General features: G+C 50.9%; 6 protein-coding genes across 11 annotated transcripts in view; 4 read left to right on the forward strand and 2 right to left on the reverse strand.

Annotated features, from left to right (window-relative positions):
• The window catches only part of SRF (serum response factor), a 9,869-nt gene extending 5,427 nt beyond the window's left edge, over positions 1-4,442 (forward strand). The window contains exons 4-7 of the mRNA XM_045542003.1: positions 39-158; positions 1,188-1,379; positions 1,771-1,847; positions 2,026-4,442. Coding sequence (XP_045397959.1) covers positions 39-158; positions 1,188-1,379; positions 1,771-1,847; positions 2,026-2,121 — 485 coding nt within the window. The 3' untranslated portion in view covers positions 2,122-4,442. The remainder of the gene's footprint in view (positions 1-38; positions 159-1,187; positions 1,380-1,770; positions 1,848-2,025) is intronic.
• Positions 4,443-5,070: 628 nt separating this feature from the next.
• Positions 5,071-41,184, forward strand: CUL9 (cullin 9). Of its 5 annotated transcripts, none has more exons than XM_045542004.1 (41): positions 5,071-5,139; positions 6,818-7,421; positions 7,970-8,124; positions 8,460-8,960; positions 9,453-9,588; positions 9,735-9,925; positions 10,231-10,636; positions 11,048-11,240; positions 14,657-14,864; positions 16,764-16,960; positions 17,340-17,557; positions 18,375-18,621; positions 18,709-18,814; positions 19,384-19,611; positions 19,885-19,975; positions 20,115-20,286; positions 22,058-22,163; positions 22,449-22,544; positions 22,812-22,987; positions 23,255-23,388; positions 23,755-23,934; positions 24,156-24,265; positions 24,339-24,521; positions 24,673-24,833; positions 25,099-25,327; positions 25,425-25,614; positions 30,758-30,903; positions 31,053-31,182; positions 31,325-31,524; positions 31,946-32,196; positions 33,167-33,512; positions 36,999-37,139; positions 37,286-37,450; positions 37,702-37,865; positions 38,219-38,312; positions 38,842-38,916; positions 39,027-39,137; positions 39,309-39,426; positions 39,815-39,948; positions 40,646-40,719; positions 40,827-41,184. In XM_045542004.1, exons 2-41 carry the CDS (start codon positions 6,827-6,829, stop codon positions 41,035-41,037), a joined length of 7,569 nt encoding a protein of 2,522 aa, XP_045397960.1. In that variant the 5' UTR covers positions 5,071-5,139; positions 6,818-6,826; the 3' UTR covers positions 41,038-41,184. The 5 variants fall into 5 exon arrangements, with proteins under 5 accessions (XP_045397960.1, XP_045397962.1, XP_045397963.1 ...); XM_045542006.1 differs by having other exon boundaries at positions 5,084-5,139; positions 6,821-7,421; XM_045542007.1 differs by having other exon boundaries at positions 5,091-5,139; positions 40,646-40,728; positions 40,827-40,911.
• A 709-nt stretch (positions 41,185-41,893) lies between these two features.
• DNPH1 (2'-deoxynucleoside 5'-phosphate N-hydrolase 1) lies at positions 41,894-44,432 on the reverse strand. The gene is made up of 4 exons (XM_045542010.1): positions 44,216-44,432; positions 42,636-42,704; positions 42,342-42,452; positions 41,894-42,160 (listed from the first exon to the last, which is right to left on the reverse strand). Exons 1-4 carry the CDS (start codon positions 44,409-44,411, stop codon positions 42,012-42,014), a joined length of 525 nt encoding a protein of 174 aa, XP_045397966.1. The 5' UTR covers positions 44,412-44,432; the 3' UTR covers positions 41,894-42,011.
• Positions 44,433-57,684: 13,252 nt separating this feature from the next.
• TTBK1 (tau tubulin kinase 1) lies at positions 57,685-94,224 on the forward strand. Its single transcript, XM_045542011.1, has 14 exons — positions 57,685-57,792; positions 62,248-62,395; positions 62,756-62,829; positions 63,034-63,174; positions 63,992-64,096; positions 64,548-64,613; positions 65,041-65,133; positions 65,219-65,344; positions 66,606-66,760; positions 67,694-67,925; positions 68,183-68,358; positions 71,314-71,875; positions 91,591-93,200; positions 93,852-94,224. Exons 1-14 carry the CDS (start codon positions 57,685-57,687, stop codon positions 94,222-94,224), a joined length of 3,969 nt encoding a protein of 1,322 aa, XP_045397967.1.
• Positions 94,225-106,169: 11,945 nt separating this feature from the next.
• SLC22A7 (solute carrier family 22 member 7) lies at positions 106,170-112,545 on the forward strand. Its single transcript, XM_045542012.1, has 10 exons — positions 106,170-106,661; positions 107,324-107,427; positions 107,563-107,717; positions 107,830-107,998; positions 108,816-108,939; positions 109,261-109,370; positions 109,826-110,040; positions 110,206-110,314; positions 111,055-111,261; positions 111,685-112,545. The coding sequence occupies exons 1-10, from the start codon at positions 106,269-106,271 to the stop codon at positions 111,737-111,739; spliced, it is 1,641 nt and encodes a 546-aa protein (XP_045397968.1). The 5' UTR covers positions 106,170-106,268; the 3' UTR covers positions 111,740-112,545.
• Positions 112,523-115,423, reverse strand: CRIP3 (cysteine rich protein 3). Of its 2 annotated transcripts, XM_045542013.1 has the most exons (8): positions 115,342-115,423; positions 114,962-115,056; positions 114,499-114,556; positions 114,273-114,404; positions 113,449-113,520; positions 113,219-113,313; positions 113,066-113,123; positions 112,523-112,884 (listed from the first exon to the last, which is right to left on the reverse strand). In XM_045542013.1, exons 1-8 carry the CDS (start codon positions 115,382-115,384, stop codon positions 112,823-112,825), a joined length of 615 nt encoding a protein of 204 aa, XP_045397969.1. In that variant the 5' UTR covers positions 115,385-115,423; the 3' UTR covers positions 112,523-112,822. The 2 variants fall into 2 exon arrangements, with proteins under 2 accessions (XP_045397969.1, XP_045397970.1); XM_045542014.1 differs by lacking the exon at positions 113,066-113,123.
• Between the last annotated feature and the right edge of the window lie 16,116 nt (positions 115,424-131,539).

The following is a 131,539-nucleotide window of genomic DNA, read 5'->3' on the forward strand; positions in this document are numbered from 1 at the left end:
GGCGGGACAGAGCACAAGTAAGATTCTGTGTCTCATAGGTGGGGCAGTGGCCCAGCAGGTCCCAGTGCAGGCCATTCAGGTGCACCAGGCCCCGCAGCAAGCGTCTCCCTCTCGTGACAGCAGCACAGACCTCACGCAGACCTCCTCCAGCGGGACAGGTATAGCTCATGGCCCTGTCACCCTCTCTGCCTGTCTCCTCCCATGAGGCCTAGCAGTAGGTGCCCAACAATAACCCTCCTGTAACTAAGGTCAGAGAATTTCGTGAAGTAGAAACTGAGGCTGTTGGCCTAATCCTATGGGAAAGTCAGGTGAGGATGGCTAGGTTTTGAATCTTGCCCTGTAGTGGGGCTATGGATTCCAGGAGGAAATTAGGGACCATTGTAGCCAACTTCTCATTCAGATGAGAAGCCTGAGGCCTAGAAAGGAGAAAAGTTACTTGCCCAAAGAAACAACCTTTGTTTTATTACTAGGAAGGACTTATAGAGCAGCTGTCTCCTTGTGGGAAGTGTTGTAGATTTTAGGTGGCCATAGTTCCCCTCGGGTATCTCTAGTAGTTTCAGAAATGATGAGAAACTCTCAAAACAAAGTTACTTTTAAGTTCTTGTTATTTACAACCTTATTGCTCAAAATGTGGTGTATGGACTAGGAGTACCAGCCTTACCCAGGAGCTTGTTGGAAATGCAGAATCTTAAGCCTTACCCCACACCCACTGACTCAGAATCTGCATTTTAGCAAGAGTCCTAAGTGACTGTATTTTCATTAACATTTGAGAAATGTTTGTTTAAAAGATGAATTTGTTAGCTGTGCATTTAGGAAGGGGGAGGAGGAATGAGAACAAATAAAAAATTGGATGATAGATATCCCTATAAGGGGGATATCTGAGTTTCCTGAGAGTGGGTCAGTCATTGTTATCTTTGTTTTTCCCAAGGTTAGGGTCTTGGGACAGAGAATTCAGCAGATAGACAGTCAAATAGTATGATGTGATAGGATACAATGAACAGTTGGTGCTGTTGTGTTCAAGAAAAAATTAGGCTTTTCTTAGTTTATAACAGGTAGCAAAGGAACAGTCTTGTCTAGCTTTTGACCTGGGAAATGGCAAAAGGACCGTGAAGGCCTGGAATTCCTTGGGGTGGATCGGGGGTATCATAGGGACCAGCGCCAAGCTGACATGGGTCTGTGTTTGCCAGTGACGCTGCCCGCCACCATCATGACGTCATCCGTGCCCACGACTGTGGGTGGCCACATGATGTACCCTAGTCCCCATGCGGTGATGTATGCCCCCACCTCAGGCCTGGCTGATGGCAGCCTCACCGTGCTGAATGCCTTCTCCCAGGCGCCATCCACCATGCAGGTGTCCCACAGCCAGGTCCAGGAACAAGGTGAGTAAAGGGACAGGGCTGAGGAAAGGGGGACCATTTTTTTCCTTGCACACCATATACACTCAGATACCCACAGATATTCCTGCCCAAATGCACACAGACCTGGATGTTCACACACACACTTGGACACCCATGCTTGTCCACTTGGACACACGTACACACTCGGACACTTATACCCCACATGTACCTTCAGACACATTAGGATACTCAACCTTGGGCACAGACACTTATACCCGACATGTACCTTCAGACACATTGGGACACTCACCCTTGGGCAGTTAATGTCTGAGAGGCTCACCCAGTCACTTGTGCATTTATAACCACTCCTCCAATATCTGGAAGTTTCTCTTGAGCAAGAGCTTTGAGTATCTCCTATGGTTTTCCAATGCAGGTGGCGTCCCCCAGGTGTTCCTGACAGCGCCATCTGGGACAGTGCAGATCCCTGTTTCTGCAGTTCAGCTTCACCAGGTAGGTGTGGGGGCACCTCTCACCCCATCCCAGATAGCTACTTCCTTATCTTGACCTTCGGGGACCGCCTTACCAGCAGCCCTAGCTCAGAAGCCCATCTGTTTTTCTGGGGTGGAAGGGGTCAGCCTGAGCTGGCTGGTCAGTCCTCCTCCCTCCTCACACACCCACTTCCCTCCAGATGGCTGTAATAGGGCAGCAGGCCGGAAGCAGCAGCAACCTCACCGAGCTACAGGTGGTCAACCTGGATGCCGCCCACAGCACCAAGAGTGAATGATCCGCCCGCCGCCCTGGACAGATGGCCCAAGGGACGGCACCACTTATTTATTGTTGCCTTTTCACGTTTTCTTTACACACACGTTGATGGGGCCGCAGGAGGGAGGCGGGGAGGAGGAGTGGGCAGCCACAGGACTTAGCCCTCTCACTCCAGCCAAAGAAATGGGCCTGCCTGCCCTCCACCCGTCCTCCCTCACCCTCCCCTCCTTCCAGCTCCACCTCCCATTTCAGTTGATGGTGGGGCTGTCCTCCCTCCTCAGACTCCCATTGCCAGCTTGGCTTGATGTTTGCCATAAGTATTAGCTTACCTAATGGGACCGTGCCCCACCTTCCCACACACAGGCCTTCTGTGGGGCTGGGCACCGTGTCCTCCCCTGAGGAAGCAGTTGGGGCCTTCTCTCCAGCCTCTTCGCTGACCCCAGGTCAGTCCTGTGTCTGCCACAGGCTGGGTCAAAAGAGCCCTGCCCCTGCCCCTCAGGGAGCCAGCTGGGAGATGGGGGCTTCTTTCCTCACGCAGCCCTCTGCCCCTTCAGCTCCTGAGTAGCTGGGCCTGTGCACTGGGCAGGTTCCTGGGACCACCTGCCCTGCCTTGCCGCTCCCCTTGGACCTCCAGGGGCTCCTGGGTTGGAGGGAACCACCAGCGTTCCCTTCTCCCTGTTGTCTTCCCCCCTCTTCTCCCAGCTGCTTTACTTAAAGTTGATTTTGAACTTTTTATTTGAGGAGACGAAGTGAAAACAAATCTATAAATATATATTTTTAAAATATTTAACTTTTTTTTATGGCGTTTTTCTCGTCCCCCTCTCTGCCCAAACTCCCCTTCCCTGGGGAGCCCTTGGGCTCCCCAGAACTGGCTGGGCCCCTGGGGACAGAGCCACCCCATGAGCTCGGGGTCCGCCAGTGTTGGGGGGAGATTCTGGGGTTGCCCGGTCCTGGTTTGTTTCCAGGAGAAAGCCGGGGGAGGGACCCTCAGGCCATGCCCCAACGGGGTGGGGAGGGTGACCCACAGCTCTGGGCCTCTTTTTGCCCTTTAGGGCTGTTGTTAGGGAGAGGGAAGAGGGAAACCAAATGTGGGGGTTGGGGGTGGGAGGGTATCAGGTAGAGGCAAGTGACTTCATTTGTGCCACACACATGGGCATTGCAGCCTTGTGTTCCCCCAGGCCTGCAGCTGCCTGGGGCCCAAGTTGCAGTGAGCAGGGTGGGGTCTGGGAGGGGGTGAGAGGCAGGAATGGGGGTCAGAAGTGGGAGCAGCTCTTGGGCTGAGTGCAGTGATAGGGGAGCCAGAAATGGGCAGCTCTCCCAGGGAGTGAGCAGCTACTGTAACTTTTTTAAATTAAGACAAAAAGCCTTGAAGAAAATGACTTTATTTTTCTAAGTGTAACCTCAGTATTTATGTAATTTGTACAGGGGCCATGCCCCACCCCCTTTCCCACCTTTGGGTTAGACCTTGAGGGTGGGCCAGCATAGGGGGGAGGGTCTTTTACCCTGTGTCAGAGCCTACCTTCACCACCTATATCCAGAGTGGGAGCTTTTTCAGAAATGGGGCAGCAGTTGGGGTGGAGTTTTATTAACTCCTACAACTGCCTTCAGTAGGAACAAGCCTGCTTCTGTGATTAGGTGAAGGGGTAGGGGAAGATTTTACGCACAGCCTAGTCATCGAGGGGATGATTTGCCGATATGTTTTGAGAACTCCCTAACCTCTAACCCTCATTGCTGTCTTGCCCCAGTTTGGGGTGCCAAGATGGAAGTCACCTTTCTGGGCTTTCTCCTGGAAATAGCTGGGGCTGATGGGTGGCTTTCAAGGCTGGGGCATGGCAAGTCAGGGGCCAGAGAGTGGGGGAGCTTGGGACTCAGGTCTGTAACTGCCCAGACCCTTTGCTCTGCTCTTGTTTCACTCCACCACCACTCACTCCCCACTCCCCTACCCATGGGAGGAGACTTGATGAATTCCTCCTCTCCTACCCACAAAGACAGACCCAGTGAGTGAATCAGGCAAAGTACTTATAATGTGTGTTGTGTGAGCGTGGCCTTGGGAGAACATGCCTGTGTCAGGGATGAGGTGACATTTATATGTGCAGCGACCCTTGGTGTTTCCCTTTCTCGGTGGCTGTGGGGTGTGGGTGTGTGGGTGTGTGTGCCTGTGCCTGAGTGAATGTGTGTGTGTGTGTGTGTGTGTGTGAATGTGGTGTGTGTATGTCAGTGGTTTCTACTTCCCCTGGGATGCTGACCCAGGAATAGTGGACATGGTCACAGTCCTATGTACAGAGCTTTCTTTTGTATTAAGAAAATACTCTTTCAATAAATGTTATCATTTTTGTGCACAGACTGTGGGGTCTTTGGCTCTCTTTTTCTACATACGGAGTCGGGGAGGTATGAACACGCCGTAAGCCCGGCTGCTTGATGAAAACGGAAGTGCTAAGGGGAAGCTTTGGGCTATTGAGCCCTATACGACTTAATTTAAGGAACATTTTGCCCGGCGGAGGACTTTCCCCCTAGGCCGACACAGAGTTAAACAATTTTAACTAATAGGAAAAGTGATACAACTAACCCAAAGCATTGCTGAGGGGTTTGGGAAACTCATGGACACATGACCTACTGGAAACTCAAGGGACAGCCCTAAGGTGGGAGTGTGGGTCACCGTGTTTCCGAGTGGATGCCACGATAGGAGACGGAGGGTTAGGAAGGCAGACCCAGCCAAGAGGAAGGGCTGCTTCACAGTAGCGGGAAAGGGCTTCCTCCTCTTGCGGAGAGCGGAGCAACGCGACCGCGACGCCAGGCTCTGCCTGCAGCGCGCCCCCACGCCCCTCTCCCCACGCAGCCGCCAGCTGGCACAGCACGCAAGCTCCACTCGCGCGCTGTGCCGCCCCGCTCGGCGTGGGCCGCGGTGGGACCCGTAGATGCCCGGCCGTGGGTGCATTCGCCTTGCGACCCGGAAGGAAGGAAGGCAGCGGCGGAAGAGGCGGGGCCAGAACGGCAGGACGAGCCGCTGGGTCCCAGCAAAGGCCAAGCCTGGCGGTGGGAGGTGAGAGGAGAGTCCTGCGCCGATCCAGTCCTCCTACCCCCGTCTTCTCTTTTTTAGCCACTCTTTGTGGGGCTGACGAAAGGAGCCATATCTTGCTGTCTGAGAGTCGCTCGGTCCTGTCAGCGTCGTCAGACTGCACCGCGCTCCCGGATCCTCACCCCGCCTCCAAACCCCTTCGCAGTGTCGTGCCGGCCCCCTCCGCTGCCCCACTGGTCTGCATGCTTGGGCCTTACCTCGCTACCTATATTCTGGTCTCATACCTGTGTTCAGACCTCACCCCACACCTCAGTGTCTTGCTCCTGTTCCAGGCCCACCTTATGCGTTCCTCCGCCCCCTCCCCCAGGCCTGTGGGATTGTTTTATTTTGCCATGCGCTAATCGCATGCCCGTTGCTACATCGCTGCTTACCTCCCAGCTTTGCCCCCAAGTTAAGTGGACCCCTAGACCCATTGAGGTCCACATCCTTTCCCCCGCACCCCCCTTCTTCACTCTTTCGTCTATTCTCATTTTCTGTTCCTGTACGGGAACGTCACTCCTGCCTTGATCACCATTTCTTCATGTGGGTTTACCGTCGTTTCTTATTCTCACTGTGCCTGTTGCCCCTACACTACGTCATATCATACATATCTTTCCTGTTCATTCATCTCCCATTTATAATCTGGCTTAATAACTGCGTTTATTTGATGACTCCCAAACTTTCATCATCTAATATTAGATTATGTTTGCTGAGCGCTGAGTATGTGCTAGATGCTGTTGTAGGTGCTTTACATACATGATCTTAAGTTTTACAATAACTTAATGAGGTAGGTATGAATATTATTACCATCTGGCAGAAGAGGAAGCAGGCTCAGAGGTTAAGTAACTTGTCTCAAACTGTGCAGTTGGTAAGGAAAGAGCCAGAATGCAGAGTCACATTTATCTGACTCTGAAGCCAGTATATTGCCTCTCTCCTGGTCTCATTCCCTACCCTTAATCCTGTGATGATCGCCTCCATCTCTATCTACCTGACTTAGATCCTTACCATACATACAGCACAAGTGCAGGGTGGGACCTGATCTTTCTTTCCCATAATTTTATCAGGTCCATATGCCCTTCCCCCTTTCACAAGACTCTCACACATTTTTCCCATCCAGTCATCTGCCCCAATGTCCCAGCCTCCTGTCATCTCCATTCTCTGTATTTGCTGTGGCCCACCCTTTATGTCTACGTTCCAGCTTACCCGGTCATTTATACTCCCTGTCCTGCCCCTCCCCATCCTACTTTTCCTCACATGTTCTGACCCCACTGTTTCACATGCTGCTGTCTTTCCTGCTTACCCATGTCATCCTTCTAAGTCTTGATCTGTATCCCTCTGCTGTTCTGCCCAGATTGTCCTGTTTAGCTGTCACTCTGTTTATTGTTACCTTGCCTGTTACTCTTCTCATCCTCTTTGTAACCTCTTCCATTTCTTAAACCCCCTCATTTCATTTCCTCAGTGTTTTCACTCCATTCTTATATAAATCCCAAAGTGTGTTCAGCTATTCATTTCATCCTATTCTTTGCCTTTCTGTTTGCTTTCTAAATTCCACCATGCAGCTTACCAGTCACCACCCACCCTCTCTGTGTCTTAGAATTCCACCCCTCTCTATGTAGTTTTTTCTCTTCTCATACTGCTTTATCTTTCTCCTTGTGTATCCCAGTAGGTCAGGATGGTGGGGGAACGGCGTGCTGGAGACCTCATGGTGCCCGTAGGGCCCCGACTGCAGGCATATCCTGAAGAACTCATTCGACAGCGGCCTGGGCATGATGGACGTCCTGAATACCTGATCCGATGGAGTATCCTCAAGTGTGGGGAAGTGGGCACAGTGGATGTGGAGGAAGGCAAGGCAGAGCACATCCTCATGTGGCTGTCAGCCCCGGAGGTCTATGCCAACTGCCCCATGTTATTAGGTGAACGGGCGTTATCTAAGGGACCTCAGCATGAACCAGCTGGAGGTTCAGGAAGCTTTCCCCGAGAACCAGGAGGCCTGGATGAAGTGGCAATGGGAGAGATGGAGGCTGATGTGCGGGCGCTGGTACGCAGGGCTGCCAGGCAGCTGGCAGAAGGTGGAACCTCGAGTCTCACAGCCTCTGTGCTCCACACCATCCACGTGCTCAGTGCTTATGCCAGCATTGGGCCCCTCACTGGCGTCTTCAGGGAGACAGGAGCCCTGGACCTGCTCATGCACATGTTGTGCAATCCTGAGCCTCAGATCCGTCGGAGTGCAGGCAAAATGCTGCAGGCTCTGGCAGCCCATGATGCTGGTAAGAGACAGCCAGGGGAAGAAGGAAAGCATTGGAGAGAATGGGGCCACTAGAAGTAAGAACAGAAAGAGATTTCCCAACTCTGTAAGAACACCTAGTATTTGGTGAATATCAATTCGATGCAAAGGAAAAATAAAGATTTATGGGGTAGTGCAGGCATATAAATAGGGGAAAATGATAGCATCTGATTTACCTGTCCATTCTCAATGCACTGACAGAGAAGAGAATGGGGTAGATTTGCATTTTTTAAACTGTGGGTTGAGATTTATTAGTTGGTTTTGTAATCAATTTGGTAAGTTACAACCAACATTTTTTAAAAATGTAAAATATCAAGTATGTAGCACTTAGGGTAAATTTTGTAGCATAAAATATATGTTTCCATTATATGTGTGTATGTTTGTACCAGATTACCATGTAAAATGTATTTCTGGCTGTTGGTATCAGTAACAAAAGTTTGAAAGCCTCTGGGGCAGAAGATAGAGTCTAGGAAAGGCAGGGAGAAAGTATTGGGGATTGAAGAGAAGATAAGGATTGGGTGTGGATTACAGGGAGTCGGGCTCACGTCCTCCTATCACTGAGCCAGCAAGATGGCATTGAGCAGCACATGGATTTTGACAGCCGCTATACTTTGCTGGAGCTGTTTGCGGAAACTACGTCCTCTGAAGAACACTGCATGGCCTTTGAGGGTATTCATCTGCCTCAGGTACTCTGCCAGCTGTGGGGAAAATGCTGTGTACAAGGCCTAGGGCATTATTTCTGAAAACATGGTTCAGGACTGTTTGTCAGCAGCAGAGCCACCTGGGGAGCTTGTTAAAATGAAGGTTCATGCCCTCCTCCCCATTCAGAATTTCTGAGATTAGAACCCAGAAATCTGTGTTTTAAGACACTCCCTGTGTATTTTTTACACAAATCCAAGTTTGAGAACTACAGGCCTGAGAATGAGGCCTTTATATTTTTCTGTAGAGGAGGATATTGGGGGGAAGGGGAGGGGCTCAAACTAGGAAAAGGTGAACCTATGCCAAGGACTGTGTCCTACAGATCCCAGGAAAGCTGCTCTTCTCCCTGGTGAAGCGCTACCTATGTGTTACTTCCCTGCTGGATCAGCTGAATAACAGTCCAGAGCCAGGAGCTGGAGACCAAAGCTCCCTGTGCCCCACAAGGGAGAAGAGCCGGGCACAGCGGGAGCTGGAGTTCAGTATGGCTGTGGGCAACCTCATTTCAGAGCTGGTGCGGAGCATGGGCTGGGCCCAGAACCTCAGCAAACAGGGCACGCTGCCTCCCCGGCCAATCCGGTCCATCTTTCAGCCCTGCATTTCAGACCCCAGCCTTTTACTCCCCACCATTGTCACCACCCCTAGAAGGCAAGGGTGGGTCTTCCTCCAGCGCTCTGAATTCTCTAGCCGGAGTGGCTATGGAGAATACGTGCAGCAGATTCTGCAGCCGGGGATGCGAGTGCGGATGCTGGATGATTACGAGGAGATCAGTGCAGGGGAGGAGGGCGTCTTCCGGCAGAGCAACAGTGGTGTGCCCCCTGTGCAGGTGAGCTATGCACAGTGGTGGGACACTGTTGGGGATCTATTGTAGGGGCTTCTATTCAGGCCCCCCCAAGGAGAAAACCCCCAGGAGAATTGGAATGGTAAAAGGGGGTCAGACATTTGGGAGAGGTACCATTTGGAAGGCTGAGGAAATCTGGTGGGAGGCAGGTGGGCTGTGAGATTGTGGAGAGACTCAGACCCAGGAAGCAGAACTGATATATCAAGATACCTCATCACCACTTCCACCAGTGGAGGAGACTAGTGGGGAGTGTGGGAACAGAGGCCATCATGGTTAGGAAGACAGACAAAGCCCACTCCTGGTAGGGGAAGGAAGCCTTTTGCTGTATAAAGGTTCTTCTGAGCCTAGCCAGGTATGTATCTGAGGGTGTGCCCCAGGTCTGGGACCGAGCATATCGTTTCAAGCCTTCACAGCCCAGGGCCCAGAGGGCTGAGCCCTCTCTATTCCTCTTTCCTCTTTCTTCCTCCCTCGTACCAGGTCTTCTGGCAGTCGAGGGGCCGCACCTACTGGGTGCACTGGCACATGCTGGAGATCCTGGGCCCTGAGGAAACTACTGAGGATACGGCTTCAGCAGCTGTGGAGAAGGGAGCAGGGGCTACAGTGTTGGGCACAGGTGAGCTGGAGAGGGGACGTGGATAGCATGTCTCTGAACAGAGGAGTAGTGACTGGGATGAAGTCACTTCTGACCAGGAACAGCACTAGGGGTTCAGAAACTCTATTCCTAATAGGTACTGATCCTTTCTGTGCCTGTATTCTCAGTATTTCCCTTCTGGGACTGGAAGCCTGTGGATAGGCTCTACGCTTTGCCATACCTTCAGCCTGAGCCTCAGAAGGAGGGATTGGGATATTTGACCCAGGCTGAGTGGTGGGAACTGCTTTTTTTCATCAAAAAGTTGGACTTACGTGAGCAGCAGCCAATTTTCCAGAATCTACAGGAGAACCTAGATGAGGTATTACAGGCCTGAGATACCTGGGCGGGGGTGGGGCTGGGGGTGGGGGGGTGGATTATAGTAGGGTTAGAGGTGGAATTCTCTAGAGGGAATTCTATTAGAATAGGTATGGGGTGCCACTTAGGGGGAGGCTGGGGCTAGAGGTTAGAGAGTTGGGGGGGTCCTGCTGGGGGAGGAGATAGTACTGTGAGGGTCTAGTGTGTGGAAGGTACGAGGGCATGGTGGGAGGTGGCCACCTTTCCATTACTGTTACCAGCACCTTTGTTTCTGCTTGTCCCTGAAATGCATACCTCCTCTGTTGACAGACCCAACGTGAAAAGGCCCTAGGTGAGATCTCCGTGCCTGTAGAGATGGCTGAGGGTCTGCTGCAGGTTCTCAGTAATCGGTTTGAGGGCAGCACCCTCAACGACCTACTCAACTCCCAAATCTACACCAAGTATGGGCTGCTGCATGATGAACGAAGCAGCTCATCTACTTCACGAAGTCCATCCTGTACCCCAGATCCACAAGAGGAGTCCAAGTTGGAAGCCAGCCTCTCTGAGGAAGAGACTGAGTCCCCCAAAGCAAAGGCTGAGATCCCTAAGGTGGAGGCAGAGCCCACCAAGGCAAAGACTCAGCCCCCCGTGGCACAGAGTGATTCGCAGCTGTTTAAGCAGCTTCTGGTGACTGAGGGGATAGCCCTGCCACCTGAGGTGAAGGAGGCAGGCGTTGGTGAGTCAGGGCTCACCTCCTCTGGGAGGAAGAAGTTGGAATGAGTCCTGGGTGGTCCCATTAGAAGAAGTGGATAGTCAGGGTAGAAGGAAAGCTATCAAGTAAGGTCACTTTTGCAGGGGAAAATACCTGGGAACCATGCATCCATCTCTTTCCCTTTGACCTTGATTGTATCTAACCACTACTCCCTTTCTTCAGTATCTTTGGAAGAGGACGGTTCATTTTCTGGGGTATCTTCATTTCATGGTTTGACCATTAGATCCCCTACATAGAATTGGAAAAGGATGTAGGCTACAGTAATGAATAATGTATTTAAATGTCAGTAGGATAACTGGGCTTGACCTTTAAAAACTTCCAGGTTGGAGGTACCACAGTTTTTTTTAGCCACTGCCTTTCCCCCATCAATTTCAGAAATGGCTAGAGCCTTGCGGGGTCCTGGTCCTCGCAGCTCCCTGGATCAGCATGTGGCGGCCGTCGTGGCCACTGTGCAGATATCCAGCTTGGACACAAACCGGCAGCTTTCAGGGCTCTCCGCCCTCTCTCAGGCTGTGGAGGAGGTCACTGCGACAGACCACCCTCTGGTCCATCCTGACAAATCTCTGAGGTTAGCATGCTGGGGAGGGAAGAGGTTTTCATTGAAGCTGTTGGCAGTGAGGGTGGTGGTAAGAGGGAAGGGGCTATGAGATCAAGCATTAGAAAAGCTGGGGAAGAAGGAAGGGTGACCTGAGAAGCGGCTGAGCAGGAGGATTAGATGTTACAATGGCTCATATTCTTGGAGCACTTCTTCTGTGCCAGCTACTGTGTTAGTATTTTACATACATTCTCTCATTAAATCTGCCTAACACCTGAGGAAGCAGTGATAGTGTCATCCTACTATATGGATGAGGAAACAGGCTTAGAGAATTTAAGTAACTTGTTCAGTTTTATAAATTTCAAACTTGGGTCCTTTTGGCTTTAGAGCTTGAGTTTTTTGTTTTTTTTTTTTCTTGGAGACAGAGTCTCGCTCTATTGCCTGGGCTAGAGTGCCATGGCATCAGCCTAGCTCACTGCAACCTCAAACTCCTGGGCTCAAGCAGTCCTCCTGCCACAGCCTCCCAAGTAGCTGGGATGACAGGCGCTCACCACCACGCGCAGTTAATTTTTTTTTGTTTGTTTCTATTTTTAGTTGCCTGGCTAATTTTTTCTATTTTTAGTAGAGATAGGGTCTTGCTCTTGCTCAGGTTGGTCTCGAACTCTTGACCTCAAGTGAACTCCTGACCTCAAGTGGCTGCCCAGAGTGTTAGGATTACAGGTGTGAGCCACAGTGCCCAGCTTTAGAGCTTGAGTTTTTTTGTTTTTGTTTTTTTTTTCCTTTTTTTCTCTCCCTGCTTTCTTTTTATTTTTAAAGTTTTTACTACTTTCTTATTATACAAATAATATACAAATGCATTCTCATTTTAAAAGTTCTGAAGAATATAAGAGAACATAGAATGAAAGGCCAAAAAAGTCCCTTTCACCACATTTAGCGGTCTGGTATATCCCTTAGACCTTTTGTAGATTTACATTTGTAATTGTGTGTTTGGAAATGGAGCATTTTCTGAGTTTATGTTTTAATATATGTAATCACATTCTACATATTTCTGCACCTGATTTTTGCTCTCACGCAGTGTGTTTTAGATAGCTTTCCATATTAGTCCGTGTGGAACTGCCTTGTCTTTTCACTGCTACATACAAGTCTGCGATGTGCTTGTATCCAAGTTCAAGTACAGTGTTCTAATGACTCTGTTTTCCCTTACCTCTGCCAACACTGGGTATTATCATTTAAAAAATCTATCTGATTGGCAAAATTTTAAGTGATTGGTATCTCCTTGTTTTAATTTCTTAGTTCTGGTGAAGTTAGGCATATTTGCATGCATTTGTTCTGTTTCTTCAGTAAATATTCTGTTCTTACCCTTTGCCCACTTTTTTATTGGGTCTTTTCCTTTTTCTTACAGATTTGTAGGCATTCTGGCATTAATCCTTTGTTATTTATGTTTCAGATATTTTGCTTGTCTTTTAAAAATCTTATTAGCTTTATTTTTGTGATTATAAAATAGTTTACGTTCACTGTAAAAAACGTTAGAAAATTATGACAGTAAAAATCATCTGAAAGCCCCTTATGCAGAGACAATCACTGTTAACATTTTGGTAAACATCTTTGTATTTTTATACATATTATCAGTGTATATTAATTAGTTTATAAAAAACCATGGTTACAGAAATGGATATATATTTAAAGTACATTTGATTCACACTGTAGTCATCATTATGCTTCTGAGAAAGGACTGATAAAAACAGAACTTTCCCAGTAACTTTATTTGCCATCTTTCCCAGAAGTTCTTTTGTGTTCTTTCCCTCCATAGTTCCCAGGCCACCTCCTCAGCCTGCATTTCTGTCACTATGAAGGAAGATGTCATTTACTGCTGTCTTCCTCTCATGACCCTCCCTGTGATATAGGGACTCTGTAGGCACTTCATCTTCTTTCAGATCAGCATTTCCATTGGAGCATTTCTCTAGCTCATTGCTTGTCTTTTAATTTTGCTTATAGTGTCTTTCATTGTGCAAAAGTTTCAGATTGTTATGTTGCTATATTTTCAACTTTTTTATGGCTTCTAGATTTTGTGTCCTACTTAAAAAGGTCTGTCCTATTCCAGGATTATGAAAATAGTTCCCTTTATTTTCTAAAACCATCTATGATTTTGTTTTTTACATTCATTTTAAAATCCATTTGCAATTTATTTTTGCAAATGATGCAAAGTAGAGCTCCAATTTCAATTTTTTCAAATGCATAGCCAGGTATTTCAGTATCATGTTTTTAAAATTTTATTTTATGTTATGTTATTTTTTATTTATTTATTTTTTTTGAGACAGAGTCTCGCTCTGTTGCCCAGGCTAGAGTGAGTGCCGTGGCATCACCCTAGCTCATAGCAACCTCAAACTCCTGGGCTTAAGCAATCCTTCTGCCTCAGCCTCCCAAGTAGCTGGGACTACAGGCATGTGCCACCATGCCTGGCTAATTTTTTTATATATATATTTTTAGTTGGCCAGATAATTTCTTTCTATTTTTAGTCAAGACGGGGTCTCACTCTTGCTCAGGCAGGTCTTGAACTCCTGACCTCAAGCTATCCACCCGCCTCCGCCTCCCAGAGTGCTAGGATTACAGGTGTGAGCCACCGCGCCTGGCCATATGTTATGTTATTTTTTTTTAGACAGAGTCTCACTCTGTCGCTCCCACTAGAGTGCAGTGGTGTCATCATAGCTCACTGCAACCTCGAACTCTTGGGTTCAAGCAATCCTCCTGCCTCAGCCTCCTGAGTAGCCAAGACTATAAGCTCACACCACCTTGCCTGGCTAATTTTTTTTATTGTTGGTAGAGACAGGGTCTCATTCGTGCTCAGGCTGGTCTTGAACTACTGGCCTCAAGCTATCCTCCCTCCTTGGCCTCCCAGAGTGCTAGGATTACAGGTGTGAGCCACCGTGCCCGGGTCCACATCATGTTTTAAATTATCCTTCCTTTCCTCACTGGCTGAGATACTACCCTTATTTCTCCTCTCATCTATTGATCTATTTGGCTATCCTATATCAGTTCCAGGGTTTCAGTTGTTGTAAGTTTATATTTTGATAATGTTAGGCAAATCTACCATTATTTTTTTCCAAACATTTCTCTCCCAGTGCCTGAATCTGCCTGTCATAGTATTTTTAAAAACATTTTAGGCATTTTGATTGGAATTACTTTGAATTTATAGATTTATTTGAAAAGATGAGCCAGAGTTCATAACCATTTTGCTCTACTGTTTCCTTCATGAGGTCAGGAACCAGTAAGACCACAGAGGGGAGGGAATCAGGAGTGAGACTGAGGCAAGGAGAGCAGGTTGGGGGGTGCAGAGGGAATGGCCTAGATCTCAGTGGATGGGGTTAGGATGGGAGTTGGATGGTGTTGTGGCTGGGAAGTCAGGCAAGACTCCTTGGGATGGGAAGTCCCAGTGTCTCTTCTCTTATCAGAGAGAAGCTAGTGAAGACGCTGGTGGAGCTGCTGACCAACCAGGTGGGAGAGAAGATGGTGGTAGTGCTGGGCCTACGCCTCCTTTACCTGCTCATGACCAAGCACGAATGGCGGCCACAGTTTGCCAGGGAGGGTGGCATCTATGCTGTGCTGGTTTGCATGCAAGAATATAAGACTTCCGTCTTGGTGCAGCAGGCAGGGCTGGCGGTGAGTGCACTGGGCCTGGCAAAAGAGAGTGATGGACTGGGGACTATTGATCTTGAGGAGATACTGTGGTGACTTAGCCCAGGGAGTAGATGTTGGGGTGGAAAGATGCAGGTGGATTTAAGAGTTTGATTTGGACAGTCTTGGGGATTGAGTGCATGTTTGGAGAAAGGGAGAAGGGAGTTTTTAAGAATGATTCCTGGTGTAAAATTGAGCAGCAGGGTACACGAGGTAGCGTAGCCATTTAGTAAGTGAGAGAATGTTGCAGGCGGAGGTACGGGGAGCAGGTCAGGAGTTGAGTTTTTAGGTATGTTGAGTGTCCTGCACCTCTTTAGTTACAATTAGATGTCTAGTTAAAAACTAATTTTCTATTCCTTCTAAAATTTCAGGAGAAAAAAAAACCATAAAAACTAATTTTATAGATGTAATAATTAAACTAAAAATACCTTTCTTTTTTTATTAGAGTGGTACCCTTACAAAGAAAATATTCCCTCACCAGATTTGGGTAAAACAGAGCCAGCATTGCCATTGCCTTGCCACCCTGGGCCCAAAGAATAGAGAAGAGAGGCCTTCATCCAGGGGAACTTACAGAATTGACCTCCTACCTACTTGAGACAGAAATGCTGGGTGGTAGGGTAGTGTGGGCAGGATGGCTCTGTATAGCCAGAGGGTCCCTAATGGGGGGCAGGTAGGTCCCAACCAGAGTAGTTCTGAGAATAGATTCCAGTTTAATGACCACAGCATGGATGGGAGCACATATCCTCTTAGAGCAGGCTGTGCCTGGAGAGGCCAGGAGGCCCTTTTCCTTTATGGGGCCAACTAGGTGCTACTGCTTCCCAGAGCATTCAGGCATTCACAGTCTAGGTCATGTATGCTCAAAGAATTCCGTGATCCTTTCAAGTTATGTGACCAAAATAAAGCATTTACTCCTAAATTCAGAGTCTTGCCCTGAAATGAAATTGTTAGGGTCTACAGCATTCAGCTAATTGGGGGAGTGTGGGAAACCAAAGAGAGATAGCCTCATTATGAGGTAGCATTTGCTTAGAGGGTCCAGGCCTCATAAGGGGGTTTATCCTGAGAATTATTTCTAGCCTAGTCCATCCTTAATGGATTTCCTCTAGAGAGTCAGCCCTTTAACCAGGCGAGACATTCTCTACTCCGATGGTTTAGTGTTCATTTTAATTTATTTTTTCTCTATAGTACTAGCAAACATGTTTTCATATTACAAGTATTTTTCCTATAATTCCAACCACTCTGCCCATGAGACGACCAAGTAGCCTTCTTGAGAAGAACTGGATACTGGCTGCGGCCAGGGGACACAGGTTTGGGAGAGTTGGCATATAGGTAGGAATTGGAACTGTGGGAATGGACGAGGTTGCTTCGGTGGGGGAGCACAGGGTGTGAAGAGAGAGGGGACAAGGAACCTCATGTTTGTGGACCAGGCAAAGGAACACCAGAGAGGTAGGAGGAAAACCAGGAGGATATAAAGTCACGGAACTCAAGGGAAGAGAGGCTTTGCAAAGGAAGGAGTGGTTTAGCGAGATGGGAGACGACATCAAGGAAAGCCTCTGATGACAACTAGACATTTTGAGAGGGTGTCATCCTCAGGGGAAGATACAGCTGGGGTGGCTCCCTTGGTGCTGGGAGCTTGGAGGTGGAGAGAAGTAGGCCAATTTTACTGTCTAGTCTTAGGGGATTTTTTTTGTTTGCTTTCTCTTCTTTTCCTTCCTCCTTCCCCCCCTTACTAGCATTTGATTTGCTATCACTACCTCTTCCATTTCTGCCTCCTCTACCTGTACTCAGCTGCCCCGAAGTTTGATGTCTAGAATGATGGCCCTGGCTTACCCCTTCCTCATGGTGGCTCTTCCTACTCCTAACTCTGCTTCCACATCCCCTTCACAGGCACTGAAGATGCTGGCCATAGCCACCTCCTCGGACATCCCCACTTTTGTTGCTGGTCGAGATTCTCTCCACCCTTTGTTTGATGCTCAGATGACCAGAGAGATCTTCGCTAGCATCGACTCAGCCACACGCCGAGGCTCTGAGAGCCTGCTACTTGCTATCCCTGCAGCTTTGATCCTGATGATGAACACTGAGGGGTCAGAGCGTTACCCTCCAAACTTCAGATTCCTCCTAAGTTCCAAACCCTGCTACTCCTCTGCCCCAGACTCATGTGCTCCACAGAAATTCCCCTCACATTGTCACCTCTGGATTAAACATTGGTGGCCCTCTTGATTGTCATTGGAAGAGAAACCAAGTGCTTGGGGGTAGGGAGATTCCCAGAGAGGGCAGAGAGACACTGATCTTCCTTCACAGGATTGGGAGGAGTGATCTGAGGTCAGGAGGCCAGATGTCCTGGTTCAGAGGGACCTCTAGAGCCCTTTCCTTCCCAACTGTAGGGCACTCTGCACTTGCTTCCCTGCTTCCATTGGATTCACTGTCTGTCAATTTCTTCTTGGGTCACCTCCCTCTTCCCAGGTGCTCCTCCGCAGTGAGAAATGGCCTGCTCCTGCTCAACCTGCTTTTGTGCAACCACCACACTGTGGGAGACCACATTATAACCCGAGAGCTGAGAGACACCTTGTCTAGGCGCTCAGGGATAGCACCGGGGACAGAACCCATGCCCACCACACGTACCATTCTCATGATGCTTCTCAATCGATTCTCAGAACCACCAGGCAGTCCTGACCATGCAGGTACCATTGTGGAGGGGGGCGGTTCTGCTGAGGAATCATACAGTGCCAGCCTGTGGCCAGGAAGGCTAAGGTTTACATACTAGCTTCTTACTGAAAGACACAAGGAATTTTCAGGAAATGAGTGAGCATTGTAGTGTTCAAGTTAGGTCATAAGTAGAACTTCCTGACCAAGAGGGCAGGGAGACTCTAGAATAGGTACAGGGAAGTTGCCTTCTCTGAATGGCTTTAAACATACATAGATTCCTGTCTTGTCTGGACTAGGTTTGGTTCAGTCTCACTGGATAGTAGAAGATTGGTTGAAGTCACATCTAGAGAGGCCTTCTTAAGAGGAATTGTAATTTATGGTATAGTTTGTGATTAGAAACATGAAATATTGATGTCATGGGGAAGAAATGCTTGTGATTAAAAAACAAGTGAAAATCCAGAAGTACAAGGGATATTGAAATAGGCAATGTATATCTTCTAGTCTTTATATTAATATCTAAATCCACCATGCCAGTAGTATAAAGATGTAATTATAATTCTAATATTTGTTATAGCTAACCTGTAATAATAAAAGGTAATCATATCATTATATTAGATTAAAAATGTGTTTAACTTGACAACGTTTGCTATACTAGATTTTTTAAAAATGTAGTTAAGTATATATTTGGGGCCAGAAAAGAAAATCTCTTAGAGTTTGACAAAAACTGTGGACATCCTCAATATGGGAGGAAAAGTTGGGGTGATTTTCTGAACCTTCCCATTTCTTGGTTTGACTAACAGTAAGACTTCTCCTTACACACATTTTTTTCCCTCCGTTGTGTCTGGGCTACAGTACTGGAGACCCCCAGCGCCCAGAGCCAGGATGCGTCCCCTGAGCTACTGATTCGATCCCTGGTGGGGGGCCCATCTGCAGAACTACTCTTGGACTTGGAGCGCATGCTGTGCCGTGAGGGCAGCCCAGGGGGTGCGGTGAGGCCCCTTCTCAAGCGCCTCCAGCAGGAGACCCAGCCCTTTCTCCTATTGCTGCGGACTCTGGATGCCCCGGGGCCCAACAAAACTCTGCTGCTGACTGTGCTGAGGTGAGGGGCCTGTTCAGGCACCCATGCGTTGCGGGGAGTGGAGCTGCTAGACTTCAGGGCCTGCACTTGTTTCCATCCCCTTACCAGGGTCATGATCCGACTGCTGGATTACCCTGAGGCAATGGTCCTCCCCTGGCACGAGGTCTTGGAACCCTCCCTCAACTGCCTGAGTGGCCCTAGCAGTGATTCTGAGGTACCAGATCCCTGGCAAGGGGAGGGGAGGGAAAGGCAGCATCTAGTGCCCAAGCTACATTGTGAGGCTCTGCGGGGCCCAGCAGAGCCTTTCTGAATGGGGCTGGGGGCACTGGGATGGGTAGATAGGAAGAGGAATGCTAACATCATCCAAGAGGCTCTGGAACTGGGGTCTTTAAAGTATAAACCTTTTGGCTACATCTGGATTTTAGTTTCTGGGTTTAAGAGAAGCCCACATTCACCAATCCAAATAGTCCCTGCTCTCCACCCTCCAGGGTTTGTGCATTGTAGAGTGAGGCTTAGGCACCAAGGTTGGCTCTTGAGGTAACTCAGCCCTGGCAGGAAGAAACCTGGGAAGCTGTATCTAAGCTCTGCTACTGCCGACTCACTCTAAAGTCCTAGCACCCCTGTATTCTGTTCCACCCTCTCTTTGGTACTCTTCCTTTCACTGGGCTTTTGTGTTTCTCCAAAACCTTAGCCACTACACTTGCTTTAGTGAACCCATCCCTCAGTGCTAACATACCCTGCCCTTTGTTTCTCTTAAATTAATCTATGTGGCTCTGGGCTCAGATTGTTCAGGAGCTGATCTGCTTCCTGCATCGCCTGGCCTCCATGCATAAGGACTATGCTGTGGTGCTCTGCTCCCTGGGAGCAAAAGAGGCCCTCTCCAAGGTCCTGGACAAGCACTCGGCTCAGCTGCTGCTGGGCTGTGAGCTTCGAGACCTGGTGACAGAGTGTGAGAAACATGCACAGCTCTATAGCAAACTTACCTCCAGCATCCTGGCTGGCTGCATCCAGGTGAGGAGGGGCTTGTGAGTCTGGAGCTGAGAGAATGTCAGAAGCAGGGGAAGGGGATTCAGTGTTTGTCTCTCTTTGGCATCCCTGTTTGGCCCGGGTGGTATCACATCTGGGGCACTTGTTCCCTTACCTTTACTCCACATGATCCTGTCAAAATTTGAGGAGAAAGGGGTTGAGTGTTCTTTGCCCCTTGACTTTTGCTCCATACCTGTTTCTGGGTATTTCTCCCTATTCCTCTCCCCTTTCCTCTTCTTTGTGATGTTCCGGCTGCAGATGGTGCTGGGCCAGATTGAAGACCACAGACGAGCCCACCAACCCATCAATATCCCCTTCTTTGACGTGTTCCTTAGGCATCTCTGCCAGGGTTAGTGCCCGCATCTGTCTTCCCCTGGCTCCCATCCAGCAGCCGTTCTCCCCTTCCCTTCCTGCTCCCTAGTCCCTTTCCCTTTTTTCTCTTTCAAATAACCAGGCTGTGACTTCCACCCCTTCCCACTTGCCCCCAGGCTCCAGTGTGGAAGTGAAGGAGGACAAGTGCTGGGAGAAGGTGGAGGTGTCCTCCAACCCGCACCGGGCCAGCAAGCTGACGGACCGCAACCCCAAGACGTACTGGGAATCCAATGGCAGCACTGGCTCCCACTACATCACCTTGCACATGCACCGTGGTGTTCTTGTTAGGTGTGTACACACCCATGTGTGTGCTCATGTGCGCGCACACACACACATTCTGTTATTCCCCCATATAGATTCCCAAAGCACCCATGTACACACAACCCCATCTGTAACCCCCATGCCCGAGGGACATACTCAAACCCATTTTGTGCACTAAACAGATAAACACACTTCACTGTGCTGAGTATAGACATTCCCTCACTCCCTGAGCCGGGTGACCTGTACCCCAACAGGTACAGATGTCACTTACCCAGTGCTTAGTGTTGAGGGAAATCAACTCACTTATCCATTTCTCCTGTGGGCATTTGTGTCAGGACTGTGCAAAGGTCTGGAGATACATGGATAATAAGATGGTGCCTGTGTTCAGGGATCTTGCAGTCTAGCTGGGGAGCCAGGCTGGAAGATCAGTAAGAGCACAGAGTAAGAAAAGTGTTACGGTTGATGTGTACCCTGGATCCTGAGGTTGACTGTGGGCTCAGAGCAGCCTCCCTTCTGGAAGGAGGGTTTGACTGAGCTGAATTTTGAAGTTGAAATTAGCTAGATAAAGATGAGGCAGTGAATATTCCTGGCACAAGGATAGTATATATGCAAAATGGGAACAAAATGTTGTATTTGGGGGAACTTCAAGTAATTGTGTTTGGCTAGAATGAAGGGTGTGTGTATCAAAGAGGCAGGAGGTGAAGCCAGAAAAGTTGGCAGGGGCAGATCACAAAGAGTTTTGTGAGCTAAGAAGTTTGAACTTTATTCCAAAACTTTAAGAGCCATTGAAGGATTTTAAGAAGAGAAGAGTCAAAACTGGATTTTTAAGGAAAGGTTACTCTGGCAATTATGGGAGTTTGTGTTGAAGGCCAAGATAAAGAGGTGGAAGGTTTATTCAGGGCTATAGTTGAGAAACAATCAATGTATTCAGTTAGGTGGGGGGAGAGTAAGGGGAGGGAATGGACTGGGAAATACTAGGATGTGGGGGTCTATGGAACTTGCCGTTGACTAGATGAGGGATGCCATTGAGAGGAAGAAGTCCACAGTGACAGTGTGTTCTAGTTTGGAGTGCTGGGTAGATGGCAGTCTTATTTTCCAGGAGAGAAATAGGAAGGCAGGCAGGTTTGTATGGACAGGTGATTGTTTTATTTGGGCATGTGGGCTTTGAGGTGCCTGTGGGACAAGACATGGAAATGTCTGTTGGGTACACAGCTTGAAAGTTCAGGAGAGCAGTCTGGGTAGAGGTGTGGATTTGGAGTCATTTGTGTATTAATTTTTGGTTGAAGCTATGGTTTAAGTGAAGTCAGTTTGGGGGAATATAAGGGAAGAGCAAAGGATCTGGGGAAGACTGATGTGTCAGAAGCCAATAGAGGAACAAGAGCCTGAGAAGAAAGTGGTAGTTTCAAGTAGTTTTCTGGTTGGTTTTGTTTTGTTTGGGTTTGGGTTTTTTTGAGACAGGGTCTTGCTCTGTTGCCCAGGCTGCAGTGCAGTGGCGTCATCATAGCTCACTGCAACCTCAAACTCCTGGGCTTAAGCAGTCCTCCTGCCTCAGCCTCCCCAGTAGCTGGGACCACAGGCACTTATCACCATGCCCAGCTAATTTTATTATTTTTTGTAGAGATAGGGTCTCACCATGTTGCCCATGCTGTTCTTGAACTCCTGGGCTCAAGTGATCCTCCCACCTCAGCCTCCCAAAGTGCTGGGATTACAGGCGTGAGCCACTGCGCCGGCCAGGTTAAAGTAGTTTCGAACTAAGACCAGGGACCCGGCTTTGACTGTTTCCTTTCTCCTCTCCTAGGCAGCTCACTATGCTGGTGGCCAGTGAGGACTCAAGTTACATGCCAGCCAGGGTGGTGGTGTTTGGGGGCCACAGCGCCAGCTGCATGAGCACTGAGCTCAACACGGTGGGGACCCTTGTGCCCCCCTTCACCTTGCTCCCCATCCTGTTTGTCCCAGGGCCTATGGGAAGGACCCAGTCCCTGGGGAATGGCCACATCCCTTCCTTCTGGGAAGGCATCGCCTTGTAAGCAGCAAGAACGGAATTAGGGATGTAGAGCCATGGAGATCCCTGGGCTTGGTGCGGGAAAAGTGAAGGGCACATACCATAACCAACTTGGTTGTTGTCAACAGTCATTCCAGCTCCACTTCTGGAGGTGACAGCTCTCTCTTTCCCTCTTCTCCCCTGCCAGGTGAACGTGATGCCCTCCGCCAGCCGGGTGATCCTCCTGGAGAACCTAAACCGCTTCTGGCCCATCATCCAGATCCGCATAAAGCGCTGCCAGCAGGTGGGGCCGGGGAAGAAGCTGGGGGCTGAGGATTAGGAGGTAGCACAAGGTCTCCATAGTAGCTGGCTTCTCTAACATTTGGGGAACAGGGCTTCAGGCAAGGTTTCTCCTTGGTTTGCTTGGGAGATGGCCTAGAAACCTGTTGAGTTCCAAAGATGTGGGGATGCCCCAAGCAGGTCTAGGGAACTCAGGGTATGAGGCCTGGCTTTGGTAGTACTTAGTGGTTCAGTGGTTTAGGTGATAGATAAGTCTGTGCATATGTTGCAGGGCGGCATCGACACCCGGGTTCGGGGTGTGGAGGTCCTGGGCCCCAAGCCCACTTTTTGGCCACTATTTCGGGAGCAGCTGTGCCGCCGTACATGTCTCTTCTACACAATTCGGGCACAAGCCTGGAGCCGGGACATAGCAGAGGACCGCAAGCGCCTCCTCCAGCTCTGTCCTAGGTGGGTGGAGCACAAGAGGGAAGATGGTTAAGGGAAGAAGACGCTGTAAGAAGTAGATGGCAGGAGACATGCTTCTGTGGGAATCTGAAAGGTAAAGCTGCAGCCAGGACATGAGGGGAAAAGTGAACATAGGTGAGAAGTATGTGCTGATAAGGGAGACTTGGGTAAGGGACCAAGCATGGGGTGATTGGGAGTTGATTTGCACTTGAGTGGAGCCTCAGAGAAATCTGTGCCTTTAATTGGTGACCATATACTATTTGTTTCCAGACTGAACAGGGTTTTGCGCCATGAACAGAATTTTGCCGATCGCTTCCTCCCTGATGATGAGGCCGCCCAAGCATTGGGCAAGACCTGCTGGGAAGCCCTGGTCAGCCCCTTGGTGCAGAACATCACCTCCCCTGGTAACCATCCTGACACCCGGCCCCTACTAACCAGCTCCTTGTAATTATTCCCAGGGATCACCTGAGTTAATGCTCTTGGTTCTCTTGGTTCCTGTCTTTATCCCTGAAGGCTTGTCACCTCAATGTTCCTCTCTCCTTCCTGCCCCAGGGACTGCTCCCTGAGACTCTGGTATTTGAATCTTTCCTGCCACCTCACCCTGTTACCATATCCCCAGACTCCAGCTGAAGCAAACCTTAGTGAGGGGAGGACTTAGGGCCCTGCTGTCCCCAAACCTTTTCATACAATTGCTGTTTCTCCCTCCTCTGCCCTGGGCCATCTATTCCCCCATTTCCCATGGAGACTGTTTCTTACCTGTCTTCTTTCAGGTGCAGAAGGTGTGAGCGCCCTGGGATGGCTGCTGGATCAATACTTAGAACAAAGAGAGAGCTCCCAGAAACCCTTGAGTCGAGCAGCATCCTTTGCTTCTCGAGTTCGTCGCCTGTGCCACTTACTGGTGCATGTGGAGCATCCTCCTGGGCCTTCTCCTGAGCCATCCACTCGGCCCTGTAAGTCACAGTTGCAGCTGTGGCCAGTTGAGCTAAGACTCTGGGCAGTGGTGATATCTGGCTCCTTGTTCCTCCTTGGATTTTACTCTCCTTACTGCTCTGCTCTGGGCCTTTCCAGGCCCCTGGCACCTCCAGGCCTTTCAAAGGGATCACTACCCAAGAACTGGAGATTCACCCAGAGGCTAAGGTGAAACTCCTTCCTTTGCCCTCTGTCTCCACAGTCAGCAAGAACAGTAAGGGTCGGGATCGGAGCCTCGTGCCTTCACCAGTTCTTCAAAGCAGCAGCCTGAGGAACATAACCCAGTGCTGGCTGAGTGTCGTGCAAGAGCAGGTGGGCAGAAGTAAGCTGAAGTCTGGGGAGAGGGGCAGCTCCTTTTATGTCACTTCTTCCTTTTTCTCCTCAGGTCAACAGATTCCTGGCTGCAGCCTGGAGGGCCCCAGACTTTGTGCCTCGTTATTGTAAACTCTATGAACACTTGCAGAGAGCAGGCTCAGAGCTGTTTGGGCCTCGGGCAGCCTTCACACTGGCTCTGCGCAGTGGCTTCTCTGGCGCCTTGCTGCAGCAGTCCTTCCTCACCGCTGCACATGTGAGTCCCGCCAGCCTCCCGGTGCACAGGGCTATAAGCTCATGTTCCATGTTCATCTCTGTGTGCTCTTCCCTTTTACCTCCTTTCACTCCCCAGTCTCCTACTCTACTCCCTTGTTCCTGGTTTGCTCATACCCTTTCCATTGCCCCAGATGTGTGAGCAGTTTGCTAGGCACATTGACCAGCAGATCCAGCAGGGCCTGATTAGTGGAGCCCCTGGAGTGGAAATGCTGGGGCAGCTTCAGCGGCACCTGGAACCCATCATGGTCCTTTCTGGCCTGGAGCTGGCCACAACTTTTGAGCGCTTCTACCAGTGAGTGCAGGTCTGGAGAAGTAGGGGATGGGAGGCCTAGAGAGAAGGGGACGATCTTAGAGGGAAGATGGGGTAAGAGGCAGTGGGAGGAGAGATTGAGATACAGAGATGGCCACATACTGGTGGAAAGAGAGTGGGAAGGAAGAGGTGAGGTAGGGCCTGTGACTGAGGCAGGCTGCAACAGAGGGACCTACATTCTGGAGGGGGGAAGCTGGGCCCCACCAGCACCCACACTGAGACTTGGCCTGGGCTGCGTGTGCTGCAGGCACTACATGGCAGACCGTCTCCTGAGCTTGGGCTCCAGCTGGCTGGAAGGGGCTGTGCTGGAGCAGATTGGCCTCTGCTTCCCCAACCGCCTGCCCCAGCTGATGTTGCGGAACCTGAGCACCTCAGAGGAGCTGCAGCGCCAGTTCCACCTCTTCCAGCTCCAGCAGCTTGATAAGTTCTTCTTGGAGCAGGAGGATGAGGAGGAAAAGGGACTGGAGGAAGAGGAGGTAAGAGCAAGGGGAAAGAGTGGGAAAATAGGCGAGTAAAAGAAGCCTAGACCAAAGAAAGGGAGCCCAAGGGCCCTTAAATCCTTCTATCCCTCAGGAGGAAGAAGAGGAAGAGGAGGCTGAGAAAGAGCTATTTATCGAAGATCCAAGTCCAACAGTGTCTATACTGGTCCTGTCACCACGTTGCTGGCCGGTCTCCCCACTCTGCTTCCTGTACCATCCCAGAAAGCGCCTTCCCACAGAATTCTGTGATGCCCTTGACCGTTTCTCCAGTTTCTACAGCCAGAGTGAGGAACTAGAGAGAGGAAATTGGAGATTGGGGTGAGATTTGGGGTGGCAAGAGAGGAAAAAGAGAGGACCTTTGGACAGCAGTGTGTAGATAAGAAAAATATAACAGTCCCCTAGGGAAGGGTGAAAAAGTGTGGGTTGTAGCTTCATTAGTTTCTGCTCTTACGGGTCTTTCAACTTTCTGTGAATTTGTTCTTTTTCTAACTTCAAGGTAGTTGCTTACCTAATTTTTAGTCTTTTCAGACCTCTTTTGAAATATAAGTATTTAAGGCTATTCATTTCCCTCTCAATATTACTTTAGTTGCATCCTATAAAGTATTTTTTTTATAATTTCTTATTGGGGTATAACTAGTATTCAGAAAAGTACACAAATGTTAATTATAAGGCTTAATGAATTATTTCCATATACATCCACATATCCACTGTCCAGATCAAGATGCAGAACATTTTCAGCACCCTAGATGGCTTCCTCCTTCATGTCCCCTTCCCAGACAGTGTCTTCTTCCAAAAGAAACCATTATTCTTCCCTTTATCACCATAGATTTTTGCCTATATTTGAATATCATATAAATGGAATTGTAGAGTTTTACGCTGTGTCTGATTTCTTTCATGTAACATAATGTCTGTGGGAGTTATCTTGGTTGTCAGTTGTATCATTAGTTTGTTCTTTTGCATTGCTGAGTCATATTCCATTGTATGAGTATATTTACCATTTCTGCTGTTGATGGACATTTGGGATGGTCTGTAATTTTTTTCATGTAGTATTTTTATTGTTTAGTTCGAGGAATTTTCTAATTTACATTATTATTTCTTCTTTGGTTTTTTAGAATTATATTTTTAAATTTTCAAATAATTTTTTTTGTTTAGTTATTTTTTTATTTTAGATTTCTACCTTCATTCCCCGGTAGCCAAAGAACATGGTTTCTATGATTCTGAATCTTTGCAATTTACTGAGACTTCCTTTATGGCCTGCCTAGTAGATGGTCATATTTTATGTTTCATGTGTGATTAAGAAGAATGTGTATTCTTCAGCGATTAGATACAAGATTCTACATATTTCAGTAAATTAACCTTGGGTTAATTGTATTGTTCACATGTTATGTAACCTTACTAATTTTTGTCTACTTGATCTATTACTGAAAGAGGTGTGCTAAAATCCACCATTATGATAGTGAACTTTTAAACTGCTAATCATGTCAACTTTATATAAAGTTTTGGCCTATGTTATTAGATACAAGTGTAAAATTATTTAACAGTGCCATCCAGTAGAATTTTCTGCAGTGGTAGAAAAGTTCTTTTCTGCACTGTTCAATATGATAGCCATTCGTGCCTATTAAGCACTTGAAGTGTGGCTAATGCAACTGAGGAATAGTTAATTTTATTTAATTTTAACTAGTTTAAATTTAAATAGTTACATGTGGCTAGTGGCTACTGTAACAGATGATGCAGGTATAGAAACTTCATGATAAATTCAACCTTTTTATTATTATGAAGTTACTATCTTTCTAATAAACCTTTTTCTCTTAAGTGTATTTTTCTCTGGTGTTAATAGCATACCAGCTTTCTTTGGTTAGTATCTTTCTGGTATATTTTTTCCAATACTTTTACTTTTTTGTTTTTGTACTGAGAGATGTTTTCAATCTTTTAGGTCTCTTTTATTGCGATAAAATATGTCTAACATGACGTTTGCTATTTTAACCATTTAAAGTATACAATTTAGTTGTCTTTTTACTTTAAAACATTTTTATTTGGAAATAATTTCAAACATATGGAAAAATTATAAGAATAATACAAATAATACCCACATACTCTTTATCCAGGTTTACCTTTTGTTAACATTTCCTTTTTTTTTTTTTGGCCGGGCGCGGTGGCTCACGCCTGTAATCCTAGCACTCTGGGAGGCCGAGGTGGGTGGATCGCTCGAGGTCAGGAGTTCGAGACCAGCCTGAGTGAGACCCCATCTCTACTAAAAATAGAAAGAAATTATCTGGCCAACTAAAAATATATATAGCAAAAAAAAATTAGCCGGGCATGGTGGCACATGCCTGTAGTCCCAGCTACTCGGGAGGCTGAGGCAGTAGGATCGCTTAAGCCCAGGAGTGTGAGGTTGCTGTGAGCTAGGCTGACGCCACGGCACTCACTCTAGCCTGGGCAACAAAATGAGACTCTGTCTCAAAAAAAAAAAAAAAACATTTTTTTATTTGCTCTTTGTATATGTATACATTTGTGTATAGATGTATATATGTGTATCTATGTAGAGACTTTATTTTTCTGAACCACTGAGAATAAATTGCAATATGCTGGGCCTTTGCCCCTAAATACTTTAATACCTATTGCCTAAGAATAAAGGTATTTTCTTACATAACCATAGATCGTTTATCAATTAAAAAAATTTAATGTTGGTATACACAGTACCTTAATCTACTTTCTATATTTTCATTTTGTCTGTTGACCTATAATGTCTTCTATGACTTCTAGGACAGGATGTAGTCTAGGGCCACCTGTTGTATTTAGTTGGTTTGTCTCTTTAGTCTTCTTTAATATGGAACCGTTCCTCGGCCTTTTTTTTGTCTTTTATGATATAGACATTTTTGGAGAATACAGTTCTTTTAAATTTTTAAAATAATTCCCCATCTTAAGTGTGTATGATATTTCCTCATGATTTGATTCAGGTTTGGCATTCCCAGGCAGGATACTAAATAAGTGACCTTATGTATTAATACTTCTTAAGGTATTACATCCTGAAGCACACAATTTTCATTCACCCCTTGTTTGTGATGTTAATTCGGACATCCTGGCCAAGAAGTTGTTTGATCTCTCCAATGTATAGTTAATATCTTCCCTTGTTACTATGAATAAACAATCTGTGATGGGAGATACTTTAAAACAATGCCAATATTCTACTTTCATCAGAATTTCCTCTAGTATCATTTTACTTTTAACTTTGCCATACCCTTATGTTTTAGGAATGTGTCTCATAAATACCTATAATTTTTTTTTTTGTTCAACCTGGCACTCTCTCTTTTTGAGTTGTCAGTTTTACCCTCTTTATTATGAATAATGATATATTTGGCTTTTATTTTTAACTTATTTTGTGTTTTTATTTACCCTTCTTATATTTAAAGAAGAATAAATTGAATACCTTTTTGCCATATGATTTTGCCCCTGTTTTTTGTGCTTTTTTTTTTTTTCTTTCTTCTTTTGGATTGGTTGATTTAAAAAAAATCCTTTTTTGTCAGTTTTAGAAGTTACACATTCTATTTCTATAGTTGATTATGCTTATATTTTTAACCTGTATGATTGATTTGTTAATGTCACCTCCCACCCTTCTGAATAATAGAAGGACCTTAGAAAATCTTTACTCCAGCTCTAACTCCCATCTTATTACTGTTGTTCAGCATTTTAGAATTCTTTTTTTTTTTTACCTCCCAACTTTGTCAGTATTATGATTATTTTAGTCAGTGGATATTTACATTTGCCATCATACCAAGTGCTTTAGTCACCAGTCCTTTTACGTCTTGATCCTTCGGATTTCAGTTTTCTTCTTTTTAAAGTACATCAATTAGATGTTTCTTCATTGAGGGAGTATTGGTGGGAAACCTTACCAGTTTTATGAGAATGGTTTATTTTCACCCTCATTTAAAAAAAATTTTTATTGTAAATTTCAAACATATACACATGCAGACAGAATAGATAAACACTAACATAGATCAACTCATGGCCAATATTGTTTCAATCTATACCCCCACCTACTTTGTACCCCCACACCCAAGCCTAAAAGATAAGGACTGTATTAAAAAAAAGGACACTACAGTTATCAAACCTTTAGAAATTCATAATCCCTCACATCCTCAAGTATACGGTCCATGTTCATAGCCCCCTGACTGTTCTGAGTTCTTTTTGATTGGTTATTTTGTTTAATGAAGATCTAAACAAGGCCCACACTTTGCATTTGGTTGAGTTATTTCTTACATCTCCCTTAATCTATAAGTTTCCACCTCCATTTTTTCCCACATGCAATTAATTACTTGCCAAATAGAGTTTTCTCAGGCTGGATTTTGCTGATTGTATTCCACATGGTGTCCTTTAGCATGTTCCTCTGTTACCTTTATTTCTGGAAAACTGATATATGCAGAGGCTTATTCAGATTTGGCTTTGATTTCTTGGGTAAGAGCACTTCATCAGTGGTATGTGTCCTTCCACCAGGAGGCAGGTTCTGACTAGCTGTCTCCCTTTGCGATGTTGAGATGGATCATGGGTTTCAGTGTTGTCAGTCTCATCTGCACATTATGTGTAATTTTCCATCAGCTTTTCACTAGGCAATCATTTCATTATCCTTGTTTAGCCCTATCATTTCATTAGGAATTAGAAATAATGATATTCTAGTTTTGTCATTTCTTTTTTTTTTCATGTATGGGCTAGAGTGCTTGCTTTGTAAAGAGAAACTTCCTCCCATCAACCTTTTGGTTACCCTGAAGTACAGTTTATACAGGAAAGCCTTGATTCTTTCTCCTCCTCATTATTTTTATTAAATAACTAATTTTTAAAATAATATATTGGTTCCCTAGTATCCTCTAAATATGACCAATGAGGTCTTTTTTAAAAATATCATTACAAACTCATAGATTTTTAAATATTTTATGTTTCTGTCACATATCACAGTTATTTTTTTGATGCTTAAACTGTCCCATCTTTGGCCAGACAGCATCTCTCAGGTTGGCTCCTGATCCTTTTTAGTACTCTCTCCCTTTGATGGCTTCCTTGCTTTCTGGTATGAACAAATGTCCCAGGCTCACCTTGCCTGAGCTGTGACACAGGAGGAGGAAGAGACCTAGCCTAGTAGGTCTTTAAAACTGTGAGCTCCTTGAGGGCAAAATGCAGGTCTCCTCTCTCTAGTGTTTATTCCATGGAACCTGCCTGGCACAGGGCTAAGCACAGGGTGGGCTCTTAGATACTTATGGCTCACCAGGTAGGCAGGCACAGAGAAGGCTGAGGTCTAGAAGCTTGACAAGATACCTCTCTGGAAATGCTGGGGCCCTCCTCCCTGCAGGGACTAACAGGAGCAAAGCTTGATGCCTCAACCCCTAACCCCCTCATTGCCCCTGCTCTTTGTCTTAATCTTTCTGCTCGACACCTTCCTAGGTCAGAACCATCCAGCCCTGGACATGGGGCCACATCGGCGACTGCAGTGGACGTGGCTGGGCCGGGCTGAGCTGCAGTTTGGGGACCAGACCCTGCACGTGTCCACCGTGCAGATGTGGCTGCTGTTGAATTTCAATCAGATAGAGGTACCTGAGCTCCTTAGCCTCTCTCTGTCTTCTCTACCACCTTGTCTGTCACTATTCTCCTGCTAAACTGTTTCTCTTCCATCCTTGCTCCTCTCTTACTTTGCTTTCCTTTGCCTTAAATCCTGACTGGGCCTTTTTCTCTGCACCAGGAGGTGTCAGTAGAGACCTTGCTGAAGAATTCTGACCTCTCCCCAGAGCTGCTGCTCCAGGCACTTCTGCCCCTCACCTCGGAGAATGGCCCTCTAGCCCTGTGTGAGGGTCACGAATTTCCACATGGGGGTAGGTCAAGGGAGGCTGGGCTGCTGATGGGAAGAGGCCCTCAGGGTAGAGGGCCTTCAGTAGGGATGGAGAATGGGGTCCTCATAGTCCCCATTCATCTGTCTCTCCTCTCCTGGGGAAACTGACTGGGAGTGGGTTCCAGGTGTGCTGCGGGTTCGTGAGTCTGGGCCCCAGCCCAGTGGGGAGGCCCTGTGGCTGATACCTCCCCAGACGTACCTGGACGTGGAGAAGGATGAGGGCCGAACCCTGGAACAGAAGAGGAACCTCTTGGGCTGTCTTCTTGTTCGTATTCTCAAAGCCCATGGGGAGAAAGGCCTCCACATTGATCACCTAGTTTGTCTGGTAGGCAGAGAGGGGACCATGAAGTTGGGGGCGTGAGGGAGTCATGTTTGGGGCTGGGGGTTGGACCCAGAGGTCATCATAAGGGAAGGTAAACTCCCTTAATATGAGACCTCTGTGGGGTGACATTTCCATCTGGGTTTTCTGTTCCTGACAGGACAGTTAGAAGGCAGAGATAAGACATGAGTATTTACCACATGTGAGCCCCCATTCTAAGAGTTTGCATGATTAAATCATTTAATCCTCACAATAGTCCATTAAGTATTATTTTATCCCCTTTGACAGATTAGAAAAGTGAGGCATGAGAAAGTTAGTAACTAATCCATAGTCACACAGCTAGTAAGTAGCAGAGCCAGGCATTGAGCCCAGGTAGGCTGGCTTCCCTAGGCAAAAGTGGCCTACTCATTTCTTTCCTCCCGTCCAGGTGCTGGAGGCCTGGCAGAAGGGTCCAAATCCCCCTGGAAGCCTGGGCCGCGCTGTTGCTGGGGGCGTGGCCTGTACCAGTACAGATGTCCTCTCTTGCATCCTGCACCTCCTGGGCCAGGGCTATGTGAAACGGCGTGATGACCGGCCCCAGATCCTGATGTGTGCTACTCCAGAGCCCATGGGGCCCTACCGGGGCCAGGCAGAAGTCCCTTTCTGTGGCAACCAGAGCACTAAGGCCTCCAAGCCTAGGTAGCCACCCTACCACTGTCCCCTTGCAGTGAGGTGGGAGGGATTGTGGTACCAAAGCCAGCATTCCTTGTGAAAAAACACTTCTTTTCTTTCCTTGTCTAATCCCATTTTCCCTGTCTGTTACTTCCCCCAATTTGCTAGTCCTCATTTCTCCTCAGCACCACCACCCCATCCCTTCCTTGCCAGTCAAGTGTCTGGCTGTCCCCACCTACCAGGGCCAGCTTTTAGGCAAGGGACCCAGATATTTCAGCTCCTTTATAGATGTCTGTAATTCTAAGCAAATATGAAATATTCTGCAAATATGTATTGAGTGCTAATAACTATGTACTCTGCTCAGTGAAATATACAAACTTTCAAGAAGTTTGTTCTACAGAGTAATTTACCATAGGATTTCCCTAATTAGCTGGCACCCCTAAAGCTTTTAATGTGAGATCCAGTTCACTGGAATCTGTTATGGTACTACTTTTCATGCCTGCTATTTGCATCATGTATAAAGTGAATTCTCTAGAGTCATCTTTCTCAAACCTCAACATGCATACACATCACCTGGGGACGGTGTTAAAATGCAGATCCTGATTCAGTAGAACACTCTTTGCTGCTGGTGCACAGGCCACGCTTTGAGCAGGAAGGATGTAGACTACCATTTCTGACCTCTTAAATGGTAGAGGTTCTACTACCATTTGAGGTGGGACCATCCCATCCACTATAGGTCACTTAGCACTTTGACCCCTGCTTACTAGATACCTTTAATGCCCCCAGTCATTGTAGCAGCCAACCACACACTCCCATTTACAAACATTTCTGTGGAGGACCATGCTCCGACAATTGGTCTGGGTGGTTATCCTCAGGGTGGTTAGGCAGGTGCGAGCAAGGGTGCACAAGGAAAGAGCTGGGGACTATGTGGGGGCCTGTTAGTAGGCTGGACAAGCATGGCAGAGAGACTGATTGCTGTCTTTTCTCTCCCTCCAAGCCCAGAAGTTGTGGCTGCCCTGGCATCTCTGCAGCTGCCTGCAGGCCGCACCATGAGCCCCGAGGAGGTAGAAGGGTTGATGGAACAGACGGTGCGGCAGGTGCAGGAGATGCTGAACTTAGAGGCAGACATGGCTCAGCACCTCTTGGCTCATTCCCACTGGGGTGCTGAACAGCTGCTGCAGAGCTACAGTGATGACCCTGAGCCGCTACTGCTGGCAGCTGGGCTGTGCGTGCCTCAGCCCCAGGCTACCCCGACACGCCCCGACTACTGCCCTGTCTGTGTCAGCCCCCTGGAGCCTGATGACGACTTGCCATCGCTCTGCTGCATGCACTTCTGTTGTAAGGTGAGTCTCTGCCAGCTTCTCTCCTGCCCTGGCTTTCCACCCTAATGCGATTCCTTGGGAACTCTTGGGTTCTAGCCTAATCTGGCAGTGTTGGATAAGTCTAGTTTTGTCATCTGTAAGTGGTGGCACCTGCCTTGACACTCTGAAGGGTGGGTGTTAGGATTCAGTGATATATATCAGCAGTTCTTAAACTCTGCTGCATATTATAGTCACCAGGAGCTTTTATAAGTTCTTATGCTCAATCTTTACCTTAGACCAGTTAAATCAGAATCTCTAGAGGTGAAACCCAGGCATCTGGAGTTTTAAAAGCTCCTCGGGTGATTCCAATTATCAGCCAGGTTTGAGAACCGATATATATATGTAAAATATATGTCAAGGCACTTTGTAAACAAGAAAGTGTTAGGAAATTGGTGACAGTTCTAGTTTATGGTTTCCATATCACCATTCAAGTCCCCTCATCTCAGAGCAACATCACTTCTTTTATCATATACTCTCACTTAATACAAAAATAAAAAGAAGTGGCACATCACCATCAAACTGGCACTGACTGATCAACACTAAGGTGCTCACACAGTAGTAATATTCCTTGGGGGTAGGGGGGTGGGAGTGGGTAAACTCACAACTAATGGGCACAGTGAGCATTGTAGGTGGGGAAGGGCACGTCTCAAATCATGGTTGGGATATGGCAAAGTCATAACATGTAATCAAAATGTTTGTACCCCCATAATTTCTTGAAATAATAAAAAAAAAAGAGAAGAAATGGTACAGACCGGTATATAACACAAAAGTAGAAGAGAGTTATGGGTAGTTAGGCTTGTGTCTGTACAGTGGATGCAGAGAAGGTTGTAGATGGGGAGTGGGTCATCTTCAAAGGCAGGGAGCGGGGGGTGAGGTGCAGAGAACCTGGAGTGCTGAGTGTGGTGTTCCCTGCTCTTTAGAACTGGTGCCAAGCCCAGACACATCAACTTAGCAGGAGGAGCGCTGCTTGTTGCCATGAATTCTAGCTGCCTCTCCCAACAGCGTGTCCCCCGTGGTGGGTGATCTGGGACAGGTGCATTTGCGTGTGCGCGTGTGTGTGTGCACTCTCTTCTCCTTCCCTCTTGCTGTGCTCCTGTTACAGTTACTCCTCTCACATAGTTGCTTATGCTCCCTTCCCCCAGGTTCTTAATTATTTCCTTTTCACTTTCCTTTTTTCATTCAACTAATATTTCTCACTGACCTACTATGCATAGCACTGGGTGCTGGATGAGGGAGTGAAAAAAGTCCAAGCAAAAAATGACCAGAGAGTTAATAATAACAGCAGCTAACGTTTATGGGGCTCACTCTGGGCCAGGCATTGTGCTGTTTACGTGCATTATTTTACTTCTCACAATAGTTCTATAAGGTAGGTATTTTTATTATTCCCATTTTATAGATGACAGATGGAGACACTTGGGGGTGAAGTAATTTGCCCAAAGTCCGGATTGAATTTTGGCAGTCTCACCCCAGGGCCTGCCCGCCACGCTTTTATGATAAATGCAGGGAAGAGAATACAATTGAGTAATGTCATAGGAAGTGATAGAGGTTAAGAGTGGGGCTGAGGGGCTTGTACTTTCAATTGGGGAGGTCAGGGAAGGCCTGAGAGGTGACTGTCTGCAGGGAGAGGGTTGCAGACAGGGAACACAAGCACAGAGGAGCTGCTTGGTGGCTGAAGCACAGTATGGGGCAGGAAAGGAGGTTCGGGAGTTTGACGGGGACCAGGTTGGGTTGGGATTGGCAGACAGTGGATTTCATTTTATGGGACGCCATGGTGGGTTTTAAGCAGAAAAGTGATATCTGAGTTATAGTTTTTAAAAGATGACTTTGGCCGTTGTGTAGAGAAAAGGCTTGGATGGAGAAAAAGTGGGCGCAAGGACACTCATTCAGAGACTGTTATACAGAGAGGCAGGGGATGGTGGTAGTTTGGACTAGCGGCAGTGATGACACCGGTGCGGATCTGGCAGGGGACAGTGGATTTTGAATGTGGAAGGAAGTAGAGAGGCCCGGCTGGCATCACGCAGGGGGAGAGAGCAGGCCTAGGGTGCTGAGCCTGGGGCACACCCTACCCTATAAGGATGTAGAGGCAGGAACCTGAAAACAAGACTGAGAAAAACAGGCCTATTGAAAAAGCCCCAGCTAAGGAGCACCTGTGCATTAGTCACAGCTGAGTGGCACAAACTGCAAGTCAAGAGAAGTGAGAGGAGGGTGATGGGGGGTCTGGAGCAGTTGGAGAGGGCCCCCAGAGTGAGCCTCCATGGCAGGCAGCCTTGGCAGCGGGCAGCAGCGCACGGCACTCCACTTGGGTCTAACAATATTGACAAAAGCAGAAGGGGCTCCTTAGGGGCCCCACACTGAGGATGCAAGGATTTTTGTTCTACAGGGCAGTGTTTCCCTTCCTCAGCTGTGAGGGACCCAGGGGCACCTGTGTGCCTGTAAATATGGGGTCTGAATTTGGAGAAATTTTCCCAGTTTTATCTCAAAAACGCAGGAAGTTAGCATTTCAAGTTACCAATTTGTCTGGGTTTGTTTCAATATAAAAAGGGTTTGGTTTGGTACTTTGCTTTGAGTAAAAATGGTCCAGTTAGGTGCTTCACATTATCCTGCAGCTTTGATACCACCGACACAGCTAGTCTCGGGGGGTTTAGACCCATCATTTTGGAAAGCTCGGCCATAGGCAGCGTGCGGGGCAAGGGTGGTTAATGGAGTATTTTGGGAGGCTTAGGCCGCCGCTCATGCTTATACCAGATGGATGGCATGGGGAGAGGTGGGGAGAGGAAGGCCATAGATCGGGACAGGCTCTTGCAGTGGTTTAGGGGTGAGGGAATAATGACCTGATTTAGGGCAGGGGTGTGATGTGAGAGCAAGAGAAGAATTTGGGAGACATGAAGGTTCTGACACTGGTGACTGGGGGGATGGTGGTGCCATTGGTCAGAGTTTGGGGAATTCAATGGGCAAGTCTATTTGTGGGGAAGAGGCCAAGTCTATTCGAGGCATGAGTCTGGGGAGATGGGAACATCAGGACAGGGTCATTGGAGATAAGTCACTGACCTAGGAGGGGAGACCAGAGCTGTGTCAGCAGTGTTGGGAGGCCAGCCACCCAGGGGGGAAAAGGCAGCCCCCTTCCCCAGGCCTCCTTTCTCTCTCCATATCTTTCTTAGAACTTGAACCCTTCTCCTTTTTCTCGATTCTCTTTACCCATTCCCCCACGTCCCTCCCAACAGTAATTAGGCAAATACCCCAGCTCACACAATCTCAAAGACAACTGTAAATTGGGCCAGTCTCAGCGAAACCCATGGAAGCTGAAAAGATTAGGGTCAGCTTTGAGGCTGATCTAAAAGCGAGCTTGTCTCTGGCCTTCCACATCGTTGGGGAGGGGTGAGGTGGGACGCTAGGTTAGTTACCAGGACCCCTTCCTCTGTGCTGCGCCCCATGCTGTCTCTGAGCAGCTCCTCCATTTGTTCCTCCCAGTCTTGCTGGAATGAGTATCTAACAACTCGGATCGAGCAGAACCTTGTTCTCAATTGCACCTGCCCCATTGCCGACTGCCCGGCCCAGCCCACTGGAGCCTTCATTCGTGCCATTGTCTCCTCGCCAGAGGTCATCTCCAAGGTATCTCCTCTCATCTGAGAGAGGCTCTAGCGCAGAGCCAAAGGGGCAGGCTGCAGGGAATGGGCTGAGCTGTGGAGTGCTGGGGGCCTGGACATGTGGCATCCTGGAGAGCCATGCCTCACCTTGTGGCACTTACGGCCCCACAGTATGAGAAGGCACTCCTGCGTGGCTACGTGGAGAGCTGCTCCAACCTGACCTGGTGCACCAACCCCCAGGGCTGTGACCGCATCCTGTGCCGCCAGGGCCTAAGCTGCGGGACCACTTGCTCCAAGTGTGGCTGGGCCTCCTGCTTCAATTGTAGCTTCCCTGAGGTGGGTGCCCCACCCTGGCCAGCCCTGACCCTGACCAAGGATTCACACTCCTTCCCTGCTTGGCACCCACTCCCTGCCACACACACAGTGACTTGTCCTTCCTCAGTCTGTGCCACCCATTTGAGCTCTGTGCCTCCTCCTGGAGTACTCCCGATGTGACCTGTGTCTTGTCCCCCTCTCTCCCGTGCACACCAGCACTGCTACCCTCAGTCAGGGTGCAACTGTGTCCTCACCACCCTCTCCTGCTGTAGGCACACTACCCTGCCAGCTGTGGCCACATGTCTCAGTGGGTCGACGACGGTGGCTACTACGATGGCATGAGTGTGGAGGCCCAGAGCAAGCACCTGGCCAAGCTCATCTCCAAACGCTGTCCCAGCTGTCAGGCTCCCATTGAGAAGAACGAGGGGTGCCTGCAGTAAGAAGGGGGGTACTGTGGGAAGTCAGAGGGCAAGGGAGGGGAGGGGAAACCTGGTAGAAGGAAGGGGCACTGGGCTCATCATAAAGTTCAGCAAACAAGGGCCACCCCTCACTTGACATCCTCCAGTGACTTCCTAGATCTTAATGTTCCTTCCCCCCATTTAAGTCTATACTCTATGGGGGAATTCAAAAGCAAGGGTGCATTCAGTAGGGCAGGGTAAGATTAAGGGGACTATCAGGATAGGGGAGAGCATGGATGCCAGGGCATCAGCAGTTGTGCATCCAGGCCCTTGGCATTCCTGGCATGCCCCTGCCCAGAGGCAGGAATCCTCCAGCTTGCTTCCTCCATAGCATGACCTGTGCCAAATGTAACCATGGATTCTGCTGGCGCTGCCTCAAGCCCTGGAAGCCAAACCACAAAGACTATTACAACTGCTCTGCCATGGTAAGGGGCTGGGCACTGGGGGAGGGCACAGACAGAGCCCTTAGGAGGGGTACTACCACGGGGGCCTGGGCAGAGGGGGCTGTGTGGGCACAGCTGTTGGGACAATGGCTCCATGAGGGAGGACAGAGCTACCTGGGCCTACAGGTGCTGGGAATTCTATACTGGGAGGTCTGTTCACAGGGACCTTCAGCTCCAGAACGGGACTTCTCACACCGAGGTGGCCACAGAAGGGCTGGGGAGGGCTGGGCATTCTCAGGAGGCATCAGCGCATGTGGGCAGAGCAAGGACTCTGGAGTCAGAGCCTGGCTTCACTGTGTGGTGTGTGGCTCTGGGCAAGTCAGCTTACTTCTCCAGGCCTCAACAGCATCTATAAATGGGGATTAATATGACCTACCCCTCTCCCAGTTATGAGGATTAGATGAAAATAACCTGGGGAGAATGTGGGAAGGTGAATGATGGATATTCTAATTATTAACTCTGTCCTCTCCAAACAAAGCACCCAGTAACCCTCTCAATGTGTCCTCACCAGGTTAGCAAAGCAGCTCGCCAGGAGAAGCGGTTCCAGGACTATAACGAGAGGTGCACTTTCCATCACCAGGCCCGGGTGAGCAGGAAGAAACAGTGGGTGGATTCGTCGGGTGTGGGGGGATGGTCCGAATTGGATGGGGTGGGGCTGCGCTGCTGGTGCTGATGCACCCTCCTCTGCATGCACAGGAGTTTGCTGTGAACTTGTGGAACCGGGTATCTGCCATCCATGAGGTACCCCCGCCCAAATCCTTCACCTTCCTCAAGGATGCCTGCCGGGGACTAGAGCAGGCGAGAAAGGTTGGTTGGAGCCGTAGCTGGTAGGGGAGGAGGGAGGTGCAGGGGTGTGCCAAGGGCTGGTGGGCCTGGCTGCTTTCATCTGATCTGCCTGGATGGGGGGAATGAGGAGAGGGCAGGTGGGGAGTGGAGGTGCCCAGCCCCGGCAGGGAGAGCTGACTGGAGCTCCTCTAGGTGCTGGCCTACGCCTGCGTGTACAGCTTCTACAGCCAGGACGCGGAGTACATGGACGTGGTGGAGCAACAGACCGAGAGCCTGGAGCTGCACACCAATGCCCTGCAGATCCTCCTCGGTGAGCCCGCCCCACCCCTGCCCGCCAGTGCTTTCTCCTGCCCGCCTCTTCCCCTCTCTGAGCACCCCAGCCCCAACCAGACAGGTAAAACAGTGCCCCCACCTTCCCTTTGTCCTCATCCTCTTTTTCATTCTTCATAGGCTGCTCACCATCTGGCTTTGAAAGTTCAGGTCTAAAGCCTATGCCCCAAGGTGCCTGAGGGCACAGATGTTCACCTGTCATTTTCTCTGATTCTGGTCTATACCCTGCCCCTAGAGCGGGAGCTTCTTGAGAATGAGTGTCTAGAGCAGTGCCCGGCACTGGTAGATGTCCCATAGGTGTTTGTTGAAGGGAGGAGTGGATGAGAATGGGAGAAAGGAGGGAGCCCCTGTGCCTGCCCCCTCTGCAGAGGAGACCCTGCTGCGGTGCAGAGACCTGGCCTCCTCCCTGCGCCTCCTGCGGGCCGACTGCCTCAGCACGGGCATGGAGCTGCTGCGGCGGATCCAGGAGAGGCTGCTCGCCATCCTGCAGCACTCCTCCCAGGTACCACCCCTGCCTTGACCTCTTCTGCCCCCGCAGGGACAGGGGTTAGGGTCCTCCTATGCCCTGGACAGCCCCTGCCCTGGAATGATTCCAGAAGGAAAGGCAGCGAGGCAGGTGAATGGATGTTTGGACACATGGGTGCACATCCCAGCTCCTGGGCCAGCCTGCTTGATGCTGCTGGACCCTGTCACTCAACCTCCTGGGCTTTCCTATGAAGTAAAGCGGTTGGTTATCCCACATGAAGGGTTTTGGCCAGGTGCCCATCAGAATCACTTGGAGAACTTTTCCAGGCTATGCTTGCCATATGTGGACTTAAAAATGTAGAGTGGGGGCCAGAGGATGGGCTGACTGGCATAAGGGGTCTGCCAGGCTCTTTCCAGCTCTAATACACTGATGCCGAGTGTAAACTATGAACCTGCCCTCGGGCTGCTTACTGACTGGCAAGTCATTTGGGCAGAAAAGAATGAACACACACTGGGAGCACCTTAAGCATAGGGTGCTGTGCCTCACTGTCTCTCCCGTATCCCTGGAGACCATCTGTGAGTTAAATCACACTAAGGTGGTTTGCCAAGTGCTGTGGTGAGAGGAGATGGGAGCATTCCCAGCAGGAGCCTGGCTCTCAGAAAGCATCAGTGGAAGGAATGCTAGGCACCACGGCCGAATGTCCTCTACTCTCCAAATCCTGTCTGCTTGCCAGGATTTCCGGCTTGGTCTCCAGAGTCCATCAGTAGAGGCCCGGGAGGCAAAAGGCTCCAACGTGCCCGGCAGTCAGTAAGTAGGGTAGGCAGAGCCTCGGAGTGGGCAGGGGGAGATGTCAGGCTTCCTCCGGGGCTGAGTATGGGGCTGAGTGTGGGGCTGACTGTGGTGGTTCTCCCTAGGCCCCAGGGCCCCTCACGGCTGCAGGTGGAAGAGGAGGAAGAAGAGGAGGAAGATGATGACGATGACGTTCCAGAGTGGCAGCAGGATGAGTTTGATGAGGAGCTGGACAACGACAGTTTCTCCTATGATGAGGAGTCTGAGAACCTGGACCGAGAGACTTTCTTCTTTGGTGACGAGGATGATGATGATGATGATGAGACCTATGACTGAGGGGGCAGGATGCATGAAACACCGGGAGCACCCCAGAGTCTCGGGGCTGAGGGGGCAGGAGTTCACCTGTCCCCACTGTCATGAGGAAGGGGATCCCAGTGTCTGCAGCATCTTCTTCTGTTTCCTGAATAAACTTTTTTCCACATACTTCTCTGGAAGCAGGCTGGACAGCTTCACCAGGGGCCACCTGGCTTCAACTGCCCGTCTTTTTTTTTTTTTTTTTTGAGACAGAGTCTTACTCTGTTGCATGGGCTAGAGTGCTGTGGTGTCAGCCTAGCTCACAGCAACCTCAAACTCCTGGGCTCAAGCAATCCTGCTTGAGCTTCCCGAGTAGCTGGGACTACAGGCATGCGCCACCATGCTCGGCTAATTTTTTCTGTATATTTTTAGTTGTCCAGCTAATTTCTTTCTATTTTTAGTAGAGACGGGGTCTCACTCTTGCTCAGGCTGGTCTCAAACCCCTGAGCTCAAACGATCCACCTGCCTCAGCCTCCCAGAGTGCTGGGATTACAGGCGTGAGCCACCGCGCCCGGCCCCTACCCCTCATTCTTTACTGCTTTCTCTAGACCTCCGGACTCTTCTCTTCTCAGAGAAGGCGCAAAGCAGACCCATTTGACCTAGGCTGAAAAGGGAAGTGCGGGTTGATACGGTACAGGGCTAAGTGCACACCCAGCCCAGCTTCAGGGAGACAGAGGGACGGCCTGCATCGTCGAGCAGCCTTAAATGTTCTGAGGGTGGGGTTGAGGGCATTAGGTGTCTCTGGGTCTACAGACTTATGAAGGGCCTCTCTACAGCTTAAAGTGAAAGGGTTGTTACTGAGGACCTGCCCTACCCCACCCCACATACAGACATAAAGTTAGAATTTTAAACATACCTTTTAATTTGCTACTTGGGCAAAGGGGCAGGAATGGAGCAGTGTCTAGTGTTCTAGAGCAGTGTCTGGGATCAGAAGAATTATATTCAGTGGGATTAAGTCAAGCGGTTGGGCCAGGGGAGGCAGCCATCTGCTCGGGAGGATCCATCTCAAAGTATCGATCCAGCATGGCCTCCACCTCTTCCTCTTCGTAGTCCCACACCTGGAACCGCGAGCCATCTGCAGCTCCCCGGATCATGGCTGAAAGCACTGGGAAGGACGGGGAAAGGTGAAGTCGCCTCCCTTCCACACTTCCCACATTGCCGCTGCCCCCCCGTGCCCTTTTTGGGGTAGGCACTGTGCTCAGAGCCCACCCAGGAAGGAGCTGAGGGCTGGGTCTGCAGAATGCCGGGGAGGGAAGGGGTGGCCCTCCAGGACTTGGGGTGCTCACCTCGGCCAGACTGTGGGCGGAACAGGCACAGGATTCGCTTATTGAGGGCCACGGCCCGGCCCAGCTCATAACCTACACCCAAGGATGGCTGGGTCACTTCTGCCACGACCACTGGAAAGAAAAGATAGACTAAGGCACAGTATCTGGGGAACTTGGGGTGTTTCTAAGGGAGTGATGACAATGTGGTTGTGGTGAGGAGGGAACTCTGGGATCCTTTCTAGGTGTGGAGGCCAGGGATATCCAAGGAATCTAATATTCTGGAGGAGTTTGCTGGTAGGAGGGAGGGCCACTCACCATCTGCCTGCTGCAGCCAGGCCAAGTCCTGCTCATGGATGAGCCTGTCACCCCCAGCAGCCTCTTCCCCTGTGGTTGAGGAGAAAGCTAGTCAAGGACATGCCCCACTCTGGTTCTCAGTAACTGTCCTATGCCCTGGCACATCCATATCCACCCTGCCCCGGGAAGGAGGGAGATCTCTGCTAGATGACCTCCAAGGGCCCGCCCAGCATTAGGATTTCATCAAAAGGAGTGAGGAAATGCAAGGGCCATGAGAAAAATTAACCCTGTGGAAGGTGGAATGTGCGACGAGGGCTGAATGAAAATACGGAAAGGACTAACTCGTTGGGGAGCAGAGCAATTAGGGAAAGGTGTATGGGCACTTGGCGAAAGGTAGGAGAGGCATCCTGGGGTCGGATCTAGGTCGGATCAATCCAATGTTAATGCCTCACCACCACCGGCATCAGAGCAGAACCACTGGGGAGCTTGTTAAAAATACGGATTCCAAGGCTTTATCCCAGACTATCAGAATCTGCATTTTAATCAAGCTCCCTCAGATGGCACACGAGCACACCAAGGTGGATACGCCATGAAACTAATGAACCTTAAGCTTCAGGGTCCCTCACTTGCACAGGCTCTTCCAACCCCCTAATGATTTTTTTTTTAAAGGAGATCTCCCAGAACTGCATTAGATCCCACAAATCATGGATCTGCTCTTGAGTAGGGTAAGGGAAAACCAATTAAGGTTTTCTGAGCAGAAGCATAAGAGTTTTAGGCACAATTTTCAAACTGGAAGGGTCAGCAAGATTCCAGACCAATGTGTCAAAGTGCTTGAGAAAAACCCAGCAGCCAGGAGCAGAACACATTGGTGCCTCACGCCTGTAATCCTAACACTTTGGGAGGCTGAGGAGGGAGGATCACATGAGCCCAGGTATTGGAAACCAGCCTGAGCAAAAGTGAGGCCCTGTCTCTACTAAAAATAGAAAAATCAGCTGGCCTGGTGCGCACCTGTAGTCCCAGCAACTCCGCAGGAGGATCACTCCAGCCCAGGAGTTGGAGGTTGCAGTGAGCTGTGATAATGCCACTGCACTCTACCCAGGGCGACAGAGTAAGACTCTGTCTCAAACAAACAAAAAACCACCCCAAACACATTAGTAACAACCTTAACGGAGGACGTGAGAGAGAGGGTGGTCCCGAGAACTGGGGCCAGTCGGGTCTAAGAGAACGGCTGGTACCTTGACAGAAAAAAAGGGAAGGAGGGTAAGCTTCGTTTTGGGTTGGGGAGGAGGTGCCGGCGGGGGGGTGGGAACCCAGCGAAGCAGTCCAATCCACCTTCTTTCTGCTCCTCCCTACAAACGCTCAGGAAGGACCGGAGAGAGTTCTCCAAGAAGGGACCAAAGGTCAGGGTAAACCCTGAACGCTGAGCCACCCGCAGGCGTGTTGGGCCACACGCGGTCCGAGCCCGGTCCCCTGCCTTCTAGGGCGGGGGCACCTCACGGAGCACCCCGGCAGGAGGGCGGACTGGAGCACAGCCGTTGGGGTGCAGCTGTGGAAGAGAGACGAGGGGGCCCGGCCCGTCCCCGACCCCGCCGCGGCCTCACCGCGCGCGCCCAGCTCGGCGGCCGCCACGTGCTCGGTGAGCACGGCCCCAAAACGTCGCAGCCGCGACACAATCCTCGCATACAGCGCCTGGTCCTCGCGTCCGCCGCGGATGCTCCCGCAGAAGTACAGGGCTCGGCGGCGGGGCTCGCCCGGCTCCCCTGGCTCCCCGCGCTCCGGCCCCCGGGCCGCCGCCATCCTCGCTGCCGCCGCGCAGCCTCCAGCGCCAGGGGGCGCCAGGGGGCGCCAGCCCGCGGCCACGTGACCCGGCCCGGCCGCGCGGCGCCCCAGCTCCTGCGAGTCCGCACCTGTGGACTGGGCCCGGCGAGTGGGGAGGATCCAGCCGGAAGCCCCTGGAACCCGCCACGCCCGGACTTGACTTTCGATGCCTAATATGCATCTTATCTTTAACTTCTCCACCTCACCCGCTTCTGCTCCCCTCCTCCCCGCAGTCCTCCCCAGCCCAGGTAAAGACCACTCCAGCCTCCCACCTGCTCAGGCCCAAACCCTGGAGTCATTCTGGACCCTGCTCTTTCTCTCAAGCCCTACATCCAAGCCTTAGGCAACTCCGGTGGGTTCTCCCTTCCAAATCTGACGCCCACCACCTCCACTGCCACCACCCTCGGCTGAACCTCCTTTGTGAGGAGCAGAAAGAAGTGGATTGGACTGCTTCGCTGGGTTCCCACCTCACCCGCTGGCACCTTCTCCCCAACCCAACAGCCTCCTGCCAGGTCTCCCCTTTCCCTACTACGGCCTGCTGTCCGCTCAGCAGCCAGAGCAACCCTGTGAACACGAGTTAGAGCGTGGGCCTCCTCTGCTCAGAACGCTCCAATGGCCCCCAGCTCACCTGGGGTAAAAAGCAAAAACCCCACAGTGGCCCACGAGGCCCCAAATGATCTGGTCTCTTCCCTCTTACCTCCCTAACTCCAGCTCCCATTACTCTTGCTCACCTTTCTGGCGTCCTGCTGGCCTCGTGGCTGTTCCTCAAGCATGCCAGCCTTGCTCTTGCCTCAGAGCTGTTGCGTTTGCCTTTCTCTCTGCCTGGACCCCTGTTCTCCCAGGTAGCTTCCTGGTTCCCTCCTCATCTCCTCCAAGTCTTTGTTCACACTTCACCTTCCCTGACCACCCTATTCAATATGGCAGCCCCCATCCCCCGGTTATCTCCCTTCCCTCTCCTTCTTATGTGCCATGTGACTTATTAATTTTGTTGTATGTCCTTCCATGCCCAATCAAATGGAATTCCCAGGAGGGCAGCAATTGTTATCACTTTTGCTCACTGATGTATCTCCACCTCCTAGAACTGTGCCTGGCAATTAGGAAACATTTATTAAATGTTTGTTGAATGAATGAGTGGTTTAAATGAGAGGATGCATTTGACGGCACTTTGTAATCTGCTCTGCCCTTCGCAAGTAGGTTGATAGAAGCAATATCGCCAAGGAGACAGACAGACTTGCATTGCTCACCAGTAGTAATACTGATTTCCTCTTATTTGATTATGACAGTAACAAATATGTGACAAGAAATTCAAATGGAACAAAAGAGTATGCAGTGGAAAGAGTCCTGAGACCCCCAGCCTCATTTCCCAGAGGAAAGCACCGTCAGTGGTTTCTTCTGCATTCTTCCTGAACTATTAAAAGTACCGCAGTATGGGTTTACAGAGAAGACATAATAATAATTTTTTTCTTATAAAAAATGATTTTGCTCAGACATTAGTATATACTTGACACAATACTAATTTTTTTAAAAAGCTAAGATACAAAGGAGAGACAAAGAGGTTTCAGGGTATTTCCACCCACTGCTGGGCCCAGCCATGGACACACAAACCGTGGGGCAAACATGAAGACACAGCTGTGCACTTGTGCCCCCCGCCCCCACCCCCAGGCGCCCTCTCTCTCTCACACACGCACATGAATGCAGCTTTAGGAAGGAGGCCTCATGTGCCAGAGGACACCTCCTCAACACTCATCCTCACTCACACCTTCCCTCCGGTTCCCCCATAAGCGAGGAACACATGTGAACACACATGTGCATATGTATGCAGGGCATCTTGTTTCTGCCTTTGTATCTTATACACAAATAAACCAACCAGCCCCCATCTCCATAGGGTCCACACCTCTGGTGTGGCTGGCATCACCTTCTAGCTCAGGCTGAAGGAAAAAGAGTGGAAGGGATATTTTGTCTGTTTCTCCAGATGAGAAACAAGACCCTGAGATTGGTTCTGTGTCCACTGTCAGTTTGGTGAGGATGCAGAGCCAGCCATGGCTTGCAGCTCAGACCTTCAGGCTCCGTGCAGACAGGCCCCAGTTGGAGGGATGGGGCACTAAGTGGACAGTCTAGTCTGGCAGCATGATGGGAGAAATATCTCAACAGGTGACAGGAGGCCAGAATCGAGTCCTGACTCAGTTACCAACTGGCTCTGTGGCCTTGGTCAGGTCCCTTAAACCCTCTGAGCCTGTTTCTTTATCTGTAAAATTGGGAAGAAATGTTATCCTGCCTCACATACTCAGCTAGTTTGAGTATGGTGCAATTCAGATAAAGTATGTGAAAGCATGTTAGAAAACACAAAGTGCTCAGAGGATTTTTAGGGCAGTGAAACTACTCTGTATGATACTATAATGGTGGGTACATGTCATTATACATTTGTCCAAACCCATAGAATGTGCAACACCAAGAGTGAGCCCCCCAAAAAAGTCCAGGTGACCAGGCTGGGCAATATAGCAAGACCCCATCTGTAAGAATTAGCCAGGCGTGGTCATGTGCACCTGTAGTCCCAGCTACTCAGGAGGCTGAGGCAGGAGGATTGTTTCAGCCCAGGAGTTAGAGGTTGCAGTGAGCTATGATGATGCCACTGCACTCCAGCCCGAGCCACAGAGCAAGACCCTGTCTCTAAAAAGAAAAAAGAAAGTGAGCCCTAATATAAACTATGGACTTTGGACTTTGGGTGATAATGACATGTCCATTCAGGTTCATCCATTGTAACAAATGTACCAGTCCAGTGGGGGACGTTGACAGTGGAGAAGGCTGTGCGTGTGGGGGGGCAGGGGGTATATGGGAACTCTCTGTTCCATCTGCTCAGTATTGCAGTGAACCTAAAACTGCTCTAAAAAATAAAGTCTATTCAAAAATAAAGTGCTATATAAATGTAAGTCATTGTTCAGTTCAACAAAAATTGTGTTTATTATGGAAAATGTCAGACACATACTGGTGCAGAGAATAGCAAAAAACTACATATTGTATGATTCAATTTAAATGAAATATCCAGAAAGGCCATATTTGGGGACACAGAAAGCAGACCAGTCATCGCCTAGGGCTGGGGCTGGCAGTGGGGGAGGAAAGTGACTGCAGGGGGCCCACAAAAACTTTTTGGGGCTGATGAAAATGTTCTGAAACTGGATTGTAGTGGTGGTTACACAACTCTATAAATTTACAAAAAGTTATTAATTATACACTTCCATTGGCAGATTTTATTGGTATATAAAATGACATACAAAGATCTGCACAAATTTGATGTGTACAATTTGATGAGTTTAGATACATGCAAATACCCGTGGTTCTATCAACACAATTAAAGTAATAAGCATATCTATCACTTCCTGAAGTTTCCTTGTATCTCTTGTTTTTGTTTTCTTGGTAAGAGCACTTAACATGAGATCTACCTTCTTAACAAATTTTGAAGGGCACTATACTGTATTGTTCACTATAGGCACTATGTTGTACAGCAGATCTCTAGAACTTATTCATCTAGCATAATGGATACTTTATATACATTGAACAACTCCCTATTTCTCCCACACCCCAGCCCCTAGCAACCACTATTGTACTCTCTGCTTCTAAGAGTTTGACCATCATAGATACCTCACATGAGTTGAATTCATGCAGTATCTGTCCTGTGAAAGGCTTATTTCACCTGGCATAATATCCTCCAGGTTAATTCATCTTGCACACTTCCTGATTTCAAAATATATTACAAAGCTACAGTAAGTGAAACAGTATGGTACTGGGATAAAAACATATAGACCAATGGAACAGAACAGAGAGCCCAGAAATAAGCTCATGCATATATGGTCAACTCACCTTTGACAAGAGTGCCAGGAATATACAATGGGGAAAGGAGTCCTCTCAACAAGTGATGGTAGGAAAGCTGGATATTCACATAAACAAAAATGAAATTGGGCCAATTCCTAACATCATACAGAAAAATCATCTTAAAATGGATTACAGACTCAAATGTAAGACCTGAAATTTGGCTGGGTGTGGTGGTTCATGCCTGTAATCCTAGCACTTTGGGAGGCCAAGAGGGGAGGATTGCTTGAGGCCAGGAGTTTGGGACCAGCCTGGGCAACATAGCACGACTCTGTCTCTACAAAAAAAAAAAAAAAGAAAGAAAGAAAGAAAGAAAGAAAGAAAAGGGAAGAAAAAATAAAAGACCTGAAACTGTAAAACTCCTAGAAGAAAACATAGGGGAAAGGAGGAAAGCTCCTTGACATTGGTCTTGGCAATGATTTTTGAATACAACACCAAAAGCACAGACAACAAAAGCAATAATAGACAAGTGGGATTATATCAAACTAAAAAGCTTCTGCAACGCAAAGGAAACAATCAACAGAGTGAAAAGGCAACCCATGGAATAGGAGAAAATATTTGCAAGCCATATATCTGATAAGGGGTTAACTTCCAAAATATGTAAGGAACTCCTATAAGGAACAGTTCAATAGCAAACAAATAATAAATACCTTGATTAATAAATGGGCAAAGGACTTGAACAGACATTTCTCCACTGAAGACATACAAATAACCAACAAGTTTATAAAAAGATACTCAACATCACTATCAGGGAAATGCAAATCAAAACTACAGTGAGATATCACCTCACACCTGTTAGAATGCATAGTGTCAAAACCCAAGACATAAGTGTGGGTGAGGACGTGGAGAAATTGGAACCCTTGAACACTGTTGGTGGGAATGTAAAATGGCACAGCAGCTATGGAAAACAATATGAAGTTCCTCAAAAAATTAAAAATAGAACTACCATATGATCCAGCAATCTTGCTTCAGGGTGTATATCCAAAAGAATTGAAATCAGGATCTCAAAGAGATGTCTGTGCTGCTGTGTTCTTTGCCACATTATTCACAGCAGCTGAGATATGGAAACAACCCAAATGTCCACTGAGAGATGAATGGAGAAAGAAAATGTGGTGTATATATACAATGGAATATTAGCCTTAAAAAAAAGAAATCCTGACATTTGCGGCAGTAAAGCTGTTTTTAGCAAAGCAAAAATGTAGAGAAAATGTATAATGAGATTCAATAATTATCAATTTATGGCCAATCTTGTTTCATCTATACTCATACTAAATTTCCTCACCGTCCTACTTTGATGCAAATTCCAGATTATATAATTTCATTTGTAAATATTTTAATGCATGTCTCTAAAAGCAAGATCCTTTTTTTACTAAAAAGGTGACCAAAATATCATTATCACAGCTAAAAAATTTGAAAGATTTTCTTAATATCATCAAATATTCCATTAGTGTTCAAATTTCCTATTGCCTTATAAATGTTTGCTTGTTTATAATTTATTTGTTTAAAGTCAGGATCACATAAAGTCCACATATTGTGACTGGCTGACATGTCTTTCAAGTCTATTTTAATATACACATCCCCCCTGCATATTCTCTCTCTCTCTCTTGTCCTGCAGTTTCCCACAGTCTGGAGTTTTCTGATGATATCCATGTGATGTGATTTAACATGTTCTTCTATCTGCCTTATTTCTTATAAACTGGAGTTGGATATAGAGGCCTAATCAGAGTCAGGTTCAAGAAGGGCAAGAGTATTTAACAGGTGATAGCGTGTACTTCCATCGTGGGTGCATAGTGCTTGGATGTCTCTTTCTTTTTTTATTTTTTAAAAAATTTTTTTGAAGAGATGGAGTCTTGCTATGTTTCCCAGGCTGGTCTTGAATTCCTGGCCTCAAGCAATCCTCCCACCTCGGCCTCCCAAAGTGCTGGGATTACAGGCACGGGCCACAGCACCTACCTGTCTCTCTTTTTTGATGTAAGCAATCACTGATGCTCAATGTCCATATATATTGATCCTTTGGTCATTCATTCAGGGGACATACCAATGAAGTTATTTTTATTATAAAATCAAACCCAGCTCCAGAAAACCACCTAAAACAAATGAATTATTATAAGACAAATACTTTTATAACACCCATATCAAGAAGTAGATCTTCAACTATCCAGAAGTTTCCATGTGCCCTATTCCTATCATAGCCCTCTTAGTCTCTCCAAAAGTAACCACTGCCCTTTTATAATAAGGACAAAAAAGAAGGACATCATTAAACTTCTTTATGTTTCTTTGTGGTTTTATCACCCAAATGTGCATCCCTAGACACTATAGTTTAAGCTTGCTCATTTTTATGTATCTTTTAAGTCTCTTTTCATCTACATGTTGGTAACACTTTTTTTAAGCAGGGCACTCAATGGACACTAACGGAGCTACAAAAGGAATAAAAGAGAGTCTGAGACTTGGGACTCCATTTGGCTGTGGGAAGGGCTGGCCTTAGCTTGAGACCAGGAGAAATCGGATTAATGCTGTGCAGCAATGTGCAAGGGTGGAATGATGCAAGAAAGGTGGAACCTCTGCATCTGGAGGATCCCTTGTCTCCTGAGCTGAGTAGGTAAAGCTGGGAGGCCAGAGAGGCCAAGGCAGCTCGTTTTCAGGACAGAGTGCAGAATAGGAAAGAGAGCTCTGGAGATGTTCAGATGGTTTCCCTTGAGTAGACAGCTAAGGACTGATCAGTACATGTGTGTGAGGAGACTATGGTGGGAAAAAAAAACGAAAGCAGCAGAGTGAACAATCTCTGGAGCTCACACAGGGATGGAAATGGTGCTTGTTCCCACCAGCTGATGTGGAAAACCTCATAATGCATGGGACATTGGGTATTATGCAGGAGTGGTGGAGAAAAAATTAGCCATAGACTAGAGGCTGCTCTGGTAAAGCTTAGAACTAAATCTTGAAAACATCAAACTGCTTTTTTTTATCAACTGCAATCCAGAATAAAGCTCAATAATTCTCACTAAAAAGGCAAAAATATGAAGGACTCAATCGGGTAAAATTCACAATATTTGACATATAATAAAATATTACTAGATATGGAAGAAGCAGAAAAATATGACCCATAATAAAAAGAAAAAAATCTGTTGAAACGAATCCAGAAATTATTTAGATAAAATTAGTAGACAAGTATATGAAAGCAATTATTATAACTATTCTATATGTTTAAGAAATTAGGAAAAGAACTGATTAGCCCAGCATGGTGTCATGCACCTGTAGTCTCAGCTATTCAGGAGGCTGAGGTGGGAGGATCACTTGAGCCCAGGAGTTTGAGGTTGCAGTGAGCTATGATCGCACCACTATACTCCAGCCTAGGCAACAGAGTGAGACACTGTCTCAAAAAACAAAACAAAACAAAACAAAAAACCTGAACATGTTAAGCAGAGATGTGGAAGATTTTTAAAAGACCCAGGTTGAACTTCTAGAGATGTAAACTATAATGAAGAATAGATTGGATGAGATTAATACCACATTAGATGCTGTAAAAGATTAATGAACTTGAATACATAGCAATATAAGCTATCCAAAGTGAAACACAGTGAGAAAAAAGACTGGGAACAAAATAAACAAAGCATCAGTGAGCTGTGGAACAACTTCAGGTGGCCTAATATACAGGGTAATTGGAGTCCCTGAAGGAAAAGGGAAGGCAGAAAAAATGAGAAAATCATGGCCAAAATTTTCCAAACTTGATGAAAACTGTAAATGCACAGATACAAGAATCTCAACAAACCCAAGCACAAGAAACATGAATAAAGCTGTGTAAAAAAGGCACATCATTATCAAATAGCTTGAAACCAGTGATAAAGAGAAAATATAAAAGCAGCCAGAGTTAGCCTGGCACGCACTTGTAGTCCCAGCTACTCGGGAGGCTGAAGCAGGAAGATTGCCTGAGCCCAGGAGTTTGAGGTTGCAATGAGCTATGATGGTGCCACTCCACTCCAGCCTGGGGACAGAGCAAGACCTTATTGAAAGAGAGAAAAAAGAAAAGAGAAGAGAAGAGAAAGGAAGGGAGGGAGGGAGGAAGAAAGAAAGAAAGAAAAAAAAATTAAAAGGATCTAGAGAAGTAAAAGACATACTACAAACAGAAGAACAAAGATAAAGATAATTATAGATTTCTCATCAGAAACAATGCAAGTTAGAAGATAGTAGAGCAACAGTTTTAAAGTACTGAAAACAACCCCCTCCCCCAAAGAAACTGTCTACCTAGAATTCTAACCCAATGCTCAGATCAGACTGTGTCTCATCTCTGCCTCAAATTCTTCAGTAGTTTCCTATTGAAAGGCCAGGAGGTCAGGTTCTCCAGGACACTGGCTCTGAGACAGAGATTATCAGGCAATAGGTTTATTGGGAAGTGCTCTGGTGATCAACATCTTCAGGGGAATGAAGAAGGCAGGACTGAGTGGAAAGGGAGGTCGAGCTCTGATGCAGTCTCAGCAGAAGCCTCAGCTGACCTTATCAGTTTTGAAAATGGGATGTCCCTTCAGAGCTTTCCTGACTTGGGGTAAAGGGGCCAGGCATTTATACTCATCGACTGGATGTGGGATGTCTCAGGAAAGGGGCATGATCTTGGGTGAGACAGCTCCACTGGCCAAGGGCAATTCCCAGAGAGGGAGTCAGTGGAAAGCAGTCAGCCTGCTTTTTCTCCTACCTGGGGGAATGAGTACCTAGATTCTGAAGGGGGATATGGCTGGCTCACCACAGTATCCACTACACTTCCACAAGACCGATGAATAAAATCTAATCTTCTTGGCAATGCACACAAGGCCCACCCCCAGCCTCATCTCATACTGTCTTCTCAGCCTGTAAGTTTCTTTCACACTCTGCCCTGGCTCCACTTGTCTGTTGGCAACCTTCTACCAACCCTTCAAATTACAGTTGAATGTGCCTCTTATGGGAAGCCTCCTCTGGCTGCTCCTGTAGACTCAATGATCCTTCCTCCCAGCATGGTGGTTAGGACAATGGACTATGGAGCCAGGGCTTGAATTCCAGCTCTGCCACTTGCTAGCTGTGTAACGCAATGCAAATTACTTAACCTCTCTGTATCTTAGTTCCCTCATCTATAAAATAGGGATAATAATAGTAGTCTTAGCTCATAGGGTTGTTATGAGGATTAAGTGAGTTAGCACAAGTAAAGTTAGGACAGTGTCTGGCAGAAGTAAGTAGCTGCTGTTATTATTATTATTGAAGATGCTCAGTATGCATTTGTTGAAGGCATGAAGAATGGAAGGATGGAAGAAACTAAGAGAGACAGAGTGTAGTAATCCAATCTGTCAGAAGGGGAGTAATCACCTTACGGCCCATGTTGGGGAGAGTTATTAATGTCACAGTAAAGAGTGTGCATCTTATTTGGTAAGCAGTAAGAAACAATGACAGTTGTTAACAGATGGGAGAAAGGGCCAAAGAAAGAGAGAGACAGGTTGAGCCAAGAGGTAAGGCATATATGTAATGAGGTAAGAAATGCAGGTGACTGGTGGTGGGTGCAAGTGTGGGATGGTGCTAGAAGAGGTGGGTGACGGGGACCAAGGAGAGGCTGGGTACAGGTGAGGGGAAATGGGTTTAGAGGAACGTAATATGAACATATGGAAGATGGAGTGGGGGAGTCAGGTAAGGCTGATGGGTCGGATGAGGAATGATAGGGACTTGCTTGGAACGGGGAAGATAAAGGGTGATGGAGACAGGTGAGCTTTATGGGGACAGGTAAGGAGTGTTGGGGCTCTGCTGGGCTATGAGTCAAGCGAATGGCAGAGACCAGTAAGGAGAACCTGAGAGCTGGAGTGGGCCCTGCAGAGAGAGTCCAAGGGCTGTGGGAGCGTAGAGAGGGGCAGGGGGGAACGTGATGTCAGAGAAGGGGCAGTGATGTAAGAGCCGCGGTGCTGGGGCGGTGATGTCAGGGCTGGTGCTGATGCTGGCGGCGCAGTGCATTGTGGGCAGCTCCCCGCTCTGCCGCCGCCGCCGCCGCCGTCGCCCGAGGAGGATCGGGGCCGGGCCGGGCCGGGCCGGGATGGTCCCGGTCGGGAGGCCGCCGCCACCGCCGCCGCCGGAGAGAGCGGGCCGCCCAGCGCCGCACTGAGCCGCCCCCGCCCCGCCCCGGCCCCGGGGGATGCGCCGCCCCGAGCCGCTGCCTCGGCCGCCGCAGCCACAGCCGCAGCGGGCACAGAGCAGGTGAGGCGGGGCGGGGCGGGCCGCGGGCGGCGGGCGGGCCGGGGTCGGGCGGGGGGCTCCTCCCGCGGGCGCGCCGGGCCTCCCGCCTGGCTCCCCTCCCAGCGCGGCCGTCCCGGCTCCCCTCCCCGCCGCCGTCGCCGCCTGCCCGAGCTGGGACGCCGGCCTACAGGGCCTGGGCCGCGGCAGCCAGGCCTGGAACCACTCCCTGCCCCCAGCACACATACCCACCCTCTCCAGCCTGTCCTCCAGGGATTTTGCTACTCCCTGCTCGCATGGTCCCCTGGCCCTGTGGCTTCACCCCTGACTCTCCGGTCACTGCTGACAAGTCATTCAGCGGTCTCCATAACCTCTTCCTGTCCTCAGACCTTCTTTCCTTCCATAGCCTCTTACCCACCGCCTTACCCCTCTCAACTGTGCCCAGAGGCCCCTCTCATGGTCCTGTCCCTTCCTCACCTGTCATCATTATCTCTGGCCTGTCTCTATCCTCCCCACCCCCTCTTCTGATCCTGTCACCTCTCATCCCCTTCATTCCTCTCTGCCCCTTTCCACACACCTCTCACCTGTTCCCATGGCCCCTCACTGGTCTTCTTCACCTTGCCTTACCTGGCTCCCACATCCACACACACACGTGGCTCACACCTTGCATAGTTACACATCAACACTTACATTCACATAGCATGTGGCGCTCCCAACCATTTAGAGATGTGCCTCCCTCCCTCCCTCTCTCTCTCTCTCTCTCTCTCTCTCTCTCTCTCTCTCTCTCTCTCTCTCTCTCTGAGAGACACACACACACATCGGCCCCACACACTCTCATGCACGCACACACACTCTGGCAGGCACCCATACAGACCCCCCCCCACCGGCCCTCTCCCCGTCACACACCCATGCTTCCACACGCACAAAGGGCCTTCAGGGGCAGCAGTGGGCAGCCAAGTTTCTCCGACCCAGTCTGAGCTGCATGTCGCCCTCTGAGCAGACAGAGGGATGGTGGAGAGGGAGAGGCAGGTAACGCTCAAGTTTATCTTCCTGCCTCTACTCTCCCTTTTCCCACTTCACCTGTTCCTTTTCAGTTTTCCCATCCATAAAATGAGAGCAGGACACAAATTTCCTTCATCAACCTGACAAAAATTCTGATGTGACAGAACCCACCACCCCAGGACTGGGAGGCCCACCAGACTTCACCCAGTTCAACCTCTTAAAGCCCCTTCCCCACCAGTTCAGTTGCTTCTTCAGTCTTGTCCTCAATCTCTCTCATCCATCTTTATTCTAGAACCTCCATCCCTTCCTCTCCCTTTATCTCCTACCATTGCCTTCACTGCCCTCCAAATCCCTGATGCTCCATATCCCACTTTGGCAGAAGGAGGGAAAAGTCCTGATGCTCTGAAGTTGTGTGGACTGGAGAAAACAGCTTAGCTGAGTCATTTGAAGAAAAAGAGTGACAGTGTCCCTCCTCATGAAGATCCCTTCTCCACATGTCCCCCAAGGCACCTCATGACCTGTTGAAGGTTGTTTCCACACCTTCACGTCCCATCCTGCCTCCTGTATCAGGATTTCTAGACACAGGAGCTCTGGGAGATCATCCCATCCCGAGGAAAGACAGGTTTATGTAGTTTCCACCCTATCTATAGATATCTTTAGTCACGTTCCTGTTCTTCCACTTCCCCCATCCCCAATCCCCAATCTGAGTAACTTCTTTCTCTTCTACCCTCGACCCTGCACAGTCGTGGTGAGGGCACAGCAGTGTGCATGTAAATAGTGTAGGGGGAAAGATGAGAGGAAAAGATCCTGGTTCCAAATCCTGTCCTGGGTTGGCAGAGATCTCAGAAAGTCATCTCTTCTGGCCCTTTGCCTACACACATACATCACATATAGACAGACACAAAAGCACACTCAGACACGGACTTGCAGATATAGACACAAAGACATTCACAGACAGACACAAGCACACACAGACACACAGATAAACACATAAAAACACACATGGACACATTAATAGACACACAGACACAGAAAGATACACAAAGGCACATACACAAAGGGATACATGCACAGATACACACACACACACACACACACACACACACACACACATTTACATTTCCCTGTGTAGCATGTGCCTGGCTTTCCCAGCCCTCACACTTGGGAAACTCGCCCTGAAATCCAACTTCTACCCATCCTAATGTGACAAGTGGTGTGTTCCTTCTTGTTGATTCCTGAGCAGACACAGAAAGGTGTGGTTGGAGACTCTTTCACCCCATGCCCACCGAGACTTGCTGCTCCCTGTCACTCTCCTGCCTTCTGCTAGGCTGCTGCCACTTTCCTGCTCTTCCCAATTCAGCCTGCCTCTGTCCCTCTGAAGTGGCCAAAGGACTGCTGTGCCTCCAACAGCCACATCTTGAGTCCATCACCTATGTTCACCCTATCGCTCACATCCTCACTTCCCAAACCCCATGTCAGGGGTTCATCTCACCACTGAGAATGGTGTGTGCCTCTCAGTGGCTGCATCCTCCTCACTTAGTACCATCCTCAAAGGGCTGCAGTGTCTCCCTTAATTTTCTTCATTTTCTTGATTATCACATCTCCCAGGGTTGATTAGCAGGTCAGTCTGGCGTGGGTCTCCCATGGGTCACCCCTTGGTCAGCAGGTCTTCCCTTTTCACTAAGCCACTGATGCACAGCTCCTGGGCATTTTGTGGCACAGGGAAGGTTTATGTACGGATGCTGGGGACCACAGATTGAGTCACCCAGACTGGTCCTTCTTGGCCCAGGTCTCCCCTACACAATTGTGGGGATCCCAGTCTAGTATCCCCCTGGGTTACCAAGTGTTCTCCACATTAGTTAGCACATGTCTCTTTGGTAAACACTTTCCCCACAGCCTGCTCACACATCATTTTCCTCTCTTTTATTCATCAACATGTGTGTCCTGTTGCTGATTTTCACATCTCGGGTTTGTAGTTTGTATCTCCCTTCCACTGACCTCCACCGGCCCTTACACAATGCTTCCCCCAGTAATCCCTGGAGCATCTGCCCAGTGGGCCCAGGAAGAATGCCTGCCAGTAGAGTGGAGCTTCCCTCCTCCATACCTACAAGGTATGGGTCAGCAGCCCCCAACTCACAGCCCCTCTCCACTCCCCTAGGTAGATGGCCCCCCCAGGGCAGGCCCTGCGGACACCCCTCCCTCCGGCTGGCGGATGCAGTGCCTAGCGGCCGCCCTTAAGGACGAAACCAACATGAGTGGGGGAGGGGAGCAGGCCGACATCCTGCCGGCCAACTACGTGGTCAAGGATCGCTGGAAGGTGGTGAGTGAGTGGCCAGGGGGGAGAAGAGGGGGGAAGGAGGAGAGGACCTGGAGATTCATTAAAACAGGTGCCCTTGGCGCCCCTACCCTAAGAAGGAGGTGCCTCTGAGCTCATTTGCATGGTGCTTGCAGGTCATTATTTTTTACTACATTTGTGGACAATCGCTTTCGCCTAGTGCTCTCTCTCCAACCCTGCCCTCTGTCACCCCTTTCCCCGCTAGGTCACGTTGGTCGGGCCCAGCCTGGAACAACTCCTGGTTGGATGTCTGGACAGGCGCTGCAGAGCCCGGTGTGGGGAGGAGGGAGGTGGTGGGGGAGGGGGGGCTCTTTCTCTGCCGGACCTTGGAGAAGGACAGTGAATGAGCATGTGTCCCTCCGCGTTCGCAGAAGACGAAGAGGCCTGGGTTCGGGGAAAGAGGCCCTGCAGGCTGCTCCCACCGCAGCCGCACTCCATCTTCTCCATCCACCCTCCTCCCCTCAGCGGTTCCTGCGGCAGGTGCAACACGCCGAGACTCCATCTCCCGGCGTGCCTTGCTCCTCCGGCCCGGGACTTCAGGCTGCTCGGCCTGCTGGGAGTTGTAGTCCGAGCCTCCTCGGGGATGTGGGCCTTGAAGGGAGGGGGCACGTGAGGGTCGCGGAATGACAGTGTCTGGGCAACGGGACCTATCGTAAATCAGCCCTAGTCCCGCTTCCCTTTTTTCCATCACTTAAGAGCGCTCTGATGTCTTCTTATCACTATGGGGGCAGGATGATGTGGGCAGTAGTGTCGGGGGACCCCGTGTGTGGGCTTGTGGGTCTGCACCGGAGTGGGGGGCCGAAAGGAAGGGAGGGAGACCGACAGAGGTCAGATTTACACGGAGTCCGTGTGTGTGCGTGTGTGTGTGCGCGCGCTTTAGTCGGAAGGCTCAGCTCACCGGGGGGTGCGGGGGTGGGGAGGAGGGTGGGGCCTAAGGGAGGGAGGGGGAGGGTCTCCGTGGCAACAGCCACCCAGGCCAAGCAGGTCCCCCAGAGGCCCAGGGAGAGCGGCAAAGGTGGGACTTCGGGGGAGGGGGAGGAGGGCACAGAGTGGATGGAGAGGAGGAGACTCTTAGGGGATGAGATGAGACAAGAGTCCGTCTATGTCCCAGGGAGGGACTTCCTGAGAGGGAGAGCACTGGGACAGAAATTGGGGGAGGAGGAGCCAAGGCAGTAATAAAAGGAAAGAGGGTCTTGCAAAGTGAGGAGTGTTCCTCCAAGACCCCCTGGGTCACCTGGCACAAGAGCTTAGTTTCTGGCAGATTGGAGACAGAATGACATTTGTACTGAAGAGGTGAGAAAGAGTGTTTGCACCATACTGAGTTTGGGCCAGAACTTTCTCGTGCTTTCTGAGGGAGGGAGTGGGAGATGAGTGGGGAGAGATGGAGAGGGGGAGTTGGCGGAGGGCGAGTATGCAGTCTTTGCCAGGCCTGCTGACCTCTCCTTACTCCCACCTCCTACCCCTGCCCTTGGAGAACTGGAGAGGGTGGTGCCACAAGCCTCCCACCAGCTTATTCCCAGTGAGGATGGAACTGGGATGGGAGGCAGAGCTCAGGAACCAAGGCAGACTGCCCAGAGATGGGCTGTGGCCAGGAGAAAATGGGGGTCAGTGGTACTAGCTAGAGTATTTAAAAATAACATTTTATTCTTTCCGAGGGGTGCTTCACAGAATCAGAATAGCAAACAACAGCAATAATAAAAACTTAGCATTTGTTTTGAGCACTTACTGTCACCAGGCACTGTGCAAAATGCCTTACGTGCATTTCTACCTGTGGAGAGTAGAAACTGTTATTACCCCTATTTCACAGGTGTAGCAACTGAGGCACAGAGATTAGCTAATTTGCCATGTCTCTGTGACTAGTAGGTGGGACCAGGTCTGTCTGACAAGAATCAGCCCATCCGAGAATCAGGACCATAGAGCTGAAGGAGTCACTGTGACCAAAGGTAGTCCCACCTTTCTTCATTTTACAAAGGAGGAGAAGTGGCCCATGGCACCCAGAGCTGGGCCAAGAAACCAGGCCTCTTTCCTCCCAAGGACTAATTCTGGTCCTATTGTGTCATATTTCTCCTCTAGTTTAGGGAAGGTCTTTCTGCAGTTTAGAACAATTTAGGAGGCAAGGAGGAATAGGGTTTGGCAAAGGTGGCTTGAGAGAATATTCCTGGGGTGGGCTGTGGGCAGGGCCACACTGTGACTTTCCCGGGCTCCTTCCTCTAGAATAAAGTACTAAAAATTGTATTTTATGACTACATTGGTAAAAAGAGGAATATATTAATATTATATATTAAATTTTTCTCTTTGACCTAGAAGCCCATTTTTTACCTTCTGATTTTAATAGAAATTAAAATATTTTCATGAATCCCTAAAAGTATCAGGGGCCTAGTCACTGTGCCAAATAGAGAAGTCAGCCCTAGCTGTAGGGCACAGGGAGGAGGGATATGGGTTAAGAGGGTACAGATGCCCAGCTCCTGCCCCAGGAAGGTTCTGTAATGGGTAGGGGGTGGGTAAGTAAGGAGGGGACTAAAGAAAGAGAAATAGGCTCTGTTTGGAAATAAAGGTGGTAGAGAAATACCCTTGGGCACCCTGGGAAATTGGGGAGTAGGTGTCATAACTGTCTTGACTGCCCCAAGCCAGCAAGCCTGGCAGATCTGGGCTTGAATCTCAGCACTCACACTCCTCATGCCGATGGGGTCCATAGTTCCTGTAACATCGTGCATTCTGCATCAGTGTAGGTTCTGCATCAGATTGCCTGGGTTTGAATAAACCTGACTTTGCTATTTACTGGCTGTTAGACATGGGGCAAGGCACTGCACTCCCTGTGCCTCAGTTTTCCTTCTGTACAAAATGGGGAGTCATGTGACCTTCTTCACCTGTGTTGCCAGGAGCCTTTGGGGATTAACTGAGGTGACATCTGTGAGCCTGAGATGCAGTTGTTGTTCCCTCCCCCTTGCCCTTTCCTCTGTACTCACACAAGCAAACCGTAAAGGAAGCTAGAAGATATTAGCATCTCCCCTGAGTTTGAAGTTCCCCAGAGGAAGACATGCCGTTGTTTCCTTGGAGTTTGAGTCTGTCCCTTCTTGCTTCTGAAATTCTTCCAGAGCCTGACTTTAACTTTCATCTAGAGTACAAAAGTGTCCTCTGTTTTCTCACTGTTCTTCCTCCTTCCTCTTTCCCTGTCTCCTTCCTGGGCACAAGAACCTTGAAGTTCCCCCCCTCTACCCCCCAAGCCTTCCACTTTTCTTCTAAATCTTCCCTTCATCCTCCTCTCTCTGCCTGGAGTGATTTCAATTGTAACCTGTTGGGAACTCCCAATCCTCCAGCTCTGCCCTATCCTCTTCCTCCCTCCATGCCTGGTGTCAACCACCATTAAACAATCACTGGGCATTCGAGTGCTGAACAGATGCTAAGGGACAGGCTGGGAGATGCAGGAGGCCTGGAGTCTGGAGTTTACAGGCTGATCAGAGCCCAGCTACAGCTGGTGAGACACAAGCCAACAGCGAGGGCCCAGGAAGCTGCTCAGAGAGGTCAGGCCACCATGGGGGTGGGCCCCCTGCTGGGGAGAGAATCGAGCTGTGCATCTTTCTGAGACCAAACGAGTCCCCACTTGGAACTCAGCACCTTCCCCCTGCTCCCCCATCTCTGCCAGTAGTGCCTTCACCCTCCAAGACCCCTGGACCTCTGAGTTCTGAGTGATTTTTAATCCCTCTCCGGAACTCAGCTTTGCTGGCCTCCGTCACAGCTCTCCCCTCTGCCATTGTCACTGCCTGCTCTGGGAGGCAGGAGGAAGAGAGCTGAGGGATCAGATCGCCACTCCGGTCTTCTCCAAAGCCCCATTCCCACCATGCCCCCACAGTGCCCCCTGCTTGGAGAGGAGGCTCACCCTGGTTTGGGCATCTGACCCGGTGCTCAGGGAGTGATGTGAGCTTCAGCAGTGAACACGGGCTGTGAACACCCTTTGCCGAGTCCCCTCCCTCAAATACTCTCTCCCTCAGGTGACACCTTTCAAGAGACTGCCAACCCTAAAAAGTGCTGGCTTCCCTGGGGGATTGATCCACCCTGAGGCTGGGAGATCCTGAGTTGGTTTTCCTTCTGGTAGTTGGTTTTCCTTCCTTCAGTCCAGGCAGGGGATAGAGGAGAATGATATTTGTTGACCTTCTAGAGAAGAAAAGACCCAAGACAGCATCCTATATAGGCTTGTCTCCATGTCTGTATGGAGTCACAGGTCTCTTACCCTTTCCTACTACCCACTCTGACATCTGGCCCTGTATGTGTGTGTGTGGATGGTTGTATAGCCAGGGCTGAGCTGTCTACCTCCGGGCACTAGGAGAGGAGGTAGGGGCACTGATGGGGTGGGGCGAGGGAGATAGGATGCAACCCAGCAGGGGTAGGATGAGGAGCTGTTCAGCCCGATCTCTGAGCATCCCCTATCCCCCGTCTCCATAGCTGAAAAAGATCGGAGGCGGGGGCTTTGGTGAGATCTATGAGGCCATGGACCTGCTGACCAGGGAGAACGTGGCCCTCAAGGTGGAGTCAGCCCAGCAGCCCAAGCAGGTCCTCAAGATGGAGGTGGCGGTGCTCAAAAAGCTGCAAGGTGCGGGCCCAGGGCAGGGGGATGGGAGGGAAGAGATGATGGAGCCGGGGCTGAGAGAGGGGATGGGAGTAGGAGATGGGCATGAGGAGATGTATTAATAGTATGGTGGAGGGAAGCCAGTGTTGGGGCAAGAGCCTGGGTTGTTACAGCAGAGGTGAGATGGGTCCCTGGCGTAAGGGAGGTAGTGGAGCCAGAGTCTGGGAGAGATGATGAGGCTCAGAGCAGGGAAGTGATGGGAGAGGCGCCCATGGGGCCAGCTCTAGGGGAACCAGGAATCTAGGATGCACCAGGAGCCCACCTTAGGGCCAGAAGTGAGGAAGAAAGAGCAGGACTTGGGAGACCCGTGTCTGTGCCCTCCAGGGAAGGACCACGTGTGCAGGTTCATCGGCTGTGGCAGGAACGAGAAGTTTAACTATGTAGTGATGCAGCTCCAGGTGAGCCAGGCCCGCCCATTCTCCCTCCCCTCACCAAGACCTGGGGCTGTGACTCCAAGGTGGGGAGCAGGGAAGGGAGACTCGGCCCTGGGAGTGGGGAGTGGGCACAGCCCTTTGGGGGTGAGGCTGGCCAGAGTGTCACAGTGGTGGTGGTGGTTGAGAGGGCAGCTGAGGCAGGTGTGTGACCCCACGCCCCCACCCCAGGGCCGCAACCTGGCTGACCTGCGCCGCAGCCAGCCGAGAGGCACCTTCACGCTGAGCACCACGCTGCGGCTGGGCAAGCAGATCCTGGAGTCCATCGAGGCCATCCACTCTGTGGGCTTCCTACACCGCGACATCAAGCCGGTGAGCGCTGCCCTCCCTGCCCCGCCCCTCTCTCCCCTCCTCCGCCCCTCTCTCCCCTCCTCCTCTGTCTCCCTGGGTCCCATTTCTTCTCCACAACAGCGATTGGGACAAGACAGCCTCTCGTACCTGAACCCCTCCTGCTCTGCACCCAGCCCCAGCTCCCCTCTCCCTGCCTCCCAGGACAAACACCCTACCCTCTCTTCTGGTCTCTTCTCTTCCTCATCCTTTGCCCTGACAGAAGAGTCCTTGAACCTAGTAAGGTGTGGGGGCTGGGGAAGGATGGAGGGATGGAGGGAAGGGGATTTAGGGGCTGGGGCTTGCTACGGAATTCCAGGTAGCTGATTCTGTAGCATCTTGGATCTTGGTGCTAGAAGAACACCTCCCATTTAGAGGGATGAATACTGAGGCCCAGAAAGGTTAGTTGAGTGGCCAAAGGTCACACAGCAGGAGAAGTGCAGGTCTGCTGCCTTAGAGCAGGCCCGTTATGCCAAGCGTCCCTGTCCTGCTGGGAGTCCCAAGGATTTAGAGCCGGACAGGCCTGGGTTCAAACCCTGGCTGAGTCATCACTTGCTTTGTGATCTCAGAGAAGCTCCCTGAGCTCTTTGACCTTCAGTTTCTTTATCTCTGAAATGAGGGTAATCACGCCTGTCCCTCGAATATGACCTGCCACACAGGTGTGATTGCTGATGGTTTCCTTGTATGTGAGTGTGTGGGGCTGAGGGTCCTTCACCTGCTGCAGAGCTGTTCCTTGGTGCCCCTTGAAGTGGGCCAGGTGGGGTTGGAGCCCCCAGGGCTCACAGCTGCTGTCTCCTCCTAGTCAAACTTTGCCATGGGCAGGCTGCCCTCCACCTACAGAAAGTGCTACATGCTGGACTTCGGGCTGGCCCGGCAGTATACCAACACCACGGGGGACGTTCGGCCTGTGAGTACTGCCACACACGGGAGACCTGGGCTTCCCTGCCTGGGGCCAGGACAGTGGAGGACTTACTCCCCTACTCCCTGATTTGGAGACCCTTCTCCAACTTTTCTTGCATCTACCTAAGCCGGCCTGGCTTTGTGTTTAGTATCAGTGCCACCCAACTCTGGGGTCCATGCTCGGCCTGTCCCTCCCCTCTCTCCCTTAGCCCGGGCTCTTGGTGGATGCCACTGTCACACCTTGTGATCTCTCTGCCCACTCTGGGCATGAGCAGCATCAGAGGCAGGTGACCGGGGACTCAGAGACCAGATCCCAGGGGTGGTGTGTCAGGCTCACTCCCAACCAGGGCAGCTGGGCGGGGTTAGGGCAGGCAGAGTTGGGCTTGGTGGTGCGTTGAGATGTGGCCGAGGTCCGGGGGTGATGGGTGAGGTTCTTGGTGGTGGTCTCTCCTCTGCAGCCTCGGAATGTGGCCGGGTTTCGAGGGACTGTTCGCTATGCCTCAGTCAATGCCCACAAGAACCGGGTGAGTGGCAAAGCCTGGACTGAGGGCTGTGGGGGCGGAACGGACAGGGTCAGGGTGGAGTGTGCCACTGGGGAGGAGGCAGCTGACGTCAAGCAGGGGAGAGGAGAATGAGACCCTAGGTTGCAAGAAAGCCCCACTGTAGGCCTCCTTGGATTCACCTTCTTCTTTTTCTCATGGGACCACATTCTCTCTGTTCCCACTACAAATCACTGTGGGGTGAGAAGCATAGAAAGAAGTTTTGGCTGTGGGATTTGGTGTGTATTGGAGGGTTGGGCATAGAACTGTGGCCTCAGGGAGACCCCAGCTCTGTCCATAGGGGCCTGGGTGTCAGGCCTCCCTGACAGGTGCCCCTCAGAGAAGGGTCAGCTGCCCATTCCCAGGGAAGGACCTGAGAGCTGCAGGTGACTCCCTGACCACCCCCCCCCAGGAGATGGGCCGCCACGATGACCTGTGGTCCCTCTTCTACATGCTGGTGGAGTTTGCAGTGGGCCAGCTGCCCTGGAGGAAGATCAAGGACAAGGTGAGCCCCACACAGCTGGGTCTGAGGGGGCAGCAGGGGTGTGGGTGCAGCCGTGGCTCCATCTCCCCTGCCCTCTTGCCTCTAGGAGCAGGTAGGGATGATCAAGGAGAAGTATGAGCATCGGATGCTGCTGAAGCACATGCCCTCAGAGTTCCACCTCTTCCTGGACCACATCGCCAGCCTCGACTACTTCACCAAGCCCGATTACCAGGTGGGGGCCTGCCACCCCGCCCCCACATGCATGGATGCCCCTCTGTGGGTGACTGTCCTCCTGCAGCACCTGCCCCTGCTGAGGTGCCATGCTCCTGCTGACTTGCCCCCGTCTCCCAGCTGCACCAGACTGCCGTGTGCTCTTGTGGGCAGTAGTCACAGCTAAGGTTTATCAAGAGCCTACCCTGTTCTCAGTGCTTTCTATGCATTAACTCACTTAAGCTTCGAATAAACCTTTGATGAGAATGGGTATGACTTATATTATTATTCCAACACCTAATTAATGAAGCCAAGTGCTTTCAAGTACTTTATACCAAAGCTGCAGGAGGCCAAGTGGGATGATTGTTCCCATTTTATAGATGTGGAAACTGAGGCCTGACATCATGGTTAGGAGCAGGGCTCAGGTACATTTGACTCCTTCCAAGTCAGTGCTCTTTCCAAGCCCCCATCTCCACACTCATGGGACACACTGACCCTGATCAGAGAGTGGGAGGAACATCAACAGTGTTCTGCCAGGGATCCACACGTGCCAAGCACGAGGCCGCACTCTGTGGGGAGCACGGACAGTGTCAGGCACACAGTAGGCACTTAGTTGAGTGGGTCCTATCAGCAGAGAGAACCTGCCCTGACTTCTGGAGAGAGCCAAGCCAGAAGTGGAACTTTCTGGGAGCCTTAGAGTGTCTATAGCTGCCTGCCATCTTCTGAACCCAGAGCCTCAGTTGCTGGCGGAGGTGTGCGCAGTCCCCAGACCACACAGCTGCGAGCACCCCCTGTGCTGGGCCCTGTGCTGGCTGCTAGGGATGTAGAGTAGGCCCATAGGCAAGTGAGCAGCTCAAACCCAGCACCTGCCCCGCGACGAGTGGATAGAAGGGCAGCTGTGTGGTGGGGAGGCCCCCGCAGAAGAAGCAGTCTGCGCAGAGGCAGGGCCCCACGTGGAGGGTTGGGAAACTCCTAGGGGTTCAGGGCTGCCGATGTGTGGAAATGGCAGAGGAGGTTGGAAATGGTAATCAGGGGACGGATCTCAGAGGGTTTGTATCCTGCCAGTGGGGCTTAATCCAAGATGATAATTTGCATGCTAATTTGCATATCATGTGCATGTTTTCATTTAAAATCAATGTGCCCTTCTCCTTCCAATGCCCTCCCAGGCCCATTCCTGTCCTGGAAGGCCCCTCTCTTTCCCCTGCAATCCTGGCAACTGCCCCTTCCTCCTGGCTAGCCCCGGGGTCACCTCTCTGTCCTCCGGCCACCCCCATCCCCTGCAGTTGATCATGTCGGTGTTTGAGAACAGCATGAAGGAGCGGGGCATCGCAGAGAATGAGGCCTTTGACTGGGAGAAGGCAGGCACTGATGCCCTCCTGTCCACGAGCACCTCCACCCCGCCCCAGCAGAACACCCGGCAGACGGCAGCCATGTTCGGGTGAGTCTCCAGAGGAGCGTGGGAGGGGTGGGGCAGCAGCTGAGCCTGCCTGGAGCAGGGGGTTACGGAGGAGCCAGCCTTCTCCTCCTCTCCCTACCTGGACACACTTGGCTGTCTCTCCTATTCTTGGTGCTCAACAGCGGAGTTCTGAAACTTCAGGAAATTCTGCCCCATCTCCACCCTCAATCTGAGCACAGAGTGGGCGTCTCATTTGGAGTTTTGACCTTCGTGGGTTCCCTGGGTGGCAGGGAACCCTAAGTGAAATTGCCTGAACCCGACATTTTTTATCGTATCATTCACATTAATGGCCACATGTCTTGAGGTCACACACCCAGACACCGTGGGGGCTCAGAGACAAAAGTTACAGCCCCTGCCCTCAAAGCACTCTCAGCCAAGTCTGGGACATTTGCAATAGATGGGTTAGCAGTTTCAGAATCATGTGACAGGCACAAAGACAGAGCTGGCCCAGGGAGGGGCTGGAGTGAGAAGGGGCTTCCCACCCAGCCCAAGAAACAAGCCAAGGGGAGCAATGGGCAGGGGCTCCAGGGGACGCCTGCAGGAAGGAGACGAACAGGACTTGGCAGCACTTATGGTGCCCAGCTCTGTACAGACATTGCTCAAGGAACTCCAAAGCGATTCCTCTTTTTAGACCCGTCCCAGGCAGTGAATGCCAGTGGAAATCTGGCAAGGCCTGACAACAGCAGGGTCTCCTAAGCACATGGAGACAGGTGGGGGACCTGCTAACTTGAGGGTGGTCTGGTCTCAGAGGCCTTGTGGATGGTGAGGGGCTTAGGGGACACGCCCACCCTGCCAGGGCCTCGTCTGTGCCCACTCTCGTGGGTGGTCTCCAGGGCCTGCGCTGGTAGGAAGGAGCCGTGGGAGGAGAGGGCACCCCCGCCAGCCTTGCCCATGCCTCCCTCCTGTCCTCTCCAGGGTGGTCAACGTGACGCCCGTGCCTGGGGACCTGCTCCGGGAGAACACGGAGGATGTGCTGCAGGGCGAGCACCTGAGTGACCAGGAGAACGCACCCCCGATTCTGCCCGGGAGGCCCTCTGAGGGGCTGGGCCCCAGCCCCCACCTTGTCCCCCACCCCGGGGGTCCTGAGGCTGAAGTCTGGGAGGAGACGGATGTCAACCGAAACAAACTCCGGATCAACATCGGCAAAGTAACTGCAGCCAGGGAGAAGGGCGCTGGTGGCCTTCCCCCTACCCCCATTCCCAGCCCTTGGGCCCCCACCCTGTTCCCCCTGAGTGCCCTCTCCCCAGCTGTCCCCCCACTCGCCCTGCCTCCATTTCCGGGTCCCCTCCACCACCCTGGCCTTGCTGCGTCTCAGTCCTCGCACCCTCCACCTCCTTCACCTGAGAAAGCCTCCGCCCCTGCCGCCTTGCCAGCCCCGGCTCATGGCACTCCCCTCTCCTGCAGACCCCCTGTGTGGAGGAGGAGCAGAGCCGAGGTGTGGGGGTCCCCAGCTCCCCCGTGCGTGCCCCCCCAGAATCCCCCACTACCCCAGTCCGTTCTCTGCGCTACCGGAGGGTCAACAGCCCGGAGTCAGAGCGGCTGTCCACGGCAGACGGGCGAGTGGAGCTGCACGAGAGGAGGTGGGTCTGGGCCCGGCGGGGAGGGCCCGTGGGGGCCCTGGGAAGTGTTGGAGGGGGTATATTTGGGCCTGGGGCTGGACTTGGTTGGGGTGAGTGACAGGGCTGGGAAGAGGGGATGGGGGAGGGGGCAAGACATAGGAGGGACAGGCTGGGTCCTGGGCCAAGGACGGGTGAGGGGTGAGTTGGTGGGTGGGTGTGCTTCCAGAACGTCTTCTCCTAGAGACTAATGACAGACGCTTCAAGAGCGGCTGCAGTAGGCTCCCTTCAGCCTCGGAGGAGGGGACCTGGGAACTGCCGGAGGACAGGACGGCCACATTTTGGGGGTCAGGGCTGAGGGACCTGAAGTCAGAGTGGGGAAGGATCAGCGGGAACCTGCTTGGTGAAAGGGAACATTGGAGAGTTTAGAGCCTGGGTGAGCCTTAGGAGGGGAGGAGGGGAGATGGCAGTGTGGTCAGTTGACGTTGGCTGTGGGGGGACCACATCAGGTGTGAGAAGCTCCTGAGAGATGTTTCCACCTTCCCTTGGCCTCTGAGTGGGGCTTTGCTCCACAGCAGGCCTGGGGCCTTCTCTGCACCAGGAAAAGGATCTGTCCCCGAGACCCAGTCCTGTGGGAGGGGGACTCCTGGCAGCTACGCAGTGTGTCTCCTCATGACCTACCTCAGCCATGGTGCCTCCTCTGGATTCTACCCCCAACTGTACTCCACCTCTGGGATGGGGCACAGGCCCACGTTGGGGTGTAGAGATGCCCCAGACAGGGATGTGGGCCCTGCGTGAGGGTGGGACAGTCCTCACATGCCCACACGGGTTGGCCTGCCTGGGACTGAAGACCACCATTTTCATCCATGGTATCCTGGGGTCCCTCAGCATGGAGGGTCCTGGAAACGGGGAACTGAGGAGGGGCGGTTTGGAAGGGTTATGAGCGGAGAAGAGAGCCGGGAAATGCTCTGAACAAGATGGTCCTGAAAAGCTGCCTGCTTTTAGGGAGCGATAAGCAATTTGGTTTGGCTCATAGTGAACCCCAATTTCAGGATTGGTGGGGAAAGGAGGAGAGGGCTGAGGGGAGATTTTCTGGAACAGAAAGTTCGGGATCTCATAGATGCAGACGGTTCGGATGGGCTCTGGAGCACTCAGGAGCAGGAGCCGGTATGAAGCAGTTTGGGTTTGGATTTCCCACCTCCCCCTCCTTGTCTTCAGTCCTCCCCCAAGCCCTACGCCCCCCACACCTGCATCCCCCCCCCACACACGTGATTCAGCCCGGCACTTCCTTTGGCACTTTCTCTCTAGGTTTGTGGAAACAAACTGCTCCCAGGAAAGGAAAAGATATCAGCCGTTTACATGGGAGTGTAAATGCAAGACCCTAGGTGGCCTCTCTGAGGGGTGTTCTATTTTAAGGCTTATTAACAAATCAATAAAAATATTGTGTAGAGTGGATTTGGTGGGTCCCACATAGACTGTGGCAGGAGTATTTTGAGACAGGCCCACAGGTGGATCTGATCTCCTTGCTCTGGAGTAGAAGAGCCATCGAGGCCAGGCACGGTGGCTCATGCCTGTAATCCTAGCACTCTGGGAGGCCGAGGTGGGAGGATTGCTTGAGCTCAGGAGTTCAAGACCAGCCTGAGCAAGAGCAAGACCCCATCTCTACTATAAATAGAAAGAAATTGCCAAACAACTAAAAATAGAAAAAAAAAATTAGCGGGGCATGGTAGCACGTGCCTATAGTCCCAGCTACATGGGAGGCTGAGGCAGGAGGATTGCTTGAGCCCAGGAGTTTGAGGTTGCAGTGAGCTAGGCTGATGCCACGCGGCACTCTACTCAGGGCAACGGAGTGAGACTCTGTCTCAAAAACAAACAAACAAACAAAAAAAAAACACAAAAAGATAATGGCAAAAAGGATGTCCCAAGGCAGAATCACTACCCTTGAGGTAAAAAGTCAGATGAGACCCAGTCCTTGCCTAGAGCTCACAGTCTCATGGAGAGACAGATATGTAAATAGACATGAGGTCCACTCTGTGATGAGAGGGAGGCACAGATGCCCTGTGAGGGCAAACTAATCCTCCTTGCAGGCTGGGACAGGCTAGGGAAGGTGACATCCAAGCTGGGTCAGACAGTGAAGGGTGTGAGGACAGGCTGTGTGTGGGAGAGGTCCCATGGGGAGAGGCCAGGTGTGGGGACAGCCTGTGGGAAGGGACAGGCCATAAGGGGGACAGGCCCTGTGGAGAAAATCTGAGAGGGATCTCGCTAGGGGAAAGGGGCAACTAAGCCTTAGTCAGGCTGTGAGGGCCTTGAGTGCCAAACTAAGGAATGTGGACTTTGTTCGTGGGGCTGGGGAGTGACTGGAGTTTGTTAAGCTGGGGATAACAAGGCCTATCTTAGGGGTGGTGATACCAGCCAGCCAGGCCTGGAGGGTGGTAGCAGAAGAGGCTGGAAAAGCCATCTGTAAACTCACGGCCTGCTGGCTGTGTTTGGCCTGGATGCTGTATGTGGGAGCCACTGATGGGTGTGAGCCCTGGACTAGCAAGAACGAAGTTGGCTTTAGGAAGATTAGATTCCCTGGGGTGGCCCAGGGGAGTGTGCTCCTTGGCACACAAACCAGATTTTATTTTCTCCCATCCAAGTACTAACCAGGCCCAACCCTGCTTAGCTTCCCAGATCAGCCGAGATCGGGCGCGTTCAGGGTGGTATGGCCGTAGAGGGGAATGTATTTTCTGCTTGCATGCACTCCTGGAACACAGTACGCATTCAAAACCATTCGCTGAATGAATGAATGAATGAATGAACTCACTAAGTCTTTATAGAAAGTGAAGTTGGGGGGTGACGACCTAGGAGGTGACCAGCCTGGCCCAGGGTGGCAGGGGTACCGAGGTCACGAAGTTTCAGGAGTCAGGCTTCCACCCTGCCACCTGCTTGGGGGTCCAGAGGGCTGTGCACTGAGCCCCACATGGGGTGGCTTTGCAGGTCACGGATGGATCTGCCCGGCTCGCCCTCGCGCCAGGCCTGCTCCTCGCAGCCAGCCCAGATGCTGTCAGTGGACACAGGCCATGCCGACCGGCAGGCCAGCGGCCGCATGGACGTGTCAGCCTCCGTGGAGCAGGAGGCCCTGAGCAATGCCTTCCGCTCGGTGCCGCTGGCTGAGGAGGAGGACTTCGACAGCAAGGAGTGGGTCATCATTGACAAGGAGACCGAGCTCAAGGACTTCCCTCCAGGGGCTGAGCCCAGCACATCGGGCACCACGGACGAGGAACCAGAGGAGCTGCGGCCACTGCCCGAGGAGGGCGAGGAGCGGCGACGGCCAGGGACAGAGGCCACCGTCCGGCCCCGGGGACGCAGCATGCAGACGCTGGCTGAGGAGGACATGCGGCTCATGCCGCCCCAGCTCCCGCCACCCCAGCTGAGCCAGGCTGATGGCCGTTCAGAGACGTCACAACCCCCCACGCCTGGCAGCCCTTCCCACTCACCCCTGCACTCGGGACCCCGCCCTCGACGGAGAGAGTCGGATCCCACAGGCCCACAGAGACAGGTAAGGTTGGGCTCGCACCCCACTCCCCAGCCCCAGATGCCCAGAGTCCTGGCGGTAGGCCTGGAGTACTCCAGGTGTGTGGGCGCTACCAACTAGTAACCCAAAGTTGCAGGTCTGTGGTGGGGGTAGGCAGGTTCAAAGGAACGAAACCGTGCTTGAGGGGCAGGCAAGGCTTCTCAGGGGAAGTTCTCTCCAAGTTCTGAGTTGAGTCTTGCACTATGAGTAGTGCAGCCAGGTGACAAGGTGGAGAAAAGCCTGCTAGCCAGGGGACAGCGTGTGCAAAGGCCTGCAGGGGGCGGTCAGAAAGCGCTGCGCGGCTTGCACACCACAGCAGAGGAGGCTGCAAGTAGGTCCTGGGGCCCGTCATGGAGGGAGGGCCTTGGGGCTCAGCCGCGGGGTGGGATCTTGATTCTGAAGGCTTGGTGAGCCCCCGAAGGCTTTAAACGGGGGTGCAACATGATTATACACGTGCTACTGGTGGATGATCCTTGGGCTTCGGTGTGTAAAATGGATTGAAGGGGCACAAAACTAGAAGCAGGAAGGCCATACTGCAGGTGGCAGCAAGAGAGGGTCCTGGAGGCTTGGACCAGAGGGGGGCGCTGTGGACGCGGGGCAAAGTGGACGGAGCCAAGAGGTGTTGGGAGAGGCCAAGAGGGCTGTGAAGCAGCGGGGGGTACAGGGCGTCTGAGCTGATGCCTCGGGCTCTGGGTGGATGGCAGCGCTGTCCTTGAGTGGTTTTGGAGGGAGCATGGATTCAGATTTAAATGCAATGACCTCGTAGTATCTGAGGGCTTTCCACGGGGAGGCATCTGAGGCTCAGGAGAGAGCCCCCTGGAAAGACAGATTTTGGGGTTTTGGACACCATGGGAGTGGTGCTGTCACCCAAGAGCATTGTGCAGGGTGGGGAGACCCAAGGGTGACAGCGGAAGCTGGTAAGTGCTCGCATCTGGGGAGAATGGGAAGAAAAGGAGCCCCTAAGAATGACTGAGGGGGAGAGGAAAAGAGCCAGGAGGTGGGAGGAGCGCCAGGGAAGGGGCAGGGAACTCAGGGCAGGCACGGGCTACAGGGCGGCATGGAGGGGCAGGAGGCAGCTCCCACGGTCAGGGCGGGCTCCAGGGAGGATGTGAGCTCTGAGCTCCAGGATGGATGCCATGGGAGCAGTGGAGCCAGGGCAGGAGGACTCTAGGTTGGGCACAGGTATGGGCATGTTGGGGGCCCTCCCAGGCTGGCTGCAATGGCACCTCCTCCTGTGGGAGGAATGGAGGACATGGCTGGAAGGGGAGCAAGGGGCCAGATGGTGGCCGAATCCTAAATGCTGAGCTGAGGGTCTGAAGCATGTCTCATGGCATTTTGGCTGTTTTCTTCTGACAAGGACAGGGTGGCAGAGACCACTGGCCTGGCCAGGCTTCTCTGTGTGAGGCGGAGGCTGAACTCTGCCCTGGGAAGTGGACGCTAACTCTTGCCTGTGTGCTGAAAGGTGTCCGTGGTCCCAAAGAGGGGCTGGGGAGAGCCACGGAGGTGATGCTGGAAGGGGCTCAGGGTCTGTGCCGCATTCCACTCGATGGCCCCACGTCGGGGGCGTGCACCCCAGGTGGCTCTGGGAAGCACCCACGTGCAGGGCCAAGGGCCAGTTCTGCTTCTTGCTCAGACTGGGAGGACTGGCCTGGGATCACCTGGGTGCCCTAGCAACGGCAGCTCTTGGCAGGGGTGTATTCAGGCTCCATCCCTGTCTCTTCTGGAAAAAACAGAGGATCTCTGAGCCATGGTCCTGGGCACTGTACGTGCTGGCCTTGCCCTGGACACTGGGAATTGAGGGCTCAGAAAGTGGAGACAGCCGGTCCCCACACAGAGAGGTCCCAGCTGGCCTAGGTTGGAGGCTGCGCCCTGGCAGACCCAGCAGCCAGGTGGGCTGGCATGACTGTGTTGTGACCTGGTCATTGATCCCACCATGACCAGCGCCAGTAAGCGGAAGGAGCAAGATCTGTCTGGGGCTCCCGGCTCCCCTCTCATTCATTCCTCCACACTCACTGAGCGCCGCTGCCTGCCGGGTGCAGAGCCGCCGGAGATGACACGCACGGAGGGATCATGCGCAGGAAGTACAGAGTCTGGGGAGGGCAACAGACAGTGGGGGTGTCAAGAGAAAGCCCAGAACTGAAGTCAGGAGCCTAGGTTCTGCACATGGCTCTGCCAGTCCCTTCCCGGTGACTGTGGGTGGGGCACTGCCCCTTCTGGGTCCCGGAGTGAGGGAGCTGAGGTTCTCCTGAGTTTTATCTCTGAGTTTTTTCTCCTTCGGGGGCACAGGCCTATTGTGCAGTCAGTCTCGAGCTCTGGTCTGCTCAGGACATGGGTGGGCACTGCCTGTGTCCACGAGAGATGAACTGAGCGTGTCTGTGGGGGTGAGGTGTGTGTGGGCCTCGACTTCCCCACAGTCACAGAACGGAGGTCGGTTAGCACTGCGACTGTGCACACGCATTTCTGTGTCAGCAGAGCAGCTGCGCTCAAGAGTGTGCCCGGGTGTGTGGACGTGTCCATGCACATGCACCTGTATGTGGTGCACACGTCGCTGCGTCTGTGTAGACTACGTAGTGGGTCTGCAAGTGTGCAGGGAACCATGGACGCCTAGAGCGTCAAAGCTGGAAGGATCATAACAAGAGTAATAATTCTAATGACAGTAATAACAACTGGCACTTTATGTTGCTACATGCCAGACGCTGTTCTAAGCACTTCCATTTTTACATGCATATTCCTCATAACACTACCATGAATAGGCGATCCCTATTTAAAAGGTAAAAAACCTAAGGTTCAGAGAAGTGAAGTTTCTAGCCCAGGGTCACCAGCTGGTAAGTGGAAGAGCTGGGACTTGAACCCAGGCAACTGGCTCCAGGTCTGTGGTCTGAGCAAACATGGACCAGAGAGTAGATGGTTTGTGCAGGGTCGGAGAGAACCTGGAGCACGCGTGTGTATGTGTGTGTGTATGTGCTGTGTGTGCACATGTGTGAGCATGACACATGTGCACAACCCTGTGCACACCTGCTGGCTAGACCATGTTAGCAGGTGTGTCTATGGGAGTGTCAGTGTGCATGGTGGCCTCTGTGTGTGCCTGCGGATGAACATACGGGGTGTGACATGTTTTGCCAAGTATTTCAGGACAGCAGGGTGAAGCAGAGACCTTCCTTTGTCAAGGGCAGGGGAGGAGGGAGACATGGACTGGCATATTTCTGCCTTCTGTCTTTAGGCTGGTCTGAAGGGAGCGCTGCGCCCAGCGTGGGGCTGGGTGGGGGCTCCCAAACCTGGCTGCACCCTGGAGTCACAGTCTGTGGGACTCTCCACCCCTGGGTGACTAGATTGTGTGGCCCAGGGCAGGCAGGAAGTCTCTACAGGGACATACCCTTCCCCGCCTCCTTTCTTCAAGTAACTCTCCCTAAACCTGGCTCAGTCTGCTCTGCATCTGATGTGTGAACTTCCTCACAGCAGCAATCATTAAAAATCTGAGCACCTGCAACTCTGTCACCGGCACACGTGGGGAGCAGGGATGAAGAGAATGTGGAACCAGGCACAATTTTTAAGCATCTGTTGTTCTTTGGTGTACATGATTTGATACTTTACAATGTTTTCTGTATACACACCTGGCTTTCTGGGAAATTGAAGGTGCAAATTAGAAGCAGCTGGGAAAGCAAGGGTAACGGGAAAGCAGGCCAGCAAGTGTGTGGTTTGGGGGAGGGCTGTTTGCCACCCTGTGCTGTTTGTCTCTGCCTGATAACCCGCAGGTCAGCATTCCCTGAGTACACAGAGATTTGCTTGGCAGCCACCGAAACATTTCCCTGCCACGTGCTGGGCAGTGTGCTAGGGGCGGCGGGACAAGGATGAATAAGGTTGCACAGTCCTGCCCTTTCAGAGCTCAGTCATGAGGGGCGCAGTGGGGGTGCCAAGGTCCAGAACGGATGTTTACCGGCAAGGACCATCAGGGAGATAACAGGGAACTCGTATCTGCTAGGAGATGGAAGCTTGCAGGGGAAGCGGGCGGAGTCTCACAGAGGAGATATTTCAGCCGGGTGTAGAGCAGTGGTCCCCAGCCTTTTCAGCACCAGGGACCAGTTTCATGAAAGACAATATTTCCACAATATTTCCACTGGGGGAGGGAAGGATGGTTTGGGGATGATTCGAGTGCATTACATTTACTGTGCAGTCAAACCTCTCTGCTAGTGATAATCTGTATTTGCAGCCACTCCCCAGCGCTCGCATCACCGCCTCAGCTCCACCTCAGATCAGCAGGCATTAGATTCTCATAAGGAGCATAATCTAAATCCCTCGCAGGGGATCTAGATTACGGCAGTTTACAGGAGGGTTCCTGCCCCTATGAGAATCTAATGCTGCTGCTGATCTGACAGGAGGCAGAGTTCAGACAGTGATGCAAGCGATGGGGAGCGGCTATAAATACAGATGAAGCGGCCGGGCACGGTGGCTCACGCCTGTAATCCTAGCACTCTGGGAGGCCGAGGCGGGTAGATGGCTCCAGGTCAGGAGTTTGAGACCAGCCTGAGCAAGAGTGAGACCCTGTCTCTACTAAAAATAGAAAGAAATGATCTGGACAACTAAAAATATATAGAGAAAAAATTAGCCGGGCATGGTGGCACATGCCTGTAGTCCCAGCTACTTGGGAGGGTGAGGCGGAAGGATCACTTGAGCCCAGGAGCTTGAGGTTGCTGTGAGCTAGGCTGATGTCACGGCACTCTAGCCCGGCAACAGAGCAAGACTCTGTCTCAAAAAAAAAAAAAAAAATACAGATGAAGCTTCACTCTCACGCCTGCTGCTCACCTCCTGCTGTGTGGCCTGGTTCCTAACAGGCCACAGACTGATACTGGTCTGCCGCCCAGGGGTTGGGGACTGCAGGTATAGAGGACAAGTAGGTGACCACAAGTGGTGCCTGGCTTCAAGGGAAAGGAGCACGCTGTCATTAAACGTCAGACTAGGAAAAACCTCCTGGCAGCTGACAAAACTGGCTGGAATGTTAAACTCAAGCACCCACATGTGCTAGGAGAGGGGGGTTTGGGCAACTGTGGGTGCCTTGGTGTCTCTGGGTGGGCCTCAGACCCCCAACCCTCAGTGCAGACAGGACTAGCTCAGGGTGCTAGGCTTGGCCAGAAAGAAGCTGAAAGAAAAAATGGGGCAGGGGGCAAGGACAACTCTGTTCGAATGTTCTCTCTCATCCCCACTCTGCTGGAGGTTCCATGCCCAGTCCTCTGTGCCCCCATTTGACATCAGCATGGGCCGCTGGGGCTGGGTGTCCCAGGCCCCTCCTCCTTCTGCCCCTTAGAGCTGGCCCAGCCAGTCCTCACTGCCACACTATAAGCTATTTAAACTGGCCGCAGTCCCAGGAAGAGCTAGGGGTCAGGCTGGGAGAGGTCTGGTAACACCCAGGGCACCGGTTCCACCATTTCCACCCCCACAGCCTGGGACACCTCCCCTCCCTCTGAGGGCACGGGGACACAAGGGCAGGACTTCTTGCTGGCAGGGAGGCAGCAGCTTGGCCAAGCCCCTTCCACAGGCTGCCTCTTGCCTTGGGCAGGGCAGGGGAAAGCCTCTTTGGAGAAATGATTTCAATTTGCTCCCCGCCCCCACCAGCCCTCCATCCCTCTCCTATTCTGAAGAGTGATTTAAACAATACTAAAATGGCTCATGTGAGCCCAGCATTTGCTCCGTGGCAGGCACTGTTTTGAGGTTTCTGCCTGTTATAACATCGAATCCTCACAGCAACCCTTTGAGGTGGGTGCCACTATGACCCCCTTTTACAGATGAAGAGGCTGAGGCTCAGAGAGGTGAAGTCACTTGCTTGAGGTCACCGAGGTAGGAAGTGGTGGAGTTGGGATTCAGTAGATGGGCTCGAGTCTGTCCTTAGACCCTGACACCTCCCTGTGGTGGGGGTGGGGGTGCCAAGGTGCAGGGAATGTTCTTTAGATCTGCTGAGGGGCATAGAGGTGGCTAGGGAGACAGGCAGCACACAGCGCCCACACATGGCGGGGAACAGTCGCAAAGCCGCCTTTCTGAGAGGAGGCTTCCCCAGCCCAGAGCAGCCCTGAGCTAGGTAGGGCTAAGCCAGGAAGACTTCCCGGAGGAGGTGAGTGACCAAGGTCTCTGAAAGGAGACCCTGGTGTGAGAAGTGCCAGCGAGGAGAAGGAGGGGCAGGATGTTGGAGGCTGGAGCCTAGGTTCTGAGGCAGGACTCGGGAGGGCGGTCTGCACCCTCTCCACCCTGCCTGAGCCCGCCCGAGCCGCCCACCTGCCGGGACGCCGGCGCCGCAGGGGCTGTGAGCGGTGGGTGGCCCCCGAGATGGAGCTGTCGAGTCTGTACCTGATGCCTCTTTTCCCTCCACTCTCTTGGTCTCTTTCAGTTGGAGGAGGACAGACTCTCGGGGCACTCCCTCCCGCGGTACAGCCCCCTGCGACGACTGGCGTCCTCCGTGTTCTCCTCCTCCACGCTGGAGACGGAGCATTACCCTCACCCTGGCGGCGGCGGCTCCTCGGGCTCCTCCGGTTCCCTCATTCAGCGCAGCCGGTCGGCTGAGAGCAGCCCCGTGCGGGCGCCCCACCGGCGCCACGCGCCCCTCGCCGCCGGCAACCACAGACTCGTGCCCTCGGTGCTCCGCATCTCGCGGTCCCAGCTGCAGCAGGTGTGGGCCCGGTTCACCCACAAGACCTAGGCTGGGCACCCCCCCCTCCTGGAGGGGGCAGGTGGGGGGGGTGGGGAGCAGGCAGAGACCATGGTTCCTTCCCAGGACGCAATAATCACACACTCACACAGCCCATCCCGCCCCATCATGCAATACGGCCCCCCTAGAATGTTGGCCCAAGGTACTGTAATACTCCCACCCCCACCAGGGTCTCCGTCCCACCCCCGTCGGCTCCCTTTGCTAGGTGCCAGCCAAATGGTGCAGGGAGGGGGGGGCTGCTGGTGCAGTTTCAGGCACAGGACAGGGGCACTGGGCTGGAGACACCAGTGGGTTCAGAGTCCGGTGGAAACCAAGGTGTCAGGGAGATGAGGCTTGCTGGGCCACAGTCAGTCTGACATGGGTTTGTTTGTTTTTTTCTCTTTAACCTGTGATCTCTTGGCATGGCTGGGTCTGATTCACCCTTGAGGGGCTGGCAGGAGACCAGGACCCTCTCAGTGTGGTGTGTGTGTGTGTCTCATCAGCATGGGGCAGGGCATGTGGCCTTGGGCGGGGGATGGAGGCCCGGCCAGCCAGGTTGGGAGTGCGGTGGAGGAGTGTCTCTATGCTCAGTGATGGGGGTAGGGCACTCTGTGACCTAGTGAGCCTTTCCCGCGTGCCATCCTCACAGAGGTCAGAGTCCCTCTCTTGCACATCTTACCCCAGGAGGCCTGGGGCCCAGTGCACAGCAGGCTGCCCCTCCCCCAGGACACTGGTAGGGTTAGTTGCTGGATCCAGCTTCTCAGGAGATGAGGATGGATGAGAGGGGCCTGGGATTGCCCCTGCCCCTCAAAGCAGGCTGGGACTGAGCAGCGAGGAGACCCAGCCTAGAAGCAGTCGCAGAGAAGGTGGTTGTTAAGGATGAGGTGAGAACTGTGAGCTCAGCAGCAACACAGATGTCTCAGGACAAATCCCAGACAGGAGCAGCCCTACCTTCGCCCCTCTCAGAGGATGACTCCTTCCTGCAGGTGCTCAGCCCAGCCAGTCGGCCCCCAGGGAGGGCGGTGGTGAGGACAGAACAGAGGATGGGCAGGTCAAATGGAGATCTGGAGATGTCTGGGGGATGGTCAGGGTGCCAGATTGCTCATGCCCTTTCCCCCATTTCTCAGCCCCAACCTGTCACTGCAGAGACCCCAAGCTTCCCTTTCTTCATTCCTGCCCATGTCCCCAGTCTGTTCCCCTGGGGAATGAGGTACTAGTGAAGGAGGTACCAGAAAGGGCAGTGCCTGTATGGGGAGGGTAAGAGACCTGAAGATTTGCAAAATGTTTATTTCAGTGAGATTGTATATGTATGTAAGTTTGTGTGCATGCATGTATGCTTGTGTGAGTGTGCTTATGCATGAGTATTTGTGCATATGGCAGGGCTGCCATGGATGAATGCTCAGGCTGTGCACTGCACAATTTCAGGAAGTGCCATTTACATGGACCCCAATGTGACTGGCACCCACTGAAGTTGCACAGAGCTGCAGCCCTATTATGTATGTGGGTGTGTATAATCGTGTGTGTGCATGTGTGTTAGGGAGCCAGAAAGATGTTTGTGCAGTCCTTGGTAGTTTCCTGTGTACCTATTCTCACCCCAGCTTCTCTGTGCCCCTCTCTCCCCCTGACCTCCCAATTCTATGGCCTGTCAACTCCCCAGATGTCTCTGGTTAGAGTAGAGGCCTCAAGGCCCCTACCCTAGCCTGGGGGTGCCATAAGTGTGGTGGGCAGTGCCCTGGAGCCACACTGTCCTCTTGGATAGCCAGCGCTGTGGTATGGCCCATCCACACAAGCTTCTCCATAGCCACCACACTCCTTTCTCCAAAATCTTTTATAACATTTTATTTATTTATTTGAGGATGCTTGGGCTAAAAGCACCTTCTCCACCTGGCAACAAAACCAACAAAAGCTGACCCAGGTTCTAATACTTGTGCCCCACCCTAATCCCCATCCCAGCTGCTCACTTTTGAACCTCCCCAAACCCAAGCCTCTGTTGCCCTGCGGGCTATTTTGGATGGCTCTGCACTGCCCAGGAAGAAGGTAGAGGAGGGTTCAGGGGAGACCCTTTGAGAAGGGACAGAGAACATAAAGCACAAAGGTGAGGGGTGGGGATGAACAACAGCCCCATTGCCCTCCTGCCAGCACTGTCCCCCTTTCTAGCCCATCCTCTGGCTCTCCTCCCTTCAGCCCCAGGTAGTGGCAGGGGTGAAGTGAGGGGGGTCTGCCCACCAACTGCTCTGTAAGTCAGCAGCAATGGGGGTGGGGCCCCTTCTATCTGGGGTTAGATGAAACCAAGCCCTCTGTCATCTGGCATTCCCTTCCAGAGGGTTGCACTACCCCATCCTGAACACAGCTCCATCTCAGTGACCAGAACCCTGAGGAATCCTAAGATCCCAAAGTGCCTTGTGACGTATCAAAGATGATGGCACTAGCTTCAGACTTATTTTAGCATTCCATACATATTACTGTTTCCAAAGCCTCTGGAGGTGGGGGATCTTGCTAAGTGTTTGGAAGGTGGCTGAACTTCCAAACACCCCGCCCCACCAGAACTGATACAGGAGAGGGTGTGTCCTCTAAAGCAAGGCCATGATTCAAAACATTTTGTCCTTTAGAGGACATCCTTTTGCATATCCTCCGTGGAGGAGGAGAGTGTTTTATAAGCCATAAAGCTCTGAGCTAACAGGAGGTGATCTTGATGATAGTATTAGCTTTCTGGAGTGGCTAAGATCAACCCAACCACTTGTGTTGGATCAAGTTCACGTGAAGCTCGGCAGAGCCGCACGTGGTTTGGGGTTGAGTTGCCAGGCTAGGTGGGGATGCTGCGAGTCTGCAATGTCGTCAGACTTTTTTTTCTGAAGGATTTCCCAAAAGGAGGCCAGAATGTTTCAAGAAATGATACCCTGCTTGGGGAAAAGCAGACGGCCTCCCCAGGGTCAGCTTTGAAAAGAGACAGTACTCTGTGTTGTACTTCGAAAATGGTGTTTTCACACTTGATAGTCACGCCCTGCATACAGTGGTGGCTTCCAATTATTGGTTACTTTATTTAATAGTCACTGGCACACAGTGCCTATTGCGTGCTGGGCAGTGATCTAAGCACTTTACAATATTAACTCATTTAAGCCTCGTAATAGCTTATGAGGTAGATCCCAGTATTATCTGCATTTAACGAATTAATCAGAATGTTTAATTTACAAGAACATATAAAAAACCAACCCATGCCGAATAATCTGAGGTCTTGTTTGATAGGAGTTTTACAAATGTTTTAAACGGTATGTGTATTGATTTATTTATTATCCTTTCTGGTTGGCCCGTCCTCACTCTATATACGAGGAGGGGAGTTGTCTATGAGCCATACTTTCCTGCCCTTCCCTTCCCACCTAGCCATGGAATAGTGCCCAGATGGGGTCACTCCAGAGTACTGGGGTTGGTTGAAATGGCTGGACCCTGTCTCTCCCGAGACCCCCAACCTCTCAATCCCACGTGGCCCCAAAGCATCCCAGAGCAGCCCTGGGGATTAGGTGGGCAGAGTGAGAGTTACAGTAACAGAGCACGTGCTCTATAGCTGACCTCAGTGGTACTGGGGCGATCCTAGGGGTCAGGCTCACAGACCGGGCAGACATTGGCTCTGGTGAACACTGACTCCGAGAATTTGGGTGAGTGTCACCAACTCACACATCAACAGGAGCCAAGCAGTGTCTGGAAATTGGCAGGTTGGGGACTGTGGTAAACAGGGGAACCCCCAACCCCTTACCGTCCTCAGCTCAACCAAGTGTTGCCGCTGTCTTCTAATTTTTATGTGAAATCTCCCAATTTTTAATTGTTGGCATCTAATTTAAAAAAAAATTTTTTTTAAAGAAAAATCAGGCCAGGTGTGGTGGCTCACGCCTGTAATCCTAGCACTCTGGGAGGCCGAGGCAGGTGGATCGTTTGAGCTCAGGAGTTTGAGACCAGCCTGCGCAAGAGCGAGACCCCGTTTCTACTAAAAGTAGAAAGAAATTATATGGACAGCTAAAATTATATATACAAAAAATTAGCCGGGCATGGTGGCGCATGCCTGTAGTCCCAGCTACTCGGGAGGCTGAGGCAGGAGGATCACTTGAGCCCAGGAGTTTGAGGTTGCTGTGAGCTAGGCTGATGCCACGGCACTCTAGCCTGGGCAAGAGAGTGAGACTCTGTCTCCAAAAAAAAAAAAAAAAATCACTGTGTGAGCCAAACAAAACTGGTTTACGGAAAGAGGTGACCCAAGCTCATTTTGCAACCTCTGTGAGCCTGAGGACTCCCCGCACCACCCTCTGTCCAGGGCTGCAGCACTCAAAGGGTGACAGAGTTCTTCCCCAGCAACTCAGACCAGGTGGGCTTCTTGGAGGGAGTCAGCTAACGGCCAGTGGGGATGTGTGGTGTGTGCCGCGTGTATACATGTTGTGTGCATAAGTGCCTGACTGTGTATGTGGGCAGTGGACTTTTTTGTGGTGAGCAGGGTCCTCTTGGTAGGACCAGTATTTTCTCCATGAGAGGGTATGTTCTGAGGACGCTGGGTCAGTGAAAAAGGCTCTACTAAATTCTCAATAATTAATATACACACCCCACACACTCAAGGCAGCTTGGGTCACAGCAATAACCATTCAACACTCTCATCCACCACTAACATCCTGAACCCAACAATCTCCCTTTGCATTTCCAGTTTTAGGGGACATAGACACAGCCCTGCCCAGTGGGTGGGGGGATGGTGGCATCTCTGAGCCATGCTGGTCCTCCCTTTCTCAAACTCTGCCCTGCCTGCTTCTTTCCTGGGGAGGGGTGGTGCTGTGTGCTCAGGCAGTGGTGGCGGGAGCCAGGCCAGTGGGGTGGGCAGAAGGAGCTGTGTCAGTGCATCTGTGTGGGTGGTCAGGGGAGGGACCGCGCTTAGAGAGGGTGTGGTTCTGATTGGGGGTGGAGGTGCCTCTGGCTGTTGGGGCACAGAAAATGCTGTATCCTCTGCTGTCCTTGGGTTGATGTGGGACCTAGGGATGGAAGTGTAGATCTCTAAGGAGGGCCCGAACCCCACCCCACCCTAACCTATCCCAAACCCCACCTAGATCTGGGACACTCCCAACTCAAAGGGGTAGGAACCAGCCCCCCCCATAGAGTCAGTCTCTGAAATTTTTAAAGCATCCTTCTCCCTAAGGGAGAGGCTCCCAGCCTGAGGGCCACATCCCTCAAATATCCCCACGCTCCCCACACACCACCCACGGGCTCTCTGGCGCAGGAGGCCCCGAGCCTCAGTGCCTCCGCCCTTCAAGTCAAGAGTTGAGAAGGGCTGAGGAGGGGAAATGAAGGCCCAAGGACTATGGGAACCTTCCTAGAGCTCTGCTGCCACTCGGCTCCGCCGTCAGCCCCACCACCTACCCTCCCCGCCCGCACAGGCTGTGGGGGTGCGGGGTGGGGCCCTCCTGCCGCCCACTAACCGGCCTCACCCGCTCACACACACTCCGCCCACTCTCCGGAAGCCACAGCAGCCCCGGCCCCTCGGGGCAGGTGTCTAACTGTAACGGGACCCCGCCACCACTCCGACTCCGCCCCCAGGCCCGCGCACCACGAATGTACGTCCGGTCTTCTCAGCTAGCTGCTCCCGCGGGGCCGGGTGCCGCCGCCCGCAGCCCGCTCCGCGCACCCTTCTGTTTGCTTGTCCCTTCCCGGCCGCTGGGTCCCTGGCCCCGGGGCGGGGGCGGGGGCTGGAGTCCGGGCTCGCCTCTCAGTGCTTCCAGGGCTGGGGTGCAGACGACGGGCTGGTGGGGGGAGGGAGCTGGCTGATTCTCCAGGCTCGAAGGCCCCCGTCGCCCCACCCCTGATTCCTGTTACCTCACTGCCCACAGGGCTGCCCCCTCCCCAAATAATTGGCCTTGCAATTGGATGCCAAAGAGCCCAGAGTTGAGGGGGAGCAAAGCTTTGAGCCCAGGTCTCTCAGAGCCACCCAACAACCCCCTTTTTGCCCACGCCCCAGCTGCGTCCCCTGCCCCATCCCACTCCACCACTGTGGGCCCTGGGGGTCCCCCCACACGTCCCCCACTTCCAGCTCTTCCCGCACCCCCACCCCCGAAAATAAAACTCAGGGACCAACATCTGCTTCCTTTGCACTTGCTCTGTCGACCCCTTGCCCCACTCGGAGGGGCTTCCGTGGGGGAGGGGGCGGAGTTCCAGGCCCTTAGAGTTGACAGTATTGAGCGAGGAGAGGGGGCTGGGCCCTGCCCCATGGCAGGTGGGACTGGTGGGATGGGGACACTCAGCCCCGAGGCCCAGCTTAGTCCTCTTCCTCCAGAGACCCGGGTACCCCCTTCCTGAGTTTGGAGACGCTTCCTAATGGGGGGGGCGAGGCAGGGGAAGGGGGTTGGCAAGAGGACCGCCCCCACCCCCCGGAGGTTCTGAGTCCCAGCGGGTTTTTATTCCTGAGCCTCTCCCTCCTCTCATAACTCCTTCTCCTGACCCTCCTTTTGTACTGCAATAATACTGTATTATACGCTTGCACTATTCCCCGACCCCGGCCAGCGTAAGCATGCACGAAAAACTCAAAACCACACACACACGAAGATGGGACGCTTTTTTTTTTCCTCTTTCTCTCTCTCCGGGGTGCGTCCTCCTTAGTGTACATAACGGCGTCGGGGCCCCGGGCCCGGGTAGGAAAGCATGCACTGAGCCCCCCGCCCCTAGACTGCGAGTACTGTACAAATCCAACACTTGAAACCGACACGCACACGCGCGGCGCCGCCACGGGGGTGGGACACGGACACGCACCCACGCGCACACGGCCGCGCACGGGCAGGGGTGGGGGCGCCCCGCCGTCACGCGTCGCTGTGCGAGGGATCTTGTGCCTTCTTAAGTCCCTGTATGTTAATGCAGACAATCCGGAGAGCTTGTGTACTACCAAATCCTGATTAAAGACGCCTTCCAGGAACCTGGCCTCCGCCTGCTTTCTTTCGCCCTCCCCCTTCCTTTCCCGCCACTTAGTGCAGACCCCAGCTCTGGGGTCTCCTGGCTGGGCAGAGGGCCGTTGCTGACTCAGTCAGTCCGTTGCTGACTCAGGGATTGAGAGGTCTCTTCAAGTTCCAGGTCAATGGATGAACTTCGCCTCCACCCGAGCTGACTGTTGGGCGGGAGATTTAGTGGACTTGAGTGACCCTCACCTTGCTGGCTGCCTCCTCTCATGGGGGCTGAGGCTGGTGTGGACTCTGGTCTCTGGGGCTCAACTCCCAGTCGCCAACTTGCCAGAGGGGGGTTGTCAGGAAGTAGGGGGTTGGGCCCACTGATCAGTTCTCTACTGCAGTGGTCCCCAACCTTTTTGGCACCGGTTTCATGGAAGACAATTTTTTCCACGATGGTGGGGCAGGGAGCGGGGGGGGGGGGGGGGGGGGGGGGGGGGGCGGGGGGGGAATGGTTTCCAGATGAATCAAGCGCATCACATTGATTTTGCAGTCAAACCTCCCTGCTAATGATAATCTGTATTTGCAGCCGCTCCCCAGCGCTAGCATCACTGCCTCAGCTCCACCTCAGATCGTCAGGCATTAGAGTCTCATAAGGTTCGCAACCTAGATCCCTCGCATGCACAGTTTACAGTAGGGTCCCCGCTCCTATGCGAATCTAATGCCACCGCTGATCTGAAAGGAGGCAGAGCTCAGGCAGTGATGCCAGCAATGGGGAGTGGCTGTAAATACAGATGAAGCTTCGGCTCAGCTCACCTGCTGCTCATCTCCTGCTGTGTGGCCTGGTTTCTAACAGGCCACAGACCACACCGGTGTGTGGCTCCTGGTTGGGGACCGCAGCTCTACAGGATCAGGCTATTGAAGCCAAGTGTGTGGTAGGGGTAGAAAGCCAGGATGCCAGAGAGCCCTGTGAGGGGACACTGAGGAGCCTGCCCCTGCCACTCTGCTGTGATGGGAGATCTGGGGTGGCCTGTTGAGAAGGGATCCCTGAGCGCCTGGACTGTGAGAGCCTGGGGTGGGGGCATCGGTGCAGGATAGAATGTGAGTTGAAGGAGGACGTAAGTCAATGAGGGGTGGGCCACTAAGAAGGAAAGACCTGCAGACTTCTGAGACCACTGAGAGAGAGAGGGTGAAAGGGGATGAGGGGCCTGCAAAAGCAGAAGCACTTTTCTCTTTCCGTCCTGAAGCAAGTGCAGGGCAGAGGAAGGCCAAGCTGCAGCCGCATTTCTTAACCCCTAGGGCATTTGGAAGACTCCCCCGGCAGGCATGGGTAGGCCAGGCATGGGTAGGCGACACTGAGATACAGGGTCAAGTGTGTGAGATTCTGTATAGACCTAGGGTAGGTGGCCATGTGCCCAGGTCATCTTACCCCTTCTGCCACCTTCTCCTTCCCAGGCCAGAGCACCCACCCAGCTGGGTGGCACTCCTGGGTGTGGGGTAGAAGAGTGGAGGGAGGGCGCTTGGCTTGGCAGAGATGTTTGGAGCGTGGAGATGCAGACTTAGACAGGCGGAGGCCCGGGCAGGGCGGTGGTGGGTGGAGACCACACAGTCCGCATCTCCTCTCAGGCTGGGTGACCGCACTGAGGTTGGAGCGTGGAGGGTGGTTCTTCCAGAGTAGGGCAGGGAGATGGGAGGTGTGCACTAGCAGTTCCTGACGGAGGAGGGAGAGGGTGGGGGGAACTGCCGTGAGAGGCACAAAGTACCCCACACACTCAGCAGGGGAGGGGCGGGGTGTCAGGGCTCACCCTCCTGCTTCTGTCACTTAGCCCCTCCCAGCCCCCCTTCTTTGACCTTGGGACTGTGGGCTGATGTGCAGTGCCTGGTGGTCTGGGCTTGGCTAGGGCCAGGCAGGAGAGTCGCTCCATGCATCCTGTGTGGGCACTGGGGGTGGGGGGTGTGTGGAGTAACCTGTCCCCAGTGTCATGGCAGAGAAGTTTCCCAAGGCCATGAGAGCCCAGCGTAGTTGGTAGCAGGGGAGGATCAGGGTCTATTTAGTCCATCCTCCTCCCGTTACTTTTCCTGCTGACTGGAATAAACCTGGCTGTGGGGTGAGCTCTGAGGCTAGTGAGGCCTTGCCCTCTGCCCTCTGGACTGGGCTGGCCTTTCGTCCTCCCTGCTGGCCTGTCCACCCCTCCTCACCACGGTCCAGCCTTCCGGCGTCTGCCTCTGGCTGAACTCCATCAGAGTAACTGGGGAAGAAAACAGCCAGAGTTCTCAGCCTCAGATCCGACCTACAGAATCTGGGGGGTAGGAACCAGGGCTCTGCATTTTTAAAAAGCAGCCCCAGTTAATACCGTGCCAAGCCAGGCTTGGGAACCACAGTAAGCAAATCGGGATCTTAAAGGGCCGTGCCCCGGGAAGGGAGCAAGAAGGTGTGAGTTTCACCAGACCTGACTTCCCTTTGCTGACTGCTGACTGCTGACACCCGTGCGACTGAGGGTTGAGACTGAGACTGAGGCTCAGGCTGAGAGTGCTGTGCTCCTCCCACGGTGTCCTCAGGCAGACTGGGCCAGGCACACAGAGGTGCCTTGTGATCACTGGCTGTGTGAATGAACACAAACAGGCAAATTGATGAATTTCTCATTGGGCACTCAGGAGAGGCAGGGACAGGGTTAGGCTACGGTCTGAGGCAGGAGGAACTGGAGGCCAAGCCCTGCGCCTCCCCAACACGGAGCCAGATGGGAGCATGACAGAGGGACTTTTCAACAGAAAACCCAGCATGGTTAGGCTGGTGTGGGGGTGGCAGTGATCCTTAGGGCAAAGCTGTCCCCATTCTGAGATTCATAGCCCTTCTTCCCAAAGGGCAGAGGGCCCCAGGTTTCCCTGTGTGGGGCGGGGTGGGAGGCCAGTGAGGCACTGGAGAGAGTTCTGGGTCCTGGGCCCATGCTCAAGAGCACGCCTCTGTCCAGGCCTTGGACTTCCCGTCCGACTGTACAACTGTAACTGATTTCCAGTTCCCACTCCTCCTCTCTCCCAGGTGATAGGAGGGGAGGGTTTGAGATGGAAGGAGAAAGGTGGGCAGTGTGTGTGGGGTCCCATCCTCCACATGGGGCCTTTCCAGAGAAATCCAGGGCCTGGCCAGATGGCAAAGGAAAGGATGGTTCTAGCAGGAATTTCCAAGGTGTCAAGGATTGGACAGGGAACACAGGCAGAGGTTCTGCAGAGAATGGGTGACCTGGTGGAGTCAAGAGACATCCCTACTGGGTGGGACGTGCTGGTGCTGGGTGAGTGATTTCTGAGCTGGACAGGAGAGAGACATGATCAGAGCTCTGTATCTGCTTGTCCCTGGCTCTCAGTGTAGCACCTCCCGCCATGGTCCCCACTCACCCAGGAGCTTACAGCAGCTCCCTCCACCTTTGCCTGACCATTTTCTCTAGCCTAAACATTGGCGACTGAACATGGCAAAGTGCCCCAGCACAAGGCCCGGTACAGAGACAGTGTTTAATGTTTGCTAAATGAATGAATGGGTGAGTAGGAATGAATGAATGGGCCAGGTGCGGTGGCTCACACCTGTAATCCTAGCACTTTGGGAGGCTGAGGTGGGAGGATTCCTTGAGACCAGGAGTTGGGGACCAGGCTGAGCAAGAGCAAGACCCTATCCTACAAAAAATAGAAAAATTAGCTAGGCATAGTGGCACATACCTGTAGTCCCAGCTACTCGGGAGTCTGAAGCAGGAGAAATGCCTGAGCCTAGGAGTTTGAGATTGCAGTGAGCTATGATGATGCCACTGTACTCTAGCTCAGGTGACAGAGGGAGACTCTGTCTTGAAAAAAAAAAGAAGAAGAATGAATGGTGTAGAAAAACAAAATAGTTCTAGAGTCTTCTAGCCTGGATGTGGAGGGGACAAAGTTCTAAGTTCCCTGCCTGGCTCCAACAGGGCATGCTGGGGTCCTGTTGGGGTCTGATGCTACCTTCTTGCATCACCCCCAACTCCCATCAGCTCTGCATGGATGATCTGATCACAAGGAAGATCATGGCAGTTGTGGGTGGTTGGGGGGGGGGAGTAGTTACAGCCATGGGCAGATCCTCAGCCTTGGAGATCCCTGCCTTCCCCTCCACCAGCTTTGTGCTGTTCCTAAGCAGGCCTCAGCTGGCAGTGCCCCCTCCTTTTCCCATACTTCATCCCCCATAGGCGTGACATCTGGGGTTTTTCTGGGGTTGAGGAGGGGAGCAATGATCTCCAAACCAGAGCAGAGCAGGAGGTAGGAGGTAGGGGTGGGAGGAAGCTAACATTAATTGAGCAACTGCTATATGCCAGCCCCTTTGCTTATATGATCTCACTTGTGATCACAAGGTTTGTGGAATGTGCATTATCCCCTTTCATTTCCTGATGTAGAGGATTGCATCCTCCATGAAAGCAAGGACCATGTCTGTCTCATTCAACACTTGCCACAGATTCCTAGCCTATAACACGATGACCAGGACAACAGACATTCACAGATTACTTCTTGAATGAGTGAATGAGTAAAAAAATGAATGAATGAATGCCAAAACCTTCAAGGGGGTCTGCTTACTAGGAGGGAGAACCATGTAAATACATGCATGCATTAATAGAATAGAGGGTGGAAGGTTCTCTAATGGAGGGATGTGGGAAAACAAGCAGAAAGGAGAGAGTAATGAAGTCTTCTTGGTGGATGGACAGGAAGGTAGACGCTTTGTGGAAAAGAGTTGTCTAAGTCAGACTTGGAGGAAGAGTAGGAATTTATCATGTGAATAGAGGGGGTGAGAGGACCCCCAGCAGAGGAATCTGGCTGGGCTAGGGGTGAGCTGCACCACCATGGTAGGTGAGAATGGCTGGAGCATAGGGCAGGGGTCAGAGGGCGATGCAGTAAGTGGGGCTGGAGCAGAAGGCAGGAGCCAGATCATGGGGTGAGCAGGGGTTGCTTGTGTGCCAAGCCAAGGATCGGAACTGTCTCTTGAGGACCGTGGGGGCCACTGCAGGGCTGAAATAGAAAGAGATGGAATCAGAGTTGAGTTTCGGGAAGATCAGTCAGACTGGCGTAAGGACAGATGGCAGTGCAGGATGGAGAGAGCAGGCGGGTGGCTGAGGAACCACCAGGCAGAACAAGGCTGTGCCCATGGGCCTGGAGTAGCAGACACAGAGATGTTTAAGAAGGATGCTTGGCAGGACTTCCTGAAGGCACGGATGGGCACGAAGGTGTCACAGGTGTCAGGATATCACCAGGAGTTCTAGTCTGAATGGGCTGTTTCTGCTAGTTCAGGAAGACGGAGACTAAAAGGCTAACAAAATGCCGATGCTATCAGCACCACCCACCACGGAACAAAGCTGTGTTGGCCCTGATGGGCCCGGGTGCCTGGGGATGTTTGTGTATCGAATAGGGCAGAGCTAGGGAAGGGACCAAGGAGGTGAAGGAGACACAGCAACCGAGGTCTGACCCGGTGGTCAGGCCTTTCTTTTCTAGTCTGGAAGGAAGGAGGCTAAGGGGGATGGGCAAGAGTCCCTAAAACCAAGAACAGGTTTTGCCACCTTATTGTCAAGGGCTCAGCACGAAGCTTCCAAAAGGAAAACTTAACGGAGTTGAAGTACAACTGCGAGGGCCAAATTCCTGGCTGACAAGATGGTGCAGAAGGGAAGAGGCTGGAGCTCCGGGGGCCCAGCCTGCACTTCTAGGGGAGAGGACAGCCCTAACTCTGCCCTTGTCCGCCCCAGGATCTGGTGGCCCTGGGCAGCCAGCTGTGAAGAGGTGGGGGGGGACCACCTGTGAGCCCCCCTGGCACGGCCCATCCCAGGAGGTGACACAGACACTTGCTGCCCCTCTCTGGGCCTGGTTTTCTCCATCTGTAAAAGGGAGGGTTGGTCTAAATGGTAGTTATGGTGCCTTCTGGATTTCATCTTCTGTTATCGATTGGACTCTAGGGCTGACTGTGGGGTTCAGGGTGCACGTGGTGAGAAGAGTGGGGAAAATGGAGAGGGCAGGGGAACAGAAAAGCCACCAGCATCAGGGCCTGGGACTTCAGGAGACCAGGAGAATGGACACAATGAATGATTGTGTCCATACTCCTCTTGGGCCCAGGAGGGTGGGCGACCTCAGAGGGTCCCTGTGTGTGCCCCTTGCAGGTGTTCTCCGTGGCGCCCCCGTTTGAGGTGAATGGCCTCCCACGAGCTGTGCCTCTGAGCCTGCCCTACCAGGACTTCAAGAGAGACCTCTCCGATTACCGAGAACGGGCACGGTTGATCAACAGGGTCCGGAGGGTGGGCTTCTCACACATGCTGCTCACCACCCCCCACGTCCCGCTGGCTCCTGTTCAACCTCAAGCTAATGGGAAAGAGGAAGAGGAGGAGGAGGAAGAGGAAGATGAGGAGGAGGAAGAAGAGGAGGAGGAGGAAGAGGAGGAAGAGGAGGAGGAGGAAGAAGAGGAGGAGGAGGAAGAAGAGGAGGAGGAGGAGGAGGAGGAGGACGAGGACGAGGAGGCGGCCGCAGTGGCCTTGGGGGAGGTGCTGGGGCCGCACAGTGGCTCTAGCAGCGAGGGCAGCGAGAGGAGCACCGACCGGAGCCAGGAGGGCGCCCCGTCCACGCTGCTGGCTGACGACCAGAAGGAGTCCAGGGGCCGGGCCTCCATGGCCGACGGGGACCTGGAGCCTGAGGAGGGCTCCAAAACGTTGGTGCTCGTCTCCCCTGGTGACATGAAGAAGTCGCCTGTCACTGCCGAACTGGCCCCCGACCCCGACCTGGGCACCCTGGCTGCCCTCACTCCTCAGCACGAGCGGCCCCAGCCCATGGGCAGCCAGCTGGACGTATCTGAGCCAGGCACCCTGTCCTCTGTCCTCAAGTCTGAGCCCAAGCCCCCTGGGCCCGGGGCAGGGCCGGGGGCCGGGGCAGTGCCCACAGGGGCAGGGGGCATCGCAGTCACCTCCTCACCCTTCACCAAAGTTGAGAGGACCTTCGTGCACATTGCAGAGAAAACCCACCTCAATGTCATGTCTTCCAGCGGACAAGCCTCGCGCTCTGAGGAGTTCAGCGCTGGGGGCGAGCTGGGTCTGGAGGTGCCCTCTGATGGGGGTGCTGAGGAGGAGAGGGCCCCGGTGCCCCTGGAGAATGGCATCACCCTGTCAGGGCTGGATGGGGCCGAGATGGAGAACTGTGCCCCGTCTGGCCCCCCCAGGGAAACTCCCTCAGAGGTGGCCACAGACTTACTGCCCAATGGCCCAGCCCTTGCTGACAGGCCGGCCCCAGCATCCCCACTGGAGCCAGGCCCTGAGAAAGTGGCCACCCTCTCCCCCAGCCGCCATGCCATGCCAGGCCCTCGCCCCAGGAGCCGTATCCCCGTCCTGCTATCTGAGGAGGACACGGGCTCAGAGCCCTCGGGCTCACTGTCGGCCAAAGAGCGGTGGAGCAAGAGGGCCCGGCCGCAGCAGGACCTGGCACGGCTGGTGATGGAGAAGAGGCAGGGCCGCCTGCTGCTGCGGCTGGCCTCGGGGGCGTCCTCCTCCTCCAGTGAGGAGCAGCGTCGTGCCTCAGAGACGCTCTCAGGCACGGGCTCCGAGGAGGACACACCTGCCTCCGAGCCCACGGCGGCCTTGCCCAGGAAGGCTGGGCGGGCAGCTGCCACCCGGAGCCGGATTCCCCGCCCCATCAGCATCCGCATGCCCACGCCTGCTGCAGCCCAGCAGCCCCCCAGCAGATCCTACGGTGCGGCCCCAGCATCTGACACAGCCATCACCAGCAGGTGAGACACCACCGCCAGCCCCAGAGTGGGCAGAGGGTGACTCGGAGCAGGGGCTTCTCTAGAGCCAAGGTCAGGGGCTATGGAAAATCAGGAGGGACTCTCGGCTACACCTCCTGTCCACCACCTCCTCACTTCTGACTCAGGTCGCAGCCCTGTCCCCAGGCTTGAGGGAGTGGCTACAGTATGCACGTCTGGAAGGGTGCTGGGGGGGCCAGGCTTGGGAAAAGTTGATGGGGGCCACGGGGTACACACAGAGCCTCTGCTGTGCCAGGGGGCATTGGAAGCCAAAGGATAAAACCAAGAGCTTTGAATAGTTGGGAGAAAACATTATTTCATATTAATACAAACACAGATATGTTATAGACTGGAATGCAAAATCCAGGAGAATTTTAAAGATGAAAACAGAGACCTCAAAGAAAGCCTGCAGCTTGCTCTTCCTGCAAAAGCCTGGGAGTGTGTGGCCCTTAAAGGCCCAGCCCTGGTCGATGGTGCACCAGGCCTCAGTTTACCCATCTGTGCTATATATCTCCTCAGTCTCATCCAGCCCTGAGGAGGCAGGACTCTAGGGCTCAGTACCCAAAAGGATTCTGAATATGTCCTCCTTTTTTTCTTTGCCCTCTTCTTTTCTCTTGCCTTCCGCTCCTCAAGCAGGCTCCAGCTGCAGAAGCCCCCAGGGCCGGCCGTTGCTGCTGACCTCCGCCCCAAACAACCTCCCGGCCAGGGCCCCGGACGAGCCCGCGCCGGCCCCAGGGCCCCCACGCCCCGCAGTCCGGGCCTCCCTGCCTCTGCAGCGCGCCATCCCAGCCCGTCCCCGCGAAGCCAGTCCCTGTCCCGCAAAGAGAGCCCCTCCCCCTCGCACCAGGCCCGGCCGGGCGTCGCCCCACCCCGGGGCGCCTCGCAGGCCCGGACCCAGCCCGACGGCACCCCCTCCCCGGGAGGCCCCAAGAAAGGACCCAGAGGGAAACAGCGCGCAGCAACCAAAGGCCGGGCTGGGGGCGCAGAGAGCCGGGCTGGGGCCAGATAATGACGCCCGCGGCTCTCCGCGGCCCCCCACCCTCACCCTGGCCCCCCACCCGCAGCCGGCCACACTGGAACAGCTCCCAGCACAGCCTTACGCGCCCGACGCGCGCCACCCGCGGCCCCAGCTTCCCGCCTGCACCCGCGAGGACGCGCGGGCACACGCCGCAGTCCGCCAGCCTGCCTGGCCGGTGGGGGACGCGGCGCCGTGCCGCTGGGGAGGCTCCGCCTTCCCCTCCTCTCCCCGTCCCCTCCCCTCCCCTGGTCTCCATCAGGAGGGGCAGGCTCCCACCGGTCCCTCTGCCCGGGAGAAGGCTCAGCCACTCTTCACCGAGGACTCCGCTTCTGGGGACACTCCATTCACCCACCAGGCCTTGGCTGCTCTCCATGCTCCCCCTCTGCTTACACCTCCTTCGGCACCTTGCCCTCCTCCCAGCCTTTGTCCAGCCCCCGCCCCCTTCCAGAGAAGCAGCCTCAATTTCCAGAAGTGGGGGCTTCAGCCTCCCACTGAGGGCCAACCCCACAGTCTCCTGGGAGCGCTGGTGGTGGTGGTGGTGGTGGAGGAGGAGGAGGAGGAGGAGGAGGAGGAGGAGGAGGAGGAGGAGGAGGAGGAGGAGGAGGAGGTGGAAGGCCTCTGGACTGCCCATCAGTCTACTCAGGTGTGAGGGGGCAGTTCTGACCTGCCCCAAAGTCAGCTCCATCCTGGACAACCCAGTGAGAGGCAGTGGCAGATGCTTCTTGGGGGCAGTGTGCTCCCCTGCACCACTGGGATGCAGAGCCCCTGGGCCTCAGTGGGAACCACGAGAGGTCTGTGGGCTGCCTTCCTGGGCAAATGTTTCCCAGTGGGAAGTTGGGGCTTTAAGAAAGGTTTCACCCCTTCCCCTGGTCCCCTGATCTAGTGCTCAGGACCCCTCACCATCAGGCATTCCTTCCTGTTATCTAACCTCAGTCCTGCCTACTGCAGTTGCAGCCAGCTTCCCTCTCTCCTGAGTTCAACGCAGGTGGGGGGCGGCTGGTCATCATCTCTGCGCTGGCCCTTTGGAGATTCAGGGACTCAGCTCTGGCTGTGTTACCCTCCCTGTCCTCCCAGCTGTGGGGAGTGGGCTGGCTCAGGCATCGTCTCCCCCAGTGGGCAGAGAGCCGGAGACAGGTGGGCCTACAGACAGCTAGCCCCTGGAGGCAGAAAGGCCCTTCTAACTTCCTGACTGTATGCTTGTGTGGTGGGTCCCCAGCTCAAGCCCACTCCTCCCTCAGCTCCCCCTCAGGCTACCCTCTCCTGCTCCAACCCCAGCCCATGCAGCTGCACTGCTCCCTGAATGGATGAGGGGCTCCGTCCTGGGTTCTGGCTCCTGCATAGCGCACCCACCTCATCATGAGCCTCAGCTGCCTACATCCGGGGCAAGCAGCACACCAGCTGCAGCAGGGACAACTAACCTTGCCTATCTGGGACGCCCCTCCCCCCCCTGCAGGCCTCCTCCATCCTCAGCACCCGCGGTCTCTGCCCCCTGGCCTGGACCCTCTGTCCCTCCCTGAGCCACAGAGAGCAAGCCAAGACATCCAGGGGAAGAGGAAGGAAGGCCTCAGTGTGCCCCGGCAGTCTGGTTGCATCCAGGCACCATCACCCAGAAGGATGCCCACAAAGAAGCTGGCACCAGGAGCAGCCTGGTGGTGCCAACTGAACCCCTCATGGAGAGTCAGCAGGCCTGGGCAGCTGCTTCCATGCCAAGGTGGCAGCTTCCCTGTAGACCAGCCCAGGGGAGGACTCCAGGGTGGACAGCCTTCACGGTCTACCCCATGCTGATGCAGAAGCTCCCAGAACACTCAGGAAACCTCTCTGGACAGAGCCCTCCCTGTCAACCTGAGTCCCTCCCAAGGCTCTCTGCTGCCATCTGGGTCCAGCAGAGGGGGTGGAGGAGGGGCCACTGCCTCCCACCTAGAGCTTCTCTGAATGACAATCAGCTTATGCCAGGTGGGGACCAGGGCATGAGCCCTGGTGTCCAGCCCCTGGGCCTGCTCCTTGCCACCAACCGAACCGTGAATGTAGGGCCCCCAGCCTCTTTTCTGCTCCAGGACCAACAACACCCTGGTTTGGAGCTGGGAAGAGGGGGGTCTGAGAGAGCCCCAGGTCCATACCACCCCCAGTTTCACCCAGCACTGGAGCTGGCAGAGATGCAAAACCCAGTCTGCTCTTGGGATTCCAGACCTCAGGGCTCCCAACTGACCTCAGGCCTCTGAGTCATTGAATGTCACCAGGCGAGGGGTGGAGAGGGGGAGGGGTGAAGAGGGCCAGTGGAGAGAGGGGCAGCAATGGGACTGACTCTGCTCCTCTCCCCAGGAAGGATCCAGGGCAGAGGAGCCCACATCGCCCTGAGCCCCCGTCCCCAGCTGCAGCCTCTTCTCCCTTGAGCATCCATCCCCTCCACCAGGCCCCCCAGGTCCTGAGCACCTCCTCTGTAAGAGTGTCACACCACTGCTGTAGCCCGCCTCCCTAGCCTTTCCCCATCATGACAACCTATGTTACTGGCTCAGATGCGGGGCCTGCTCGCCCCAGAACACACCTTCCCTCCCCAGCTGCACCGTGCACGAAGGGGGCAGGCGAGAGGGGCCATGCCCCAGTCCCATGGGCTCCCCCTTCCCCGCTCCTCGCAGGGGCTGGACTTGCTCAGTCTTCTCAGCTCCAGGGACCAGCCCTAGTGGGCATGGGGTGGGGAGCAGGGAACTGCCTTCCCCATCTCTCGGGAAGCCACCTAAGAATGTTTACACGCCAAACAGAATGTAACACCCACCCCCACCCCTTCCCAGTCACTGCATGGCCTCTCTCCATCCTGCGCCTGTCCACCCCCACCCCAACACCCTGGAAGCCGCTGTCATGATTAGATTGGGTCTCAGAAGGGAAGTAGCCATCACACCATTAAAAAGCCTGTGGACCTTTCTTTCTGTTGGCCTGAACTCTTCTTCCCTTTGGGAGGGAAAACCAGCTCCTGGGGCTGGGGGTGGCCAGGAGAGAAGAGTCAGGTTGGTGGGCAAATGGGGAGGGGACACCCTGGAGGCAGAGGAGGAAATGAAAGCTCAGAACAAATACAGGTAACTTGCTGAAGTGGCACAGACGGGAGGGGACTGTCCTGCTATCACTCTGATAGCAAAGCTGGCACTCTCTCAGCCCCTGCCGGTCGCTTCTCCTGAGGGCCAGAGACTCTAAGGCTTTGTGCAGAGAGACAGGAAGAATTTTCATTGCCCCAAAGGTAACAGACAAAAGTGAAAGTGTTTGTAAAACCCATTATTATTGTAGCAAAATCTATCAGATCACAAGTGAGCACAGCTGTGACACAGCATATATTCACCAGTAGAAATTTACCCCATGGATATACTTGTACACTTGCAAAATTACTGTCTAAAGTTGTTCATTGCAGCTTTCTTTGTAAATTAATAGCTCCACAAAGGCCCGTCTGCAATGTTGAATCCCAGAAAGTTCTGAAAACTGGGAGTTTTCATTAGATTGACACAAACTCATTTGGTATCAAAACCTGACAAGACCATTTATAATCTGTATTAATTCCACTTAGCACACATGTTTGCAGTGGAAATATTAGTGTGTTTGTTTGATTATGGTGTAACACTCCAGATCCTGTTAGGATATTTCGTAATATTTGGAATACACACCAAATGACCTTTCTAAATATATATACAGTTGAACTTTGAACATCATGGAGGTTAGGGGCGCTGACTCCTCACACAGTTGAAAATCTGTGTATATCTTTTGACTCTCCCAAAACTTAACTACTAATAGCCTACTGTTGACCAAAAGCCTTACTGATAACATAAACGGTCAATTAACACATATTTTGTATGTTATATGTATTATGTGCTGTATTCTTACAATAAAGTAAGCTAGAGAAAAGAAAATGTTTTAAGCAAGTCATAAGGAAGAGAAAATATATTTACTGTTCATTAAGTGGAAGTGGATTGTCATAAAGGTCTTCGTCTGCATCATCATCTTCATGTTAAGTAGGCTGAGAAGAAAGAGGAAGAGGAGGGGTTGGTTTTGCTGTCTCAGGGGTGGCAGAGGCAGAAGAGGTGGAGGAGGTGGAAGGGGAGGCAGGAGAGGTAGGCACACTCAATGTCACTTGTATTGAAAAAAAATCCATGTATAAGTGGACCCATGCAGTTCAAACCCATGTTGTTCAAGGATCAATTGCGTGCGCGCGCATGTGTGTGTGTGTGTGTGTGTGTGTGTGTGTAGCTGATCCAATGGTTTGGATAAGAGGTTGTGGACCTATAAAAGTTCAGAAGCAATCTAAAGTCCATTAATTGGGACTGGTCAGTAGAGCATGGCCCACCCATACAATGGAGACCCCATCGTGGGGTATTGTGAGAATCTGAAACGAAGGAGGCTAGCCGGGCACAGTAGTGCACCCCTTTGGTCACAGCCACTTGGGAGACTAAGGAGGGATGATTACTTGAGCCCAGTAGTTTGAGGCCAGCCTGGGGAACGTTAGCAAGACCTCATCTCTGAATTAATTAATTAATTAATTCAATGAAGGAGTCATCTCTTTGTGTACATTTATGGACACTTATGCGCTTCAAGACCAAGAATAAGAAAAAGAAGTGTGCAAGGTACTTGATTAAATTAAAAAGCTTCTGTACATCCAAGGAAACAATCAACAGAGAAAACCTACAGAATGGGAGAAAATATTCACATGCTATATATCTGATAAAGGGCTAATAACCAGAATCTACAAAGAATCAGCAAGAAAAAAACATCAAACAACCCCATTAAAAAGTGGGCAAAAGACATGATCAGAAGCTTTTCAAAAGAAGATGGACTAATGGCCTATAAACATATGAAAAAATGTTCAGTGTCACTAATCATCAGAGAAATGCAAATCAAAACCACAATGAGATATCACCTGACCCCAGTGAGAATGACATTTTATCAAAAAGTCCCCAAACAATAGTTGCTGGCATGGATGCAGAGAGATAAGAACACTCATACACTGTTGGTGGGACTGCAAACTAGTGCAACCTCTGTGGAAAATAGTATGGAGATTCCTCAAGAACTAAAAGTACACCTACCATTTGATCCAGCAATCCCACTACTGGGTATTTACCCAATGGAAAAAAAGCCATTTTATCAAAAAGACACTTGTACTAGAATGCTTATTACAGCATAATTCACAATCACAAAGATGTGGAATCAACCCAAGAGCCCATCAATTCATGAGTGGATTAATAAAGTGTGGCATATGTATACCATAAAAAATGAATTAATATCTTTTGCAAAAATCTGGACGGAAATGGAAACCATTCTCCTAAGTGAAATATCTAAGGAATGGAAAAACAAACACCACATGTACTCACTGTTAAATTGGAACTAACCGATCAGCACTCATGTGTACAGACGGAAGTAAAACTCAATGGAAATCATGCAGGTGGGAGGGGGGAGGAGGGGATGACTGAAATCATAGCTAACCGGTACAATGTACACTATCTGGGTGATGGGCACAGTTCAAGCTTTGACTCAAGCAGTACAAAAGCAATCCATGTAACCCAAACATTTGTACCCCCATAATATTCTGTAATTAAAAAGAAAAAGAAGTGTGAGTCTAATGTACAACTCTTTGTGTAGAAAGGCAGGTTAGATGAGTTAGAGGTCTCTGGCCTGCACAGGGGAGGAGAGCTAGGTGGAAGGGAAGGTTTGCTGTCCTGTTCATGCTGTATCTTTTGCATTTTGAACCCTGGGTTCACTAGGTGTGAATCATTCACCTAGCTGATACATAAACAATTTTTGTCCCAGGCCAGGCTCCTGGCCCCACCTGGGATCAGGGGTGAAAAGGCCCAGGCTTCCAAAGTTTTCTGCTCTCCCTCCTAGAAAGCCATTTTCTGACATGCCAGAACCATCATGGCCCCCTGATTCCCCCTTTCCAACGACGCAGATGCTAGTGGGCTCTAGGGCCTCACTCACCAGCCTTCAGTGAGGCCCCCTGTGCTTTCACCTTCCTTCTTGTATAAAATGTGCAAAGCAGGAAATAATTGTAGCAAAAAGGCAAATGCTAAAAGCATATAAAACATGAAAGCCCCCCTTCCTGTCTGCGAAGCTGACTGTCTAGAGGTAACACTTGTGAATGGCTTGGTGTGCACCATTTCAGACCTTCTTCTTCATGTTTGTCATAATAGCGCTTGCTCTCTCTCTCACTATATATATTTCTTATAAAAAGAGGAGCGTATTATACCTGCTATTATGAAATATGATTTTTTATGCCCAACAATGTGTCTTAAAATACAGATCTTCCTCAACTTAAAAAAAAATGACTTTATTGAGATATGTTACATACCATACAATTCACTAATTTAAATTGTACAATTCAATGGTTTTTAGTACATTCATAGAGTTGTGCAACCATCACCACAATCAATTTTAGAACATTTCCATCATCCCAAAAAGAAACTCCCTACTCATTAGCAATCACTCTCATTTTATGCCAACCCCCACAGCAGTAGGCAATCACTAATCTTTGTTCTGTCTACAGATTTTCCTATTTTGGGCATTTCATATAAATGAAATCATATAATATGTGATCTTTTTGTGACTACCTTGTTTCACTTAGCATGTTTTCAAGGTACTTCCATATTGTAGCATTAATCAGTACTTCGTTCCTTTTTATTGCCAAATAATTAATATTCTAGTATGTAGATATACCACATTGTTTATCCACTCATCAAGTGATGGACTTTGGGTTGTTTCCACTTTAGGTTGTTATGAATAATGCTGCTGTGAACATTCGTGTACAATTTTTGTGTGAATGTATATTTTCATTTCTCTTAGGTATATACCTAGAAGTGGAATTGCTGGCCCATAGGGTAATTTTATGTTTAACATTTTGAATAATTGCCAAACTTTTCCAAATTGGCTAAACCATTTTACATTCCCACCAGCAATGATGAAGATGCTCATGTTCTTTTTAATGTCTACACAATATTCCATGTCATGAATGTTTCATAATCTATTTAACCAGCTCCATATTGGTTTTTCATTAGACTCTTTCCAACTTTTCACTATTTGAAATGGTGCCAAAATGAACACCTTGGCTCAAACCTTTGCTTACTTCTTCTGCAAGTCTAACTCTAGGAGTAATCCCCAGAATAATTAAATAGATAAAAAATGGTACCTTGTTCTATTTTTAAATTTCTTTGATTATTATTGAGAATGAATGAATGAAAGAATGCCACTGATCACTCATGCATTACTTGGCATTTAGTCAATTAGTCATTCATTCATTGAACCCATTTATTCAACTAAGTCAGCAGGCTGTTGAGGAGTTCTGCAGGTGCCAGAGGCTTTGTCCTGGCACTGAGACAAAGCACAGCCTGCCTCCAAGGAGGCGGCTGGAAATCAACATTTGCTTTACATTTGGTATGTTCCTTGATATGTGAGGCACAGGGAGGAACTCCCAGCTCAGACTGGGACCTTCAAGGAAGGCCCACTGACAGATGTGCCTCTTGGACTGAATTGTGAAGGACAAACAGGAGTTGGCCAGATGAAGAGGAGGGCACATTCCTGGCAGAAGGAGTAGCCACAGGCGAAGTGTGGAGGTGTGAGACTGCACGTAGTTCAGTGTGCTGGGCCACAGGCATGAATCAGGGAGTGGAAAGAGAGGAGTGAGAGGGAGCAGAGCCAGGCTATACCAAGGTAGAAGGCTTTAGGGGGTTGCAGAGACACTGCCTACTCCCTCCTCCAGGAACCTGAGACCTGCCAGGTACGCTCACTTCCCAAGGCCCAGCTTGGCTGTCAGGGACTACCTGATGTTCCACACGTGAGGACCTGCCCAGCCCCTGGCAGACCTTCTCCCCACTCTCCCCCAGAAAGACATGTCTCCTCTTTGTCCTGTGGTCAAAGAGAGGTCTGAGGACAGCAGCAGAGAGAAGTAAGTGGCTTGAGCAAGGTTGCTCAGCCAGGGGCTAGATGAGGGCCACAAGACCAGGGATGTTTGGAGGAGCCTTTGTTAGTACAGAGGGACCCTCCCTGGGGACACCCTGGAGAAAAGAGACCGGGGCAGAAATGTGGAGGGTGTTGTGTCTCTGGTCATCAGATGCTGGGGCTTGCTGAGATTTTCCCATCGGCTACTGATGAGCCAAGGCCAGGACAGGAGCTGAGACAAACTCAAGGCTGAAGGATGGTCAAAATGTCCTTTTTTTTTTTTCCTTGAGACAGAATCTTGCTGCTCTGTTGCCAGGGCTACAGTGCAGTAGCACCATCAGAGCTCACGGCAACCTCAAACTCCTGGGCTCAAGCGATCCTCCTGCCTCAGCCTCCCGAATAGCTGGGACTATAAGCGTGCGCCACCATGTCCGGCTGATTTTTCTGTTTTGGTAGAGACAGGGTCTCGCTCTTGCTCATGCTGGTCTGGAACTCCTGGCTTCAAGCAATCCTGCTCCTGCCTTGGCCTCCCAAAGTGCTAGGATTACACTTTGTGGGAGCCACCATGCCTGGCTCAAAATATCCTTTCTATTCCTAAGTCCTCAGCAGTAGCAGGAGCCTGGTCATTGCCCAAGGTGATGAGGTGATATGGAAGGAGAGTCTGCATGGTCATGGGAACTTAGCCACGGGTCAGAGGTAATATGACATAAGACTATGTCAGCAGGTCCAGATGGCACCTTCTGCATTCCTCCTCACCCGATGGTCCATTAAACCTGAAGTGGCGTAACACCATCATTGCTACCACAATCACCAGCTGTCTGCATTACCCACCATTACTAGCAGCATCATTACTCAGATCACAGACACTCTTCTCTCAAACTATCACCATAACCACCACTGGGTGCTGATGACATCATAATAAACGAGAGACACAGTCTTTGTTGCCAGGAAGCTCACATATCTTCATCACCTCCTTCACTGCCACCATCATCATTACCACCATCCACCACATAATGCTCATCCCCACCACTACCCTCATGACCACATCACTACTACCAGTGGCCCTAGCCCCACCCCCTCATCCCTACTCCAGTCACCCCCGTCACCATCACTTCCACCACCAGCACTTCCACCTCCCTTACTATGGCACCATCCCATCATGCTCACCACTGCAACTAATTCCATCGTTACCACCGTCATCAATGTAGGAAATGATTACGTGGGTTGTAGCCATGGTTAATGGTCACTGAAGCCCCAACTAAGATGGGGAGATCATCTGAGGTCACTCAACAGGGAGAGGGGCAAAAGAATAAAAGGCCTAAATTGTAAGAAGTTTCTACTACAAGCAATCCCAAATAGGGAATTGTTTATTCTTATTCTTTCCTAAACCCACCAACAGATCTAGTAATAATTCCAATTAAGGAGTTGTTATTTTTCCAGTGCACAAGGCTCTTTCCTATCCAGTTTGGTATAAATGAAGGTCTCTACCTTGGCCTCTGAGTTCAGGTTTGGATTCCCAGCTTGACAGGGTGGAAAGATGGTTAAAAACCCAATCAAAACCACCTCTTAACTAGTGATTCAGAGCTGATCTGTCCGCTGGTTAGACTCAGCATTTCATACCTGCCTGTCTGGCTCCATCATCTGCCTCAAACATCATGGTCATTGTCACCACCATTCCTCGATGCAATCAGAGAAGAGAGCTGCCATATGGGATAGGATCAGGGAAAAAGATGATGCTGGGGATACAATTAATGCTCTCTTTATAGAAAGGGGCCACAGGCCAGGTGCAGTGGCTCACTCCTGTAATCCAAGCACTTTGGGAGGCCGAGGCAGGAGGATCACTTGAGGCCAGGAGTTCAAGACCAGCCTGGGCAATAGCAAGACCCCATCTCTACAAAAAATTAAAAAAAAATTAGTCAAGCATGGTGGCATGCACCTGTAGACCCAGCTACTCAGGAGTCTGGGGCAGGAGAATTGCTTGAGCCCAGGACTTTGAGGTTACGGTGAGCTAGGTTGATGCCACTGCACTGCAGCCTGGGCGACAGAGCAAGACCATGTCCAAAGAAAGAAAGAGGCCACAGATCTGAGTTTCCTAAGAGCTAACCTAAAGAGAGAGGGACCACTGTATGATTGTCAGCTATTTCTGATATTAAAGCAGGACAAAACTTCCCATTGTGAAAACTAAGGCACCACAGCTAATGCCTGAGGTTGGCCCCATTGGCTATTCTCTCTTGCTCTGGAAAAACCAGAGGGAAGAACCACTGGATGGGCCACGGAGATGAGGTGGCTACAAAACTTACCTCTCAGGACCTGCAAAGGGTTATGGCACTTTACATATTTTACATGAATAATATGACTGTGTGGTATTTAATGAAGGAAGAACCGGCAATGTGAGAGGTCAGGCATGGATGAGAGTGAGAGAGATATGAGGCGTCTCTCCTCCGGCTGGTCTTCAGGGAGGACTGGGCGTCCACCAGGTAAATAAGGAGGCAGCCAGCTCTGCCCAAGGAACCACACTGAGGTGTGACAGGCTGATGGACGGGCTGGCGTGTGGAGACCCGGGGGAGAGGAGCTGGTCCTGGGGCCATCACATGGGCCAAGCTGAGGAGCTGGACTTCCCGGCTCAGGCAGTGGGAGCTGGTGTAGGGCTTTAAACAGGGATGGGGCCCTATTAGATTTGTGTTTTGAAACATTCGTTGTGGCAGGTGTGTGGAGACTGGGCTGAAACGGCTAAGACTGGAGGCAGGGGGGTTTGTGTAATTTGCTCAAACCCTCGGGAGAGCTCCCTAAGGGCAGGGACTGTGGCCAAGGCATCTCTGTGCCTGTAGAATGCCCAGGCTGCACTACAGGCTCCACAGATATCTTGCTGCCATCACCCCTGTCACCATCTCCACCATCCTCTGCCTCTTGCTGCCGTTCACTACCCTCATGCTCACGCCTGTCAGCACCCACATTAACACACACCATGCCACTGATTTAGCTCCCTTCCCGGAGCTTTCTCAGGGAGTCCTGCCTGGAGCAGACTAGGACATCTCTAGCTCAGCAGCATGGGTCCAAGACGAGACTCCTGGACTGGGGTCAGGGGCCCCGATTTTCTCTTCAGCTCTGCTGCTGAGTCATTGTGTGACCCCAGCAGGTCCCCACCCTGCCTTTGGTTGTCTTATCTGTTCGAAATGGGAGCTAGATCAAATCAATGGTTCTGCTAGCCTGGTGTTTGGAGAATCAGATCGAATAAATCTGACATTGCTGGTTTCTGCTGTGCTTTTATGGAGAACTGAGTGGGAGGGTCAGATTGAGCAAATCCTGGGTCCCAGGCATTGTGAATATCTGTGGCAGGACCTTGGCACGCCCCCTCCCTCCTTACCCCTCCAAAGGGTAACCTGGGAAGCTCCTGAAAATAGGGCAATGGGACAGGAAGGAGGGGCCATATGCACGGGGAGAGCCCCTGAGTACAGCAGGAGTGTGATGGGTCTGGGATCCCCAGAGAGGTCAGGCTGCCCAGTGTGATTCCAGGCGAGGCCTTAGGCCAGGGCATCAGCTCCAGGTGGGGGCTGGGGGACGACGAGGCCTCATGGCTCAGCAGAAAAAACTCTTCACCTGGTAAGGGCTCAGCTTTCAGTGCTGAAGCCCGGGCTGTCAGCCAAGCCGTGGCTACAGCTGCAGACAGGCAAGGCTCACCTAAGGCCTCATAGGACGTAGGGCACCCAGGGAGAGCTGGTACCATGCCCCAGGCGCCTCCTCTTCTTACAGACCCCTGGAGTGCTGCTGACCAAGGGTCTAGCAGCTCACATCCTACAGCCCCACCCAGGTACCCTCATCATGGTGGCCCAAGGCTCCCCTACTTGGGCCCAGAGCACTAATGTGTAAGCTCCAGAGCCACGCAGTCAGTGACCTCTGAACGGAGCTGCCCCTCCTCCCAGGAACTAGGCCAGACAGGCAGGGGTCCTGGAGTCCTGGGTGGCTGGGGAGGGCCCAGTCCTGGGCCAGCCCCCGAGGGCTGGATTCTGGCTGCAGGCTGTCCACTCATCTGTCCCTCCACTCCTGCCTCCAGAGTCCAAGGGTCCATGTGGCGGGCAGGTTGAGCTGTGCTGGATACACAGAGGGAGGCTGCACCGGACGGTTGGTGGGTGAGCAGCATGGGCTTTGAGGAGCTGCTGGACAAGGTGGGCGGCTTTGGGCCCTTCCAGCTGCGGAACGTGGCACTGCTGGCCCTGCCCCGAGTACTGCTGCCCCTGCACTTCCTCCTGCCCATCTTCCTGGCTGCTGTGCCTGCCCACCACTGTGCCCTGCCTGGTGCCCCTGCCAATTTCAGCCACAAGGACGCGTGGCTGAAGGCCCACCTGCCCCAGGAGCCTGACGGCACGCTTAGCTCCTGCCTCCGCTTTGCCCGCCCCCAGGCTCTCCCCAACAGCACGCTGTGGGGAATGGGGCAGAGCCCTGGGGAGCCAGAGGGCAAGCCCTCCACCGTGCCCTGCTCTCAGGGCTGGGAGTACGACCACTCGGATTTCTCCTCCACCATTGCAACTGAGGTACTTGAGCCCAGAGGATGGGGGACACGTGAGTGGGATGGGCCTGCTATTGCTGTGGGTGGTACAGGCATTAGATACCTCATTTTCCTCTTAGAGTCTCAGTTTACCAATCTGTAGATGGGCTCTATGAATACAAAACACTTAGTTCAGTTCATGGCTGGTAGTAAGGGGCCCATACACAGGACCTGCTATTAGTATCATTAATTGCATTAATTGGGAGGTGATTAAGGCAGGGAAGGGCTAAGGTAGCTCCAGGGAGTTGGGGCAGAGAGCTGAGAAGGCTGTTTCTTCAATAAGAGGTGGAGAAACCAGATGCCTCCCTTACTCCCTCCCTCTTTTTGGGCCCAGGTCTGGTATTTACACAATCCACCTGGAGGTGGAGTGTGGGAGGAGGCAGTCTCCCCGGGCGGGGGGCAGCAGGACTCCTGTCCATCATGGTCAAGGCCTTCCATGGGAAGAAGCTGATGCTGCAGGGTTGGGGAGGGGCAAAGTCTCCAAGTGCGCATGCTGGGGTGAATAGTCGGAGGTTTTATTACCTGCTATGGAGGTACTAGAATGGCACAGTTGACCTCAGAAGGCCCCAGGGTCTAGAGAGGAGGGGCTGGTGCCAGCTGGAGAGGGGCTTGTACCCACAGGAGGCCCCTTCCTGCCTGTCCTTGCAGTGGGACCTGGTGTGTGAGCAGAAAGGCCTGAACAGAGCTGCATCCACCTTCTTCTTCGCTGGTGTGCTGGTGGGGGCTGTGGCCTTTGGATACTTGTCTGACAGGTGGGGTGAGGCATTGGGCCAATAGGGGAACAGGCTGGGGGGGACCCTCTCCCACTAGCTGGGGCATGGACCTAGTCTACCTATGTCTTGAAACCTCCCTCCACAGGAAGCTGACCCTGCATGGTCCCTTTGCAGGTTTGGGCGGCGCCGTCTGCTGCTTGTGGCCTACGTGAGCGCCCTGGTGCTGGGCCTGGTGTCTGCAGCCTCGGTCAGCTACGTAATGTTTGCCATCACCCGCACCCTCACCGGCTCAGCCCTGGCTGGCTTCACCATCATCGTGATGCCGCTGGGTGAGGCAGGCGAGGGACAGGCAGGGCCTAGAGGGCTGGAGGAAGGCAGTCGGCAGGGTGAGACTGAGCCACATTGGCCCTCACTGTCTTCCTGTTTCCTGCCCCGGCCCAGAACTGGAGTGGCTGGACGTGGAGCACCGGACCGTGGCAGGCGTCCTGAGCAGCACCTTCTGGACAGGGGGCGTGATGTTGCTGGCACTGGTTGGGTATCTGATTCGGGACTGGCGATGGCTTCTGCTGGCTGTCACCCTGCCTTGTGCCCCAGGCATCCTCAGCCTCTGGTGAGCACTGCAGGCAGCTGGGGAGTGGGAGATATAGGAGCCAAAGACAGACGTAATGAGAGACTGAGATTTGAAGACAGAGAGATTGAGAGATGCAGGGAAAGAGAAACAGAATCAGTGACCAAGAGACAGAAGAAGATGCAGAGACCAATATAAAGAAGATGGCAAGGGACAATGAGAAACAGAGAACAAGATAAAGAGAGACAGAGATGGAGAGCTAGAGAAAGAGCTGGTGAGACAGAGTGACAGAGATTAGGACTGAAAGGTAGCTTCAGAGGGACAGATGGAGACAGACACAGTGAGAGACAAAGACAGAGCCCAGCACACACTGAGGCTGGCCCCTGCAGGCATGGGGATGTGGGTAGGGCCAACATGGAGGCTGACAGGACAAGCAGGGTGGGCATTTCATTGCCTCCCAAAGGTGAACTGGCTTTAGATGAGCCTTCTGCATAAGTCTGCAGGTCTGTATGTCTCTTTTATCCTGGGCCCTCCTGCCACTGCTGGGACAAGTGCATGGCTAGTGCTGGGAGCTAAAATCTTGAGGATGAGGCCAGTTCACTCGAGTAAGTAAGGGCCTCCCAGGCTGTGGGGGACCCAGGCCTAGGCAAGGAAGTGTGGGAAGGGGTAGCTTTTAAATTGGGCCTTAAAAGATGAATAGGAGTTCATCAGGTGTAGAGGGGCTGTAGAGGAGATCATGTTTCACGCTAAGGGGACTGCAGGAGCAGAGCCTGGAGGTTGTGCCTGTGGTGCGCCCGGGAGGGAGAGGTGGCTTAGGGTGCTGACTTTCTGGCTGAAGGGCCTCCTGCCTATCCCCTAGGTGGGTGCCTGAGTCTGCACGTTGGCTTCTCACCCAGGGCCGTGTGGAGGAGGCCCAAAAGCACCTGCTGCGTTGTGCCAGGCTCAATGGGCGGCCTGTGGGTGAGGACGGCCTGAGCCGGGAGGTGAGGGTGAATGTGTATGTGAGCCTGCGTGTGTGTGTGCGTGTGTGTGTGACACATATATGTCAGGAAAAGCCCCCAGCCCTATGTGGAGAGTTCCAAACTGTTTAGGATGCCCTATCTGGCTCTGGTGGGCCACCTCCTTCACTCAGCTGCCATCCTTATCAGCTCCATGTACATCTCCACCCTCCCACCCGCCTTCCCCCCTACTCCCACCACTGCAGAGGGGAGGAATAGAGACTCAGAGAGAGAGAAAGAGCAATGTCCCGTGCTTAGACCACAGAGCCAACTCGGATGTCACAACCTCACTTCCTCCCCCACTAGGCCCTGAGCAAAGTGGCTGCTGGGGAACGAGTGGTACGACGACCTTCGTACCTAGACCTGTTCCGCACGCCAAGGCTCCGACACATCTCACTGTGCTGCATGGTGGTGTGGTAAGGAGGGGCTGGCTGGGTTTGGCGGGGCGGGGAGGGCAGGCCCAGGACGGTGCTGAGTGTGGGAAGGGTGCGGGGGCAGGGAAGTGTGACTGTGGGGCGCAGGAGGCAGTCTGGCTGGGGGAGGTCAGACAATGGAGCAGGCGGCAGAGAAACATAGGTTCAAATTCAGGCTCTGCCACTTCCTTACTGTGTGACCTTGGACGGGTAACTTAGCCACTCTGAGCCTCAGTGTCCCTTCTGTAAAACAAGCTGCTGTAAGGATTAGGGTAAAGCCGCTTTGACCGCGGCACATGCTGCCCACTCCGGAGGGACTGCGGGTGTCAGGGACGGTCCTCGGCAGTGGGCTCTGAAGGGGGAGAGGTCGTGCCTCTAAAAGGCAAAGTCTTCCCGACAAGAGAGGACAAAGAGGGGTGGAAAGAAGGGTCCCTGAGTGGCACCGCGCCTCCTTTCAGGTTCGGAGTGAACTTCTCCTATTACGGCCTGAGTCTAGACGTGGCAGGGCTGGGGCTGAACGTGTATCAGACGCAGCTGCTCTTCGGGGCCGTGGAGCTGCCCTCCAAGCTCTTAGTCTACCTGTCCGTGCGCCACGCCGGACGCCGCCTCACGCAGACCGGGACACTGCTGGGCACGGCCCTGGCCTTGGGCTTTACGCTGCTGGTGGCCTCGGGTGAGCCCCGCCCCAGGCCCCGCCCACCCGAGCCCGGCCCTGGAGCCCCGCCCACTTCCCGGAGGACTTTCCCGGGAAGTGGCCCCTCAAAGACTCCGCCTCCTGCCAGGGAAACCCTTGGCTCTCGCACAAGACCCCTCAGTGCCCGAACCCCTTTCCTTCCAGAGCGCAAGTCCTGGAGCACCGCCCTGGCGGTGATGGGGAAAGGATTTTCTGAAGCCGCCTTCACCACTGCCTACCTGTTCACTTCGGAGTTGTACCCTACCGTACTCAGGTGAGGGGACACTGGGTCCCAGGCAACCGACCTGGGGGATGGGGCTTGCTAGTCACGTGTCTTAACTAACACTGCTACATACACACTGCATCCCGGCCCCTCTCACTCATTCTTTACACCATGCCCAAATACAGAGCTAATCAGGACCCTGTCTGTCCCAAGTCTTGAAGAACGCCAAACTTTTTACTCTTATGTACTAAGTGACCCTGAGCCAAGTCAGACAACCTCTCTGGGCCTCTTTTAGAGGAAAACAGTCCTCAGAAGCCCCATGCTGCCTACCCCCATGCCATTCACCGCTGGAAGACAGAGCTGCCCTTGGGGGTTGTCTCTGGACGTAAGGGGCTCTTTCCGCTAGCTATTGGCAGGCGGGACAGGAGACTTCTAGGCACCTGGTTATGCTCAGAAAGACTTAAGCCGCCTCTAACAACATGACAGGGCCTGTACAGGCTTTTTCCTTTCATACTACCCTTTTCCCTTGCCCTTTCTGCTGACTCTTCTTTTTCAGTGGTACTTGATTGGTACTTTGTCAGAATGGGGACCCTATCCTCTGGTGGGTGCTGACCTGGGGGCTCCTGGACTAGGGATGGGTGGGAAGACCAACTGAAAGACAGCTTAGCTTTCCTAGCTGTCTGGGGAGAAGGGGCTACCAGGGTCTGCCAGCCTGGGAGGGAGACCTCTGGTGCATGACCCCAAGTAGGTATGAGCACCACTTGCCTCCTTAATCCTCTCTCTCTGAACAGACAGACAGGTTTGGGGCTGACTGCACTGGTGGGCCGGCTGGGGGGCTCTTTGGCCCCACTGGCGGCCTTGCTGGATGGAGTGTGGCTGCCACTGCCCAAGCTTGCTTATGGGGGGATCGCCCTCCTGGCTGCCTGCACTTCCCTGCTGCTGCCAGAGACGAGGCGGGCACAACTGCCAGAGACCATCCAGGATGTGGAGAGAAAGAGGTGTGTGCACAGGATTGTGTCTGTGTACATGTGAGCACATACATGTGGATGCAGGTACTCAGATATCTGACACCTTAGGATTCAGAGGAAGACATATGTGCACGTGTGTACTTGGTGCATATATGTGTGTGTGCACAGGTGAGTGGTCAGAGTGCATGACCTGGGGTATATAAACTGTGTGCATAAGAGTATACATGAGTCCATATGTGTGTACACAAATACTTAAGGTTGTTCAGGAAGAGGTATATGTGTGCACACTCAAGTATGCCTACACATCAGGGATGTGCACAAGTTTGTATGTGAGTCACTTGTGTTTGTATACCAGGAGCTGGGGAGAGCCTTGGGCCAGGCCTGATGGGGCAGGCTGGGGTGGTAGGCTTGGGGATTAAACCCCACCATTGCTCATGACTCCTTCCTCCCCAGTGCCCTGTCCAGTCTTCAGGAGGAAGAGATGCCAATGAAGCAGGTCCAGAACTGAGTGGAACTAGGGGCAGCCTCCACAGAAGCTCTGCAGTAGGGGCTGGGGACAACAGAAGGGCAGGCCCTGTGACCAGGCCTAAGGGCACTGAACCCTCTGCTAGGGCTGGAGTTGCCGCTGGTGCTCCCTCCATGTGCTTATCTAGCCTTGACTATTTGGCTTCCAGGAACAGGTGACTTCCCAGAACGCAGGGGGCTGCTGGAGGTTCTGGGCACCCCTCTCATGGCTGGGGAGGATTCTGTAAATAAAGGTGTCCCTTGGGTTGGTGCAGCGGTGAGGAGCTGTGGATGGGAAGCCACTGAGTTTGCCCTAAGCTCTGATCCTGGCTTCACTGTTGATTTGCTGTGTGACCTGCAGCATGTGGCTTTCCCTCTCTGAGCCTCAGTCTGTTCATCTCCCAAATGGATAATGAAGCCTCTTGGCAGACCTTCTCACAAGATCTGTTGTCATGCTCAAATGAGATGCTGAATAAGGTGTTTCTTCTAGAGATGGTGCTAAAGATAAGACTGTCCTATGATGACTTCTAGTACCAACAGGGCTGGTGGGCATGCTGTCCACTCTGTGGTGCTAGGGGCGTCCAATGCCAGGCCCAGGGGACCAGGAGAACAGAGCTCTTTGTTCCCATGGCTGGCCCAGCTACCTCCAACGCACTCTGCAAGGCAATGCATTCCTCCTCCCCTGCACTCCTCATCCTCCAACCCACTGTCTAGGCCTCATGCCCAAAGGAGAGCTGAAGGCATGGGAGCCAACATTTTATTGGAGATGCCAGAAAGGCTGAGATTTAATAAACACAAGTTTTATGAGTACGTTGAAGCTCCAGAATTTGCCGGGGAAAGGGGTGGGAAGGCCAGGAGGACACCATTGAAAATAGGGTGGCCTATGCCCCCTAACCAGATAGGAATGGGAAAGGGAAGAATTGGCAGAGAAAGTCCAGACTTTCTGGCCTACCACAGGGCCTAGGCCCAGGTTCCCAGGATCTCATCTTCCCTCATCTTCATGAGACTGGAGAATTTTGCAGCTCCCACTGGACCACGGAAGGGATGATGGGAGGCCTGAGTTAGGGTGAACTCTCCTGTGAGCATCTCATTTGGATTTTATCTCCACTGGGTCATAGATGTAGCAGCCCACATCACCAATGTTCACACCTGAGGGAGAGAGCCCAATCACCAAGGGCCTTGGGTCTGGTGGGTGCTGGGTTGAGAGCTGGAGGGAAATGGAAGGGGCCTGGGGTATGTTTGAGCACAGGGGAAGTTGTCCACACATCCCACAGACCGTGTAGTGTACATGCCATACTTTAGGCCCGGTGTCTGGGGTGGGGCCGCCCACCTTTGGGGCCAAACAGGTAGCCGTAGCAGGGGATGTGGCAGTAGGGGACTCCATCATGCTGGGACACAGAGAGAAAGAGAGCCGGCTCAGCCTGGCTCTCTTCCCATCTCCGGCCTCCCTCCTCCCAACACATACCCATCCCTGCCCGCTCACCTCAGCATGACTCCCAGCAGTCAGGGTCTTGCGGCAACGCTGGCACCTCAGACAGGGTCGGTGCCAATTTCTGCCCAAAGACATTACCTTCTCAGCTGGTGGTGGAGAGAAGTGGTAGTTCTTCCATTCTAGGGGCAGGGCAGGGAGACCCACCTGCCTTGGATCGCCTCCCTGCCCTTTGCTGTCTACCATGCTCCCCCCTCCCCACCAAGCTTTCCATCGTCACTTACCAAAATAGACGGGCTCCCCACAGCCAGGGCACAGTGAGGTCTCCCCAGTGAATGTCCTCATGTGGAGAGGGCCTTTGAGGGGAAAAGGCCCTGGCTAGGGCTGAGGTGGGGGCCAGGGCCTAAGCAGGGCTCACCAGCACCTGCCGGCACATGGCTCTGTCTTCTTCCATCCCAGAGCCCCCCATCCAGGCAGCCATGAGTCTGCCTTCCTTCGGCCCCTTTATCCCAAGTCCTGCCCCATCCCCTATCTGCATTTAGGGACCTACTGCTCCCTTCTCATCTTCCCGGGGGCTCAGGTGCCCACCAGCCCAACCCTCTCAGCAACTCAATCCTCAGGAAACCTGAGCTGATATAGGAGCTGGCTAGGGCAGGGGTGTCAGGTGTTGGGGAGCACAGTGTCATTGCCCACTCCAGGGGGTGGCAGGAAGGAACAAGGACCAAAGGAGAGCAGTTGAAGAATGTGAGGGGCTAGCCCCATCCAAATGACCCCTCACCCGTTAGTCATTCCTTCCATGGCCCTGGCCTGGGAGAGGCCTGAGTTCCAGGCCAGCTTTGCCTCTGACTAGCTGTGTGAATGTACAAGGTCACTTGCCCTCTCTGGATCTGTTTCCTCACCTGTAAAATGAGGGTGACAATGCCATCTGCCCAATTTACCTCTTAACTCAGCAGCTGACATAAGAGAATATTAAAAAACGGGTGCCATGGATAGAGAAGACTTTGCCAAGAACAAAGTATAGTCACTTGGCCCTATTCCCTGCTCCAGCCTGGGGAAGGGTCAGGAGGAGGAAAAGGAGGAGGGGAAGCTGAGGCCCAGCCTCACTTACTTTTCTTGCCTTGGGGGAGGCCAGTCCTTGGCCTGGGAGGGCTGAAGCTGTTGGGGCTGAGGGGTGTGGTGCTGGCAGGGGTAGGAGTTGGAGGGTTGTACAGGTAGGCACCCACACCACCAATGTTCACCCCTGCAGAGAGAGTAGGGGAGGTCTGGCCTGAGCCTCCAGTTCCCAGTCACAGAGAGTTCTGCTGCCCCCTTGCCCCTTCTAGTCTGGTACTTACCCCTGGGTCCAAAGAGAGCCCCGTAGCATGGCTTGTGGCAATATGGCCTCCCGTTGTGCTGGGCACAGGCAGAGGGAATGGGGTCACTCAGGGCCGAGGGAACCCATGCCCCACAGGCCTTCCCCCAAGACAGGCTGCCAGGCTTGTCTGTCCACTGGCCCGGTCTGAGGGGTTGGGGGTGGGCTGGGATGCCAGAATCGCCACTGTGGTCAGGGAGGAAGGGCAAGAGCAGCCAGGAGGTAATGATGCTTCCCTCCCCTCCTAGTCCCCAAAGCCATGGGGTCCACTGTCACAACACAGGCTCCCAAAATCCTGGCTGCTGTGGGGCTCACCAAAGTGTGGCCTTGGGGTTGGCTGCTGAGGTTGCCTTTCGCAGGCCTTCAGGGCTGAAATTGGGAGCCGGTGCCTGGGAGGCAGCGACAAATACACAAATACAGGGCTGTGCACCCTGGCTGGGCCTCACCTCTGCATGTCCGCCGGGGGACAGGACGCTGTGGCAGCGCTCACATTTCAGGCAGAAGCGGTGCCAGTTCTTGCCCAGGGAGCTCACCTTCTCAGCTGTGGGGGAAAAATGGAACCGGGCTGCAAGGAGCCGAGCTAAGTACGGGGCGCCCTCCTTTTGCCCCTCGGCCCTCTGGGGGAATCAGCCTGGCCTGCCCTGCTCCCTGGACACGGAAGAGTCTTTGGGAGACCGGCTCCATCCCGCCCGAGCCGAACTCCCGGCAGAGCCATCCGCGGCCGCGCGCCGCTACAGGTGAGAAGTGTGACTGGGACTCGCATCCTCAGGGAACCCAGCAGCTCACATTGGCCCCTTCTTGTTCCCCTCCTAAGCCCAGGCCTCACCAAAGAAAACGGGTTGCTGGCAACGCGGGCAGATCCAGCTCATGGCTCAGCTCCCGCAGCTCTGGGTAGCTGCATCCGCTCCGCCCCCTTCGTGGCTCCGCCCCCTTCGTGGCTCCGCCCCCTTCGTGGCTCCGCCCCCTTCGTGGCTCCGCCCCCTTCGTGGCTCCGCCCCCTTCGTGGCTCCGCCCCCTTCGTGGCTCCGCCCCCTTCGTGGCTCCGCCCCCTTCGTGGCTCCGCCCCCTTCGTGGCTCCGCCCCCTTCGTGGCTCCGCCCCCTTCGTGGCTCCGCCCCCTTCGTGGCTCCGCCCCCTTCGTGGCTCCGCCCCCTTCGTGGCTCCGCCCCCTTCGTGGCTCCGCCCCCTTCGTGGCTCCGCCCCCTTCGTGGCTCCGCCCCCTTCGTGGCTCCGCCCCCTTCGTGGCTCCGCCCCCTTCGTGGCTCCGCCCCCTTCGTGGCTCCGCCCCCTTCGTGGCTCCGCCCCCTTCGTGGCTCCGCCCCCTTCGTGGCTCCGCCCCCTTCGTGGCTCCGCCCCCTTCGTGGCTCCGCCCCCTTCGTGGCTCCGCCCCCTTCGTGGCTCCGCCCCCTTCGTGGCTCCGCCCCCTTCGTGGCTCCGCCCCCTTCGTGGCTCCGCCCCCTTCGTGGCTCCGCCCCCTTCGTGGCTCCGCCCCCTTCGTGGCTCCGCCCCCTTCGTGGCTCCGCCCCCTTCGTGGCTCCGCCCCCTTCGTGGCTCCGCCCCCTTCGTGGCTCCGCCCCCTTCGTGGCTCCGCCCCCTTCGTGGCTCCGCCCCCTTCGTGGCTCCGCCCCCTTCGTGGCTCCGCCCCCTTCGTGGCTCCGCCCCCTTCGTGGCTCCGCCCCCTTCGTGGCTCCGCCCCCTTCGTGGCTCCGCCCCCTTCGTGGCTCCGCCCCCTTCGTGGCTCCGCCCCCTTCGTGGCTCCGCCCCCTTCGTGGCTCCGCCCCCTTCGTGGCTCCGCCCCCTTCGTGGCCCGGCTGCTGGCCACTCACCGGCCACCAGAAATTTATGACCATTCCACCTGGTAGCAAAGGTGACTTCGCGGTTACTTCAACGAACGTTAAAGCCTCCGTCCAACCCGTAGGCAGGACAGAGGGTCGCGAAGCCGAATGAGCTCCAGACTGGAGGGCAGGTGTGCAATGAAGACGCCCTAACGGCGGGCAGGAAAAATGTCCACACTGCAGACGCCATCAGAAAACTATTCTCTCCCCAAAGCGAGGGGACAGGCATTCTTTGAAACCGTTTAATTCCACCACGTCAGTCTAACAAATGGTTGAGAGCAACGTTATCTGGAGCCCATATTTGCAACCCTACTCTTTGGCTTCAGGCACAATTACTTGACCTCCCTCTGCCTCTGTTTCCTTATCTGTACAGTGAGTATGATTAAATAGTCTCTACCTCATAGGATTGTTTTGAGAATTAGATAAGTTAATACATGCAGAGTGCCCAAACAGCTCCTGGCACATAAATGCTATAAAAACGATAGCTGTCACTATGATGGGTCACTTAATGAACTCAAGACTCTGAGTTTGGAACCGTCAAAATGTGGTCTGCATACGTGGTTTGCTTATTAAACTGTAATGCTTGTAAAGTTTAAAAGTATAATTTAAAACCAATTACGATTTTAAAATATTTGTTAAAAGTAGCTCAGCAGTGCTTCAGAGGACACTTCAAGAAATTTAAATCCACAGAATGGGAGGAAATATTTGCAAATCTGATAAAGGTGTAGTAACCAGAATACATAAATAACTTTTATAATGCAATAATAAAAAGACAATCCAATTAAAAATGGGCAGTCTGAATAGACATTTTTCCAAAGAAGACATACAAATGGCCAATAAGCACATGAAAAAATGCTTAACATTATTAGTCATTAGGGAAACGCAAATCTGGACTACAATGAGATATCATTTTACATCCACTAGGATGGCCATAATTTAAAAAATAAGGGTTGGCAATGATGTGACAAAATTGGATCCCTCTTACTTTGTTGGTGGCAATGTAAAATGGTGTAGCCACTTTGGAAAACACGTAGTTCCTCAAAAAGTTAAACATAGAGTTATCATATGACCCAGCATTCCAACTTCTAGGTATATAATCAAGAGAAATGAAAACATATGTCCACTCAAACTTGTACGGTGGCTCACACCTGGAATCCTAGCACTTTGGAGGCTGAGGCAGGAGGATTGCTTGAGACCAGGAGTTCAAGACTAGCCCGAGTAAGAATGACACTCTATCTCTACACAAAAATAAGAAAAATTAGCCTGCATGGTTGTGCATGCCTGTAGTCCTAGCTACTCAGGAGGCTGAGGCAGGAGGATCCCTTCAGCCCAGGAGTTTGAGCTGCAGTGAACTGTGATGAGGCTACTGCACTCTAACCTGGGCAATAGAGCAAAACCCTGTCTCAGAAAAACAAACAAACAAAACAAACAAACAAAAAACAACAACAAAAAACTTGTATGTGAAATATTCATAGCAGCACTATTTAGAATAGCCAAAAGGAGGAAACAACCCAAAGTTCATCAACTGATAAATGAATAAATAAAATGTGGTATATCCATATGGTAGAATATTATTCAGCCATAAAAAGGAATGAAATACTGACACATGCTACAACATAGATGAATCATAAAAACACTGTTAAGGGGCCAAATACAAAAGGCCACAAGTCGTATGATTACATTTATGTGAAATATCTTGAATAAATAGACCTATATAGGGACAGAGCAGATTGGTAGTTGCCAGGGAATTGGGGGAAGGGGGAATTGAAAGTGTTTGCTAATGAATACAAGGTTTCTCTAGGGGGAGATGAAAATGTTCTGGAATTAGATGGTGGTGATGGTTGTAAAACATTGTGAATATACTAAAAACCATGAATTGTACATTTTAAATAGGTGAATTTTATGGTATGTGAATAAAGTCTTAGTAATAATAGAACCTGAAGAGAACTAAAGAAAAGAGGTTGCTCAGCCAATGAGGGGCAAAAGGGAGAGCTGATCACTTTGTGCCAGTGTTCCAGAAGAGGGGACAATCCCTCAATGAAGGATGGTGGCCAACCAAAGAGTTTTCTGAAGTTCCTTTGCTACATCAAGTCTGCTGAGAAAGGGCTGAAGAGGGTGTGCACTCATTGGACTATAGTGCTCTGTGCTCTTCTGGGTGAAAAGAGCACTGCATTAGGAGTCCCTCTTGGGACTTCAGTCTCCTCATCTGGGCAACAGGGATGGCACTGGTGTCTATGAACTTCCACTCAACATCCGTTTCCTGAATCATCTCTAGCAATACTTTTTGCTTATAACATTTGTTTTATCTTCCTTGTTGACTTCTAAGGGTGGAAGCCTTGCACAAACTTTTCTACACTTTCTCATTATTTGTTTCTTGTTTTGGGGAATATTTCAAGATCTTCAGTTTTATAATTATTTCTTGAAGGGTTTCTTTAACAAACTTAAAAAATATTAGTTTTAGCCTCCACTGAGTTTTACTGTCTTGTTTCTGGCCTCCCTCATCTGTTTCTTCTTGAAGGAGGCAGCTAGAGGTTCACTGCCTTTTGCTCTCTATTGCTCTCAGGGAGAAGGTCCCACTTCAGATTAGCAGGACTGCATTGGTGTATTTATTTATTCTTAGATATGCTGCCTCCTCTAGGAAGGCTAATTTCATCTGTCCAGCTATCTATCCTCCTCAGAACTTCCAAGACACATCATATAATCCTTTCCCAAGGTTCCCAGAACTTTCTGCCTTAGATCACTTTGTGTGCTTGCCTCATCCTCCTCTGCAGGTCATCTTTACCCCAGCATCCAGCACAGGGCCTAACATGAAGAAACAAACACTGGAGTGTGAATGTGAGTACCATGCTGCTGTCACACAACTTGCCGTCAGTCAGTGGGGCAAATGCTTTACTGCTCCCCACATCTGTGGCCTCCTTTATCGTATGGCCTCATCTCACAGTATGCCTCATCTCTTCTATTTCAGTGCTTAGAAAAGACTAGTTGAGGCTTCTTCCTTCCAAACATTTGCTATTGTATCCATTTGCAGGTATAGCAAATCATAGTACTCCACTCTTCTTTGCCAGTTTCTATTATTCTGATGATTCTAAAAGAGGCTTTGTAAAGAATGCTAAGAGGGAAAATTAACATTTCCTGTAGGAATGCATTTGTCATTACTGACAATGGGTATTTCAAAGAATAGTTGGTGTGACTTAAGTCTCTAAAATGATATTTTAACAAATACCACAAATGGGTAATTCCAGCCGAGAGTAGGAATTACTCAATTGTCAAGGTGCAGTTTGTGTCATCTCCTAATGAGGCAGGCCCCTCTCTCATAAAGATGACTGTTCTCTTGGTGCCCACCTGCCTTTCCCCGAACAGATCTCTGTCATGGTATATACAGCATTGTTGTACTTGTTTACTTGTATGACATTCTTATTGACAGGATTGACTGAGACTTATTTATCTGTGTATCTCTACCAATGAGTACAGTGTAGGTACTCAGTGATGATAGTTATTATTAAAATCTTCACTAACATACTTCATGTTTTTAAGCTGTTATTAGGTACATATGTTTTAGGATTGTTGTATTTTCTTGATGAAGTGACCTTTTGATTATTATTGTTATAAAAGCTGAAGAACCAAGCTTTTCAACTCTAGGTGAGTGAATGAATGGTGGTGGAGATGATGACTTCAAGTCCCTGGAGGGTTGTTACATGGAAGAGGCATTATTATTATAATAAAGGCTAGGCTGTAGCTTAGAGAGTGAAATAGGGTATGCCAGCTTCCTGCCCACCTCCTCCACTCCAATCTAGGCTTTGTGTGCCCCCTTAGTCCGTGAGCTTCATGAGGGCAGGGACCACGGCTTCTTTGCCAACCACTGTATTTCCAGTGCCTTGTTTAATCTCTGTCACACAGTGCTCAATAAATATTTGTTGGTGAATGATTCTTAAATATTATACACAAGTCCCCCTCAGGCATGAGTAGATGAGTGCTAGTGGTGGAGACATGGGAATAGGAGGGGACTGGTAGGGGTTTAGAGCTCTGGAGTGAGGGAAGTTCAGCTTCCTAGGAGTAAGGTCTCACGAGTTTGTTCCTTAATATATATGAGGATCAACATGTATGACACAAAAAGGGAATATGATTTAAACTGATCCTGGTTATAAATAGTAGGTAACTAATAAAGTAAAAAGAGAACTGAAAATTTGCTTTAGCAGCAAACCAGTCCAACTAATTATAGCCATTCACAAGAACTTTACTAATTAAGCTTAATTAGCATGTAGCACAATTATGTCTATCATTAAATATGTGGCAAATAAGAGAATGTGGGAAAGTGTTATGTAAACTATAAAGCAATGTATTAATATGGCTGCTATTATGCGTCAGGTTAGCTTTGCATTGAGTTTAACCATAAACTCCACCCATTTTATGTCTATATAGATTTGCACAAGGACACGGTCATATGCTTGTGACTTTTAAAGCACCATCCAGAACTTTATTCCTAGATGACTGTTTTGAAATGGAAATCACTCATTTCTGTAAGTTAATGAAAAATCAGTCTTTCTTTGTAGTTGTGCTTCTTAATCTTTATTACCTATAACCCTTGTGCTTTCTTTTTTGAGACAGAGTCTCACTCTGTTGCCCTGGCTAGAGTGCAGTAGCATCATCATAGCTCACTGCAACCTCAAACTCCTGGGCTCCCCTTGTGCTTTCTCACTGCATCTTTTGCATATCTCCTCCAACTAGAAAGCTTTACTTTCTGTAGTTTATATTACTTTTTAAAAAAGGAAATATACACACAAAAGAGACTGAATTTGCTTTCTTCAAAACATACTAATTCCCCCACCTGTAGAGAATTGCTGTTGTATAATCACACATCATTTATGCCTCTTGTAATAGTCTGATTTTTTCCCCCTTGTTTTCCAGCATCAGTGCACTCTGTATATGGCTATTAGTGGTTAGCTGCCTGGGGCTACTGAGTGGGCTACATTTTGTCATTCAGTGGCATCAACTGGACTCTTTCAGAATCAAGATTGCAGGAAAGGACCATGGCTGCTTTCAAGCTATGATTGTGAAGAAATCAGTAACAGCTTTGATGGTTTTCCATCTAAAAATGGATTTGGCTTTTCAAGTATCACTTAGAAATGTGTACTTCATCTGAGAGTATACAAAAATAACCACTTCCAAACAACTTGCAGCATAAAAAAATGTATCCATTCACTGGAAACTGAAGAGAAAAAGAGAGGAGTGAAACTTAGTAGTCAGCTTGCTTATAAATCTGATAGATGGTGGCAATGCTCCTTGGTGTTGGTATAAAGTACTAGCAACGTCCTCACTTCATAGTAAGGTCTGGCAGGTAATTTGTAAATAATATACAAGAATAGTCCTGTTAGGTAATGAGACTATGTTAATGAGGCTAGGAACAGGTTAATCTTATGAACTCAGACAAATGCAAATGCTTACCTTTTTATAGAGGAGTCTTCCATCTCCTCTATGAATATCAAGGGCACAGAATCACGAGTCAGGTTCCAGCCTTTTCCCAAATCCCAAATGACTGGGCTTTTCTCTTCTCCAAGCTTTTGGAATAGGCAGGGCTATAAAGTCCTTATCTGTAATATCTACCCTCCCACCACCCACCAAGAAAGGCAGCATCTTAGTGGGGACAAGAACCTGAATACCCATCTCTTGATAAAAAACCACAAAGAGAAAGTCTACGAAGAAGGCAATGAATCTTTGTATTTTTATATTTTTATTTTCTACCTAGAAGCATTTCCTTTGAACAACCGCATCTCTCCCTATTCACGTCAATTCAACCTTGTCTGGATGGTTCAGTAGGGCAGACCCTGCCTTTCCATGGTGAGCTTGTGACCTGGGTCTGTCTGAGTACTCCATCCACCTGGCCACAGTAATTGTTCCTGGATAGAAATGTGACTTAAATAAGACTAATCAGCATCTTCCCTGAGACTTTCTGGTACTGTAAGAAAAGATACACTCTAATTTTCTAGATAAAAGCCTATAAAGACCATGACCCTGAGTGGAGAGGCTTCTGAAAATAAGGCCAAGTGGAGCAGACGGATGGAGGAAGAGAGAGTCCTGATGACATCTCTGACCTCCTAGATGTAGGTCTGCCTTGGTTTCCTATTACTAAGCCATAAATTACCCACCACCCATTGTTTTTCTTAAGTTTATTTGCATTAGGTTTCTGATACTCAACCAAAAGGGTTCTAATAAATATAATATGCACATTTATACAGCTAGAAATGTTTCTTCTTCTTGCATATAAGAATTATGTTGTGTAGGGTTCTGGCACTGTAGGTAGTTTTACATGCATATTTTCTTAATGCATGATTTTCAAAGATAACTTTTTTTTTTTTTTTTCTGAGAAGACAGGGTCTCTCACTCTGTTGCCAGGGCTAGAGCACAGTGGCATCATCACAGCTCACTGCAGCCTCCAACTTCTGGGCTCAGGCAATCCTATTGCCTCAGCCTCCCAAGTAGCTGGGACTACAGGCACACACCTGGTACAACCATACCTGGCTAATTTTTCTTTTTTTTTTTTGTAGATATGGGGTCTTGCTCAGTTGTCCAGGCTGGTCTTGAACTCCTGGCCTCAAGTAATCCTCCTGCCTTGGCCTCCCAAAGTGCTAAGATTATAGGCATGAGCCACCATACCTGGCCCAAAGATAACCTTATAGAAAAACCAACAAAAAAACAGTATTGGAGGAATTGAAGAACAAAAAGGATATAACATACAGCAAACAAATAAAAAAATGTCAGAGGTCCTTTCTTATCAGAAATTACTTTAAGTATAAATGGATTAAACTCACCAATTGCTACAGTCTGAATATTTGTGTGTCCCCCTCAAAATTCACATGGTTGAAACCTAATCCCCAATGCAATATTAAGAGATGGGGCCTTTAGGAGGTGATTAGGTCATGAGGTCAAAGTCCTCATGAATGGGATTAGTGCCCTTATAAAATAGGCCTAAGGGAACTTGTTTGTCCCTTCTTTAATATGAGGTTACAAAGAAAAGACTTCCATCAACGAGGAAGAAGGTACTCTTAAGATCCCAAGTCTGTAGGTGCCTTGATCTTGGACTTCCCAGCCTTCAGAACTGTGGGCAATAAATTTCTTGTTTTTTAAGTTACCCAGTCTAAGGTATTTTGTTATAGTAGCCTGAATGGACTAAGACATCAATTAGAAGACAGAAACTGACAGAATGGATTAGAAAACACATGATTCAACTATATATATACATATGTTGTGTATAAGAGACTCACTTTAGATCCAGAGATACATATAGGTTGAAAGGATGAAAAAGATATTCCATGGAGATATCCAAAAGAGAGTTGCAGTGGCTATACTAACATCAGACACAATAGACTTTAAGTCAAAAATTGTTATAAGAGACAAAGTCATTATATATTGACAAAAGAAAGAGTCAACTCATCAGGAAAATATGGCAAACTATGAACATACATGCATCAGACCACAGAGGCCCAAAATATAGGGAGCTAACATTGTTAGAACTGAAGCAGAAATACAGTCGTCCTTCAGTATCTACAGCGATCGGTTCCAGGACCCCTTGTGGATACCAAACTCTGAAGATGCTCAAGTCCCTTATATAAAATGACATACTATTTGTATACAGCCTATACACATTTTCCCATACACCTTATTTTTTTCAAAATGGGTTCTTGCTGTACCACCCAGGCTGGCCTTGAACTCCAGGGCTTAAGCAATCCTCCTGCCTCAGGCTCCTGAGTAGCTAGGACTGCACACATATGCCACCATGCCCAGCTAATTTTTGTTTTTGTTTTTTTTTTTTAGACATAGGGTCTTGCTATGTTGCCCAGGCTGATCTCAAACTCTTGGCCTCAAGTGATCCTCCTGCCTTGGCCTCCCAAATTGTTGGGATTATAGGTGTGAGCCACTGTATCTGGCCTTGTATTATTATTTTTACTTTTTTCCAAATATTTTTGATCCACGGTTGGTTAAATCCACACATGTGGAACCCATGGATATGGAGGGCCTACTACAGGCAGGTCCTACAATAACAGCTGAAGACTCCAGTACTCTACTTCAATAATAAATAGAACATCTAGACAGCAGTTCAATAATGAAATAGAAGACCTGAATAACAATACTAAACTAAGTAGACCTAATAGACATATATAAAAGACTTTACCCAATGACAGCAGAATACACATTCTTTTCAAGTGCATGAAACATTCTCCAGGATACATCCTGTGTTTGGCCACAAAATAATACATTAAAAAATATCTAGGCCGGGCGCTGTGGCTCACACCTGTAATCCTAGCACTCTGGGAGGCTGAGGCGGGTGGACCATTTGAGCTCAGGAGTTCGAGACCAGCCTGAGCAAGAGTAAGACTCCGTCTCTACTAAAAATAGAAAGAAATTAGCTGGACAACTAAAAATATATAGAAAAAAATTAGCCGGACATGGTGGCACATGCCTATAGTCCCAGCTACTGGGGAGGCTGAGGCAGGAGGATCGCTTGAGCCCAGGAGTTTGAGGTTGCTGTGAGCAAGGCTGACGCCACGGCACTCTAGCCTGGGCAACAAAGTGAGACTCTGTCCACCCCCCAAAAAACAAAATCTAAATTGGCCAGCTGCAGTGGCTCACACCTATAATCCTAGCACTCTGAGAGGCCGAGGCAGGAGGATCGCTTGAAGTCAGGAGTTTGAGACCAGCCTGAGCAAGAGCGAGACCTCGTCTCTACTAAAAATAGAAAAGAATTTAGCTGGTGTGGTGGTGTGTTCCTATAGTCCCACTATTTCAGAGGCTGAGGCAGGAGGATTGCTTGAGTCCAGGAGTTTGAGGTTGCAGTAAGCTCTGATGAGGCCACTGCACTCTAGTGCGGGCAACCGAGACCCTATCTCAAAAAAAAAAAATATGTGTATATATATATACACACACACACACACACACACACACACACACACACACACACACATATGCTAAGTGAAAAAATACTGACAGAGAAGGTCATATATATGATTCTATTTGTATGAAATATACAGAGTAGGTAAATCCATAGATACAAAAAGCAGATTGGTGACTGCAAGGGGCTGCAAGGAGGTAGGAGTGGGGACTAACTGCTTATATGGTACAGGGTTTTATTTTGGAGTAATTAAAATGGTATATATTACGATGCAAATTTCACCCCAATTTAACAAAAGCACCTGAGATAGCAGTCAGAATAGCGGTTACATTTTGGGAGAGTAGTGACTGGAAGAGAATATGAGAGGGGTTCCTCGGTTGTTGGTCATATTTTATTTTTTGATTCAGGTGTTGGTTACCCAGCTGTGTTCATTTTGTGAAAATTGTTAAGCTTAACTTGTGATATGTGTGCTTTTTTATGTGAACATTATACTTTAAAGCTTATTTCTAAAAAGTTAAATAGAGTTATCATATGACCCAGCTGTCATTCCTAGATGTATATCCAAGAGAAACGAAAACATATGTCCACACAAAAACTTGCACACTAATATTCATAGAAGCATAATTCATTATAGCCCCAAAGTGAAACAACCCAAATGTCCATCAACTAATGGATAAATAAAATGTGGTGTATCCCTCCATACAATGGAATATTATTCAGCCATAAAATACAATGAAGTAGTGATACACAATACAATATTAGATGAACCTTGAGAACAGTACACTAAGTGAAAGAAGCCAGACACAAACGACCACATATCATATGATTCCATTTATATGAAATGTTCAGAACAGGTAAATCTACACAGGCAGAAAGGAGATTGGTGATTGCCAGCAGCTTGGGAGTAGGAGGTAATTGGAAGTGTCTGCTAATGGGTATGTGTTTTGGGGGGAGGTGATGGAAATGTTCTGGAATTAGATAGTGGTGATGGCTCTATCACATTGAAGATATTAAAAACCACAGAACTGTACATTTTCAAATCGTGAATTTTATGTTATATGAAGTTTAATATTATAGGAATACTGCAATTAAAAAGTAGATCTTAAATATTTCATCAATCAAAATATATGTGAACTCTAGCATGTCAAATAAAAGAAGTTCAAAGGGAAAAACATTATTCTAAAAAATATTCCTTTTCCCTCTGCCCATGCCCCAGATCAGTACATCTCAGACATGGACTTCAGACACCATTGGAGAATTGAAGTCTAAGCAGCAAAGCAGGGGATGAACGTAGGACTATGAGTCACAGTTCAGTATACAAGTTTGTGACCAACATGTTTGATTGTCCCTGAACAAAGGAATGTGATAGTTGATGAGAAGCAGAACTTGGGCTCCAGCGAGGGAGAGAAAGCGGTTGTGACAAAGTGTTGGCAGCCCCGGCACCAGGCTGCTTCCCATTGCTTCATCCACAGGGTCATGCCTTAGGAATGAGTAGCCCTTCCTGATATAATCACAGCAGCAAGAGGCCCTCAGGTACTTTTTGCCCTTTACTGACTTCCTTTTCCACTGATGGCTTTGGTTATACATTATTACTCATGAATATTCCCAAAAGTTATAAAAACCATAGATTTATTTGGGTAGTAAACTAAACCTCCAGGACTCTAAAAGTACCTGGATTTACAAATCAAAAACAAAACCAGATTAATAGTTTTCTGGGTAAATCTGCAACTGGGGCAGCTTAGAATTAAATAAACCTCAGAGTTTATGGGACTTAAAGGTAAGCTAAATTTTATTGGGTTCTAGTTCTCATTCCCACTGTGTTCTGAAGCCCACAGTACCAAAGTACAAAGGAGTAAAAGAAGTACCTATTGGCATTTTAGATGATCAAAGAGTAAGAGGTTTCCTTGGTGTTTTGAAATGCTTTCCTGCTGCTCCTGTGTTCCAGATGTTTCAACATGTGTAGGAATAGTGAGACTGACTGGAAACTGGTAGACAGTTGTCTGATATTCCTGGATTTTTCAAACACCTCCTTTGTGATAGTTTCCCCTTTGTTGAGCCTCCTTTGCCTACTTGTACTCTACTCCTTTAAGGACCTACCCAATTTTACCTTGTTTTTGTATGGACTAGTAAAGTAGGCTGGAACTGAGATAAGAGATGTTCAGAACTGGGGACACTGGGGTCCAGGGCCCAGGAATAATAAGTAGACCTGAACTCCACATCTTTCACATAAGTATCATGGTACAAAATGAAAGATGGAAATTTCAGAGATAATTTGCTCAATGCTAAATGAGGTGAGGAGTGGCAACTCTAAAATACATACCCTCTATGTCCATTCTCATCTTGTTCCTCTTCTACTGGGGTGTGTGTGTGTGTGTATGTGTTCATTCACTCACTTTACCATTTCCTGGCAGCTAAAATGACAGGGCCTTCTCCATAATCCATTCTGCCCCCAGCAGCCATACCTACCTTCTGGAAGTCAGACCCTTGAGATGATTGCCTACTGGCCACAAAGGCGCTCATATCCATGGTCTCTGTGGCTTCTATGGCTGCCTCCCTGGAGCAGAAACGTCGGCGGTAGTCCCTCCTTTTGGAAATCTGAAGACTTCCAGAATTGCCCCTGAAAAGAAAGGAAGATAGGCAGGTGAGAGTCAATAACAATGTGATTATAATCATCTTTATGTAGGTGAGATTCAGGAAGCCTGGATGGAACCTTAGCAGGGGCAGAGTATCAAAGAAATGAAAGAAAATAATACCATAACATGGTTGATTTTATCTCTTTGCTATCTTTCTCCACATCCTCTACTTTTTGTTCTCTGATTATGTAACTCTGCCTCTATTTTCATCCTGTTCCTTCACTTCCCTTAAACATATTCATTTCCCTTATTTTCTAAAAACTCCTTTCTTGCCTGATCCTCCACAAATGGAATGAACAGAAGTCTGAGAAGCTTTAAATCATTACATCTTGATATGAGTTATCTTTTGTCCTTCTGCATGTAACAAAGACTGTGATCTCTTTTGTGTACCTATATTAAATTCAGCTTTGTGAAGACAGTTATCTTGATTCATATCATTTAATGTCCAAGTGCTTGTACAACATTAATGGATATGCACAACCAGCTCAATAGAGGTAGGGACAAGGGAAGGGGAAGAGGAAGAGAAGGAAAGAATGGTAACAGGTTCTTCAAGAAGGTATGTCGCCTAGCATCGATGGGAGTAATTTAGGAAGTCTTGAAGAAAAAGGAGCAGGACTTACTTGTAATGATGAAAAACAGATGAAAGATGTGAAGACAGGGATGCACTGAGTATGAGAGATACAACTTTAAAACAACCATTATTTTTTAATACATTAAAGTACACAGAGGGGGGAAAAACCTGGCCTATAATTCCACAGCACCAGATAACCTTTAATGACATAAACATATTTTATATGTGTGTGCATGTGTACACATTTTATGTGTATGTTTGTATTTTATAGAAAATGCATTTTCATGGTCAGAATGTTAAAACAAAACAGAAGATACAAACAAAAAGTGAAAGCATCCCTCCGCTCCCTCTTCCAATGGCAACTTTTTTGGGTTATGATTTAGTTTTGATGAAATGACAAGAGAATTTTGGGCCATGAAGTGTTGAGTTACTCCTTTAGCCAAATCATAGAGATTTGGGGCTGGACTGACTGACTTCAACATGCTTATGAAATCTGGCTGGAAGGAGAAAGGGGGCCACCTAAAATTACAGCCCCTAAACCTTTTTCTGCTACCTCTAAGATTAGTTTACCCTCCTTCTCATCCTCAGTTTCTTTCTACAAGCTGCAGGAGCAGTGTGTTCCCCTTCTGGCCCAGCACCACTATTCCAGAATGCTGTTGAAATGAGGGAACCACCAGAAGCCTTGATATACACACTCACTACTATAGACAGTGCTTTTTGTATATATACAAAGACTCAGGACAGAAGCAAGAGAACAGCAAGCTTTTGGAGTGCTAAGCACCCAGCAAATATAATCAGCAATTTACAGTTTTAATCTATTTATAAATTGCTTAATATCAACAATCAGTTAATAAAAACAGCTACTATTACCACATTGATTCTTTCAACAAATTATTTATTGAGCACCCTCTATATGCCTGGCAACTACACTGTGAATATGATAATTTGAGAAAAAAAAAAGTAATTGAAGACAGACTTCCTGCTTTGGAGGGTTTATAACGTAGTTGGGGGAAAGTGGGGAAGGCATATATTAATTAGAGAAACATACATATAGAATTCGAACTATGTTAAGTGCTATAACATAAACATACCTGTTTGTTTTCTTCTGCAAATGTATATAGAATGAGGGCAAATCAGAAGTTATCATTTTTTAAGATTTTCATTATAAATTCAACTACTTAGGTTATCAATAAATACTGTTATTCCATACATACTTTTTTAGTTAAAAATTACATAAACTTTACCGCAAAATTATATAAAGATGAAATGTGCTCACAATCCCAAACTATTTTTATTTGTCCATGTTCTTACATAAATTGTTAATAAATGAATACTTTGCTTAGGTTCTCATCCTGGGATTGGTAGGTAAGCTTTGTTAAGGTGAGAACCAAGGTTTAGGAATATTTACTTATTTTAAAAAACCACCTCACTTCTGTGATAAGTTATTTCCTCTTGAAACCCTCCTCCACTTTTAAAAAAATATACTTAATGCCCCTATGGGATGCCTGTATCCACCCCCTCAACCCCATTTTTCCTTAGTCCCTGAACCTGGCCATGTAATAAACAGACATATATTCTGGCATACTCTGCTACCAAAACATTTAACTTTTTGACTTTGTAGAGAGATGAAGTGGCATGGGATGAAGTGGCAACACTCTATATATTCAGCAGTATCAGCAGAAACAAAGAATATTATGTGCCCTGTGAATAGAACAGCTGTGAATAGAAGAAAGATGGCTTAGAATCAGGAGGCCTTCATTCACAAAGCCAAGTAGAATTTTTAGGGGATTATTTCTACAACTTAGGTAAAATTAGGTGTTTGCCCCAATGTAAACATAACTGCTGATCATTTGTTCTCACAGATGAAGGAGTCCAATAAAAATTTTTCCTGATGTTTGTATAAATTTAAAAGTTATACCACAAGCCACATGTAAAGGTTGGGGCCCATTCCTTGCACGTCTTTGTCTCCTAAAATGACAACTTATTTAGTACTGTGCTAACAGTGAATGAAAAGAAAGATTATGCTCTACCTCCAGGCACTATCTACTGGGTTAGAGTTCTGCCCTTTCTTTCACCTGGTTTCTCTGGAAAAGTTAGATTCCACTGATCAAAGAGGAAGAAGTCACCAACACTGCCTGCCCATACTACAGAATCTGAAAGCTCTTCCTCTGCTGGTTTAAGGAAGGTATGAAGAATCCCGTTCCTTCAACTCTTAGAAGTGAGCATTAATCTAGAAAAAGCCCCACATTGGTAGATGCCTTTGGTGTCAATCTTGAAGTTATCCAGAGCACAAGAGGAACTGCTACCAAAGCTTAGGCCCAAAGTACTCCAGCCCCAGCTACTTGAACTAGTTCTGCCTTTCCTAGATTTGGCTGTTTTTTCCCAGCCATCTCAAGTGCCCCACCCCCTCCTAGAGAGTTAAGAATGTGACTCCCTTTGAGAGAAAGTGAGGTTAGGATTGGACTCTGGATATGATTAATTCCTCCCCACTCTTTCCCTAAATCCGTCTCTCCCCAAAGATAGGTGAATTTACTAAACGAATAGGCCTGAAAATCAGTACAAACTGGTGTTTAAAATTCTTATGTTCACTGAATTCCTGTAGATAACCTTTAAGAATGGGGAGGGAGTAGTTCTCTGGGAAACAAATCTCCCTGAAGCTCACCTGGGTTTAAGCTATACTAAAGGGCACCTTTTGAGTTAGTCTATGGTTTCTAGGCCAGAAAAGTACATTGAATTCTGACTTCAGCCTAAAAAGCAGGCCTCTAAAGATTACTCAGGCAGGATGGCCTGACACTGTACACATTTGGTGCTGAGATGAAGATAATGATCTTATCTTAAAAAAGGAAAACTAAACAACCCTGTGACACAGTGAAGTTAACTTGTCCAAAATCACAGCAAGGCAAATAGCTGAGGCATATTCAAGAATCTAGCTCTCCCAAATGTGTGCCTTTCCACAATATGATGAAGAGAGGCCAGGATGACTTCTAAATTGACAGTAGCCTAGGTTCTAGAAAAATTAAATCGCCTCCCCAAACTCAACCTAAGGATTCTATAGCTCTGCACACAAAGAAACAGGAAAAAAAAAAAAATCTTAGGAAAAAA

The sequence above is a fragment of the Lemur catta genome, chromosome 2 (assembly GCF_020740605.2).
Source record: "Lemur catta isolate mLemCat1 chromosome 2, mLemCat1.pri, whole genome shotgun sequence".
NCBI lineage: Eukaryota > Metazoa > Chordata > Mammalia > Primates > Lemuridae > Lemur > Lemur catta.

Bases quoted from the DNA above. Each gene is read 5' to 3' on its own strand.
- CUL9 (XM_045542004.1), top strand. From the start codon at position 6,827: ATGGTGGGGGAACGGCGTGCTGGAGACCTCATGGTGCCCGTAGGGCCC. The intron at 22,988-23,254 runs GTGGGTGGAGCA...ATTTGTTTCCAG, and splicing joins CTCCTCCAGCTCTGTCCTAG to ACTGAACAGGGTTTTGCGCC. The intron at 24,266-24,338 runs GTGGGCAGAAGT...TTTTCTCCTCAG, and splicing joins TGAGTGTCGTGCAAGAGCAG to GTCAACAGATTCCTGGCTGC.
- DNPH1 (XM_045542010.1), bottom strand. From the start codon at position 44,411: ATGGCGGCGGCCCGGGGGCCGGAGCGCGGGGAGCCAGGGGAGCCGGGC. The intron at 42,705-44,215 runs GTGAGGCCGCGG...CCTCAACCACAG, and splicing joins CGCCGAGCTGGGCGCGCGCG to GGGAAGAGGCTGCTGGGGGT. The intron at 42,161-42,341 runs GTGAGCACCCCA...CGTCCTTCCCAG, and splicing joins CCGCCCACAGTCTGGCCGAG to TGCTTTCAGCCATGATCCGG.
- TTBK1 (XM_045542011.1), top strand. From the start codon at position 57,685: ATGCAGTGCCTAGCGGCCGCCCTTAAGGACGAAACCAACATGAGTGGG. The intron at 65,134-65,218 runs GTGAGCCCCACA...TCTTGCCTCTAG, and splicing joins GGAGGAAGATCAAGGACAAG to GAGCAGGTAGGGATGATCAA. The intron at 67,926-68,182 runs GTAACTGCAGCC...CCTCTCCTGCAG, and splicing joins TCCGGATCAACATCGGCAAA to ACCCCCTGTGTGGAGGAGGA.
- CRIP3 (XM_045542013.1), bottom strand. From the start codon at position 115,384: ATGAGCTGGATCTGCCCGCGTTGCCAGCAACCCGTTTTCTTTG. The intron at 113,124-113,218 runs GTGAGCGGGCAG...TCTGTGTCCCAG, and splicing joins CTGCTGGGAGTCATGCTGAG to CATGATGGAGTCCCCTACTG. The intron at 112,885-113,065 runs GTGGGCGGCCCC...TCTCTCCCTCAG, and splicing joins CTACCTGTTTGGCCCCAAAG to GTGTGAACATTGGTGATGTG.
- SLC22A7 (XM_045542012.1), top strand. From the start codon at position 106,269: ATGGGCTTTGAGGAGCTGCTGGACAAGGTGGGCGGCTTTGGGCCCTTC. The intron at 107,718-107,829 runs GTGAGGCAGGCG...GCCCCGGCCCAG, and splicing joins CATCATCGTGATGCCGCTGG to AACTGGAGTGGCTGGACGTG. The intron at 109,371-109,825 runs GTAAGGAGGGGC...GCCTCCTTTCAG, and splicing joins CTGTGCTGCATGGTGGTGTG to GTTCGGAGTGAACTTCTCCT.